At 28.6% G+C, this 144,179-nt stretch overlaps 5 protein-coding genes and 1 long non-coding RNA gene across 11 annotated transcripts in view; 2 read left to right on the forward strand and 4 right to left on the reverse strand.

The window, feature by feature from the left end:
• Positions 1 to 882: 882 nt before the first annotated feature.
• Positions 883 to 5,834, reverse strand: LOC132919991 (uncharacterized). Its single transcript, XM_060981970.1, has 4 exons — positions 5,287 to 5,834; positions 3,699 to 3,943; positions 3,351 to 3,630; positions 883 to 3,242 (listed from the first exon to the last, which is right to left on the reverse strand). The coding sequence occupies exons 1-4, from the start codon at positions 5,351 to 5,353 to the stop codon at positions 2,788 to 2,790; spliced, it is 1,047 nt and encodes a 348-aa protein (XP_060837953.1). The 5' UTR covers positions 5,354 to 5,834; the 3' UTR covers positions 883 to 2,787.
• Positions 5,835 to 8,104: 2,270 nt separating this feature from the next.
• On the reverse strand, positions 8,105 to 23,026 carry LOC132922396 (ATP-binding cassette sub-family C member Sur). 2 transcript variants are annotated; one of them, XM_060985889.1, is made up of 26 exons: positions 22,803 to 23,026; positions 20,139 to 20,523; positions 18,458 to 18,673; positions 17,666 to 17,860; positions 17,385 to 17,540; positions 17,170 to 17,322; positions 16,666 to 16,803; positions 16,440 to 16,602; positions 16,191 to 16,369; positions 16,015 to 16,119; positions 15,760 to 15,952; positions 15,271 to 15,638; positions 15,065 to 15,202; positions 14,560 to 14,766; positions 12,775 to 13,079; positions 12,599 to 12,661; positions 12,451 to 12,536; positions 12,176 to 12,381; positions 11,896 to 12,117; positions 11,643 to 11,800; positions 11,345 to 11,540; positions 10,372 to 10,609; positions 10,163 to 10,287; positions 9,818 to 10,109; positions 8,410 to 8,606; positions 8,105 to 8,316 (listed from the first exon to the last, which is right to left on the reverse strand). In XM_060985889.1, exons 1-26 carry the CDS (start codon positions 22,970 to 22,972, stop codon positions 8,206 to 8,208), a joined length of 4,965 nt encoding a protein of 1,654 aa, XP_060841872.1. In that variant the 5' UTR covers positions 22,973 to 23,026; the 3' UTR covers positions 8,105 to 8,205. The 2 variants fall into 2 exon arrangements, with proteins under 2 accessions (XP_060841872.1, XP_060841873.1); XM_060985890.1 differs by having other exon boundaries at positions 8,113 to 8,311.
• A 5,162-nt stretch (positions 23,027 to 28,188) lies between these two features.
• LOC132923174 (protein outspread-like) lies at positions 28,189 to 114,399 on the forward strand. Of its 2 annotated transcripts, XM_060987023.1 has the most exons (23): positions 28,189 to 28,666; positions 45,427 to 45,507; positions 60,345 to 60,410; positions 74,207 to 74,404; positions 79,441 to 79,546; positions 104,447 to 104,608; positions 104,686 to 104,823; positions 104,889 to 105,058; positions 105,143 to 105,283; positions 105,359 to 105,520; positions 105,590 to 105,708; positions 105,787 to 106,105; positions 106,173 to 106,426; positions 106,489 to 106,803; positions 106,874 to 107,108; positions 107,173 to 108,900; positions 109,325 to 109,472; positions 109,589 to 109,712; positions 109,788 to 109,940; positions 110,159 to 110,267; positions 111,074 to 111,209; positions 112,602 to 112,691; positions 113,207 to 114,399. In XM_060987023.1, exons 1-23 carry the CDS (start codon positions 28,535 to 28,537, stop codon positions 113,314 to 113,316), a joined length of 5,196 nt encoding a protein of 1,731 aa, XP_060843006.1. In that variant the 5' UTR covers positions 28,189 to 28,534; the 3' UTR covers positions 113,317 to 114,399. The 2 variants fall into 2 exon arrangements, with proteins under 2 accessions (XP_060843006.1, XP_060843007.1); XM_060987024.1 differs by lacking the exon at positions 111,074 to 111,209.
• A 9,462-nt stretch (positions 114,400 to 123,861) lies between these two features.
• LOC132922502 (lymphokine-activated killer T-cell-originated protein kinase) lies at positions 123,862 to 127,049 on the reverse strand. 4 transcript variants are annotated; one of them, XM_060986064.1, is made up of 6 exons: positions 126,814 to 127,049; positions 126,487 to 126,586; positions 126,237 to 126,427; positions 125,978 to 126,167; positions 124,536 to 124,832; positions 123,862 to 124,454 (listed from the first exon to the last, which is right to left on the reverse strand). In XM_060986064.1, the coding sequence occupies exons 2-6, from the start codon at positions 126,572 to 126,574 to the stop codon at positions 124,312 to 124,314; spliced, it is 909 nt and encodes a 302-aa protein (XP_060842047.1). In that variant the 5' UTR covers positions 126,575 to 126,586; positions 126,814 to 127,049; the 3' UTR covers positions 123,862 to 124,311. The 4 variants fall into 4 exon arrangements, with proteins under 4 accessions (XP_060842047.1, XP_060842045.1, XP_060842048.1 ...); XM_060986062.1 differs by having other exon boundaries at positions 126,487 to 126,597; XM_060986065.1 differs by lacking the exon at positions 126,814 to 127,049 and adding an exon at positions 126,657 to 126,805.
• A 130-nt stretch (positions 127,050 to 127,179) lies between these two features.
• On the forward strand, positions 127,180 to 127,864 carry LOC132921316 (uncharacterized). The gene is made up of 2 exons (XR_009660859.1): positions 127,180 to 127,341; positions 127,418 to 127,864. It is a non-coding gene; the product is annotated as an uncharacterized LOC132921316 (long non-coding RNA).
• A 4,639-nt stretch (positions 127,865 to 132,503) lies between these two features.
• Positions 132,504 to 144,179, reverse strand: part of LOC132921915 (putative ammonium transporter 1) — a 13,478-nt gene continuing 1,802 nt past the window's right edge. The window contains exons 2-10 of the mRNA XM_060985157.1: positions 137,468 to 137,557; positions 136,693 to 136,923; positions 135,977 to 136,179; positions 135,083 to 135,316; positions 134,820 to 134,931; positions 134,516 to 134,628; positions 133,549 to 133,675; positions 133,261 to 133,338; positions 132,504 to 132,700 (exon numbers count right to left, since the gene is read on the reverse strand). Coding sequence (XP_060841140.1) covers positions 132,633 to 132,700; positions 133,261 to 133,338; positions 133,549 to 133,675; positions 134,516 to 134,628; positions 134,820 to 134,931; positions 135,083 to 135,316; positions 135,977 to 136,179; positions 136,693 to 136,923; positions 137,468 to 137,557 — 1,256 coding nt within the window. The 3' untranslated portion in view covers positions 132,504 to 132,632. The remainder of the gene's footprint in view (positions 132,701 to 133,260; positions 133,339 to 133,548; positions 133,676 to 134,515; positions 134,629 to 134,819; positions 134,932 to 135,082; positions 135,317 to 135,976; positions 136,180 to 136,692; positions 136,924 to 137,467; positions 137,558 to 144,179) is intronic.

The following is a 144,179-nucleotide window of genomic DNA, read 5'->3' on the forward strand; positions in this document are numbered from 1 at the left end:
TATTGCCTATCTGTTACGCCGTGTATAAGAAACATCTGGACATCTTAATTAGTTATCAGTTATCACTCATACAGAAAATTGTAGGTATACAACGGTTATACATTTTTTTGAAATATAATAATTATTGTGACTCCGTAACACATAGAAAATTTTCAACATCATAATATTTTAAAAATATTGAATATCAATTAATAATATTTCAGTGCATTCCACATGGCTCCCGTCAAAAAGGTTTTACAAACAAATAAATTCCCAAAAAGCCTCGGTTTTTTTACAACACAAATTCTATACCACCCAAAGTTAGGACTGTCTAAAAAGAGGTACGGTTAAAAATGTGTTGGAAGTTTTTTTTAAGGTTTTATTCTAAGTAAATTAAAAAATTAGATATAAATCATATATTGTGAATTAAATACTGTTTATTCAAATATTTTTAAGGTAATTGACATACTGAAAGAAATAAAATCAGAAACACAAATTAAAACTTGAAGTTATGTCAATATACCTAAATCGAAAACATAGAAGCTCATTGAAAACACCATTGACAAATTTTCATAGAATGAAATAACATGGTTATATAAAAAAATGATGTCTCCAAGATGTATCCAATGTATTATTTTTTTATATTATTACTGGCATACATTTTTTTTTATTTTCACCAAATATTATATTTTTTTATCATATTATGCAAAAATATTTTTAAATTTTTTGTCTAATAAGTAATAGGTACTTATACCATTTTTAACTTGTATACCGTTTAGGTAATTTTTTTATATTATTTAATATACAAGTATTGTTATTCAATACATTTTGTTAAATTTGCTATTATTGAGTTTTTTAGTGTTTTTACAGCATATAATACATTTTTTGATCAATACAAATTAATCCAGGAAAAAATAAAAAATATTTATTATGTTCAATAACAAATTTTATATATTAGATATAAAATATACTTTTTTATCACAGTATCAATTTACAGTATTGAAGTGTAGTAAATAATACTTCAAATATAAATATATAATATTAATTCTATATACAATGTCTTACAAACATGAATATATTTTAATGTATACTGATATAGTTTATAGATATATAATGCATAAACATAAAAATGTAATTATTTCTTACAAATACCAAAGTATCTAGCATTATTAAGGTACAGCAATATATTTTGTCTTTGGTACTTAAATCAATATAAAAACATAAGGAATACAAGAATATAAAAGTTGATTTTACTTAATGTTAGCCAATAATAAAATAGCTGTACAAATATAAAAAAGTTGTTCTTTAAGAATACTTTGTCAGATTAATTGAGTTATACTTAATGTCTTATTGTGTAAAAATAATATATAATAAATAATGCAATAATAATGATGTTTCACAATATTAGACATTATGCATATTTGACTTATTGTTTAAACATTCAAAGTAATGGTACACATTTATAGTAGAGTGATGTGGTATTGCACTTACTATTAGTGTTAAGTAAAATGTAAATCACATAGTATACTTATAGTTTATACTCTACTTTATATTACAATATAAGGTAAGACCTCACAAAATTCGATTAAAATAATATTTTTAAAAGGCAAAAATAAAATAATTGTATAACAGAAAAATTATTTAGAAAGCTGGTAGTCCACACCCATGGACCATATTCTAAAAGACTGACATCACTGGAAAAATGTAATATGAGATATTTTTGTTCATTGAACATCAAATATTAGTGTTAATAAATGTTGCACTATGATTCAAGAGCAACAATTTAGAATCAAAATAAATTTGACTGTTAGATGCTCAGTTAATTATGTAAGCTATAAAAGATATTTAAAAATATACCGTGCTGTGCATAAAGTTTAAAAACTAAAACTATTTTAAATACTGTTTTAGTTGATAAAATAAATACATTTACACAGTATATCTTAGTATAATATACAAATCCGAATATTATATGAATCGGCTTATAATATTAAAAAGAAAATGTGTCGTGATGATGAAATATAGTTGAAAAAGGTACTTATTAAACAATAGAAAATTGAAGTTATGATTTTAAGTTTTATAGTAAAACATAGATGATAATAAAGTGTTATTTATTCATTTTTTAATTCGGTTAAGTTAGTTAAGTTATTACATGATATCCAAAATAGGTACATAAAAATATAATATGTAATAATAAATTTGAAATTTATGCGATATTCAGTCTTGTGTGTCTACAATATTTAGTTTTCTTTTAGTTAAAATGAGTATACTTATTGTGGGTGATACTTTAATTGATAAATAGTTATTTATTTTCAATACAAAACCGTAAATAAAAAAAATATACTATATATATTATAATAAAATTGTGTAACAAAAAAATACTAATATAATATAGATGATAGTTTTTACTATTATCTGATCAAATCAAGTGTGGGCTACAATGTTTTTCTTTATCAACATTTTGAAAAAATAATAAAACACTGTATCCCAATAAAACGTAAAAAAAAAATCTAAATAAGTCATAATTTTAATATTTTCTAAATGATTTTTTTTTAATTTGTTAAATAGTTGAATTAAGAGAAAAACAATTTTATCTTGAAAATTATAAAATCACTGGTACAATCGAACATGGTTGGTGTACTTAGTTTAAAATGTCTTACTTATTTCTCTCCAAATAAAATTAATAAAAATAATAATAATAATGATAAATTTGTTCAGATAGAAATGTTAAATAAAAGTATAAAATCCACCTTAAAAACTACATGAGATTGATGAAGAAATTATATAACTCCATATAATATTGATCAGTTACTATTTACTCGGAAACAATGACTCGTATGAAGGTGGTAGATCTTTGTCAGCTGTTCTCACTTCAGTACCGCTTGGCGCCATAAAATCAGGTGGAGCTGTGGCTACAATAGCCATTGTATCCAAACGTGGTACAGGCTGCATTTCAGAAGAATGTGGATGGCTATTAGGGTTTCCCATACAACAAAATGCAGTTCCACAGTGTCTGAATATCCATAGGAACGCAATAAATACTAAAATCATGGTAACCAGGCAAGCAACTGTTGCAGCTACAACTTTGGTCGCTAAAGTTGATGTGCTCATATAGTTACTATTTAGTACTGAGATTACTGGGCGGCAACCACTCTCATCTTTACAGCTTTTGTATGGACAGTTAACTTTTCCATCATTAAAGAAGTCTTTAAAAATACATGTTTTTCTGCCACAACTTTTCCAATGACCATTGTCATATTTGCATTCTACAGTAAAATAAATCAATTCAGTATCATGTTTCAAAAAATAAAAATATAGGCATTTTTAAAATAATATAATAAATTTAGCAAGGTATTTAACTATAAATATTATACCTTGAAATGATGTAAATATAATCTCAAACTTTAATTCATCATTGGATTCTATAGTTCTATTGCCAAGAAATATTTTAACTTCAATCATACCCCTATGATCAGTGAATGAATTTTTTATTTCTTTATCATCATTACCATCACTGCCTTGGTAAGATTCATTATCAACATTAGTTTCAAATGCATTTATTTTTCCACAAATTTTCTCACTCCAGGATTCTGACGTCGGCTTAAATTTAAAATTTATGTCTAGAACACTTATGGTTTTATCAGCATGGCGAAACTATAAAAGTCAAATCATAAAAATGGATTGAACATAAATACATATAAATAATGAAAGAAAATACATACTTGTACATAGTCAATACATTGTCCTTGAGCATTACGTCTAAAAGACAAATGCTGTATGACAGCAAAAACACCCAACCCGAGTGAGGAAGTGACTGTAAATTTACAGTTAAATTCGTGCTTGCCGCTCCACTTCTGAAAATATTGGTTATCTTTGATCACCATAGCTGATTGATCTTCACGACCAGACAGGTTTAAATTATTTGAAAAGAAACTCATCGAGCAGACACTATCGTTTTCCAAGATTTCTACAAACAAAGGATAAAACAGTTTAATTATTTTGTATTGTCAAACAAACACATAAACTATGGTTTTCAGAAAAGTCTGAATGAAAGCATTTTTTTTTTAAAGATTCTCAGTAACTCATCTCCAGAGGTCTGGACTCCCCAAAATGTTTAAAAGTAGAAACATTTTAGTAGTTTAACGACTATACATTTTCAGTATCTGTATTTAAAAAATGGTTGGACCCCAAAAAATGTTTTTCAGTTACCGCCTGCACTTGGGGGATGATTGATAAAAATATGAAACATAAAATGCACAATATAGTGACATATTCACACAAAATTAAAGTAAAATGAGATGGAAGAACTACTAAAAGGTCAATAAACTTATAACACATTTGATTTTTGTATAGGTTCATCAATAGATGAATATAAAATTAGTATAATATGTAAAGTGTATGAATATTTAAAACTATTTTGAATGAAAATAATTTTGTTCATTTTACTTAGTTAATAGTTTCAATACCAATGTGATATAATAAAAATATTTTGATTAGACCAGTAATTTTTTTATGTCGAGAGAAATGGCAAAATTAAAATTAAAAATGTGTTCAACATGTAGGTAAGTTATTAATAAATGCATTTACATATACTTTTTCACTAGTTATTTATGTTAACAAAATACACAGATTTGTAATTTAATTGTTATTTGTCTGCAATATTTTTCATACATGGAATTATTTTTTATTTATTAAAATAAAAAATATTTTTGTTTAATATCTAAATAAAATATAAATATCAATAAGAATAGACTTAACAAATAATGATTTGTTATGACTTAAGAGTTACCTATTGATATTGATTATAATTTTTATTATTATTATTTTTTTTTTATTTACCTATTGGTTATTGCTATTCAAACATAATTTATCGATAGATCTATAATTGTAAATATAAAAATAATACCCCACTCTACACCTATTAACTACCAGTAATAAAACTATAATTCCTTGGTTGAGTCATCATTCATAAGAAACATAGAAAATATTAAGTATACAATGAATAATAAAAGTATAAACATTTAAAAACTTGTTTTAGTAATAATACTAATAGGTATATCCCAATTATTATAACCACAGTATGTGCCAACAACTTTACAAGTATTGTTGGAGTTTTGATTGACGAGCAGTGATAAATCAACTTGGCCATCAGACAATAAAAATTAATGCTCATGAAGACCAGAGTTGATCATGCTTAGAGTAGCGACATATTAATACTGTGAGTATAGTAATCTCTATAGAATTCCCCCAGGTCTAAACCCTTATAAATGTTAGGTATAAGTGATGTGTTCTTAGACGGTTTTAACTTACTTTCGATGTACGCCATGGTTCGGCCTAAGCACAACACGATCAGCAACCCGTGTGTCAACGACGGCATAATATTGTTTAAGCTTCGGTATTCCTGAGAGGAGGAAGAGGCTTAGAACCAAAAGTGCGACAGGTAGAAATTACGAACTGCACAAGATCAATCGTGTAGTGGGACCATAGTTGTCCTCCGACTACCGAATAATTTTATAGTTTTTCGGCACTACAACTGCTGTCGTACTTTAATGTATTATTATTACGAACATTTACGAAACACCACAGACACCACCGCCAGGCAAACAGACGTAAACTCGAAATTAAAACAACTTAAATAGTACTAACTGGTAACACGACCGTTAAGAGCCTGTGACGCTCAGTGCTGGCTGCAATACTGCATAACGATTAATGTTGTTATTCAGTAGTTAATGACAATTGCCAATTGCACATTTGCACATAATATTATTATTATTATTGTTATTATGAGGGATACAAACGCACGCGCACTGCACATACACACACACAATCACACCCACACACACATACACATACACGGAAACACGATCACACGGTACACATACGCAATACTCGCGATTATCTAATCACGAGAATCGAGCGTCGTCGATTGGTGGGGGGGAGGCGGATACTATCAGACTATCTAACCTAACCGGACACCGTCTTCCATAAAAATTAGTCATATACTCATATTCTCCTGAGACCGTGCCCGATGATCGGGCGGTGATGATCGTCGTGGCGGTGGCCGCACTGTCGAAACGGAGTGAACGGACAAAGCGTCGTGCCTCACGGTGGTACCCGCGCAGTAACTACTAACTTGTTGAACTCTAAAATTCTGAACATTATAATTTATAAATAATGATTGTCTACATGACCGTGCCAAAGTGCCGCAACATACATAGTACATACCTACATTATACACGAATGAGTGGTACGGTCTATGCCAATTGCCGTATTGTTGTTATACTATTATTAATTAATTATTATTATTACTTATATTAGTTATTAGTATTTACATAGTAGATACGTCCGTGTATGTTAGTGTATAATATAATAGTCATAATGTGGTTGTAGGGACCTACCTACCTACTTCGCAATCGTCCAATGATTTGGACGGCTTGAATAGACCAGTCTGGCTAACGTAGTTCGAAACGATTTTGATATTAATAAAAAGTTAATCGTGAACAAGAGCTAATAATAATAAAAACATTTTTTGTCGCAGTATCGGGTGTACCTAACAAGTATTCAGTATGCACGTCCAGCGCACGTCCTATCACTATAACTACCGTCCACCGCTGCGGCACACGTTCCATATGGTCGTTATTACAATCTAAAATAATATAGATAATAATTAATTAGCACTTAGCACTTATATATTTTACATATCTATTGATAATATTTCAAACTTCCGGGTGAATACAACATTGGTCATTATTTTTTAAATCGAATTATTATTAATTTTAAAAACATGTAAGGGTAACATTGGGTCTAAGTACTTTTTAATAATTATAACTTATAAGGATATCATTAATAATTGTTCATCATCTGTGAACCACTGGAGTGCACACTTAGGGTAATGATTAAATGATGTCTTACACTATATTTTCTTTCCTTTATATTACTTAAATTTTAATGGGATTTTGTATTTTAAACATGGTATATAGCTAACTTTTTTTTTAAAAACATTTTGGAATTAATAATAGTAACGACTCCTTTGAAAATTGCTTTGTACTTGTACTTCATTACGCCAATTTGATCGTAAAATTGCTTATATATATACAGTATAAATCAATATCATGCTGAAAGTGCGAACGCTGCACAAGTTGCGCGAGAAAACCTTTGAGGGTGTCACGTACTCACGTACTTCCGTAGTTACGTAGATACTCTACGTAATACGTATGGGCCGATTTTATACATTTTCTTTTATTTATCACTATATAGTATATATTCTCTCTCAGTATCTCTACCGTGAATAAAATCTGAAATTTGTATGGAATCCGATGTTTTATTTTTATTTGTAACTTGTATACTGTTTACTGTTTAGTGTTGTACAAATGTACAATGCTTGTTCTAGAAACTTGCTATATACCTACGTTACTAGGTTAACTGCATTTGTCATCTATGCTCGACTCACGCATCATTACCATGTGTGACGTCGTGTCCATGTAGAATATTATTCTCTAACAATAATCTTTGCTTAATATACAAAAAATGGTTACAAGTTGTATATTATGTTTAAATATATACCACATTTCGTTTATATTTTACACTACTTTTACATATTTTAATACTTAACATTTTACAAAGAGAAAAAAATCTGTCAGTAGATACACTGAGCACTGCATATATCACAACACATACACTATACTTATAAATACACATGTTATAAAGAGATATTGAAATATCCTACCAGATGTTCTACTAAACAAAGATTAAGTATATGGCACTTATACATATGTGTTTTTTCCTTATTAATGCATTTGAATTATAGTGAACTATACAAATTTCAATTCATCTTGATGTAGATTTTAAAACAGGAAAATTAAGATAAATAATTTTTTAAGCAAAAAGAACACCGATTTAAATTACATAACATTACGATTTACGACCAGAGAGATAGAGATTCTATTTAAAAATACATACCTATATGGAGATAAGATAAGTAGATACGTTGTTCATGTTCCTATATTTTTAAATTTATTAGATAAGGTTTAATTTTTAGCCCAGTTTTATCATTTGTTTTTTTGTACCTATATATATATATAATAATAATGTAGGTAACTTATTACATTGGGTACATTGAATTAAAACATATTATTTTGTTGAATTAATATTTTATTTTAAGGTGGGTATATGTGAAATTAATATCATCATATTTTAAAGTAATATCTTCAAAAAACAATATTTATTAATTTAAAGACATTCTGGAAATGATTTGATACACGATGGTGTGGTATCTTCGATAATCTTGCCTCCCTCTAAAATAAGTACTCGATCATAGTCTACAATTGTAGATAATCTATGCTAAATTATAAGAATACATAATGATATGTTAATATATTGTTACTATAGCTTAATAAATGTCAAATGAATACTTAAAATAAAAATTGTAATTACAGCAATTGTAATGACTGTTCGGCCATTGAATGATTTTTTTATCGCTTCTAACAATTTGTTTTCGGTTTCATCGTCCACAGAACTAGTTGGTTCGTCCATTATTAGACAAACATTGTCTTGCAAAATAGCTCTTGCCAAACATAATAATTGTTTTTGTCCATTACTCAAATTATCACCTGAATTATTCACTATACCTTCTATTAAAAAAAAAAAATAAATAATAAGTAAATATTTAATATAGGTACATAAGTATAAGTAAGTTTAATTCACATATTTTTTACGAGTATCATCCAACTAAGAATTATTATATTAAAATGGGGCATTTTTTATTTCTTATGTTTAATACCTCAACTAAGAAAAATCTACAATTTATAAATATTATAGTACGTATTTTTATTTGTATAAACATTGATAAGTATTATGCAGGTATTGATTGGGCTATGTGACCAATGGAAATATCTGTAGGACTATAGCATAATATCACGTCAAAACCGCAAAATCCAAAAAAGCGAATGTCAAAATAGCGACGGCAAAATAGCATAAAAAACATAATAGCGAATGTTCTAAACAGCTAATAAGTATATTATTTTTAAATTATTATTATAATACGTGATTAGTGATACAATAGTTAAAATAATTTATACTTGTAGTGATAAATTATAGGGTATGCCTTTTAAATAATTTACAATATTTCTTACATTTTTAGTACATTGTTTTAAAAATTCTTAATGTAGTATCTTGATATATTTTTTTTTATTGGGTTTTGTCCACTTATGTATTGCTCCACTTTCATTTCCGTGTTAATCTTTTATTGTTTGAACCCTTCTATAAATTTTCAAAGTTTTAGGTGACACGAACATACGATCCAAGTAAATGATTAAAACCACTATAATAATAATTTGTATATTATAATATAATATATAATATATATGTGTATATATATATATATATATATATATTGGACAATCCAGCTATAAAACGGACTGTACTTATCTGTATCTTTATAACTTATATAAGTAATACTATTAATATGGATAAATAGATAAATAATAAGAATAATAATTTTAAAATAATATACTTTAGCTGTTTGAACATTCGCTATTATGTCTTTTTGCTATTTTGTCGTCGCTTTTTTGGATTCGTGGTTATAACGGTTAACCTATAGCATTTTGTAGATACAAATTATGATTAACTTAATTACTTGTTTACTTGTAACTTAATTAATTCTAAATGTGTATTTCAATGTTTTTATATATTTTTCTTAAAACCTGTTACAATAATGATGTGAATGTTTTAATGGATTATTTAAATTATATTTTTTATTTTTGTATATTTACACCAATATACCACACGTCCAGAATTAAATTATCATATCTATTTAAGATATTGATTGGTTTTTATGGCTTACCAAGCCCTCCTAATTGTAACTTGACTGTATCTTCCATTTGAGCCATTCTTAAACTGCTCCAAATCTCGTTATCTGAGTATTCATTTTTTAAATCTAAATTTTGCCTTATTGTTCCACCAAACATTTTGACATCCTGAGGTATTACAGATATCCGGGATCTCAAGCTTTGCAAAGGAACATTATTGATATCAACGCCATCAATCATTATTGTTCCATCTCTAATTGGAACCATATTCAAAATGCTCATCACTAAAGATGATTTACCACTGCCGGTCCGACCACAAATTCCAACCTTGAATTTTAAAACTGTTAAAATACTAAAAATTGTTTTTGATAAAGTTTTACTTTTTGGCCAGGTGGAATATTTAAGCTCACGTTACTAATAACTGGTTCTAGGCTCTCATTATACTTTACCGATACCTTATCTAAAACTATGTATCCTTTAGACGGCCAAGCTCTTGTAATTATAGCTGTAAAAATTAATTATAAAATAAAGGTACCTATATAATATAGCTGATAAACAGGTATGTAACAAATATAACTTATAAGTTTACTTTCGCTTCTATAATTTTCGATTGGGATAGTTGCAAATTCCTCGGTTCTCTCTACAGCGCTCATATACGTTTCTAGGTCCGCGAAAAATTTGACTACCCAATTTAAGTATACAGGAACCAGTAGCGTATAATTAATGGCTAATCCAACCATTGCTGATGAAATAGCAGAAGAAAAAAATGTAGTTGTTATTAAAGCCACCATAGTCGCTACAAAAACTATTGCTCCACCTAAGTAATCCTGAGTATAACAATGTTACAAAATCAGTTTATTATATATTATCTATTTAGATATGCTTTAACAATGAGTATTATAAAAGCAAATGATTTTATTTCATTTTACAATAACTTTACACTATAATATGTAGGTATAATAAATCTATACGGGTATATATAATAAACAGAATTTGGACTTTATATTATGTGTTAAAAATAGTAAAATATGCAATAATGACATGAATAATATCAGAAATGTTAAAATCGAAATCAAAATATGTACACATAGTAAAAGTATAAGTTAAATTTATAGTGAATTTGAAAAAACTAAATTATAAACTCTTTTTATTGTATGAATATTTTATACATTTTAAAATAAGAGACATCCAAAAAAATCATAATATTTTTATTTTGACATAAAAAAACATAGGTATGATGTTAATGTAATTCAATGATTTACCAATTGCATATCAAAAGTGAATATGACTGTTAAATGTAATTTTTAAGTGATTGTTTAATTTTAATAACAGTAAATTTACTAATTTATATAATTTGCATTTATCATGCGCTATATGTACACTGTATTTAGTGTCTATATATTATATTAATTTATTGACGTAGATACATATTTTACAATAATATGATAAAGAAAATATTTTCTTTGTGATTTATTTAAGCCCGGATATCATGGTGTAGATTATAGGTATGTAAATAAGTATATAGTTACATAAAGTTGTAAGCTCTGAATATAGGTACTCACCAATGCTATACCCAACCAACGATTTGATGAACTAATTATCAAAAATACTTTCGTGTGATTATCAATTCTATTTATCATCTCAGACATGAACCAAGTTTGTTTTCCAAAAGCTCTTATTGTATCTAGCCCAGAAATTGTTTCGTTGCAGTGAGTTATCATTGGTGACCTTAAGTTACCTTCCAATTTTTGCAAATCTCTAAAATAATAAATATTTTTTAATGCTTTTAATATTTAATTTAAATTATGCATTATATTATAAATATACAATATGTATATAAGAACATATTTAAGTAGATACCTAGAAGAACATCGATAAAATTTTTGAACTGTATAATAAACAAGACATATGGGTACAACGATTATTAAAAACCAAGGCGTTATGATAGCATTCACGATGATTCCACACAAACACAAAAATACAAAATGTACCAGGCGTTGCATAGATGTACCAATTTTCTAAACAAAAATGTATTACAGATTACATCTTTTGAATCACCTGACGCTTATATATTATAATGTATAATAATGTATGAATTGTATGCAGTACAGACTTTGTCAATAATAACCAAGTCATTGGAAAAACAGTTATCTATTCTTCCAATCGGCGTCGAATCAAAAAACGACAGCGGACATAGAATTATATTATTCAGCATACGGCGATGAACTAATTTTCTGGCTTTTAATGCTCCATACTGACCGAACGTATTTGATAGGGCGGATAAAACTATAGAAATCATGCAAAATAGACTGTAGACAACCAAGTCCCAAAATGCCTGAAATATATATTCATTGTAAATTATTTAGTTAGTCATTTTAATAAAATATACCTACTTGTGTTTCTGAACGAAAATCTATATTAGACCAATAACTTAGCCAAAAATCAATGATAACTCTTGATGTTTGCCAAGAAATTGTGAGTATTATATAACATATATAAGTAGTCCATCCGCTCCATGATATATATTTGAAATACGTTCTCAATGAAACTGATTTATAAATAAATTCATCTTCAAATCGACTTCGTTCACTTTTTAAATCTTATAATAAAATAAATGAATTATATATAGGTAAATAAAATTCACAAGTATATGTTTTATACGCCATACCTGATGTATTATTGTCGCTAATATCAGATACATTAGAAGGAACTTTTTTTAGCATAATTGCTTCCTCAGTTAAATCATTATCTTGTCTGGAATACATTTTTTTAAAGTATTTTAAATTTATAAAAATAATACAGAATTTTGAACATACTTTAATTTTCGTTTGATACTATGTTGTGTAATTTTATTTGATCGATTAGGAGAATAAGGTATCCTTTAATATAATTCGATATACATATAGGAACAAAATAAAATAATATTATTCACCATTTTTCTATACATAGTCACATGGATTTATACATACAGTTCAACAGATGTCTGTCTTACCTTACTGATGACAAGATTTGACGTCGCAAACTTTTTTGAACTTGTTTTTCTTGTGAATAGTTTCGATATTTAATACTTGAATGAAAACTTATGGCTGGTTGATTCACTAAAATTTCGTCGACAAATGGTTTACGTCTGGGCAATTGTATATCTGCAATAGTAGCTGACCTTTCTCTTTTTTTATTTGAAGTTTGCCAATGATTTCTTTCAATAATAGAATCTCCATCACCACATTCATCAGTTGGAAGTAAAAGATCATGGGTAAGGTATCTAGAACCATATAATGCTCCAAAATTCTTTTTTAACTGCAAAAAAACCAAAACTATTTAACTATTTAATTTTTAAGTTAAGACTATAACTTATATTATTTTTAAGTTTTAACTATAGTTAAAACCTATAGGTATAGTTTAAATTTATAAAATATACTTTATCTATGTGGCAGCACAATACTAGTAGCTCAGTGGTTCTTATTTGGGTTTTTAGATTTTGAATGAATGCTATGGATTAATTGGTTTTAAAATTATGATTTATGGATGGTGTTGATGATTTTGTTTTAATTTATCCGATTATCATCGACACTCGACATTATATCTACCCCAAATGTATCCATAGGTGCAATTTACATTATTGACTTAAAGGGACTATAAAGTATAAATATTAAAATCAACAAACTCGCGGAGGTTACGCCCTTCATAAAGCTTGTAAAGAATAATCAATTATCTAGTATATTATTTTTTGTAATAAACGTCATAATATATTAACTATTTTTATCTGAGCCCTTTTCTGGTTTTCTTAGGTAAATTTTATAAACAGCACTTCTGCTACTAAAATTAAAAATATTTTTGGTATAATAAATAACAAAATTTATATATTTATTTATAAATGTATCCACTACAACCATCAACCATTATTGATTGAATCATTAAATTTAAAACATTCATTATAGTGTGGTTTATTAATAATTCCATGTTTTTTTTTTCATTTTACGTATGTAGTATGTACAAGATAAAAAATTCTTGATTTCCTTTATTAAATTGTGTGGTTAGTACTTAGTTTCTTGGTTAATACGGTAACGCAATAATAATAATAATTTATTAATTTAAATAAAACCAGCTAAAGGCCAATTGTTTATAATAGATGATAAACTTAAATTAAATCAACAGGTTAATAAACAGAATAAAATAAATTTAAAGGAAACTATGCATAGTAGGTAAATGGAAAATAAAAATAAAATAACCGTAAATAATAAATATAGTGGTAACAGTCAATAGACAACTATAGAAAACAATATAGTGTATCAAAACTTTAGGCGACGCCTATAGTTATCATATTTAATGGATCATAGAAGTAATCAGGAAATAAGTCGGGAAAGGCTTGGGTAAAGGTTATTGCACTCTAAATAGGGGTGAGCTTTTTAGAAAATTAGAATTATGAAATGGGACATGTACCGGGTGTACAACCTAGGTATCATAATGTGAAATCGATCGGTTAAAGTAATTGGATTATGCGGAATAGCTTAGTAGGTATTACTGATATTAGGTACTATAAAGTTAAAAAATGTATTTAATCAGTGTTATTGTTTATACACTGGCAACTATATAACTATATAATCAATATAAATTGATTTACAAAATAGTAAACACTATTTATTAATCAATATTTGATACCATGACAACTATAACGCGAAATCGGCCAGAAAAAAAGGATCTAAAAACATTTATAATATTTTGCTAAAATATATGTATATTTCAATATTGTTATAATACGTTTAAATTTTAAATTTACCTTTTTTTGGCTTTCAATTGTTGGCCAATTTCGATGAAGTTGATGACCTATTTTACTAACTAATTTGAATAACTTCCAGCGTTCAGAGGCTGTTCGTCGACCATGATCTTGGTTTTCCATTTTGACTATCATATTTTGAACTCCTCTAGTTTCAAGATCAGCTAAACTACCAAAAAACTCGATTTTACCCGCTTCCACGAGTACTATCTACAATAAAATAGCTGTTATTAAATCTTAAGTCAATTATTTTTATATTATATAAATTAATTATTTATAATTTAAGTATTAAAACTACATTTTGTTTCAACAACTTTGAGAATTATGTTAAAACGATTACAAGTATCAACTCAATAAATGTTTGTACTCTACGTGTATTTTTATAAATTAAAATAATATTTTAACTCATTGTCCAATATTTTTATCATGCTTGACAATTAATTCTATGCATAATATTTTTAAAAAAATTGTAATTTTTATTAATTAAATTATTTAAATTAGTAGGTACCGTATCAGCGAACGAAAGATCGCTTGCGAAACTCGTAGTCATGATAACTGTTTTAATTTGATTTAAAGTTGATTTTTTTATTCCGTTAAAGAGCACATGCTGACTAACATCGCTATCTAATGCAGACAAAGGATTATCCTATTTAAAGTAATAAAAAAAATGCAATATTAATGTTAAAAACAATTATTATAATATGTTTTTATTACCATCAAAATAATATTGGCCTTTGAATATAAAGCCCTAGCAATCGCAACGCGTTGTTGTTGACCACCACTCAAAGCTATTCCTCGATCACCAATTATTGTCCTCTCTTTATCCGGCAATATTTCAATATCTGGACCCAAAGCACAAGCATCTATTACTCTTTTGAATCTCGACTTGTTATATTTGTCTCCAAAGACAATATTTTCTAAAACCGATGCATTTAACAGCCACGTTCGTTGTGATACATATGCTACTGTAGTTCCTCGTTTAAAATCTATTTCTCCAAATAAACAATTCATTTCTCCGAGTAAAGCAAGTAACATCGATGTCTTTCCACTTCCGACTTTTCCAGTGATTATCGTTAGTTTACCTGAACATAATAGCACAATATTATTATACACATTGGATAAATGACAATACATTTCAAGGCTATATATAGTATGGTGCAGACAGTGCAGTATATGTCTTCTATTTAATATGGACAAATGTACCTTCTTCAATTTTTAAATTATCAACTGCCAGCACTGGAATTTTTGAATTGGGCCAAGCAAATGTTGCATCCTTGATAGAAACACACACTTCTGTTTCCATATTTTGTTTAGTGATTTCATTTTCTTCGGAAATATTATTTTCTATTAAACTGTTTGATATACTCATATCAGATTTAGTCCATGACACATTCGTCTGAGATAAAAAATTACTTTAAATTAAAACACATTTTAATTAGAATTTATAATTACACATACCGATTGTTTGTGCTTATTGTTTTTATTTGGGCGTGTTTTTAAATGATTTATATTTGGTGTTATTTCCGGAAGTGACATAAATTCTTCGATTCTTTTTGTGCTTACCTATAATAGAATAAAAGTTTGATAATTTCAAAACAAATTAATAGTTATTATGTAAGTGTATTTAAACTTGCAATGGCTGCAATAATAATCGGTACTGTTATAGGGAAAATAAACAAAGGAACTGTTAACTGATTTGACAACGCAAGACTTGAAAATATCGCACCAGAGTCTAATTGCGTTCCGTTTTGTAAGCAATATAGACCTAAACAAAACAACGATACTAAAACCGATGACGCGTGCGTTAAAAATGCTGAAAACATCATAAAAAAATGTTTAAACAATTACACTTCAATAAATTAAAAATTAATAGTTTTATGTACTCATTGATCCCCAATAAATTGAGTCCTTATCTAAGAGATCCAACTCGTTATTACGAGCATCCGTAATGCGATCAACAAACTCATTTTCCCATCCACATAATTTTACAAGTCGAATACCTTGTAATACTTCATTTGTTAATTGCAGACGTTTATCTGACAAGTTCTATGATTAAATTATAAAATATTTGAATGACAATTAATAACATTCATTGGAACATTTATTTACCGATATCTCTTTTGAGTTACTAGACATCTTTTTACCGATGAAAAATTGTAAAGGTATCATAATCACTATACAACAAGCAGATCCAATAATAGCACTCCATCCGAGTTTCAGATACAGTAGATAAATTAAAATTATTATCTAAAAAAAAAAATGTAATCCATAAAAAATAAATGTTTATTATTCAAAAGATACATTTATTCAAATTGTTCAGTATTGCGGTAATCAGTTAATTGTGGAATCACAAACACAATTATTTGCATTATTCTATTATAACGATAATTTTGTAGACACCGTTATTAAAAAAAATGACTATAAATTAAGGTTTTCAAATGTGATTAGCTATAGTTAACTATATCGTTTTAAAATAATTTATACTTGGCTTTTCTAAAATTAGTTATATATAATAATGAATACCTATTATGAGTAATATATTATGACATTAAGTACTTAGTATTCTGCTATTAGATTGCAATAATCATAAATTATTAAGTAAACGGTACATACCTTTAAAGGAATTGCCCATATATAGTGTCCAATCCAAAAACTTGACATAATATTTGTGGTATCTTCGGACAATAAATTTATAATGTGTCCATTTTCTGAAGTAGAATCTACTTGAGTTTGTTGTAACTTTAACATTTTACAATAAAGCATAGCCTAAAAAACATATTTGTTAGTTTTTATTTCCGAAATTAAAAAATGTTATTTTTAAACTAAACTTGAAGTCCAGATTTAAGACGTATGCCTTCAGCGTTTAAAATATGAGTACTAGCTTGTGAAAAACTTCCCTGAGCAATACAACTTATTAACATAATAAAAGCCATTACGTAACCATTGTTCAAAAATTCCCGAAACGTTACACAACACGAATTGTCCTAAAAATATAATATTGTGAAAAAAAGTATCATTTGTTAATTGAAATCATATCAATGAATTAATAGGTAAGTAAATACAATTTAAAATTAATTAATTTTCATATTTATTGATTCATAAAAATTACCATTTCATAATTTGTCATATTAGTAACACTTTGTTCTTTTGCAACAAAATTAACTATTACCGATACTCCTAAAGGTCCAATATAACCTACAAAGTCGCCCATCATTTTTAGAATTCCACCTACTAGAAACTCTTTCCAGTAAACTTTACAATAGCATTTCCACATAGACACTTTTGTAGACGTGCCATATTTTTCCTAGAAATTTAAATAAACACGAGTATTAAGTATTTAACAAATGATATTTCATACATACAACGTGTACCAAATACTACATAGATGAGTGATATCAAATTTATAACTTTGTGGTGTATTTATGCTATTAATAAGGGGGCCCCCACAACAAACAATAGGGATTTTACTATAATCTTTATAATTTATTGAATTTATACACATGACAAAAAATAGTATAAATATAATGAAAAATGTTGCTTTCAGTAATTAAACTTATAAATATATTTAAATTACGAAATTTATTAATTTATAAATATATAATATAAATATCGACAAATCTCATATAGGAACTGTACATATTATAATAATATACTTTCTAGGTTCACGTAGAATCTATCATTCCCTGTAGTATATAATATAATTGTGATAACCGTTAATATATTTTTTAGCATTTAACAGAGGCTTAAATAATATTCTATATAATTATAAACCTCTCAACTTCATCATAAAAAAAAATATTGTAAATACGCCAGATTAACTAAATATAATATTATATAAATTGATAAATTATAAAGGTATCTATATTAATTTTAATCATTTTAAAGTTAAATACAAACAAACCTTTTGCTGTAGATAAATATTGTAAAGTCTTTCATATTGTGTTGTAGACTTTTCACGATTTGGTAATTGTCCTAAGTCTTCCAATTGAATTAAATGTTTGTAACAGTTACGTAGAAATCCGGTTAACCAATAAAATGTTATTCTTGAGTACCAGCTGCATAGATCATGTTTGTATGTAAAAAACTGTAGATCTAAATCTGTTTTGTTTATCCTCGACTGTAGTTTTTATATTTTATAAGAAACATGAAATAAAATATGAAAATATGTTATTTTTTTCGTTTGTAGATTGAGCCGTTATATATTATGTCTATAAGACTTGTCACGTATATACGTAGGTGTAATATTAATTAAAAACGCAAACGTGCATTTTTCCAATACCTATATAATTTAACACCTACGGATCACTTGGTCCATGTGTACAACTAATTAATTAACGTCAGTCACGTGGCGATGTTCATTTTTTGTAATACCTACTTTCATCAACGACCCGGCGACAAGTGTCTGCTGATTTTACCGATTTGTGTTTCATCGTATATATTTTAGTAAGTAATTATTTGTAAAAGATGAAAAAACAAACTCTCCAGGCTATATAAGCGTATGTTATATTACATGGATAAATTGTAAATCTATACGTCACGCATTTCATTTAACATTTCCAGCAAACGCCAAACGGATAAATTTTTTTTCGATATTATCACCGTCATATACTGGTCATAGTACCTACATGATATCGGTGTATATAATTGTTTATAAATGCAATATGCACCTAGAGTTCTAGAGAATGATTTAAATATTTAATCGTTTGGATTTGCGTTGAGATATATGTATATATTATGCAATCTTTAGTTGAAATATCTCACAAATCTCTGAATTAAGCTGCTTTATAGTTTTCACTAGAACATTTTTAGTTCAAGGAAGAAGAATGCTCAATCAGAATTGAAAATTTAGTCGAGTATTTTGTTCAAATAAATCGTGGATAGAAATATTTATTTTTATCTCATAGGTAATCCATTACAATATTAAATATATAAGTTGATATAATAATATATTAATATGTATATCAAGAATATTTATTGATAGGTACCTATTTGATTAAAAATATTAAATTTTATTTTTTAGGGTATCGTATTAAAACTTTTCAATATATATATATTATGTTATATTCACCATATGTCCATATCATATAAGTTTCCAAAGTTTTCAAAATCGTCTAATATACTGTTTAACGGATTTTTAAGATCTTTTATGCAGTCCACAATTGTAAACAATAATATCGTCATTACGTTAACATACTTTTATACGTGATAACGTGACGTGCAGCCACTGACATGGCGAAAGAGATAATAGAAAGACTTCCGCCTGTGAGTATTTTAAGGAGACGGTGGGTTGCCAATGTGGATAGTAATTTAATATTAAGTATATTATTTTCGTATTAAATACGAAAAATAGTTTAAAAGTTGAGAGTAAATGATTTTATTTGGGTTTTGGATGGATGGAATATAGTCTTTATTAAAAATGTCAAGTTCTCCATTTATTTATATGCATGCACGATGAACAAGTGTGTGTGTAATAATGATATTATTCAATACGATCATTGGTTTTTTTTGTATACCTTTTTGTATGCCCGTTTAAATTTTTAAATTCTCAAATAAATAAATATTTATATAAACGGGCCGCTCACCCGTCCGAACATGGCGTACAGGTGGAGTGCCGCGGTGGCGTAACAGCAAGCCGCCGACAGGGCCAGCGCCGGTGGTCGAACGTGCGTGTGCACAGCGAAACCAGCATCGGCGAGTGACACGAACAGCAAGGCTCGGCTCAGGCCGCACATCAGCCACGCCAGCACGCCGCATCCCATTGGGCCCGGTTGGCCGGCCACCTCGAGCATGTAGCATACCAGCCCAGAGCTGAGTTGAGCCAGCAGGCCGACGGTGGCTAGCACCAGAGAACCGCACGTGCTCAGAGTGTAGTCGATGGTCAGCGCGAACTCGATCAGGCACGCGATCGTGTTGACGGTGCACCTGGCCGAGTGGCCCCTGAACAGCAATCGTCTAGGTGACGGATTACTGCAACGGTTATAACAATTTATTATAATAATTACGTGTTTTGTCAAACGCTGCACCTTCAAGTCAACGAAAAAAAGTTATTTTAGTGTTGTTAATTTATTATTATTACGTAATGATGTAAAAATCGTTATTTCCGCTAGTGGTTTTTTAAAATCATTATAATTATTATTATTAAAGGTCCAGTTAATACAACTCGCGGTATTGTAAATCACTACAAATAAAACATTTTTAATATTGCTATTATTATGTCCGTTTCTAAAATTAAAAGTAAATTTAAAAATACCTGCCACGTATCTACCTATACAATAAAAGGATCGCGGAAAAGTCACTGCGTGAGAAACTGATAACTATTCACTGCCAACAATTCATCGTGGTTACAACTTACAATAGCGGTTATTCGTCGTGGCGAATTAATTAAATTAAAAAATACAAATTAGTTTTTGCATATTTATTTATTACATACTGTCCGAAAAATATAATATTACAATAAATTAATCGTTGGTGGCACCAGATATTTTTTATTTGGGGGGGGGGGGAGAATTTATTTATGGCTACTCGATCACCCATTAATTTGTGTTTAAACCATATTTTCAAGAAGTATTGCTAAAAATGTTTTGAGTATAATATGTTATATTTCTAAATAAATATACCTACTATATTATTATGACAAATGTATTACAGTAAAACTTCAAATTTCTTCCATTTTCTTTAACTTGTATTTAACAATTAATAACTTTTTATTTTTTAATGTATAAGATTTTAGAAAGTGTGCAGTAAGTATGAACTTTATTGAGTATTTTTATTTTTAAATTTGCAAAAAAAAACATATTTAATTTGAATATAACAGTCAAACTTAAAATAATATAACTTAAGTCTAAAAACTTTTTAAATTAATTAGGTAATACTATTTTATATTAATAATGATTTACAATTTCTTCATTTATTTAAATATTTTTAACATTAAATTATAGGGCAATGAACCCCTTCATTCAATTCATTTTTTTTTGGGAGGGGGCAATTTTCCCACCCTTGCTCCTGTGTAGTATCACCCCTGAAATTGCTGTATAAATAATAATTAAATATTTAACTGAAAATTATGGGCTATGCCTTTCAAATAATTTTCTATAATTCTATTGATAGTCATCGGCCATCATACACATTTTTTAATCTTACAGCAAAATATTTGTATTTTATTTTTATACGCCGTGAAATTCTCTTCAACTTTGCCCATCATATCAAAAATGCCATGTTGTAATTTAATAATATATAAATTACCGACTGAAAAATTAGTTTTAAGATTTCAGTATACTGTGTGAAAACATAATCTATGAAACAATTGCGATGAATTGTACGCGCAGTGAGTTATACACGCGGTGAATTGTAAATGCGGTGAAATATCCGGATACCCAACATAAACATAATAGTTAATAAATATATGATTACATATATATCATATAATATTATATGTATACTATTGTACATATAATCAATGTATATACATATTAAATATAACACAATAATTGTATTACATTATACAATATTATGTATTACTGTTGTTGTTAAGTACCCACTAAGAAACTGATTAGTTATTTAAAATATTTAATGAAATAAAACCAAAACTAAGAAGTTAGAAACTAAGAAGTAAAAATCGTAAAAACATTTAGGCAATTCAAAATATTGGTTTTTTAAAATATCATTATAATATGGATTTTTTGATTATTATAGTTATAGGACATGTGTTTCAAATTCGAGTACAATACAAACTATTTGTAATACTTATTAGTATTTCTTTTATAGTTCAAGAAATTAATACTTTATTTGATTACATAAAAAAATGTATTTCAGTTAAAATGTTAATATATAAGTAAAATGTATTAGGTATCTATATAATATTATATCCTATAGGCTATAAATTATCTGCATAGCAACTCGTTAAATCAGTAAAATGTTTAATTTGAATTGTATTTTGTTTATAAAAATGAATATCTGTTGTAATTTAATTATTTTTTATTTTATCGTAAAGTTTTAGTTATCTATATATACATAATTTATTTAAAAAATATAATATCATGTATATATTGTATAATATACATAAATAAATACTAAAAATGTACCTAAAATGGAAGTTAAATACTTCAATGTTTTGTAAATATATTTTATTAGTATATCGCATAATAGTATATTATCAGTTAAAACTATTAAAATGTACCTATTATTATTATTGTATATTTGTGTACTTTTCACTATTATATTTATGTAGAATTGATCGAATGACTTACCTTGTCGAAATGCATTTTATGTATATAAATATTAACATATTTGCATAAAGTGCGAATCCAAAGGTAATCACATTGAAAAGCTCCATATCACATGGATCGTAGACCAACCATGGTTTTGGATCTGTATTATTCCACTCTGCCCTGTAAGTAGTACACCAAAATCTGCCCATGATAAAACGTTAAGGATACGACTGTTTCGGTCAAGTCAATACGGTTGATTGATGCGATTAAGCTTTGGGTCCCTCTGTTTTACTGCACACGAATTTATAAAGTATAAAAAATATAATAGCTATTTAAATTCGGGGGAACATCGTGTATACGTTCGCCTACTCGTCGACCTACACCGAGAGATCGCCTAATTGAAACGGATGTGTGTTGGGTTCACAAAATACTATCGTGTACCTGTTGACGCGTCCAGAATTTATTGATTATGTTTTTGTAGAGAAAAACCTTGTTTTACATAAGTTTCGTTGGTAAAATAATGACTGAATATTACAATTTATAGTTAACAATTTAATACAATTTATTTCTCTGTCTATTTCTATTTCCTATATACATTATACACATTACACACAAACAATTAAAAAAATTAGATGGTAAACAATTTGAAAACACTTCTATAATATACAGTTGAATTTTAAAATATACTGTTTATTTTAATCAAATCAACTACTTATGTAAGCCAAGCGTTAAATTTGTAACTATTTTCGCTGGTTTATGTTTGATGAAAAATAAAGTATGTTTATGGATACAATATATTTTATATATTCAAGTATTGAATATATTATAATTAATTATTATAAATGGTTTACAATTATATACGTTTTTGATCAAGTTTTAAAATTTAACAGCCAACAGGTGTGTAACAGCTGTTGATTCAATAACAAGCTATTCTTTGAATGTCTTAATTATTCAATTAATGGAGTTATCAATTAAATATATAAATGATTTGATAATTTGATAATAAAAAAAAATTAATCAATAATATTGTATTATTTTTTTTATAACTTCAGAGTTATAAGAGTAAGTCAATGTTTTAATTTTTTATTTAAATAAACGTACAAAATACTGTTTATATCAAATCCTTTAATTTTATAACATAGTCAAATCAATAAACATTAATGCTATCTAACGTCCATGAGTATATTGTAATATTTGAACGGCGAAATTAATTTATACTACAAATCAGTTATTGTTATAGTAATTGTATTATAATATTTAAAAATATTACAGCAAATAGTAACATTATTACTGAATGACGTATTACTGTACACATTTAGAAGTATGATATTAATGAAAATATAGATTAAAATTCAATTTTACTAAATGATAGGTACATTATTTTGTGTTATAAATTGTATTAAATAATAATTTTAATTTTAGTATATTATTAATTTTTATATTTAGGTTAGTAATATGGCTTATATTATGTAATACAATTTTTACAAAAAACTATAAATTTAATTTGTTTTATTAAATTTATTTTAATATTTATGTTCTTCGATGTTATTTTTCTTACTCAATCATTTGAATAAAACTGGTCAGACCTGTTATCCTCAATATATTTTCCTTCTTTTTTTTATCATATATGTTTTATTTTATACTTTCGTATTATAAAACAGATAGGTACATTGTGATGGATGAAAATAATTATTGGTTTTAGTTACATTGAGATACTTGGTCTGACGAGCAGCTATAATGTAAATGATAGGGAACATTCAGAATTTAGATAAATTATATATTTTATGGGGATGGTTAGATAGTTCGAAGGTTGTTATTATTTAAGACTTTATTTCATAAGGGTATACGAAAAAAGTTTTTTAATCTCTTTAATGATTCTATAAAATATCAATGTATTATAAAAAATATATTTATGTAAAATACAAATAATGAACACACAAAAAAAAAGTATTTATTGGCAAGCATTGCAAAAAACTAAAAATACTAAGTTATATTATTATTATTAATTTATGATTATTTTAATTTGTTAATACAATGTTGTAATACAAATTAATTTAAAATTGTATTATATTCATAAATGCAGAAATTATAAATATGTAATGTGTGAAGTATATTGGCAAGATAGATAAAAACATGAGAATTTTACTGTTTAATACTTTGTATTATGATTTGTATTATAAACTTCGTTTAAGTTGATAGCATCCTGTTAAAAAAACAATTAAATTAATAGCTCAAATGCCCAAAACATAAATAACAATTGCATACTTATACAGTTATATTTATTTGGAATAGGTACTAGGTAGAGGTATTCGTACTTTATAATATTTACGGTCAACATATTACTTTGTATGTTCCTCATATTATAAACTGTGATCATCTGTTCTAGTGACTTTCGTTTTTATGATTACCAATAACTATAATAGTCATATTTTTTTTTTAGTACATTATATCTTATTGCTCTAAATTAATGAAATATTCTAATATTTTTTTTACATTTATTTATACATCGTTTATAGGTTATAGGCTTATAGCCTTTATATGTGCTATATGTTATAGGTACCTACTACCTTTATAGTCTTTTAGATATTTATATAGCTATATAGTTAATTATTAGTTTATTCACCGACCTAGGTACAGTTTTCTTACTAGTAATAGGTAAATTTTAAAGTATTGAATTTGATTACCTAGTAATAAATTATAAGTTATAAGTACTTAATATTTGAACCACCTATTTGAGAAACGGCGTAAGTAGATAAATGATAATTCGAATAAGAAAACAATAAAAACTGTTTTTACAGAACCAGTTATACATGGTAGGTAAACTAAGAGATCTAATAGAAAGAACTCAGCGAGATACACAATTTCAAAAAATAAAAAATAAATAACTACGTTTTGGCTTGAGGGAGGTGCACTCATGTTAAGTACTAAAGTTCTTGGATTTATAAACTAATTTTATTGAATACCTATTATTTGGTCCCTGTGGGACTTAATATTAAATGTTTTTTTTAAATTTTCACACATGAGAATACATGATGAATCTATTTATAAATAACACATTCTACGTATTATCTCAATTTTCAATATTTTGTGACTTACATCGTTTCTCAAATTGGTTGTTCATTTTTACCTAAAGTATTGTTAGTAACTTCATCTATTATTTTTAATTAATTTACTTATATTATTTATACAAACTTACAAATTTAAATATTATATAAAAAGTAGGTACCTACTTTTTATATTAATATTTAATAATGTTATGATAATTATTTTATTCTTTAATTAAAAATTTAAAAAATAAGTATAATAGTAAATATATATTTTTAATGTTAATTAATTATAATATATACTATTTAAAAAATATAGTAACATTTGTAATGGAAGTTTGTCAAATAGTCTTGTTACACCTTATATATTGATGGAAAAAAAATTATTTATTGTCAATAAAAAAATTATTCAAAATAAAATTAGTTGAATCGGTTTAATACAAATATCTATTATTCAATATATTTTTAAAATTTTTATATTTAATTAAGTATCTATTATTAAAGTAATATAAACTTAATTAAATAAAAATATAAAAATGCAGTAAAATACAAATAAATTTTAGGTGGCATGTCAAATGCTTTGTTTGAACATATAGGTATACATTTTTTATTATGTAAATCTATAGAAACGAGAGTCATAAAATATCTCTTTCTTAACTTTTTTATGAATTACTGGAAATCAAAATATTTTTATTGGATATTATTGTAATAATAGATTAAAAAACTATTTCCGTAGATATATAGGCATATAGCCATATTTTGTTGGATTTAAATACTTTTTTGTATCTAATTGATGTGTAAATTTAATTCATAATATGATCATAACTCATATAGAGGGCTTCCTTATATTTATATAATTATAGGCAGCTAGCTGTCTATTCTCCAAAATTATAAATAAGGCTACCTATGCATGTCTGAATAAATCGAATTAATAACAATAATAACCTATAAACAAAATATAAAATAATTGTGAAATTAAAATCAGGAGCGAATACTGTTACGGATCTAGACTCCAGAGTATGAAACTTTTTATGATCGAGTAACGGCCTATGAAAACTTTTATTACAAATTTAATTTGAGTTGTGATTAGAGGATTTGCTATCATATTACACAACTCCACACACGTGGTTACACAATTTTTATATTTACATTATTTTTGAGAGCAGATAGTACCAAACTCAAATTTTTAAATGTCCTGGAGTTATTTCTTTATAATTTATTATTTTTAATTAACTAGTAAACATTAATATTTATACCTCAGATCAATCCATATACAAGGTACGTACCATTGCTGCAGACAGATGAAGCTAGAATCATATTCCATGAAAATCATTCAATAGTTATGGTCAATTTGTAGTCCCGCCAAAATCGTATTTCATTGTGGACTGTCGTACTCTAAATGGAGAATAATATTAAACCATAGTAAATCGATACTTATGATATTCACTTTAAAGGGCTTAAGATGTGATTTCCATCGGTTTATTTCAGTGGATACCATGCCTATACTATCATCTGATACAGTTTAATATTTTAGACCTACACATACTGGATAAGAGATAAACTTGTAATCAACACATAAGGCCAAAAAGATTAATTCTAGACTCTCGTTCGAGTACCTATGTTTAAAATCATTTTAACAAAAAATAAATATTATACAAGTTTAAAGACCAAATTATTAATATATTCTATAAAACACCATTATTACGGTTTATAACAGTAAGGCGAAACTAAAAAAAAACGAATTTTATTAAAACTTTCCGAAATATTTCACTTTGTCAAATTACAAACGCTACATCATACATTTCAAATCAACAATGACTTACATATTAAAACAATCGAAGAAGAATTTGCTGTATTTTAAAAGCAATTCTTCTCACGTTTAGGTAACCATGAAAATCCACTAATCAAAAAATTAAATACCTTGATTCTTCCAAGAAATTCTTGCCATCGACTGAAAAATACGTAAACGGTGTAGAGATTTCTTGATTTGAGCTAAAATAATTTTTTCTTTTTTTGCTCTTTCTCATCAACTCAAAGTTAAGTGTTAATATTGAGTGACGTTTTAATCAAGTATAATAGCTTGTAATTTTTTTTTTTTTACTATCTTTCACATATTAATATGCTTATCATGCTATTCTGTACAGATTGTATATTTCTCTTACCAATAATAATATAATAATAATAAAACAATATAAATTAATGAACAATTCCAATAACCATAGATCCTCAGTATTTCTGTAAATAGCGTTTCTGGAATTGTAATGGCACCGACAGATGGCACTGCGTATGCATTAAATTACAAGCACCGGTTACCAACTTGGTCCCCCTTCTTCCGCGTCGACGGTACTAGGACACGCACGTTCCTCTCGATATCAGCAACAGCGGCGACAGCAGCTATCGACCAACCTTCGTCGTGCGCGGTTGTGCGTCGTTTATATGCGTTTTTTTTTCCAAAATAACATTCGTAGTCGGTACTGGTGCGCTCACTCGATCGGTGTAGTGTAATTGTACGCAAGTGATTTAACCAAAACGGATTAGTGTGTGTGCCGTCGTTTAGACGTAATATTATACAGTGTGCGTGAGTTCGTTATTTTCAGGAAAGACATTTCCTATCTTGAGATTCGTAATTCGTTTCGAATGGCTTCGCAAAGTCAAGCGGTGTCCGAGTTCGCGGGATTTTCGTCGGTTTTGGTCGTTATTGTTGGGTCACAGTGTGTGTAATAAACGATGACTGTAGGGCCCATGACACGGAACGGTGAATGTAAGAAGTTCTCGCCCAACATATTCAACAAGTCGAAATGTACCAATTGCTTCAGGCAGAAGGAGGAACACAGTGCCGAAGCTTTGGAGAGCAATCGAGTGAGTGATGTCATAATCTATTTAACGATATACCTACCTATTCCATATTTTACCGTGGCAATTCGCTTATCACCTATTTTTTGTATTGAATCGTTAGTCGCGTAAATGCCGGTATTTACATTTTATTTTACATACTTAAGTTTATTGATGCAAATATTATGATTTATAATGACGGTGTTAGCTGTGGTCCTGCGCAAATAATATATCATTCTTATTTTGAAACTATTTCTTTAAATAGTATAAACGTTAGTGCGTTTATATGAGTTATAGTAAATACTAGATATTACGTGGTGTCGTGGCTGTTTGTACTTATAGTTAAGTATTATAGTGATTACGCGCAAAAGTTTGATCGGACGTCGTTGCGAGGTTTCTTTAGAAAATATTTGTTGAACAACACGTACCTATATAATATTTCCTATTCGTTGTAATACTATTATTTTTTTTAGTATAGACGATTATTTTTTTATGTTTGCAAGTACGTTTATATTTTTATGTATATGCAACGTTTTGTAGTATAACAAAAATTAGTTCGATCATTTAAGTTGTTAAGATGGTTTGAATAACATTTCAAAAATATATATATGAGTGTACAAATGTCCATGTAAATATACAGTGTTAGTCAAGAGTCAAATATACACATGTTTCGTTTTGTCGTTATATATTTGTTTAATATTAATTTTAAATATATATTATACACTACCTAGTATAAATTCGTATTATTTAATTTAATTGTAGTAGTAATAATACCTATATGTGAATAATTCAAGTTCAACTATCGCGTAATAGGACGTGTTCATAAGTTGTTTTAGCTGTATATTTTTATAATCCGCCAAGACGTGTTGATTGTGTATGCAATTATTAAATATATAACTGTAATTTCATAAACATATCTAAGCATATTTGTTGAGTTTGTAAAATATATTTTATTTTATACATGACAATTTTGAAATTTAGATTACTGATATAGTTCTAATGGGACAAATTGTTAACAATTTCTCGTTGGAGTTTCGTATAACGGGTAGATCCACAAGTTATTAGGCCACTGGCTAGACGTGTTCGCATATTTCTTGGTGAAAAACACGGCAATTTTTTTTACGCCTGACTAATATCTTCTCAATTCATACGATTATAAATACTGACTTCGAGATAAGAGAGTATACTGTATTCATGTTTCTGCAGAATATGAAGAAACCGGTTTTTTCAACGTTGGTTTCCTCCATGTGTACTTCAAAACTGTTTTTAGATCGACAAAACCTTGTATACATACCACTGGCGCTATTATGTTGGGCCAATCAAAATTGTTCAGATATCATTAGCTTAAACCGACCATCATCAACACTACCTATAATGATAGTGTGTTTTCGACAGGTAGTAGTATATAATCTTATGTTGTAAACTTGTAACTTGTTGTATTAGTTGACTGTTTTCTCGATTATAAATGGATTTTATATGAGAACCAATTGGTGAATCCCGTTAAGTTTATAAAATGATACAACTGACGTAACTTGAAACGTCACATTTGTTAAAAAAAATCTCTGTGAAGGGTTTCTTTATCGATTTCACCAATTTGAAATTCAATAACGACTTCGCGATTATGATTTCATTAATTAATATTGAAATGAAAGAGAAAGTCTATTGTTTTCCACATTCGTAACATATAACTACGATGTCATTTTTTCGGTTTCGCTTGAACATTAAACAATAATTAATCGCGTCGGATTACAACTAGAAAGTCTGGTAGTGAAGTTCGGACTTCGGTTTAGTTCAAAATTGGCATGAAAAATAAATAATTTCTGGTGCTATATTATGTTAGTACTAACACTACCAAGTACCAACAGTACACATAGCGTGTATACTGTACGCGTTTAAAATGTAATTCAATATTTTTACGCAATTATACTTTTTTTCTTTTGTCTATGAAATTTATTTGAGCTTGGTTATTTTTTAAGACATTTTTCTAAGCCATATCATATAATTTCGGGTATAATTTATAATTTATATATAGTAAGTACACTTCCACAAACTCTCAACATTTGAAAGCATTTAAAGTATTTTATTGAAATATAGATGATAACTATTTAATATATATTTAAGTTTATTCGTGCTTGGCTTTTTCAGTCCGAAACTAATATTTTAATTAAGATTGTAATATGTTATCAATAATTAGAAAATTGAGAAAGCATTCACGTTGAACGGGTCAGGCTAACTTTTTTTCTTCTTCGTTGTTGGTGGTTGTATTGAGTAACTATTTTTTATTCCTTACTCTACGTGAAAATTGAAATGCACGGATTTATGTAATTTAAATCAAACTAAATGACAAGGTAGAAGAAAAAACGAAATTGTTAAAACAATAATAACTGTTATTACTAAACTGATGAAGGCGATTTCGGTTTTATGCAACCCAGATTCTCCGGAAACAATGAGATTTTACTTTCCACTCTTATATTGATGTAAATTTGCGTGCAAAATATTTTAGTTATGAATAGCATATTATTATTTAAAAAGTAAAACACTGTTTTATTTCGATGATATCTTTTAGAATATTAGTAGTAATATAAATCACGTTGAAAAAAATATTTAGGTACCGTTATAAGAATATAACTTAATTTAATATTGATTTATCCTTGTTGATTATGTTATTAATCATTTATAATTGTATACCTAGTATTGTTTTTATAATATCCATGTTGAGATATAATTTGATAGATTAAATAAATAAATGATTAATTGAATCTAGAAGTATTTTTACACTCACGCACAATGGCCTTGGTACCTTACATGTTTATTACATGATAATATTGATGGTTAAATCTTTCATGAAAATATTATCGAAGCTTGAGTATCTTACCATACAAAGATACAGGAATAATTAACTACTATTTTGTTTCTAATCATTTATTGGTAAAATAAATATAACAGAACGCTATTGTTAAAAAATAAAAAAAATACAGTACCTATATCTTGAGATTATATAACAATCTGAATTCACATTAAAAATTACTTCATTGTACGCACATACAATTATGAGAATGTATTGTTCAATACCAATATACTAATTTAGTTTTGTGTTTACTACGCATTTCATTTTAAATTACTTAAATTTTCAAATTATTTGTATTTTATAATTAAAGATTTATTTTTGGTAGTATAATTTTTATATTATTTTGATTATTAATATAATAGTTGTCTATAGACCATAATTGTAATTGTATTTCTTACTGGTGGTAGAAAAAAAAACTCTGATGATTAAACATTCAAGTAACTCAACTATAAACATTGGTGATTCGTTAGTTAAACTGTCAAACCATGAAATTAGAATTATATAGTGACATAATAATTTAAACTTGAGAAAATAAAAGTGTAGATTTATGAAGTAAAAAAAAAAACAAAAAATGTTTTATTTTTTAGGTCTAATCTCATGTGAGGAGGAAAATATTTTTAAATTTATCTTTAGATATATATATTCTTGGATATTTATTGTGTACGTATCCTTATATCGGAATTATATTAATATTATATTACAATATAAATTCTCATAAATATACCAAATACTAATATATAAGTTTGTTAAAGAAGTTTACATTTTAATATTAAATTTAATTAGAATTAAATCTAATTAACCCATAACAAATTTAAATTATGAACTGTTTTATTATAATGATATTTTTTGTTTATGTATTTCTCCATGTTTTTCGATTATTAAATAACATCATCGTTATTATTTTGTAATAATGAATAACAATCTGATGATATTCTTTATATATTTATAAGTAATTTATATTAATATATTAATTTTTGACATATTCTACATAGAATTCCGTATTAAATATTTTGAAATTTAAATGTTAGAAAGGGGTAATATTATGCTGAAGCACTTATATTTTGTTAGTATTACATAATGTACAATAAATCATTATTTAATTCTTGTGAATAGATTTACTCAAATGGCCACACTTCTATTATTATTGTTTTGAATTTGATCTCCCATGGTCATACATAGTCATTACCATTATTAGTCTATTTTTGTTTTCTTCAATAAAGGTGATAATATTATGGGCATATAAAACTGTTGACAAGTGCGAAAAATATTCGCTGATAGTCCTCTAAAAAAAAGTAGGTTAGGTCACTCTTATTTAGAAAATATTGAAAAAAATGCCCAACATCAACGAGGAAAGAACAAGGTACAAATTTAGTAAAGAGAAATCAAACCAGACATTGAATAGGAAACCCATAACGGGTCAGAACTAGTAGATCTGTCGATCCGTCTGTCTGTTGCGTTGTCGTCATTCAGTAGAACAGACCACTGCGACACTGCATCAGTTGTTTGTTGTCATCGTATTCGCAGTGCGCGTACCGGTATCTGAAATCGGTTTCGTGATGTATACAGATCATCTCCGGAAAATGCGCACAATGTATAGTAACGCAAACTCCACCAATAGTGTCTTATTTTATTTTTCCTCGAAGAGATGATTACCTTTATAACATCTATATACTATATTCTGTGAAGAATACATAATACAAATATAATAGCAGCAAATAAATAATAACTACATATATATCAATTATTATAACACTATTTATTTATCATATTATATTAAGCTTTAAAAAAAATAAAATTTAAAATATCTAAGTTGTTGAATTGATCATATTACTACCTAACTATACGTATTTCCCGATTTTCAGATAAAAAAAAGCTACACGTTAGGCATATTTTTATAATACATTAATACGATGTACAAATTATTAAAAATTATTAATAATTGTTGTATTTAAAATTTAATAATATTGTTGGACGGTTCAATTTCTGAATGCATGTATATAGGTACATATTATGTATATTGTATACAGTATAATACTATTTAATGATAAATAAATTTTATGATCTATTATTTCGTTTAAAAATCTTTTAAATAATATTAATGACACCCTAACCTTACGACAGTATTCCATATGATGATATAAGGATAAATTAAATATTTTTGCCGATATTAATTATTTAATTTTGAATTAAATAAAATAAATCTACTGGGCGGAGGTATATTGCTAGTTACTACAATATGTTTTTCAATTCGTTTTAATATTTTATATTAATTTACATTAAAAATTGTGTAATATTATATACATAAACAGCAAAATTGTCTATCGTAATACATTTTGACACCACTCTTATATAGATGTATATTGTGTACCTATATTATAATGTATTTTTAACGTATATACTTCATTTTATAACTAACATTCAGTACTTCGTAACAATGTATAAAATGTACAAATTATTTATACGGCTATACGCAAGACTATGTATAATGTATAAGACTTTATCTGTTATTTTATTAGAGTTCTGTTTGTGGGTATTTTTTTTGCATAGTTAATTTTTCACGGGCGACGTGTGAAGAAGTGGGAGGATAAAATATGGTATTATGTGCATGCTGAGGGAGAGGCCTATATTATTCAGATGTGTTTAAAGTTGCGAAACATGCTGGCTGTTTATTAATTAAACTCGTGACACAGTTAAGATAATATTTTAATATCTTAAAAAATGCTTGATAGATTTTCATTATTTTTTTTTTGTTTTTAAAATGTAGAATTTCGTTTATGAAATCAACTTAAGCTATATACTCCGGTCACTAGGTCTTAGAGGGTCATACACGTGACCTGGTTCGCCATGCATGTGTCGTTAATTTATAATGCTAAATAATAAATAATTTGATGGTGTTTCCCCCTTTTCAGTACATTATAGAGTATAGTTCATTTAAATCGTGTTCTTACAATTTCAAACTAACAACATTAGGTTGCAACATTACACTATTTTGACCATACTTAGATTCAATTATATGATTTCAGCAATAGATTATCAATATTGGAATAGATATTTTGAAGAAAGTTAATAATCTCAAATGCTCTAAAACTATAAATATTATTACGGTTATATAATATTGGAATATTGATTTGTACATTTAAGCTTAAAAAGTGAAGCAGTTATATTTACTTAAGATTTTCAAGTTACACCGATGTCACATCTTGAATCCACACATTTTGTTTTCACCTTAATCAAACTAATTAATATCTATAGCTCTAGTGAAACTGTATTATTGAAGTACTTACCTAACTATACCTATATACTTAATAAACGTAATAGGGTGATAGTTTAGATGATCTGAGGCTTAGATTCTAAGCAGTGAACCAACGTTTTGCGGAGTATCTTTGTGCAATTTTATTTTGTTTATAAATATTTTATAAAAGTGTTTAAAGTGTTTAAACACTTATATAGGGTATAAGTGTTATAACTCATAATTAACTAATTAAACTAGTTAGAAATTTGATTTTTAAACATTAAAATTCTACGAAAGATATTCTGCTTCAGAAAATAAAATACTAAATGTAAGTGGTTATTAAAAAAATTAGAAATAGATAAATATAATTCTTTTTTAAGTGTTATTTGTAATGAATTACAATTATCTAAAAAAATAACTTTTTGTTAAAATAATTAGTATTAATTATTGTTAAAAACATCACTCAATATGATGTCTATGTATTGTTACTTGAAGTATTTTTCCTAATTTTCTATTATTTAATACAGTTATGAAAATAACTGCTTATAATACTATTAATTTTGATTTATGAATAACTTGTATAAGTGCTTGTTTCTTTTCCATAGTTATGTTAAATTTAAAAAAAATTGTTCTGTTACCTATATTTTAAACAATAATTGAAATAAAAAATATTTATTTTATCCGTTTTTATATTAGAAATATAATTAGGTTGGTTACTCTGACGTTACTATACTCATATAATATAGTATGATAAACTTAATTTGAAGAAATATATTTTCCGCAACAACACCATTCTATAAAAATATTCATTTAAAATATTAAAAAATAAAAAAAATAGATATTACGATTCACCTTAGAGATCATAATGATATAGCTGTATGTTTTATTAAGAATACGTAGTTTCTTTTATTCGTTTAGCTATATATGCATGTAATATTTCTCCTCTTATGAAATTATATATATATATATATTTATAATGTATGTGTTGAGTGGTCTAGTTATAGGAATAAATCGCTTTAACGAAAAATCAAAAACTGCAACGTGAATTAATATTATCTTTATATTGTTTATATTGGTTGTTAGTTTTTATGAAACATTTGTCCCATATGTATTGTACTATAGCGTACATTTTTAATCATACTTGCGTGATATTTAAAATACTCGTACGTAACGAAAATAATCATGTTTTGATTAATATGAAACTGCTTAACTTAAAATACGGAAGTATACTAAAAAAGCATGCGCAGTACTTGCACTATACGAAGAGAATTTATACACCTAAATATTGTGTATAATGTACATATATATATATATATACATACAGTTTATAATTTATTTAATACCTATACCATTGATTAAATATACTTATATACCTACTTGTATATTTAATCAATACCTATAATTCGATATTCTACGAGTGGTCGAGTAGTTTTCAGAGATTTGATCATAATTTTTTTCTTTACATCTCGGAAAAACATGGTCTAAAATTTAGAATCTAAATAATTAACTAACTATGTGAATTATTATGTAGATCTACGCAAATAATAAATATTATAAATAATTATTAATTATTATGCATTGTCTGCTGTATTTTTTTCGTCTACATTTTAGATCATAGATTTGTTATGGAATTTGTATGTAATAATTAAATTCCTTAACAGGTGAGTTCTAGAATGTGCGTCGTTCGGTGATCTAATAATAAATTACATATTATACTAGTGTCTGACTGTATTGTGGAAACGCTGATAGAGAATTTTGATAATGTCAAAACACAAAAATCAATAACTTATTATGCTGTTTAATGGACAAGATTACGTAACGTCGAAGGGACATAGCTCGTTGGCACCCCTTTCCTTCAGAGTTCAGGGGTTGATGTGAGTCACATTTTTATGCAAAACCAGCCCGGCCATCTTTTTTATTCGTCATATATTATTACCACGAGTCAAACTAAAATATTGACAATTTTAGCTGGGGTCTCCCTCTCACACGATTGTCAAATTAATTGGACGTTGCAATTTATATGAGATATTTTGTATTCAATTTTTTTCCACGTTTCAATGTTTAACCTCTCCAGTTTTTTAAATACGTACAAATATATTTTAATATACTCTATACTATACTGTGGACTGTGGTACACTGGTACAGTGGTACTGCACATTGGTGTTTAACACCTACCGATGTATGATGGTTATTTAAGCTGCGCACATTATCCGGGATATTGTTATTATATAATGTATAGTTTTAGGAACCAAACACGTTATCAAAGACTGTATTTGTTGAGTATATGGTGAAATATCGCGACTTAATACCTAAGACTAAGGTAATAATGTAATAATGTAATATTCGTTTACACTATATTATATTATACAGTATTACAGACTCCTTCCTCGAGTCGATGATAATCCTCGACTATATAACCTCTGTAATAGGACCACCTCGGCGCACGATCGCTGTTGTCAGACGGACATCATGTGGAAAAACACACGCAATATCCGTAGCTGCACTGCTGCAGGTATTCAGAACTCGCGCTCGCGATAAGAGGCGGCGGCTATTGTGCGATGGACGGACGCGTGGAGGAGTATAATATAGAGTCTGAATGGGAAAAACAAGAAAATCGCGCGGGATCGCGTATACCGTTGTACCGCTCGTCATATATATATATAATATACCTGTGTATATATTATATACACAAACACCGACCCACATGTGACCACAAACGAGTCACACCCGTTTAACTGTACTTTACATGTGCCCGTCGTAATTATTGGGTCTGTTGTGTTGTCGTTATTCTATTATTTTTTTCTTTACCATTCTTTTCCTTTTTTTTTCGATCGATTTGCATTGTTCTTTTGCATGTGGATTGTAAGTCTGGTTTAAGTTGGGCGGCGAATTATGCGGTATAATATCTATATATTATATTATATTCGTATTTACGATTGCAGCTCTTGATCGCGTTCGTGGAAGACTGTAGAATGTCACGCTAGTATATACGTCATATTATCACAGAATAGATTAAATAGATTTAATAGATTTAATCTATTCTGTGGTCATATTATAGTATTATACTCTTATGTGATAAGTAATAACGAACGCATATTATTACAAGAAACACGATTACATATAATATTACCTATAATAATCCAACGTTAAAAATTTACGGACAATTTTTACTTTTACATATTACCTATATTTTTACAAAATGTCATTTGTTAGTACAATTTTAACTTGTCTTAATTTTTTTTGTGTATTTTTTTTTTAATTAATTGGTATAAAATACAACAGTTAAAATAATATAAACATACTGTGTACAGTTATTGTGATTAATATATTGGTACCTATGCAAAAAGAAACCTTAACGAACATTTTCTAATAATTGTATTATAAAAAAATAAAATACTGCTTACGTCACATCAGAGTCTGCGTATGTTTAAAAACAACGATATAAAAAAATATTACGTCTATATAATACTTACTTTTGTTGTAATTCAATCAATAACATTGGAATTTTTTGTTTAGTATATACTCGTAATATTATATAAAATATAATTTTATTATTATTTAATATTTTGCAAGATAATAGATTAATACATATGTCTATGGACTATATTATATTGTACCTACTGTAGGCGTGACTATATACATAATATCTGTGTAGGTATAGGTATTATAAGATGTGTAATTAATGTTCAAAATTACTTTTTGATTAAGTTGAGTCGTCTAAAAATTGTTAGACTTTACGTTAAATTTATAACACAAGATACTATAATAATTATCACTCAACGTCCCAATGCCGTCTATATTAAAATCTGTCGTAATTTATTTAATAGTATTCATAGATTAGTACATTTTTCATTTTACGGCTGTAAAAAAAATTGCATGTAAATTGCAATTATAATTTTAAACGATGTACCTACGTTTGTATCTTATTTTTCTGACAAATGATTATTTAATAATCTGTATAAAATATTATGTAATAATTCTTATCTTTTGCTTATTGCATTAAATAAGTACATATAATAAATTTCTATTCCGAAAAATTATAAGATTATTATAAGGTATAAGTAAAATTGCAGAGACGAGATGATTCGTATCTATATCCTATACGCATAATAAGTTTTAATGTTTAGTGTTTATGTTCTTAAAAAAAATACCACTTTTAAAATGCAGTCCTTATAGGTATGGTTAATACTTCATATATTATACTGTAATAATATATTATATTATATTGTAGTAGAACGCGAACGATGCATTATTCTTGTTATTTTCTTGGCGTCTTCACCCTGCACGCGTATATAATATGTACACACACATACACACTTATACATATATAATTATTGTTTTTGACGCCAGTAGAGCGGTTCCCGGAGGAGCCAAAGGTAAGAAAAAAAAAATAAAATTCCAATTAAACCCGTCGCCGCCGAACTTACTTGGTGTGCATGCACAGTCCACTACACCACACTGCCGCCGCCGACGACGACGACGAGTTGGAAATATTATCATATGCAAACCATGTAATTATCATCATCGAAATGCTTAGAATGCCATTACATATACACACACACGCGCGCGCGCGCGCGTAAATTATCAAGCGTTAAATAAACGCACCTATATACATGTATATCGTTTAAATAGATTGTTGGCGGAGAATTGCTATATAAAATAAAAGGAAAAAAGTAATGCCGCCGTTGACTATTCACCTATCTAGGTATAATAATAATAATAATAATATATATATATATATAACTGCGGGTGTTGCAGTCAACGTAGGTCAGTTATTATAATCACTTCGGTGGTATGTATAATAAATTCTAAAGATATTATTTTAATTCGTATACAAAATTAATATCTATCTATCTACCTATAGTATTATTATATGAATGTAAACGGTATAGAACAGCCGGTAACAATCAGTTTATTATAATTTATAATACAGTATTTATGCGATCGGCAGAGCAGTGTTCATGGGGATATCACAATATTTATTATATACCGCAGACGTTAACTATTTTTTCTTTTAATGTTCCGTCCCACACCGGACACTCTTCCTTTTCGTGTTTATTTATTTTTTAAATCACCACTATAGCTCAGTGCGCTTTTAGTTGTGTAAAATATAACGGGTTCCCCGTCGGCCGATCGACGCAACGAGTATAATATAAGTATACATGTACGCCGCCGTACGGCATCATCAGAGATTACACTGCGTTTTTCTCAACGTAGTGTCGTATATTTATTGATATTTTATTTGAATAATAATAATAGTGCACAAGTAGTATTCGGACTTATGGCTTATCTTGTCCGTGTGCAACGCACACATATGCAAGCGTCTTAATGATAGGCGTGAGTGGTGAGGAGATAATATTGAGAACACGTTTGAGAAGTGTTAGTATGTGCAAGTTTCTTGACGTAAAATAGAATATAATAATAATCGTTTTACAATCGGAGGTAGTTGGGTTGATGACGACTCTATATTATAATACGAGAAAATCACGCGAGGTGAAACTCGTAAAATGTAGATTTTAGTACAAGTTTCTCAACCCTAGTCAGACTTAATATATTGTGTATACTATACCTATAGCTACAAACGACCATGACTACACGTATAGTAGAAATCTTATCGGTTTTATCGGATTTAATGACCATTGAGAGGTAAAGAGTGCTATCACATAAAATAATATTTTTTTTAAGGCGCTGTGTCCTATATAATCAAGATTTAAAATATATATGAACTTAAATGTTTGTAAATATTTTACATCATAATATCGAATTATTTTTATATTTTAATCTATGTTTTGTTTTATTCGTATAATATGTTTGAATATGATGTATTTTTATAATTTTTTTCTTTTTATCGTGTACAATTTCATAAAAATATTGCATTAATATCTGTTTATTTACTGTTATATGTATTTAGAATCTTACATTAGATATCTGAATCAAAGATTTTCAAGATTCATTAAGATCTTTAGAATTTAAAATTAAATTAAATTTCTTTCTTTTTATTATTAATCATATTATATAATTCAATAACTCTCTATTTCCAACACAAGCTCTGCTTAAAGGAGATAGATAATCGAAAATTTTATCTTTAAAAATTAATTTATTGTATATTTTTTCTTTTCGATCAATAAAAAAAAAAATATGTATATAAATATAATAATTAACAGTTATTAATTAGAATTTATTATATGCATTATATTATAAACTTAATATATTATATAATAATTTAAAATTAAATAAATCAAGCTACAGTAAAGATATGAATTATTTTAATAAATTATCTTATAGGATGAGTTCGAATCTGCATTGTCATAAGAACTACACTTGCGTACTTATCAAGCCATTTTAAAGTTTTTAATGGATCGAAACTGTTAAAAATCAGTGATATTGCATATAACTATAAAACCAACTTCTTTTATTGATTTAAGTGGTACAACATTGTGTGATCATTTTAAATATGAATTCTTATTTCTTATTATGATATTCTTAATTTTATTTTTTTATTTACGAAATTTAATGTGCATTTGTTAAAAATTCTTTAATCAAATTCCATAAACGCGTTATTTTATGTATTAGATAAGTAGATACTTCATAAATATAGTTATTTTAATTTTATTATAATATACGAGTATAATATGATAGTACTGTTTGACTAGCCGACTATAGGTACAGCATTATGACTATAATATAATAATAAATAGTGAAAATATTGTAAGTTATGAGAATACGCACGTATATTTTTTTTTATATATATTGTGCTTTTTGAATTCAAAATTAAAATTGTCAAGCCTACTATTCATTAAATATTGAATATGATATACATATAACAATTTGCTTAATATAATTTCTATAATATGTAGGTACTCTTACATTATGATGTTATTCATTGGTTAACTAAAACTCTTAATTATTAGTTATTACTACTTTTAAAAATATTGTTACAATTACCTATTGATTTAAAAAAATGTTAAATTTATGTCTGAACAATATATATTTTATATAAATATCTACCATGCTATTGTTTATCATTACATTCGACAATGATCAGTAGCGTATTTAGGAATAGAAGGAGGTTCCCATAATTTTTCTAAAACAAATTATGTGGAACTTCGTTGTTGACGACTAATTCGTTTGTAATCTAAATTCATCGCATATGTATCGCATTATGGTGTGTTCTTAATCAGTCGTACTTGTCTTTTTTGTTATGATGGAAATCCACAAAGCCACCGACAGTCCTCTATAATAATAATATTATTAATACAATATACTATTGCCTGTACTTACACACGTATTTCTCAGTCCACGTACATTCGCCGCTGCTACGAAAGAACTTGGAGCGACGAGAGCAAAACACTTATCACACATCGTTTGACCGACGCGCGTTACTGTAGGTCAAGGTCGCCGAACATTATTAACACGATGTGTGAGAACTATCGTTGTCACACTAGGCGGGTGTAATGTGACTTTAATATTTTTCCTACTTTACGGTTCATGTTTATATAATCATACGACTCTCCTCAATCAGCTTCGTTTATATATGGTAAAATTCGGAAATAGACACAATACGCACATCGTATATATGTACATATAGAAATAGAAATAAAATAATAATTAATATTATATAATACGTTAAGTTTACGCACATAATATATAATATACCCCTCCCCCCTCAAAGGCTGTTAGCGAGGTATGTATTTTAAATATGCAGGTACAGCTGATAGGCTTGGGGAACTACGGGTAGGGAAATGTTTGTAATAATTACGTTTAAAATCTCATAGACTTCCGTTATTATAATATATAAAACGAGTGCAGTCATAGCTCTATGCACCGAACACGCTGCAATATTACTGCCATGATTAGGCTGGTCTAATAGTTCGTAGAATGTACATTTTAAAACAATTTTTACGTAGATCATACATTTACTCTCAGCACCTATTTTACTTTATTTTGCATTATTATTATGATACATACAAATTTCTTGGTGATTGTACATTGTGTTTGACTGAATTCGATTAACGCAAGTTATGACCACATACTTAAACAGTTAACTGCTTTTTTACGTCGAAAATAATAATTAATCTTGGATCGATTATATTCAAACGAGAAATTTAAGTATGAATTATTTAAAAAATTGTTATTTAAACTGTTATTAAAAAATAAAATTATTAGTACCTTATATATTTATTATCTTTAGAAGTACTATGGTATTACTTTTGTATAGTAAGTTAACTTTAATCATATTAATAAAAATGAGATATACTTTTAAGTTATAACTCTTTTTAAAACCAAAAAGTTTTATCAGTTATAAAAGTTTTACTCATGAAAGCCTAAGTGTGAATAATTTTAATTATGAATGGTATGTTATTTTAAGATATGATTTACTATTAATACTTTAAGCCTGATAAAAGTTAGTATATAATTTCAAGGACTGTGTAGGTCGACGAACTTGCAGTGCTCACTGTTTAAAACATATTATTCTACATAATCTATATTATATATAGTGTCATTGGAATCATATTGTCAATATTGGCATACTATGTAGGTATATGTATTATAGTAAGGTATAGTATACATATAAATACTACATTATATAGTCGAAACTTTTCCCATTGTTCACCGAGGTCTACTTGTTATAGACCTTTGAAGCCGAACCTTTTTATTTCATTATCAATCAATATGTTGATCGATGTAGTATCCGACTCACAACACTAGCTATAACAGCGGTTTAATATCATGAAATTATGCATTTAATAATACAATATTATATGATAGGTACATAATAATGTTAAATAATATATATATAATATATATTTATACAATTTGAGTCAAATGTGTTGCAATGCGAGTAGTTATGAACGTGATGGTGTATATAATAATGTATAATATATAGTGTTATTATTTTTTTTTCTATACGGTTCGTACAATAAATAATGTTCAGACAGCAACGTGCTTGTATAAAACGAACGAGAAATAAATGTCAACACACACGCGTATGAATATTATTATATTATAATTTATAATATATGAGTAATTGCGATTTTCTCTATACTTTTTTTTTTTAGTAGAACGTAATACAATCCTAAATTATTTTGGTAGAAAATATACATTACACAGACGAGTTATTATAATATAACGTTAATATCATGAACTTGTATTTGGAACATATAGGTGTTGGACGTTGAGTTTTAGAAACTAAATAGAGCACCCCAGGACATTTTCGGCTGTTATTTTTGAGAATAATTGCTACAACTACCGTAGTGCCGTGGTTTAAATTAAATACAATAAATTGATCATTTTTCAATATTGGTATTAAGTTTAAATAATTCTTAGTAAAAATATTTAAAGTAATATAATTTAGATCTCTAATAATTTAAAAATGGTTGTATATTTTTATGTTAGATAAATTTAAAAACAGTAAATAGACACCTATCTTAACAGAATACTAAAGATGAACTTAATCATATGTAATTTTTGTATTAGAAAAAGTAGATATCTATAGTAGATACTAGGTAGTTATCTTTAAAAATATATCGAGTATCTAAATCTAAAAGCCTTTAAAAATTTTTAAAATTCGAAGTTTGGCCGGTATGGGTGTATGACGATAATATGAATTGCATATTATTCGAGCGTGTTGTTTTTTTCACACTATTTGTGCATAAATAATATAAATGTTATATGTAAAATATATATGTAAAATGAGAATTTGAAAACTCGCTGTGACGGTTTCACGGTTCATGCCAACAATACTTTTACGCACAACGGTGCAACTGAATAGGTGTAATTTAATTTTTTTTCGCGACCACATTGAAACATGCTTATTACGTCGCGCGTCTGGGCGAATAATAAAACAACTGTTTTTTTAATTACTTTGCTGTTTACAACACTCGTTAGCTTAGGTCGAACAACAAAACAGTAGTAGCTGTGTATAGCAGGATAGAAAATTACATCTAATTTATAGATATAATTATAATATATGTTGTTTTCGTTGGTTAATTGTATTATTCTCTTAATATATAAGGTGTAACGATACTATTTGACAAATTTTCAATACAAATGTTACCTACTATATTTTTAAATAGTTCTATTACACTCTGTATATTAAGCAATAAGTAAATATATTTAATATTTATCATATTGTATTTATTACATTTTAAAACTTTAATATATGTTAAATACAATTAAAATTAGAGCAAAATGCGTGTCGAAAGTCTTCCTTGTTAAGCCTTTTCTTTCACTAATCCTGTGATAAATCTAAGAAGTCGTTAAAATTTCTCAATAATCCATCAGATATGACAGGTAATGAATTATAGAAGACCTACAAGTGCTTATATTCATATACGAGTATATACCGACTATGCTATACTATAACCGCGTCGTTGACTTGTAGGCAAATTATAACCTTTTGACCTGATTATACAAGATGAAGCTAGATAAGGAAGTTATGTTGGTTTTATACTTCACTGGATTGTATTTGCTAAAATGTTTTCAAAAACTTATGAATAACGAATAATGGTTATAAATGATAATAATAACCGATGTAAAAACAGGCGTATTATTTTGTTATTAGATAATATATTACGGTTTGATTTTTTTAAAACAATTCTTAAGCAATATTTTCTACAATAATTTCTTGAAATAATAAAATATGTATTCAAATTTAATGCGTTTTTATTTTAATAATAATATATGTTATTATAATTTTTGTTTCAGGCTACGAGAAAGGCTGTGAAATGCGGATATTTATTCGTTGCACCTGGGCGAGACTTCACCAACCCCATCAATCGAACAAAAGTAAATATTTTAAAATATATTTATTTTTCATCTATTGTATATTTGTTTATGTTACATTGAAAATAGAATTTTAAAATAACTGATAGATATTACAAATAAATGTGTTTTAGACATTTGTGTACGTACTATGAAAAAAGTTTTAAGTTTTTCAAAACATCGATGAATCATTTTGTTTTTAACTTGTTAAGTCCAATTTTAAACCATAATAATATTAATATGATTGTAGTTTTTAATAAATTAATATTATCAGATTTCATGGTTGGTCATTAGATATTTAGTTTTATTTAATGCGGATGAAAAATAATATCTCGCTGTCATTACCAAAAAATAATAAATATCTAAATTTTAGTGAATTATTTATAGAATTATAAAATAACGAATTTGTTTATTTTAAACAGTATTGTTTTGCTCCATTAATCCCTCGCGAATCAGGTTTTTTTTACCTGGTAGACATTTTTTCGAATCGCAAAAACCAGTCGATCGGAAATAGTGAAAGTTATCAATGATGTTTTCACCTAAGGGATAGATGATATTATTTTGGTTTCTCTTTTTTTTATCAGAAAGTTTTTGACCATAATTACGTTTTGAATGGGATAAGAAGAGAACTATTACAACAGTTGGTCGTGGTCAGTGTGTGTATATAAATATAATAATGGCCTACCATAATAATGCAGTAATGATCACAACTTGTTTTTTTTTTTACTTCGAGATAATTTTGTTTATTATCATTTTCCTCTGTACACTGCAGTATGCATACATTGTTCACGAATGTCGTGTGTGAGCTAGTAAAAATTAATGACTGTAGTACATAACATTATAAACATAGTAAGAATCTAAATACCAGAAAACTTTTATATGAGGTCTACTTTGATGTGTTTTTTTCATGTTATTGTGATTAGCGAAAATTGCCTATTGTTTTCGTAACGTGTCTGCATACCTGTCTATACTTATATGTATATTCATGTGATTCTGTCATAGTTCTTTTAGGTTATGTTACTATTTAAAAAACAAAACGTTCATTATATCTATCTTAAATCGTATACTTTAAGTGTAAGGTATAAAACTAAACATTTTTTTTTTAAAGTCAACAAACTCATTGGATTTATATAAAACTACAAAAATCTATGAACAAAAAAAAAAAAAAATTATTTTGAATGCAATTTATTTGAGCGATGATAAAATGTTGATTATAATTCGGTTCACACATTGTTCTGTTAAAAGTGTTAAGTTATTCACACTCATTACTATATGTATATTCGCATATTGAAACGGCGGTATACTGATTAAATATTAAAAAAAAATTGAATTATAACACATGAATAAATAGTTTAAAAATAATATTTTACAATCAATAATAGTATTATATTTTTAATAAGAAATTTACTAGTTTCGATCTGAAGTTATCTTTATGTAATATAAAAGTAATTTATAAATTATTATGTAATACATAATAACAAATTAATAAACACCAGCAAATAACAATTTATAAACTTAATATATCATAAAAATTCTTGAATAGAATTATGATATAAACTGTTTTATTTGGTTTATTAAATTAATAATATTAATAAATATGATATGTATTAATATTGTTAATATTCATTTTTTATAATAGGTTTATCAAGAAAATATGTGGTTTTTAAAATCTATTTGTTTGATTAAAATACTATTAAGCTATACGGTTTTATTTTTCTGTGAATATGTAGTTTTTTAAGTACAGTATTGAAATTATTTTAAAAATTGTTAAATATCACATAACTATTTTAAAAGTACCTATGAATATATTTTTTCTTTTCAAATAAAATAGAAAACGATATAAGTTTTTTTTTTTTTATTAAAAATATGAGTAATAACTAGTTTAAATGCTTCTAGAAATATAGTTCTTCTAGTTTAAATTTTTTTACAATCATATAGTATTATTTTGTTAAAATTCTATTTTAATAAATCAACATGGCAAGTTATATTAGCAGATTGTGGTTATGCGTAAAAATGACACAAATACTGTAACATAATCTGTTCGTGTATTCCTTAAATGTCACCTGGCATAATCAAACCTATGTAATTTTTTTTAAAATTATTTATAATTGCTTAAATGTTTGATATAATATTGATGTATGTAGTGTAATAATTGAAAAATCAAAGTTTGAAAAAGAATTGACTTTCAGAATTTGAAAATATAATTTTTTCATTTTTTCATTTTTTATACCATAAAATACCTATTTTCTTTTTTAACATAAATAGTAGGTATATTAATTATAACTATTTACATTTAGGCATGTTACATGTATTTATGATATACTACTGTGTTCCCTTATTGACTTGTTATCGAGTATGCAGTCAAATCTACATGAATTATATTTTTATCACTTCACTTTTATATTTAATAAATTATTATTATATTTCTTTCCCATAAGGTGTTTTTTTTATTTATTCATTTAGTTTTTGTTCAAATCCAAATAATAATGTTTTATTATCGACTACATCGTTCAATCTGCTGGGTATAGGCACATTGTCGTGCATATCGATGTATCGTATTTTAATTTAAGACAACCTGCGTTAAAGATTATATTATATACATTTATATGACGAGTAGTGAGTACATAATATACTAAATGGACTGCAGTGCACGAGAGACATGAAGAGTAAAAAATATATACACTATTATAACGAAACCAGTTCGATAGTTGTCGGTCGTCTACGGGGAGCTGTTGTTTCAATAGGAGATAATTTAATGCGTTTTACCGAACAATCGTCGCCACTTATTTTTCATTCTCACGGCGTGCTTTACAGAATGATATCATATGCAGGCGTTTTTTCGTTTTTCTGCCTGTTTTAAAGAAAATATATTTCAGTATTTGGAAAACGCACACAGCCCATACTGTATATCCCTTGTATAGAAGAAATCTTTCCGTTTTTTAGTCTTTCAGCCCTGTACTCATTGTGCTTATTGCTCAGTATGTATTCCTTGAGACTTCATTGCCGTACTGGTATAAATAACAATCTGTGTATTTACGCAATTCCTCTGGTGATATGAAATTACGGTGCTCGTTTAAATATTTATAAATATTATGAATACTCACGCAGAAGATGCGTGCCCGTTACTGCTTAAGACAACGCGCACACCCTGTATAGTAAATATAATAATATAATATTATTATACGTTACTCGGTATGGAATATACATATATATATATAACGTAGGTAATACGTATACACTTCTTGTTCGTTGTTGTATTCCTATACCCGGAGTAAGAACAGAAACAGGATGGGTATACGTGTTCGTCACGTAGTATTGTTATTAACGGAAGACGACCGTAGTTGAAAAAATTAACGGTCAAAAAATAAGGAAAATAATACATGTGATGAAAAAAAAACACCAAACACGGATAGTGGCTGGAGTCAAAGACAACGATAGCGACGACGAAGACGACGTGACTTCAGTCGTCAGTCAACCCGAACAAGCACGTAACAGATGATCTTTTTTTTCATATTTATAATCACACAATATATATTATACAGATATAGCATTATAGATTTCGTTGTTGATGAATTTGTATTTTAAAAATGATACAAATTTATTGAGTATTCATATTTCTATCTCATTTTTGCGTACCATCTGCAGCAACAGATATAATATATATCTTTATTAATTTATTATACCTAAAAATATCTCATATAATATGGTATTATTATGGTATATTGGTATACATAATTAATTATTAGTATGATTTTAATATTTAAAATTTAATATAGTACACAGTATATTAGTGTATAGTAGGTTAGCAGTATTTGTATACATTATTGTTACACAATTTTTAAAATAATTAAATAAGTATAATAACTAATAACTTTAATCACTATTTTAAATCTAGATATTAATTTACTTATTTATAGGAAGTGGTACGAAAAAAAATTCAAATTATGACTGTTTATTCAGTGGCGTAGCTTTCTCATCGGCTGTATCAACTTAATATAAAAGTGAACCAAAATATAAATTATTAAAAATAATTGTTAGTTATGTTTTTTTAGTATTTTGGGTTTGCCCCTCCCTCATTTTAAAATCCTGGCTACGCCACTGTGTTAATTATAATAATATATACATTTTCAAAAACTTGTTAAAATATAATATGCAAATATTTTCGATCATTTGAATTCGTTCGCATTCAAAATCATATATTTTTCGTTGAATTAGATGTCTTTTCTGACCGGTCTTCTAACTATAGAGGCTGCGTCTCGTGACAAATACCACATCTTCGTCGTTGGAATACGCATCCCGTTTGTTTTTCCTCTTTTAATATGACGTAAAATACAGCAACAACGCCCTTTATTTAGTGTGTGTGTGTGTGTGTGTGTGTGTGTGTGTGTGTATACGTAGGATTTTTCTTCTTCATCATGGGATATATATAATAATAGTAATAATAACAGTAATATGCAATACAATAATAATGATCGGTATACGCGGGAACGACGTATTGTCTTTTCGAGTAGGCGTCGCTGGAAGGACAGTGTGCGGTGCGTGCCTATCCCGACAAAACGCGTACACATATTATCATACGCCGCCGGTCGAATAGTCGTCGTTGTCAAATAATTGTATAAACCTAATATAATATATTATATAGGTACATCGATGTTACCAAATGAGGATGGCTCGCGTGCGCATAGTGCATATACGCTATGGACGGGTGGGAAACATCATCGTCGTCATTACGTGCATTTCGCATTGTTGCGCCGCGTGGGCTAGACTAGGCCACGTATCGAGCCCCCCTTTTTTGGCATTCGGCGTGTGATGAAGGCCAGATCCACACCGGATAAATATTTATAGATCAATATAAATAATACAATGATGTTGAAATCAAACGACTTTGACTATTATATTATAGATTTAAATATATGTATGCAGTATGCACACTATACAGAAACGTTAAGTTTCTACAACAAATCGAATTATACTATTGTTACCGCCGTTGGTATATACCATACTATAAAACGAGAATCCTACAGTTTCGACGATTTTTATAAGAAAAATTAGCTGAAATAGCTGGAATTTATTGGCTCATATAAAGATCAACTGAATTGTAAAAGATATTATAGACCTAATATACTCGCAGTTTGAAAAGTAAATATTATTTTAGTAATATAAAACTTTATTTTTAACGTATTTATCTACATACTCAATCTATTAAAATTATAATTAGTAACTATATTCAGAAGGTACTCAGTCGTCAACAGGTTTACTGCATTCGGTAAAAAGTACATAGTTATATAATATTATGTTCTGTGAAACATAAAAATACATGCCATATAACGCAGCTTACACCAATAATTTAATAATATTATATATTCGCAGAAAAATAAAGTACCTATATATATAATACTATATAGGTAGATGTTTGTAAAGGAAGTACGTCGTAATAGAGTAGATTTTTTTAACGCGAATACTATAATATACTGTATTATATTATATTATCTATATATTATGTATATATTTATATTCTATAATATAACAATAAAGCGACGGTGACCAATGTTATATTATTATTCGTTAAGTTTCTCCGTTATACCCCAAAAACAGATTGACATCGTGTTTAATCGGAGTTAGTAGTGGTTTATACAGGCGTATATATTATAATAGTACCTATGCTGATAATATATAATGCATGTAGGATCAAGGTTCCATCGTTGCAATAACTGCATTATTACCATGTATTGGCGCGTATCTACCTATACATATATATTTTTTTTTAATCATACTATAACACTGCACGTGCGTATGTGCACTTGCGTATGTGTATTTTTTGTATGACACGAATATAATGACTTATCGATTTGACCGTGTGCAGCGGCAGAGTAGAGCTGGTGGAAAGGAAACATGTAGGTATAGTATAGGTATACTTTCACTGTACGGACTCGGGATAAGAGACCTTCGGCGGCCGCTTGATTTAATCGCAATTTCTGCATAAAACGCGGAAAATGCGTGTAATTGTCAAAATGGTATGAAAAAAATGCGTTGAAATATGCATAGTGCATACACACAAGTGTAAACACACGGAATTGCGGTATTTTAGTTTTACGCGGCAAGCATGCTGAGTATACGTCTTGAGCACGATCAGAGCCGCTCAGCGGAATTGATAAATCCGAATCATATGTAGTTTTATCTTAGTGGCCAGCAGTAGTATGAATGTCAAATGAAGCTGTTATATTGAGATGAATTCGTTAATATACGTTTATGGTTTATAGTTTATACGGTATGGTTATAATATTAAGCTCGCGCCAATTCAGAATTCTATACTATATATATATTAATGTTTATACCGCAATATCGTAATAACTCAGATCTATAATAATACCGCAGGTATTTATAAGTGAAACGAGGATTTTTCACATACATAAAACCTATCCCGTGACGTATACATTTATTTACACGTATGAAGGATAAATACTGCAATAACATCGTGAGTAGAACATAATATTATCGTTCGAAATATTAACGAGTAGACTGCAGCCGTGGCAGTACATTCACGTATATCTAAGTATGCATTAAATATTAATGCGTATTACAGTATGGTTGCAAGTCTTGTCGAGCGGATTCATCATTTTAATGACTAGATTTTATGTTTTATAATACTTCAGGCAATCAGGCTTTAGCATTGTTTTTGAAATAGTATTAAAAAAATAAGGTTTATTGTATATAATATGTGCCATGTGGTAACTGGTATTGATGATTTCTTTCAAATGTATTTTAAAGTTTAGTAATTCCAATTTGCTATCGTAACACGTAAAATGAATATTCTTATAATTGGACTTAACTAGCCTGGTGTCGATGTTGTTTAGGTGTTTTTTTCTGTACTTCACGCGTATATCATACGTTTACTTTACACTATATTACCGATGTTAAGGACAGCCGCTTGAAATGGATTTATCCGTCAAGTAACCTGTCATCAGATCGTACCCATAAAATCATACATTCATTAAATTTACTTGGGATTTTTTTCGCACTTGGTATTTCAAACTTAAACGTTTTTCCGAGTCATCACGCCTTACAGCCAAAGTATTTTATATTGTATTTCATCGACCTTGATACTAGTTTGGTGTTGTGTTATTATACTAACAATTTGTTAACGATTTTGTAACGCACGATTCGTTCACGTTTTATTGTTGTTATAATTTTTTTTTCAAACCGGTAATTAAAGTGTAATTTGCCCTGAGCTAACAGGCAGTGGTGTCCATAACATGGTAGTAGAAAAGGTAACATGTATTTAATATGTCCTTGAAAATTCAGATAAACTTTGATGATACACGCGTATCTTTTTTTCTGTGATAGCAGAAATGTTTTGATTTTTTAAATATTTATTTTTACATTAAAATTGTCGAGTAGGTAAACTACACGACGTTCATATCAGGTTCTAATCAGCATGTAACCCATAATTACTATATTTGAAGAAAAAACTGTATTACTTAATTGTTCCATTCAAAATAATAATGTTATGAATAAGAAGGATAAAAAAGAAATATCTAGTTATTTTTCATATTATGATATATGACAATCAATACTAAGAATAATAATTAATATTGTATACGCTATATACGCATCATAATTTATTGTCAATTATAATATATCGTTTGATACCCTGATACATTTTTAGTTATAAATTAAAGTGGTGTAAATTTTTATTAGTTAATAAAAATGAATAATTATTATATATATATAGTAATATATAAGAATATTATATTATTGTTATAATATATTATGAGAAAAAAATACATTTATAAAAATTATTATTATCTACTTTATTTTTATCGATGCTTTTAATTTTATTCATTAATATATTATATATGCTATTATATGTTAAACCAAATCAACAAAAAAGTTCTCTAAATGTTTTCTGGTTCTCACGTTTCATGTACATATAATTTAAATAATTAAAAAAATATTTATTTTTCTGAATTAAACTTGAAATTTTTTTTTTTATTATAGGAATGGCTTTTTATTTTTAGCGTGTTTTTATGTTTTAAATATAATAATAATGGTAATACCAATTAAGCCATCATATTTAAATATAATTTTACTTATACATAAATTTTAAGGTTACACAAGGTGATCCATTTAACTGTCTACAACCATTGTTCTGAAAATATTTTTTTTACATAATTTTATTGTCATAAACAGAATTTTTGTAAAAAAATATATTATTTAGTACTATCAAATTTTAAGTTGTTTAATTTTTTTGAATGATAACATATTTTTAACTCAATATTGGTACCTAATCAGAGTATTTTGGTACATATAAAAAGTTAAATTTCTAACGATTAGTTGATTAATTATAACTTATAAATATTTAAAACTTAGTCAAGAAGACTAACATTTTAATTAATTATAAAGTTATAACTAAATCATTAATTTTTATACACCGAAATAATCAAGAAAATATTTCGGTTTGGAATTCAAAATTTTAAATGTTATCATATAAAAAATTAAAAATATTTTCGATGTAAAATATGAATTTTTTTTTAAAACCGGCTGTTTTTTTAATTACATCAAATTATGTAAAATTGTATTTTTAAAATATTAAGTATAGACTCTTAAATAAACTACCCTATGCTGCAATCGAGTGAATGTATATTTCATGTATAAGTTTAAAATGAAGAAATACTTTAGTGATTTGTGATAATAATAAATTGATAAACAAATCAAATAGCCTATAGGTACATGTTTATAGCATATATTGTTATAAAACTAAATAAAATAATTATGTAATTTGCTTATTTAATTTTCCAATAAAGCTGTTCGTAAATATAGATAATTATTTCAATTCCATACTGTTACAATAAATGTATTATTTTGAAGACAGCTGTTAATTTCAATAAAATAATGGTAACTACATTTGTAATTAATACTAAGTACCTATCCCTGCTATATAGTACACTACAGTGACCTTCAAATGTATGATCAAATCGATTCTTTTTAAATTTTAACTTATTTATTCGGTAATACTTTATTCGTCCAGTTAATTATTATATTATAAATGTAAGTTATTGATTATTATTAAGACAACCTAAATTTCTCCTTATTATTCTATCAACGGTATTTTAGAATTATTTATACTTATATATAATATTGTTTTATTATGTTTTAATTTCATGTGTTTAAATTTGCATTTATAATAATATTAGTATGTAGGCGTGACTAGTTTAAGATGAGAGTGGGAAATAATAGTTATAACTTACAATAATAAGTAGGTCGGAAGGCAGATTGCGTTAAATTTGTTTTTCATATACACTGAGGAGTACTTGAAAACGGAAGTCATATAGCTGGAAAAAGCGAGATTAATCAGTGTGAAGGATTATAATTGGGTCATATACACATATGTGCATGGAAATGAATACAATATCATGTGAGTCGTATTAAACTATGTACAGATTTACAGCAACATTTATTATGTAATAATGTAATAGAAATAATTTTAAATTAGGGATAACTTTGTTTTTATAGACCCGTTTTATTTTGGTTCATTAATTTATTTTTAGTGATTTAAAGTATATTATCTTCTACAGGAGTTCTTACAGCTATAAATTTCAGTGTTGGGTATAATTTTGAAACACAATTTGTATCGAGTAATATTATACTAATATATAATTTAATGAACAATATTATTATCAATATGTATAGTATCTTATCTTTCTATAGTATATTTTCAGTAGTTAATTCCAATGTTTCAATTTCCATATATTTTTTTCTATTGTAAGACTCTTTATACTTAGACATAATATATTATGCTCACTACGAATCTCCGGGGTATAAATGCAGTTTATTATATGAATAGTAAAACCAATCAATGTAAGTGTAATTAAAATTTCAAAAATGTACCAAGTCATATTTATTTTGTTGGATTAAAAGAACCGCTACTATTCTACATATCATTATAATATTGGTATGTAGCACTGTTCGAATTTGATTTCCAATAGCATAGGTACCATTATATATATACTGTAAATACAACTGCGCCCACCCGGGGACCTCTGTACTATTTCACTGGCGTTATCAATCCAATATCATTATTGAAGACCGCATGTGTGCATAATAATATGCGTTCACAAAAGAAGGAATATATGATGGGCGATTTGTTTTTATTATTATTTCTCTATTCTTTACATATATGTTGGATTGACTTGACCCGCACACTCAAGTGCATATGTATGTGTGAATAAACAATCATCTCACTGCCAAATGGGTTCATTGTACTCGAGTTAGCTAGTTCACATATCATAGCATGTCATCATTTTCGTCAGTCGGTTATTTGAGGTACGCTTCTTTTTTCGATTGATCGATACATTTTTTGCTCCCGTTCTAAACTTATATGCACATTGATATAACTGCAATTTGTAAGTAATTCAGGTAACCTAATATAGTTTTAGATTTTGATTAGAGTACTAGAGTGGTGTTGATATGATATGCATTATGCATATATAATTAAAATGCGCATCTAATATTTATAATATTATAATTCATATGTGGAAAATTACTCATATTTAATATGGTAAAATATACTACTCGTCGTGTAGCTTAAAATTTTTTTTTATTGCAAAACAAATTTCACTATGTGCAATTAATGTATATAATATCTATTATTATGTAGTGTTATTATTTTTGTTTCGATCAAATTATATATTTGTGTGCATTATGCAGCTGCGTATGAAGCAGTCCTTTTAAAAATTCGATCTACATCCAAACATTAGCACATAGTATGTGTACATAAGATGAGATCAAATAGTAGTAGATTTTAATGATTTAATATTGTCACCAATAAACAAATTGAATACTTTTAGTGGTTTTAGGAATTTTTCTTCGTATACAAATATATTATTTCATGTTCTCCAATCTCCAAGGTTTTCTGCAATGTAATAAAGTAAATTTAATAATAGCTATGCCCAAAAATTTGATTGATATCTTAATATATATTTTGTCAAAATCAGATGTATAGTATAGTAAATAAATTGTACCTAATAATATAATAGTATTTCATATCTAACATACATAATTTATTTTATGTACTATTTCGATATGATCAAAAACCAAACGAACCATATTTACTATTATAATTTAAATGAATAGGTACATATAAAAATGCACTTGATTCTGTAGTTGCGTTTTCTTAACGTATAAAAGCTATAAACTATAGAGCTGTTTATAGTTATGAACATTTTAAAGTTTTAATTTAAAACATTATTAATTATTATTGTTTAATTAAACAAGTTCATGTTAATATAATATTCAATTCTTTCTTAATAACATTTTCAGAACAAATGTATCATTCCATATTCCATAATATATATAACTATATTAATATTCAAAATATTGTATGTCATATTAATATTTCAAGCTAAACTAAAATTGTATAGGGTTATCGTTAATTCGATTGTTACACCATTCGAGATCATTTGAATTTATAAGTATTTAGTTTTAGGATTTTTGAGGGTTCTTATGATTTGCGTAACCCGTTAAGGGTTTCTGATTAAAATCTTGTTCATAACGTGTAAAATGTATAATGTAATTTATACATATATACGTTAAATAGTAAAGTAAAAATCGATTGCAAAACTTTTTTTTGTCACACTACACAGAGGCCGCAAAAAACACGAAACTGGTAAATTGCCAAGAAAGATCAGTTAACTTAACTTTTATTACAAAATCGATATACTATTAAGAAATATTATGTATCAAATTAAGAATTGAGATGTTAACAATATTGTAATTACGTTAACTTTGGCGTTTCTACATGATATTCCGGTTTTGCTTTACTTGCATATAAAATGGCGTTTGCCATTAGTTTTTGCGTGTATTTAATACTTACTTGTGTATAAAATATATTATACATTTCTAACAAAAACATTAATCTATGATATGATATTAATTTTAATTGTTTTAGATAAGGTAAAAAAAAACCTTAAATTACCGAAAGTTTTCTCAGCTGGTCTTTAAATCAGCTACTTGACGAACATATATATTGTTATAATAATAATACATTTGTTCATTCCTACGTTTTATAAATAAAATTTTATTTAACATACGTGGCTTTTATAGGTATGGAAGCTACTATCCTATAATATGACGAGTAGGTTTTTTTTGTTGATAGATTAGATTTTCATTATTCATTATGATTAAACGCAAAATGATACTTCCCCATTTTTTTTCTGAGACATATATAATATTACTAAGCTGCATTAGTCTCGAACATCATATGGTTCAAATGAAATATACAATAATACATTAATATGTAACTAGGGTTACATATTAGGGCTGCTTAGTGCATCCATAATAAAATATATGTATATAATACAATAAATGTATCTGTATATATGACTACGAGTTTGTGTATGTATGTGTGTGTATGCCATGTTTTTTTAAAGTAAAAATAATGTCTTTGGTTGTAGTTGGTTACTTATTTAATATGCTGTCCGACATAGCTGCACCACTGCATCGGTGAAATGTAATTGAAAATCGAATCTGAAGTATAAATACAAAATGTTAACTCGTTAATATTGGTCGTTTATTTTTATGAGTACTATTCTACTATATCTATGCTATACAGCCAAAGCATTTTTATAGTGCTTATTAAACTTAGTAATTTTAAAATATACAGTTTAAAGTTAAACGGTAACGATAAAAAGCCACATATTAATGTGTACACTATTACTTTGTACTCTTATTACATTTTTATTATAGTATGGCACTATGGCGTATTAACCAATAGCTATATAATATAGCTGCAGTAAGTAATAACAACAATAATAATAATAATAGGTATATACAATGAGTAAGTACTTTAAATAAACTCTCCACTTGAATCAGTTTTACGTTTATTATGTTTTTTACAATAATAAGTAATATACTCTTATTTTAAAAATATTATTGAGTTATACCAACTTAAAAAAAGTATTTGATTATTTTTAATTATTATGATGAAATTAACAATAAACTATTGATATAACATACAATAATACTGTTTATTATTAATTTTAAGTTTATAATAAATGTGTGGAAAATCAAACACCTATTGCTAATAATAATGTGAATATTCTTTTAACTAAATTTTATATAATATACTAGGTAGTAGGTATACCTACTTAGTACTTACCTATGATATGTTATCATAAGTATTAAAATTCGGGTTAATAATAAAATACATTTATTATATATAATTATAAATAGGTGTAAAGCTATGACACCCCTTTTTAAATTACCCATTTGCAAATTTTAGTGTGTTATACGTTTTTTGTCAAACAGCTACACGATTATGACAAATTAGTTATGTTTTTTATTTTCACTGTAACGCGGTGGCTCGTTGTTTCGTTTCCGTAACTTCAGTCACGTCTTACGGTCCTCAGAATACTTGATAATATTTTCAACGTTGATAGTGTGCTGCTGCTGCACATATGAGCATATAAATAATAATAGTATATACATCATTCACCTTTCTTAAACACTATCATTTTATTTGACCACAATAAGATAACTAGTCCTTTTACTGGGCCACAATAACATACATAACGCGGTAAAGGTAATTAGCACACTGGCGTTCCGCTCCTTAAGTACACGCAATTATCCTCATTTTATAATACAGAGAAATCGGCGACGCAGTTTTACCCACGTGTTGCCAAATCATAATTATAGAACAGTGCGAAATATAGGATGTATAAAATCTCATTATTAAGCAAGTGTTTTCCCATAGAGTTTTACCCGAGCAGTACGATAAATAAATACGAATAATATGTACTTGATATGTTATGTTATATGTATGAAAAACTACACTGTCTACATTGAGTATTTACGGCATCGTTTGTGCACTCGGAAAATGTAAATAATTACCTCCGGTGTTTTTGGTTAACCATAAAACAAAAACGTACAAACATTGAGATTTGAAAGTGTGGTGTAGTAATATTAGTAATTATTAATATTATTATTATTATTTTCCATAAATCTAACATACCTTTTTAATAATCGTTCTATGAATGAATATTTTTTATAGACACCATTTTTTTCAATATTGTATTTTAATTTATATAATAAACCTATTACAAGTATACCATTGAATCCTCTCAACTGCTGAATCATATTTTTGATAATGTACATATTATATTATGTAAGAATATATATATATGTAAGAAAACGTTGATCTAGATATAATACCAACCCATAAAGGTATAAATAAGTAGATACCCGTCACCGCCGAACTGACGATATTATAATATTATTGTTACCAATTTTGATGTGTCTGCAGAAAAAAGAAAATATAATAATATTCAATGCGCTTGATTAAGATTCAGCGATATTTGATCTGTCGTTCCTTTGCAGACTCCTGAGTATATACAGTATATACTATATACTATACAGTCTTCACTCGCCTTCGCTTTGCATGAGGCTCGTCCATCACTGCAGTGTATTGTTATAAGAATATCGAATGATTTGGTTTTTCTTTTCAGCGTTTACCTAGTCTAACGGTATTGGGATAGTCACCTACGTGGCTGCGTTCCCTTAGGACTGAATTTGACACCATTATCTCCAATCTGTTAATTTTGCGTGTGAATAACTGCACATGATATTTCAAACATTGTATAGTATTGTACCCATAGATTGATCAACATCTAATAGATTAACTTAAATATTATAATCATCATTTAACAATGAATATTTTATTAAAACTATAGTTCGACTTGAATGATTAACCATAAAACCTTGAATTTTGACTATTAATACATATTTTTTTCACTTAAACATAAGCAAATTAATTGGAGCCAGACTCAAGCATATAGTAATCACTTAATTATATCTTTTTTTTTTAGAGATGGCAGAGAAGGTGGTTCGTGCTATTCGACGATGGAGAACTGATTTATTCGCTGGACGAACATGTGAGTGTTTCTATACTTAAACGTATCTCATATAGGCCACAAAACGTATGAGCTCATTGCGAGTTTTTATTTATAATGGTTTCCATATGGTCTGCGACAGCTGGAGAAATTGTTGGCATTGTCCGGGGCTTTATACACACACATACACACACACACACACACACACACATATATGTATATTATATATGTAATATGTAGCGTATTTATAGACATTCTGTCGTTCGCGTTATAAACCCTGCAGCAATAAGTACCCACGATTCACGAATTTATATAGTCCAACATTACGAAGTTTTCTTTACTTATTAGTAGTAAAAAATTTGTTCATTTAATTACCTAATCAAGCAGAAATCTCGAAACAAAATTGTATGTGCTCATATTTCCAGTTCACGTATTCAAACTTATAAAAGCAATAAACATGTATTCGATTTTTTTTTTGGGTATGAATAATGTCTAATATGGTAATAGCATAGATTACGGTGTTGCTTTTTACAGTTAAGAATATTAAAAATAATATTAAAAAAAATACCTACTTAAGACTTAAAAATTAATATTTATAGTAAATCAATCTCAAAAAGCGTTCAGAAAATAGTTTTCATTTTAAAAAACGTTAATAATATCATTAACACGAATACACGAAGAAAATAAATATAAGTATATAATAAAATAAATGTATTTCACATGGTTTACATATAAGATTGTAGTATAATGGTATTTAACAAAATTCTCGTGTATACAATACTAATTGATATTAGATTCAAATACATTATATTATAATGATTAGTCATTCTTTAATTATTATAGTCTGTAATAATAACTTATTTAAAATTATTTTCATTTTATATTTCTAATAACTTGTTTGTACGAGACTCGTTATATAGTGCTTAATGCTTATACTGTTTACTTATTCAAAAGTAATTTAATTTTAATTTCATAAATCAAAAAATAATTAAATTCTAGCTATATTGCATACTTTGTATTATCTTAATACTAATTAAAAACATTTTTGTCGAAACAAAGTTGTATTGGAAAAAAAATGTTACAGTATTGACGAAAAATATATTTACCTACATAAATCGTACTTACAGTTGTAGGTAGTTGAAATATTGTGGTTTAAAACGCGTATATTACATTAAAAATTAATCAATCGTGGTCACTGGTTAATGCAGTTGGCCTTGTTGTAGTCAGAATAACGTCGGTACGTCAATATGACATCCGATCTTTTATAGGTATAATACATAATATGTATAATATACAACCACCCATACAGGAAATAAAAAATAAAAATGGTGTAATTAAAATTTCATACAATATAACCAGTGCCTACTCTATAAGACAAGTGCATTATTCTTTAACTGCGGCCGCCACGATCAGGCGTGTCGATTAGAACTCCGGATATAATATTCCTAATTATTTATAATAATATAATATTTACGAAATATTTTCTGTGTAGATATGTAAGATGCCTATATTCCAACTATTCCAAGTAGAGTATAGAAATATATGTATTATAAAATGTATAAGTATATAATATAATTGTATTGTATCCCGGACATCCGTGCAGCAATCTATTATATATTATGTATAGGTATGATTGTGGTTTCGGTGACGGCGACAGAGAGGCTAATCGATTTGAAACGCGTATAATGTATTATTATTATTATGTCTTAAATCTTTGTTATATGATACAGATCCCTGTATTGTACGTGTAGCACAGAAAAACCATATATTACTATTTTATAGGTCTCTCAATCTCCGTATACACTGAAATACGTGATTTTAATATATCGAGTTATAAAAAATACCCCTATCGACAATAAAATGTAACTCGTAACTGTCGTGATGTATTCATACTGCTATAACAAATAAGGGTGCGGTTGTTGAGGAATGTGTGTCCGTCGATAGTTTGCCAATAATATAATCGTGTCGAATCTACAGGGCCGATCAATGGTGCAGCGCGATCGTCTTCTCACTCTCTCACGATTAATCTCAATCTCTGCATCTACATCTCGCACCATCTACCCCATCGGCTATTTGGTCGTCGCCGCCATCGTTTACCCGAAAATCATCATCGTCGTGGTGGGATACATATTATTATTATCCGTATACACGTCGGATAATATAATAATATTATTATACAAACATTCACCTGGCCCGATGGAGGTCGTATCCCAAGGTCATCTACCTTGTGTGCCGCGCGTCGTCGTATATGTATGTGCACTAACTCCTCGTCGTCGGCCCGGGCCCCGACCGCATTCCCTCACACATATGCGTGTCCGCGTGTACGTGTGTATGTGTTGTGTGTGTGATGAGATGTGCCGCCGCCCGCCACACTCACACACACATATTTACGTCTCTCGTTTGCGCCCGCCACCGCGTTGTGTTTTGTCCGAACGTGTAATAGCAGACAAATCTAGATAATAATATATAGTTCGAAGTTCGTCGGCAAAAGAAACTATTATCGAATTATTGTGATTTTTTTTTTAGAATACATCCCACTATATTTAATGAATATTGGTTTTGTTACAAACGTACAACATAATATACCTATCAAGTTCCGAGTTCATCAGATCCAATTTTATGTTATAAACTTTATTCTTTAATATTAGAGGGAATTTATCTATTATAAAATTAAAGTAAAGACTCTATTTGTACATCTAATTCGTGATTGTTTACGATATTTTAATTTTTAAACAAGTTATGAAAATGTAAAATATTAAAATTTTAAATTGCTTATATAATACAACGTAGAAAACCGACGTATAAACACAGTAAATATACCTTAAGTTTGATAACAAGTTAACTCAAATATTAAAACATGTTGTATTGGCATAAAATTATTTCTACTGAATTCAAATTTGTTATGTGTACCTATACATTTGTATGACATTAACATGTGCGGATATGACAATATTTTTTCTATTTATGTTTCTTATATTTACTATTGAATATAAGCCTAATCAAAATGTTTGTATTATTATAATACATTTTTTTTTATTTTATTTGTATTGTCATCCAGTAAAGTGTTACAATTTATACAATATGTATAATTTGTTTGGCTTTGTGGAGATAATAACAAAAATTGTATAATGTTATATAGTGTTTAGTATATATACTTTTTCAATCAATTATCAGTATTCAGTATTCCGTTGGCTAGTACGGAATATACCCATATTTTAACACATTTAGATATTTGGCATATTATAATACATTGAATAACTTTATTTGTTTGAATAATCAAAAGCAAAAAATACTTATATTAATTCGAAAACTATGATTATTTCCTATGTTTTTAAATCTTAAATTGCAGTCTTTAATATTTTATAACTCTAATGCAATTTCATAATCGTCTCGAGTTTTACTTATTAATTATTATTACTATAAGCCTTGTCGTTACGTATGTATACCGCACCCTATTATATTATATCAATTTGGAGTATTTTATTATAATATGCGTTATGTATAGACGACCCGACGACCCTTAGTCTGTATCTGATATAGCAAGACGCCATCACCGCCTTAATGTGTGAGCAAAAAATAAAATAAAAACAAAATAACATAAATAAAAAAAATAAAAATATTACACACTTTTGGCTTTATTATAACCACGTTCACTGCTTTATTACGATTTATATTATGTACGAGGGTACCGCGTACTATACCGCACTATATTATTTGTTTTTATATTAAGTAGACGCGCATCTATCTTTATCTTCTCAACGCGCAATAAATCATAAAAAACATGTGTGAACCACCCGCCCCAAGTGAATAATATTATAGTATATATGACGAGGTTTTGGGGGTGTGTATTTCACTGTATTTGTTCATCGTTGAACGTTGTTTTTTGTTCAGGTTATATTATTAGTCGTATGATCACGAATATTTACATAAGTAATTATTTAACTAAGAACCTACTTTTTGTGTTTTACATTTAAAATATAACACAGTAGTAGTAGTAGATAGTATATGACTTATTACAAATCTCTGAAAACGTCACTTTTTATTGTTACTATCTAGGTAGTAGGTACTAGATATTATTCGAGTAAATAGTGCTTCTTGACATATATATTATTATTATATTATATAATTATCAACAGACAACCACACTACAATATCGTGTAATTAATGTTTCTCTATTTTTGGTAATTATATGTACTTCACAGTGTTTCTCGTTTATATTATTAGAAATCTACTATTTTGAAATATTGCATAATCTTATTGTTGAATTTTTCTGTATTATTTAAAAAAATAACATTAACTATATATATGTCAATATGCAAAGATTTTTTTATTAACGACGCAAATTGGCAGTTAGTCAGAATTATGTTGATACCTTGATAGTATACTTAGATATACTTTCAAAATTGCCGTGAAGTACATTTATAAAATGCCGTAAAATATGAGTTTAAATATAATTCATGGTTTTAAAAATATTATTCACCAATCTACAACAAAAATATTTTTGGTATTTTCAAAAAATATGGTTGGAACCGCTAAACGAAGACTAACAAAAACTTAATTTTATTAATATACTCTTAGAACAATATCGAGGGTATATGTATAGAAAATATGTCCAAGTACCTATTAATTATAATTAATGCAATAACCCATAGTTATAATTAATTTACATTTATAACTATGTCGGCTATATATTATTAACTATCAAAAATAAGCTTGTACTTATTTAATTCAAATATCAATAAAGCGCTTACAATTAAAATATATGAACTTTGAATTAATCAAATATATTCTTACATAACTTTTAAAATTTAACTGGGTGTAGTTGAGCATACCAACAATTGAAAAGATAGTAAGATCTAGCAAGATCAAAAAAAAAACATTTGTTATTAATTATTAAGCAGACATTAAAATGTTTAAAATATGAAATTCAACCTCAATTATTATATTAACGCTATTCGAGGAAATTGTGCTTTAAACATTTAATTTACGGTCTGATAAATACATTTTTTTTAGGGCTAAACACAAAATTGTTGAAATTGACTTGACTAACTGTTGGTTTAGAATTTACCGTTTGTTGGAAATTGCCGTGTCTTAATAAACGTTTAACATTAAATAAGAACTCATCTTGAATAAATATATATATTATGTTCTTTGAATTTTAATAGGCTTTACATGTTAGCTTAACATAAAAAAAATATAAAAATATAAATAATTAATATAATTTAGGAGAATGCAATAAAGTATTGGTATCTAACGAAGTTACACTTATAGCCTCTCGTTCTCATTTTAAACACGAAAAGCTTTTAAAAAAATAAGTAAAAGAAAATATCTACTGGAAATTGTATTATTATTTTACTAACTAATTATATAAAACATAACTGTAAACTTGTAAAGTTTTGATATTTATTAATTTAAAAATTAAACATACTTCTTCACTTGTACAATTTAGTATAAGGTATTTTAGAAATAAAATAATTAGTGCTAACTACTGACCCCAAAGATTTTAATAAAACTCTAATATTTATATTTAATTTCAACAAGCACATTATTGTGATGACAGCCTCTAAACTATTCACTATATTCTTTAGGTATTTTACTAAGAAGTCGTTAAGCAACATGCAATGTGTATTAAAAAACAATAAAGTAAAAACAATATTTAGAATTTCAACATACCTGCAGCTGCGGTATATATAATTGAAATCGAAACTAATAACTTTTCCCGAAGTAAGAGCGTTTTCGACACGGTCTATATATGTGAAATAGTAGTGTCTTTTGCGTTATCCTCTTTATCTGATTAAAACCTCAACATTTCGGTTCGTCGACTAATTTCCTTCGTTTCGCTTAAATATATCTAACCGCATTTTATAGTTGTTTATACACTTATAATACCAATATTATAACGATATTCGATTATATGAAATGTGAATACAAAAACAGGTGATACGAGTACGTCGTAGTAGTAGTATATACTACTACTAACACTAGTAGCATAGTTCAAATTGTCAACTTGACGTTTCACTTTCTCGAAATTTAAAGTACAACTTATATACGTATTTAAAGAGAGAGTAAAATGTGCATTTTGCTTAATTATTATTTGTGGTTATAACTTTAGTTATTACTAAAACAGGATAATTGCAATTTATTTTAACAACGTTAAGTGATCTTATAAAATTGGTATTAGTTTTTCCACTATATTACGTAATATATATTTCTTACATTTTAAAATTATGTTGGCTAACATTGTAAAGAATATTTTTATTATGTAATAGAATAAATGGTAACAGTTATTCAAAATATATTTTTGAATTTTTGAAAAATTATTCAAATTATTATTACTCTGAATAATACTCTGAGAATATTATTTTTTAATTTTTTTTTACCTAATATACAATGTTTTAAATTTAAATAAAATATTGACTACAATCATATATTAATTATTAACACTATTTATTATCTTTTATTGATGCTATATTATTTACATTATGGAAATAATAAAAAAAAACTTTAATATCAAGTTTTTCGTGTTCATGCTAAATTTCATGTTTTTAATGACCACTACAGCCAGGTTTATAAATTATAAATACAAATACATTTCTTTTTAAAAAAAGTATTAAAATATAAAATAAAAATATTAAAAAAACAAATTCAGAATTTGTATTCGAATATTATTTTTTTCAAACACAAAAAAGTATTAAAATACTTCCATACAAATACTTTACACATTTGGTATCACGAACTCAAACTTATATCTGATCTGAATACGAACATTTTCCCAAAGTGCATGTATATTGTGATTTGTGATTATATTGTATACTGCAGCTTTTATCACAAATTAAATTTTTTATTTTTTATAATCCACAATTATATTATGTAAAAGTTCTTACTGTATTTATATATGAACATATAACATATATATTGTCCTCAATTTTTTTATTTATCTATTCTGTTAATTTATTTGTTATTAGATTCTGAACGGAGTGATGAATGTATTGATCTTACAATGATGTGTGTGTTTTTTATTTTTGTGTTTGTCATCTCGTTTTGGAGTAGTAATAGTGCTTTGATTTTTTACTTCAACACCTCTTTAAAAAGGAAATTGAATCTAGTTGGTATTTTAGGGTGTCAACAAATGTTCAGTCGTTTTTAATAGCGTCGGGAAAAACCCTGAAAAGTAACGGAAAAACGGGAATTTCTACGCATAATCACTTTTCAACAAAATTGATTTTTTGATTTAATTATTTATAGACCATTGCAATTTTCGATTTTTTAAAATTTTTTTTTTTTGAAATGCCAATAAAAAAAATTTGACTCCAAAAAATCTTTAAAATTTAATTCATGATTTGTTATAAGTTGTTCTTATTATAGAAAAAAAAATTAAAAATCGTTAGTCACAATTTTTGTTTATAAGCATTAAAAGTTCAAATGTTTACAAAATTACGAAAATTTGCAATGAACTTTAAAAGTTGAAAATTCATAAAATTTTTGCAATTTTTATCTGAGGTTAAAAAAACCCAACACCAAGGTTCTCCATAACGTTTTCTTCAAATAACTGTGAAAAATACTCCAGCGTCAATATAGAAAAATTGTATGAGCATATATGAAATTTATTTTTTTACGAAATCGAATAAAATAACGATATAATATTACAATTTAAATATAGGTAAGAATATAATATATCCTACTAATTATCCTAGATTAATAACAAATCATCTCCGTTCAGAATCGTTTTTCGTATACAATGATAGATACCTGTCATTGCATTCAAATTTAACACATCCATTGTAGTGACCTACTCTCCATCTCTACTATATAGCAGATCAATACCCACTTGCCCACCTTTTTTTAATTTAAATTTAAAAAATACAATTAATTTAATTTGAATTTTTAATTTGGCAAACGACCCATGAATTTTTTTTAATACAAAAATTAATATTAGATATAACCAGTGTCTATGTTTAGTAGGCTTAAATTTATATTTTGTTATTAACATAAAGGTATTAAGATGGTTATAATATTTGCTCACAAGAAAGAGTCAATATAAAATATCATAAAACATATTAAATAGAATTAATTTAAAGACAACATATTGTTCTATCATATTATTTATATTAATTGAATTAAGAATTTGACGTTTTTTAATTTCTTAGAATTTATTGTATTGTAATGTTCAAGTATTTATTATTTTATAGTTCGACAATTATTATCTTAAATCAATATTATTATGATTGAATATAATAATAATGTATGGCTTGTCATTGTTTTTTCTTTAAATTGATTTTATTTTATGTATGATATCTTTGTGAGTAATTTATTATCATTAAATCTTTATGACCTATGATTAAAAAGTGTATAATATATTAATATATTATTATATTGGAGCTTATTTATTAATGTAGATATATACTAACAATAATATAATAATTGTCCATACAAATTAATTATCAGATATTTTATAAGTACGAGTAGTTGTAGATATTTTCTTGTCAGTATTTCGTAAAATGAAAAAATAAAACATTCACAAGAATGTATGTACCTATATGCTATTATTCATTTTGCGAAATAATTTTACATTCATTGGCAGTAGTTAATACTATTTATGTACTTAATACTTATCTTGTTTCTTAGTTAAAATATAGGTATTGAATAAATACTGTAATTTTTAGTTATTGATAATTTACAGTAAAACGATGAAATTTAATTTGAATAAATCAAATCTAAATTTTAATTGGACGATCAGGTTAATGATATTTGATTAATAAAATGTCCTAAAAAACCTCTGTGTGCCTAAATTAAAATTAAAAAATACACCAAGAGTATGATGCGTAATGATTAATATCACGCATAATTAGTTACGCGTTATTTAATTTTCATTTTGTTATTCGTATTCAATAAAATTCCCTCACAAAACGTGCTCATATATTATTATGTTTGCTTCTCTATAAAAACACGCCTCCTTGCCCGTGCGGCCAGCTATATAATAATAATAATACAAGTATAATATAACCATCGTCTAATCTTCAACGCGTTGTTGTTATTATCACTATTTTATTATTATCGTGATTATGTATTGATGATGATCAAGGCTAATATTAAATCTGCATGTACACACGACGATGATGACGAGCGACTGAACACGGAAACCCAACAGGGTCCGTTCACCTCTTATAGGCTACCGTGGAAAATGGTGCTAGTATTTTTTTTACTCGTTTTCACCTCACCTCTTCTATAGTATAATATATCGAAACACTTTTATGAAAATATCATATTTTATATATCATTACATTATACTTGTATACGTTAAAAATATTTTGCCGTCCACCGATTCGGTGCACGTAATTATATTCTCCTTGAAAACACGTATGTGCAGTTTTCCGATATCTTACGAAATACACAATACTATCAATACCATAATAATAATATATTAATATTATACTAGTTCGGACCTCTGCTAGTATGATAAAAACTGCGTACTTAAATAATCATATTTGTGTTAACTTATAATAATATATTCGACAAAAGATTACAAAAGGAACGAAAAATCGGATATTTGAACGGATATATTTCATTGTATATCTGTGCCCCCGCACACACACTGGTCAATTATAATACACCAGTAGTGAGGCACGGCGCGGCCTAATTATTATTACCATTAATGTAACTGTAGGTAATGTACATATATAAATAAAGTATATTATAAATTGTTAAATAATAAAAAAAATTACAAATAATAACTGAACTAGTGTGTACCATTGACTATAATTTTGTATCCAATTTCAATCATTTTTAGATAAAATGTATTCCCCCACGGAAGTCTGTTAAGATTAAATTCCCAGCGATTTCCACTACTCATCAAAAATATAACTATTGGATTTCTGTAAGATATCGTTTAGTTTTACGACGTATACATAACTGACTAGCAGCACTGTAGTACACTGTTGCTGCTAACTCGCGTTGATGTATTATGCTTTTATCGATGTCTTATAATTCCCAATCTTAGTGAATTTTCGAATTCCCATAGCGTTTTTCATAATAATATTGTCCATATTGAAATGTTAATGTAATTAGCCTGTAATAATAAATATAATAAAATCGTATAAAAACCACACAAAGTTTAAAATAATTTAATTTGTAACATTTTTTAACCCCCTCCCCCACTTATCCTTAAAAATCTGAATACCTTTACTGTATTAGTATATTGTATTCTATATTTATTTATTCTATGAACATAGTGGAACCTCGATAAGTCAAACCTCCATACTTCGAAAACCTTGATAAATCGAAATACATGCCATTCCCTTGTGAAAATATTCAATTACTCGAAAGAAAAACTATGAATAATTTGAACATTCTGAGTTCCGAACATAGATGGATAATGACTGATAATTTATAATCATTTGTTTAATCAGATTGTGCGTTCTGATGATTTAACCTAATCGCGTTTATTTTATGTTAATTATTGTATTTTTCATTTGGTTTATTTTCAGTACCTTCGATATTGTCAGATGCGATCGATTGGTTAAACGTGTATGGTGGTATCAAATATAAAAATTATTAATAATTTAATATTTAATCACATTTTTTATCATAATTTTTTAGTGATAATTTTAAAACAATAACAATAATAAAACACATTGTAATTATATGTTTATACTATAACTATATAATAATTAAAAACTATAATATACGTATATACATTTTAAAAACTCTTCAAGTCAAAGTTTTTTCCTAAAATCTTGATAACTCAAAAACCTTAATAAGTCGGAAACCTCTATAAGTCGAAAAAATTGTATTTCCCTTGAATTTAAACGTATCGAGGTTCCACTGTATTTTGGTTATTGTTATCAATCAATATTTTTAAAACCACTTTTTTATGTATAAACAAGGTCGTCGTATAGTATACTGTTTTGAAATTTAGTATAATACACGTATATGCACATTTATTATTATGTATAATGTAGTAAGTATAGTAAATACGCAACTATAAATAGCTATATTTAAAGTATTTTGTTAAAATTTTATTTTTTTAAATTGCGTTTATATGTAGGTGCATAATACACATAATATTTTATTTTTATTTTTATTTTATCTTCAAGAGAATAATGATCTCACTGAACATGTTCATATATATATAGATATGTATTTATATTATATACATTATTTATACCGTTTAATATAATATGTTTAGATGACATTTCCGATATCATTCGTGTATAGTCGTATCTATATATTCTTTGGGCGTATAATAAAGAATCATGATTATAATTGTCTTTTTATATAGTAAGTTATTTTATTGTAAATGTGAAAAAAATAATAATCATCGCCGTGTGTGCCTTACGAGGGAAAAATTGCATGTCCAATCTGCAATGACGGCGTTGGTGGTTGTCCTATTGTTGCGGCGTAGACGCCTTCGTTGCGATTTCGCCGCTAGATCTAATATTCTATAATAATAATATGTAGGTAATATTAAAATATATAAATATAATATAGTATATTATCATGAAGATCGACTGCCGACGCCAATTGTTTTATTATTGTGTATACATGTGGATATTGCACGATCTGCAATATTCAACTTTTTTTTTAAAAGTATATATATTATTATTTATAGACGTTTTACCAACCGATTTCTGAGCGCACAAGAAATTGAAATATCCTCGTATATATAGCACAGGTTTGTTTGATGATTATTTTTTAAACGTGTTTACTGAGCTTTTACCTTTCGAATTTATCAAATCATCTATGAGATATAAATATATAATATACCTTTAATCTATTGTAAATATATACTGCAACTGACGTGCTACTGCTACCGTGGGGGAGTGTATCAACTACCCATGTACGTTTAGTATCGCTTGGTATACTATATTATATATTATGCACATATTTATATAATTAGTAGTTAATTAATTTTTGTTTTTTAAATAAACTCACAACGATAGTATTGATTTTTTTAAACATATTTAGCTGTTACGCTATTCAGCCGTTGCAGTCGTCATCAAGTTTCTATAGGTATTGTATTATTCGGTAATTTTTCTAGGCGTAGGAGGGGGTGATCGTACACGTGCCCACGACTATCTCTTTTATAAATATACATATCATATATTTGAATATAAATTTAAGTTAAACATGTTGCTAAAAGGTACATACATATTGTATTTCCTACTTAGTGACACTGTAAACATGCATAATTATCTCTATTATTTATAGGTTTAAGTAAACGTATTAATTCGATCCAATATAGCAGCTAGTATTTAGAAAATATTTACAAAACGTGGATTTCAATTTATTATTATTAACATGTTTCATAAAAAAATAATCATTTTATTATGCACCGTTTTGGACGCATTAGTTAACTTATATTTTGCACGCGTGTGTGTATTTTATACACATTAATAATAATTTTGTGTAAATGCGTGCTATATATATATTTACGCGTGTATGTGTTTGTATATAAATTTTTATTAAAAACTTAGGTATTTCTAAACGTAGTTTCTCGTTTCTCGGGAAAAAAATTAACAATAAAACGTATTGACAAATACGAATAAACATGATGGGTACCTATATATTAAATATTAATAAGTACAGTGTACACACACACACACACACACACACATATATATGTGTGTGTGTATATACAAATTTCTTTCTTTTTTAACGGTTTTTATTACACTTGACGTTTATGTTTATGACTAAACGATTTATAGTTTATACCTTTTTTTTTTTACAACGCTCGGTGTTAAGACAGAATAAAAATTTCATCGTACCTTATAACTTTATGATAATTTTAGTTCCAAATATACTTCTTACTCCTTTAGTATAGCTGCAGGTCCATTAAACATGGTTAGAATAAAATACCACTGTGCGTATTATATGTCTTTAAGTGATATTATTTATACCAATAAAAAAAAGATTTTTAATTAAATACCAAGTTTCAATAGATCACCCGTTTTTTGTACTATCGTTTTTCAAATTTCAATACTAAAATAAATATAAAATACCTACCTATTTATTTAGATTCCTCGAAACACTCAATGTATAGCAAAGGTATGCGATACCTATATCATTATATTGTTTGACATTTTTATTTTAATGTATTTGCCGCATGGATGTAAGTAAAAATAATAATATACTATAGCTAGGTATACATTACACATCTCTAAAATTTTAAAAATAAATCTCAAGCAGATAATGACTAATGACTATAAATATTTTGTGTACCTACCTAAAAATATAATATATTAATATTTTGTTGGTCACTTCACCTCATTTACGGAAATTGAATGATGATTCCATTCAATCGTAAACATTAAATTATTTTCTAGACATAATAAGGTAATAAATAGTGTTATTTCAATATTTAATTAAATGTATGGAATTATTACGTGTGTGATTTTATATCTATCAAATTTTAAAATATTGTTTTTAAATTTACCTATACGTTTGCTTCTATCGTCGTAAACCCTTAACAGTTTTGTTTGAAGTCATTATATGTATAGCTATGTTCTTGATAATATTCTGATATATATAGGTATCTACATGCTATTCAAATTTAAGACGCACAAACCTATTGTGACTAGATAAATTGATTCTTCATCATCGTCTATGTCAAAATATAGCTATACAACCTTGTTTCAAAGACTTGCAGCGTTCATCGATAATCCATCATGTTATGTGTATTTTATGTCCTCGAATGTCCCACGTAGGCGTTTGTTAGAATAGAATGGCTTCCGGACAGTGCAGTACCTCAGTTTCTTACCCGTGTAATAACAATATATACAGGCATCAATGATGAATATTCACAGAGTGTCTTATTTATATGTATACATTTTTCCTTTTAGCCGGACACCGTACCGCAAGCTCGATTGGACATGTTCACAGCCGTCGCCGTGGAAGAAGCTGACGAAGCGACTGGAAATCCACACAGTTTAGCCGTTACATCCTCCGATCGGAGTATTCACTTCGTTAGAGGAGCTTGCAGAGAAGAAGCCAAGGGTTGGAAGGACGTACTTACCTCATATATGCGTCATACTACTCAGGTATGAATAACTAATTCTACTGTATATAATATATATAATATAAACAAAAAACAAATCGTATAGTTATTGTTTTTAAATTATTTTGTGTTGATTGCTTATTATTTACACAGATGTAATCGAAATGTAATTCTATCAAATCTTATTTTAATAATATCATCCAATTATAATAAATAACTGTATTATCTTGAATCAAATTATTATTATTATTATTATTATTATTAAATATTTAAATTAACAAATCATCTTAACCTAGGTACTCATACGAATCCCTTAATTAAAAATTTGACATCCGCTTTAGTACCAATTATTCCCCATGGTCGCTTAGAGTGCAAGTTGATCTGATACAAGATTTATTAATAATATAAAAAAAATAGTATATTAGAACGTATTAATGGGTGGCTCTTTTTTTCAAAAAAGTTTATCATCATGTTATATTCATTACTTTTAGCCAGATTGTACATTACACGTAAAAATAAATTCAACAAATCAAGAATATTATTGCTAAGAATATACGAATAATAGAAGCATAATGTTCTGATTTATCTTATTATTCTTATTTCATGATTAAGTTCATCATTTAATTTAAGTTGTATTATGTTACAATTTTAAGTATACTATTAAATACATCAACACCCATATATTATATTATATTATATTATTGTTACAGATATCATATTAGTACTCAATAAATTATATATATATATTTATCTTGTATTTGATTCTCTTGGCCTCTGGTATTAAATACCTATATAAAAGAGGTAATTGCAAATTGAACGTAAGGATGTTTACATTTTATTGGATGTGAATTATAAAAATAAATAATAGATGTTAGGTATATACTGCATTTTTAGGTATGCAAATGATTTAATTTCATTATTAAAAACGTAAGCAAATAATAAAAAATTAAAAAATAATTATTTATTGTAATTGATTCGAGTATGATATACCTAGGTATTTATATTTTTATAATTTATTACATAAATCGATAGATCAGACTTCCGTATTATTGTAAACTTTGTTGAAGAAACTGCTCTTCATTGTTGAAAATACTTTACTAAAATTGACTACCATATGAGTTTTAAATATTTTTGTATTATTCTTATTATTATTTAGAATGATTAAATCGTGCCTTCGAGGTTACGTTGAAAATAAAATTACTTTCATTGGCCCGTGTCTGTCATTATGTCATTTTTACTAACGTAACTATTATATCGTCCGAAAAAGTACTTGTCTGTTATTTTATTGGGAGTGCCGATCGTGATAGGTTTTTTCTGTATTTTTGGAGGGCCTATAATATATATATAATTATTAACTTTGTTTTGTTTCGTATGAAAAAAATACACACGGGTACTGGTACCCAGATAAACCGGTTCCAAGACCTCCAATCCAACCAGAGCCGATATCCCGATCTATATTATTACTGTTATTGCGAGCCTATCCTCCCGATGATCGTGATGTATATTATATAGCTGCTATATTATATAGTATCGGTCTGTTATGTTCACATATGTCAGCCGCGTGTCAGCAAAATCCTACGATTCATCAGCCTCCCTCTCCACCCATTCGTTTCGGTCCGCTTAGATATGTACACTGCAGACTGTGTGATCTAGTTCATCGTTAGAAATACTACACGACATATAATACACAACGCGTCTATTGTGTATACGACATTACATGTTATGGAAACCCGAAACAGCTTGTGTGCTGTCAAACTGAACGAAGATCTCAGTAAAGGAAAGAGGAAAATTTTTAATAGTAAACTTTTCAACTAACCCATCAGATTCGCTCGTATTTTTCTATCCTCACAACTATACAAAAATATGTACATACTTAGATCGATTTAAAAATAAACTTCTGACTCGTCGGGTCACGAAGAGTTGCGCTATTATCATGTATAGTACATGTGTGTATATAATGCTTGTAATATGTATACCAATATAAGTGAAAATTAAGTGGAATTTAATCCTATTTTTTTTTTTCATAAAGCTTTCATTTACAAAAGTACAACAAATTCGCACAACCACACTTCCCAATAATTATTCTAAATGTTTTAAATAATTTTTTGTGCCTAAAGAATTATTTGAGGGAGTTAGGTCCATGTCCCGAGTCCTTACTAATAGCCGTCTATATATTATATAATAAACTTAAATACTACTTACATGTATATCATTGTATATATTATATCGTAATATTATCATTTGATTCCTAAACGAATTTAAACAAGGTTAACGCACTCGGTCGCTGAGACTATAATATATAGAAATATATATAAATCCAGGCTGGTATACCCATCATATTATTATAATACTTCAAACCACTTACGAATATGAGCTAATGAAGATTAGACTGTTTATATAATAATATAAGATTGTGTGTGTATATTTGTATTATATAGTTTATCGATGCTCATTGTCTTGGAACACTGGCACGTGGGTTATAAACCAGATCATTTTCCTTTTTTTGACTCTCTGTAGATTGTTTTATATATTAATTAAGACCACGTATATAGACAGACGTTTTAACGAGCCGTGACCAATGATCAATTCGATCGTATCGGTTCTAACTAAACGTCATTTAAATACCGGCATCGACGAGCTGTGCAGTGTGCACGCATATACAGTCCAACTTTCGAACGCCAAAAAACTTTGTCATGACGCTGAGGCTAACATTTATTGGTGAGACGAGTAACATTTATTTTTCTTTATCAAAGGAATGCTGATAATATGTGTATAATATAAATATATACATTAGTATAATTTTATATTATATTTATATACAATAAACGCTGAATCGGCGAATGACGATATAACGTCTATGCCGCGAGAGGGAATAACTGCCACGGGTGATATTTACTCGCAAACTCGATCACGATTGGCCAATTACGGTTTAGGAATTTGCCTTAGGCTTCCCGTATAATAATAATAAGCGCGTTTTAGAAGGTGCACGGCAGTGGCCATCCTGACAGCGAGAAAAGGAAAAAAATGACTAATGTTCTCCGCCACGCCGTAGTGTGCATGTATATAATATGTATAATATAAATATATAATACCTTCAAGGTCGTCCCAGTATATACAGAGTGATTCATCAAGCATCATCAACCCCGCGTAATCCATTAAACAATCATTTATTCAAATTCAGAATTTTTTTTACTAATCTATAGACTTTATTTTCAAATAGATTTTATACAGAATTTACAGTGTCCCATGTAGCGGTACTAACTTCTTTTTTTCTAATTACAACCCCCCTTTTCACAATAAGTAATGCAGTGTAAATTATTAAGCAGCTGGTTTTTTTGAACTTGTCAATGTATCTAAATCGAAACACAAATAAGGTTAATGCTATGTATCAAGAATAATAGTCAACAATAAAGGAATTGGGAACTATAACGATTTTAAAATTTTCTGAATTACTTGACTAAATATAATTTAATGTATTTTATGCTTTATATATAATAAATAATTAATCATAATTCATATTTTGATCTAAAAATTCGAGTTTTAATTATTCCATTATTTAAAGAAGCCTTGCTGCCAGATGGATCACTCTGTATAATGTTGCAGTGGCTCAATCACAATTCACATGTTAATTGTATAATCGAATGTCTGCTGACGCGCAATTGCGGTATACCTTATACCTGTGTGAGTGTGTGTCGTGTGTGATTTATTATCAACGTCACAGACGGCAGGGTTGGTACAGAATTATTTTCTGTTTTGATTTACATAAATTTTGTACACAGCTAGCAGCAGCAGTGCAGTCTCTCATGAACTACCGCAATCGTTTATGCTCGTTTAATGGCGCACACCCTTTTTTTTTTTATTTGTAACAACGACGTTTACATATTGTTATATATATCCCATTGGTTTCGCGATATGGTCATATGGAAGATATATACTTAAATAATACAAATATATATCTTGACTTAGACTATCGAATAGTTCTGCAGTGTTTGAGTGCTAGTGTAGGCGGGCCATAAGGGTTTTGCCACGCGTTATCCCGCGCCCACGTGATTTACATTATATTATTATTGTATTGTCGTACTCATACACACCCCTCAAAATTGACGTTTTGTGATAGACTTTTTGTTCTTTTTATCCTAACGATGTAGAGTTAAAAGTGTTTCAGATTACGATCTCAATAATATAAGAGTGTACCTATATAATACGCTGTTATATAATATAATATATATACTAGATTTAGTATATGTTCGCAGTGGCTATCCCCATTCAAATCCGTATGACATTAGTCACTCGATAGTCGATACTATTGTACTTTGTGTAATGAGCACACATATAAGGTATAAAATCGACATTTCTATGTTTGTTATAGACTTATGGTTTCCTTTGAACGACGATATAGAGATAATCGAGTTTAAAACAATATTTGTGTTGATAGATTTTATGTAAATTCGATCGAGAGTCAATAGGTACAATAACCGTCAGCGTCTTCTGGTGTGTATTTTACTTCTGGTCTTTTTAATAAAATCATTATAATTTATAGGTCAATAAAATAGATTACACAAAACAATAATATATAACTAATTCATCACTATTACTAATTCATATTGATATTATTATTATTATTATAATTATTTAATTATTTAAATTTAAAAACTTCTTCGTGTATAAATTATATTTTATATGTAATAACTAATAACAATGTTGATAATATTATGTTAGAATTGCTTACTATTCGAAATGTTTGTAGAATACTTTTGTATACAATTAAAGTGTTATCTATACATTTTAATACGAAACAGTTAGGGGTAGGTATATTTTATCTATATCTAATATTTACGATTAAATTATTTAGATAGACACTATAATTTAATAATATTAATATATTAAATACAAGTACATATATATTATAATTTATGTATAATACGTAATCTGATCGAATGATGTTTTTGTGCCTACACATGAGACATGACACATCGTGTACCTTATTAAAGAATTGTTATCATAAATATTTATTTATTACTTAATATATTATATTATATTCGTTACACGCGTTTATACATTTTTATTTCGTTGTTTTAGATAACTCCAACGACCAACGGTGGTGTACCAAAGCACAAGCGGAACTCGACATTCCCAGGTCCGAACACTACATCCGGTGCTCTGAATGGACCAGTAGTAGTCAGAGGTAAATTATTGAATATTAACAATGACTGTATTGTGTACGCAACAAGGTACGTGCGTGTTTATTATGCAAAAGGAAAATAATGAAAAAAATAAAATAATTAAAATAAAAAATAAAATACAATTTTACTTCCGGCGGATGATGCTTGCAAGTGTTCGCGCTCGGACAATCGAGCTACTGCTGCTGCAGTAGTGCTCGCGCGTGTTATCCTTGGATCTGATATATAATACGCGCGTGTGCAGGCAATTGTGTAACGGGTTCGCGTCGAACGCTGGTTAAACTGGTTGCTATATATAATAATATATAGGTACGCGATCGTAGAGACCTATGTATAATATAATGTAAATACGTAATTAAACCAATTCGAACATTCTTTTCGGTTTGCGTCAATATAATATTCCGAACGTCAAAAAGTCGTCGGGTGATACGTATATTATTATGTTGTAGGTACCTAAAATATTACCTATATTATAATATGCACACGTCCGAAACAACTGTCTGTACGCTCAACAAATGTCCTTATATATTATTATAATAATATAAATTAACGCGTTGTTGAGCTTCGAATTTTTACCATAATATTACGGTCGTCTTGGTATTAAAATTAACTGTATAGTTTCATATGTATACACTATACATACATATTACATACGCATATATATATATTATATTATACGCATTTGTACAAATAGGTTTAATATGTATAATATTCCACCTCGATTCTTTTATCGAGTGCGTAGTACCTAATTACTGATTTAATTTTTCTCTGGTATTATGTGACGATATTTCCAATTTATTTGCATATGCCGCGTATTATGTGTGAAAAATATTTTTTAGAATATCGCGCGTTGCGTTTTGTTGTAATACGATTTTTTTGGAATCTCATCACATTATTATACAACGCAGTTTCTTGCACTTACATACATACACCATCTATAATCTATACATCGTCGAAAACCGCAAAAACGGGATACCATGACTGTTTAGACGTGTTTTCAGGTAACCACACACGGCTTCGGTAAATATATACGCACAGATAATATTCTTATTACAATATATTATATAGTGTGTGAAAAATGAAAATCACTGCTCGTGAGTATACATTTTTACAAATTCTTGCGTGCAGCCTTATACGATAAAAACTAAAAGTACATATTTTAGTATGTGTACACACTAGTCAAGATGTTTGAAGTCGATCGTTTAGCAATCTAAACATAAAAGCTATTTACACACAAAAATATCTGATGTATCTCTTAAAAGACAGAATAGTTATATACGTTTATTTGATTATGTTAATAATGTTAATATTCTTTTCGTTTTAATATTGGTTTTGTTAATATGTTCCTGTTGTACTAGGTTTTCGTTTTACAATTGCTGAACTGCATAGTATTATATATATATATTAACGAAATTTCTGCCGAATTCACCATTACCTATGGCGTAATTTAGTTAGGTGAGGGGGTTATTTGTACATTCGACCTAGTCATCTATTATCTATACTATAGGCTGTTACATAGTATGTTAAACTCGGTCTAAAGCCTGAAATTTTGAAAAAGTATTACGTACAACTAATATAATTAAACTCGTAAAGTTGTTATGGTATAGTTACATAGTATTTATCGAGATTATCGTCTGGATCATTATTGTATAAGTTTAGCTGAGGGCATATAGGAAGTTTTAAAAGTATACATACTACAATATTTGAATACTTATTACACATAAATATCATAATCGGTGATCGGCGCCGATCGTATTACTTATATTACTACTAAAAATTAAATATACATAATATATTATATATTCAACAATTTAGAACAATTACTCATAGTCTATATAAGATGTAGCGGATATGGATGACTATATGATATGTTTTTAAGTCGGTAAATAATTTTCCATATAATATGGTCTAATAAAAATTGAAATAACGGGACTTTTCTCATTCACAGGTCGGATATACCGAGGATAGTATATTATGCAGAATGTTAATCAATATAACCTATAGCAGTCTGTTCCGTTTCCATTAATCTCGCGCGTTCTTATATTATTATACGTTTAAGTACCGTTTTGTACGACGATAATAATAGGAGACACTATTGCAGTCCACGTGCCTGTAATAGTTTGTTATGCAGCGTATATATTATGGTAGGTACCCTGACTCTGTTGTCACTGTTTTTCGCTATTTTTGTTAGAGTCCGATCGCTGGCGTATCGCATTATCTTAAATTCTATGGGCCGCAGCGCACATGACGAGCGTGTTGAAAAGCAGATAGCCCCTCGGCCGTGTTCAATATTCAAAACGACGCGTTTTACCTATATAATATGTATAGTATATACAATATATATATATATAATACGCGTCGTAAGACTATCATGTATCGTATACGGCTGGCGGTCATCGTCCTCTTTTGTGATGGTTTCACGATCTGATTAATAATAATAATGATGAAAAAAATAGTACATCTATTACAGACAAGAGACACATTTAATAAAAAAAAATATATTAACCCAAATTCTCTTTTAATATATCATATCGTTATCTGATTATGCGTACGAATATTAATTGGTGTCGAAAAAATAGCATCAGTTGTATAGCTGAAGATTGTGGCGGCTTTCTTTAGTTTAATTAGAAGTTCAATAACTAGCTACGTTTCGATAAATCTCGCCCTCAGTAATGGAATTTCAGGTTTAGTAAAAAAAAAAGAAAAAAAACCAGTTTTGTCATTTTACACGAGAACAGTCGGGTTCGGTCACAATTACCCGCGAAATTTTGCATATGTAGGTATGTAATATGATAAATATAAATGTTTTAACGTCGATGGCGGTATAAAGGTTAAATCTGTAGTAAAGCCAGTTTGCTATTTTTTTCTTTATCCTCGGTGTACTACTTCGCGTTGGAGTGTGTATTAAAAAATAAAACCATGTTTGATTAGTTATCGACCGTAGAGAGTAATTGCTAATACTAAATATATATAATATTCTCGTATAGGTGCCTACCTATATATTATAATAGTAACGTAGTTGCTTCAATAACTCTCAATTTGGTCATTACTTATTATATTATGTATTATTATTATAATTTCTTAATAATATACATATAACATATATAATATATATTATATATAGTGCAACCACAGAGTACAGTTTAATTATGTTATTCAAATGTAGTATAATATTTTAAACGTGATTTAGAAACATGATGATGTATACATTTTATAAAAAAAAATTCGTTGAAAATGAATTATTTTATGGAACCAATTATTCATATTATTATTACAAAATATGCACTTTCAAATAAGACGCCATTTATATTTTTGTTTTGTGTTTAAATTTAATTAAATGCTTATGTGGAGCGTGTGTGTGTTTTTTTTTATTTAGAATATGCTAAAAATAGTAGCTTTAAACGGGTTTACGTGGTGTATAATGAAATATAGTTTTATGTTAATTTTTTCCACCGACAAATGACAAACGATTACTCTTTCGTCTACTTCCCAAAATTCACCTTTTTATTAGATTTTCAAAAAATTCTTAATTTTCATTATTTTAGGACCAATACAAAAGGCTCAAAACACACATGATGCTTAAAAATTATAGTAATATTCTTCATGTTTATATTAAAATTTAAAACGTAAATCGTGATTCGTGACGTGTTTGAATAATATTATTATTACTGGTATAGAGAAACAAATTTATTTAAAATACATTGATACCGATCTATATTTGCATATAATAAACGCGTATTCGTTCCTATGCCTTAGTATATTATTTTATTAAATAGGTCTAATCTATATACTAATCTTTTATTGCGTAACAATGTAATATGCAGGACGCAGATTATTATTATTTCTTGGCTTCTTGGTCGAAACCAATCTATCGGGTTAATGACTGGATGTCAATTAATTTAAATTAAAATTCCGTCTAATAATTCAAAATTAATTCGTATATTTAGTATGTGTATGATATTGTAATCAGAACGGGATTCAAAAAGTGTTCTAATGAGTAATGACTTCCTGTGATATATTATTATTATTCGTTTATAATATTATACGCGTACGCGTAGGTATTACATTACAAATGTGGTGCACGTTTTTTACGTATAGATTTTCGTCAACAAATGAAAAAAACATTACCAAAAATGTGAATAAACAATGTTCCTTGTATTGTGTACGACGTGTAACGATTAATAAAGCGTGTGTATACCGTTGGACTAACTTCCGGTCAAAAAATCTGGAAATTGAAAAGCTGAACCATGCAATATAATATAATACGTAATAGATTCGTATATAAACAATTCGATACGTTTTAATTACGATTTAACTAGCTTGAAATATTAAACGAAGTTTAATAGATTTTTAGTTATTTCACAACATAATATAGTTGCTTAATATTAGGTAGGTATACTGCATTACTATAATACAATGTTGATGTCGTTTAAAAAAAAAAGTTGAATTAAATAATATATTTTATAATTTATGACTATTATATTTTTTTGTCTTCATAATTTTCATTTGACTTTTAAAAAATCGTGTTACTTGAATGACAAAAATGTTAGTACTCCCATTATTATGTATTTTATCCGTTTATAGTTATAGAAATGATAGGTATAGGCAAAATAAATCTGTAACTTGCTATACAATTTTTATTAAAGTATTTTATTTCAAATCTGATTTGTCTTAATTTAGCTTAAACATTAAAATGTATAGTAGTTAGATTAACCAGAACGTTTGAGTAATTCAAATTTATAAATTTTTAAATAGCTAATTCAATTTGTCGCTGTTAAATAAATTATTTACTTATATCCGCATTGTAAAATCTACAAATTTTACGGTAATTATGATTAGTTGCTGTTTTTAAACAATATATATAGTATATTATACTATATTATACGTATAGGTATTTTATTATTTCAAAAGATGACTTTGTGCAATAAAAAATTCCCGAGAGGTTACCTAAAAAATAATTAGAACACATAGTAAATAATATGCTACAGACAAAAATAAATTGTATTTGTATCTTCATTTAAAAATGTCTTTTTCTACCTAATTAATTATTTGATTTAAAGAGTACAAAGAGGTATAGTTTACTTCATTTTATTTATTTATTTATTTTTTTTTGTATAAATTATATTTTATTTAAGTAAGTGAATAAAATATGAAAAAAATCCTTGATGAGTAAAGCAATTACTTAACATGTAGTATATATCGGAGGTATTAGGTAATAGAAGGTTAAGGTACCATATTAGATATAAACTATAGATTTGTTAGATAAAATGATTAGTTGAATTTTAACTTGAATATTGTTGGAAACTAATATTAAACATAAATTTTAAAACATTTTTTAAAAAGCATCACTATGATTTATAAAATGTATGTAAATAAGAATTTGTAAAGTCTACGATATTTAGATCGATACATTAATATAGGTACATTAATTTGGTAGGTTAGCTGGTAATGTACCTACCTATATGCTGGTGTGGTACATGATTTACCATTGCCAGGTTTTGACATTGTTGAACCACTTGAACCACATACCAAAATTGACTAATATTAACTTTTTAATGATCATAAGTAATTATAATTAGGGGAGTGGTGAGTAAAAGTTTAAGAAAATATGACTAACTTCTATCTTTACTCTGTTAATTTATCTCTGCTAGTACACTTTTATTTGAATTTTTTTAAGCATAACATGTAGCTAATTGGAAAAATATCTGTTTATATTCCTGTCTGAAGTCTATAACTATAAAGCATCAATATTGTCTATATTATGTTCGAATGTAGTTGACATCTGCAGTAACGAATATAGACGACTTCCGAGACTACGCGTATTATACAAAATACAGCGGATCTAACTACAAAAACAAAAAAAAAAACCCTGCAAATATAATACGAAACTTGTGTCGTTGTATAACTCTCCGCAAAACTCCAGACAGGTCAGGGAAATCGTACATTTTTGCCCATCTAATCAGTAATTGCAGTGCCGACTCCCATTTCACGAGATGCGTTATTATGTCTTTTTTTTCGATCATATTTTTCGGCGGTTAATTAAGGCGGATTTGGACTTCGCGTTATTAACGAATATTTTTGTATAGGTAATATACTTTCCTCAAATATTGGCTGCGAAAAGAAGCTACTCGTGCTGCACTCCATTGACACATCGGGTGGATGGTGTCGTGCTTTATATGCGTTTAATGAATGTCGCTGTCTCCGTGTGTATAGAAATAGAATAAAAAAAAAATAAAACGTGTGTGTGTCCGCTTGTAACGGAGTGCAGCGTTTGATGAAACCGCTCTCCGGATGCACACACACGCGCGTGCGCGATCGCAGCCAGTACTAAAAAATCTTTTTCTGCCGTATATATATATATATAATAATAATAGTATAATAATAATAGTTCATATATAAGCGCGCACGGCCCCGTATTAATTAGTATTAGTATATATGATATATATACATTACATATGTATACAATGTAATGTACGTTCGCGCATTCCCCGTGGTGGCCTAGTTTCCTTAATGAAAATAGCGACGACGCAGGTACCTATATATATGTAAAAAAACGCCGTGTATGACTCGCGCATGTGTAATGTTTATAATGATATTATGCAGTGTGTGATACACATACACATGCAATAATAATAATATAATTACATTAATATATATGTAGATATATGTTTATGACAGAAGAGGGCCCCCCTCTACAGCGATGACTCGGGAGAACCTAAAGGATTCGTGTGTGATGATCGTGTATTTTACAGGGTGATTCTTTTACATTGCACTTGCACAGAACACTATACTGGATATTCCCTTAACATGATGACCTAATCTTTTATTTTACCATATACGAAAAACCGAGCTACAATAATGGACCGGTGGATCTGCAGATACATCATCCCAGTTCCAATTGCAATTTATAATCAAATAAAAAACTTTTACGCAATCTGCTGAACCAGTCATCCTACACCCTGCTTACTTGAATTAAAAAAAATATGTAGGTATAGTTCATATATGTGACTAATGGACCTTTTCTTCCTTATTTTTTAATACTTCATGGATAAGCAGATTATGACATCTATGTATGGTTTTCTTGATTTTTAATGTAATACGTAACCAATATTGATTAACTTTAAGCAGTTATATAGAAAAAATGTTGTGTCTTCTGCAAATCATATAAGAATTACCCTATATATATATATTACATTAGGTGTATAACAATAAAGATCGCAGTCAACGGACATATAGATCGTTGGAGCCTACGGGACGTCTTAGCTGCTGAACCCCCGGAGAAAGAGTTATTATAAGGACAAAAAAGAATATGCACCGCCGTTGTATGTATGACAATTGCATATTATAATAATCGCATGTACCTATAGTCAAACCACAGCCACCACGAGTCCTATTTGACTTTTTTTACGGTCCTCGACCTTTATAATCCTCCCTGATGTGTACTTGTACGGCTATACCCAATAATGCGACGATCTAGATTTCGAACCGAACGTTAAACGTGACCGAATTCTCCACATGCATACGTATATAAGGCCGCGACTATTACGATATTATGTATGCACGTAGTGTAAATTGACACAGAAATAATAAACAGTTTGATTTGGCCGAGTTCAGACACCGCGTCGAATTAATATAATATACCTATACACAATCGTCGCCGATAGTATATATATTTATTACAGCGATCGAGCTATACGCACGACGCGTATTAATTCGACTTTATTTTTTATTCCGAACAATTTTCACCTTATTAATATACCGTTGACAGCTCCGTAGTTACTTTAATATATTATAGCCGTTAATCATCATTCTGTGGTTTGCATTAAATATCTTTCGCCATTTCGGCGAGAAATGAGATAAGGATACGCGGAATTTGTGAACGATTTCTATATAATACAGTTAGTATACGAATATGATACAACGAAGTTGTTTTGTATTTTATATTATCTATTTATTATTATTATTATTACCTCAATGCACATTATACAAATATTATATATATCGATATCGTTTTAAGGTTGTATTTACGCCGCATCGAGGCGAGTGTCGTTAAAGTAAACCTTTATCACGACATTCGTATTTATTATTTCGTTTTCGTATAAGTCGGATCGTTATTGTTGTGTATTATGTACAATTTCATTATCGTGTTACAATTATTGCCATATCATAATATTATTATGTCTGTAATATTTCGTCATTATATTATTATAAGTGTCCTTCGCGCGTAAGGAATAAACTTCTTATTGTATCCGTTGAAAGTGTAGTAAATATTGAATGTAGCCAAGCAAAAAAAAAGTTAAACCAAGTACCGAGTACCTAGATAATTACCAACTGCAAAAGAATTTAGTGCCAGGGCCGTTTGAATTCCATTTTTGAAAATATTGGTTTAGGACGTATATTATTATCACATGAAGCGTGCACCGAAACTAATAAATAAACACGAAAACGGCTTGTAATTATTTTTTTCTTTTACTGTGTAGCATTGCTCATTAAATATCCCAATTGTACGCGTTAATGACTATCATTATCCGTACGACTGTGTGTAAAACTTAAAAATAAATACCTTATTATAATACATACCTTAGGTTGTACATCTTCGAGAAGAATATTGACGTGACCAGTTGGTAGTTGACATGTGACAAAACGTAAAAAGAACTACGCAGAAGAATATATTACGTATTTACTTACATTATGGGTTTTTTTCAAACGTTATAACTTATAACTATATAAAATTGGTTTTTGGGTACCACACTAATAAACAGGTGTACACTCGCATACGGATAGATGTTTAGAGGAGAGAATAATAGAAAGAAATTCTTGCCGCTGGAGATAATATAACATTCGGGTATTTTTTTTTTCACCGACGATATTATATTATTTTTATTATTATTATTATTATTACTACGTCTGAGGAGAATTCTACAACGTATGTGCGCGTATATTATACGAGTGTATATACTGTTTATACTTTATAGGGGTCGGCCGGCTGCATGCAGTCCATAAATATACAATTAAATCCCTCGCGAACGAAAGGGATTCGTCGAAGTAAAAAAAAAAAAAAACAACTTCTTTTTATCCTGTCGAGTGATTTTTATTTAGCTAGTGAACAACGTTCTAGTATTATATTTTATTATAAATCATCGAGAATAAACCTGCTGTGATGAGTACATAATAATATCTACGTCTTTTCGAATATTATTTTATTGCTGCACGGCGTGCTGGTATCTTTATTCTATATATACTATAATATATATTTATTATATGCGAAACAAATCCACTGCCGTTTGTCTGGTTTAAAATTGAAAAGTGTAAACATTTCACAGGAATATGTGTAGAACCAACACACGCATATTTTGATTCTGGCGCGTCGCCCGTGAACGACCTGCAAATAGCTGCGATGCAGAGTACGTGAATCATATTAAAAATAAATGTTGATTTGGAAACGCATTGGTGCATTGCGATAGTTTTATTTTCTCGTAATAACATTATAGCTGCTGATACAAAAACTATCAGAGCTTAAAGTTAAAATTAGTGTGCAGTAAGAAACATGATATAATTATAGTATAGTGCTATAAATTTGATTAGTACCAACGTTGGTGAACAAATTAACGCTAATTTGTTCACCGAAAAATTTCACCTCTGACTTTTCACAATTTTTTTTTTTTAACTTTTGTATTAAGATTGTATATACTGAAGTGTTTAATATATTTTTTTAACTTAATCTATGAAAGTAATCATTTTTAAATGTTTATCTAAATTAAAGTATTTTACGCTTGAAAAATATATTGCTTGCTGGTTTACGATAGAATAGTGAACTTATATATATTATATTATATGTATATATAATAAATTTAGCGTGTGTCGATCGAACTTAATATAATTATACATGATGTCGGTGACGGAATAATAATATAGGGATTATAGTATATAATGTATATAATGCATGTCAGTATGTAACGCTCGTTCTAAATATTCCATCGTTGGAATTCACTATTTCACTTTGTGGTGTCGCGTTACGAATATAATATATATATATATATATATATATATATATATATATATATATATTAATGTTATAATCGTGATATGCGTTCAGACGCATAACTCATTAAATTAATATATAGGACGTCGACTACTACATTGTTTTAACAACATGAACGTGCAACAATTGAACAATAACAAATATTTTAAACAAAACCAAATTTTAAAACGATCTTTATTCATGTGACGATATGGTTTTTAAATAATTTAAAATCAATTTTTATTCATTATAGTTATATTAATATTTCACAATAAGTAAGTTAAATATTTACAATAAACGAGTGATGTATTGAATTATAGGTAGGTGGTTATTTTAGTATTGCGTGTAGAATCCATCTATTGATGGAACTTTATTGGCGTGTGTGGGCGTAATTTATTAAAATAGGTGGTGGTGGCAGAACTATTTCTGAGGTCATCTTCCAGAGACTGTGAAAACAGTTAATGATGAGAATTGAGAGAATTGTGATGATTGAGATTGAAATGGAATAGTTAGCTACATTTTTTGTACAGTTGCGAAAACTGAGAGATCTTATTGTAGAGTGTGATTTGAGATACAAAAATTTAAAAGATGCTTTAGTAATGTAATGGATACATTTTGAAAAAATTGTTTGGAATTTGTTATCGAAGGTTAGGTGGAGCCCCAAAGTATATAACTATATAAGAAAGGCTTAAGGAGAAGTTTGTAAAGAAGAGTTTTATTTTTCATGTTTAGATGTAAGAAGAGTTCGTGATTGTTGAGATCGGTTATTCAAAGCAAAACGTTTAGTATTTTAGTGTATATACTTGTATGTAGGTTACCCGTATTATTTGTGTTAATCTACGGTTTGTTTAGATTAAATCCTAAGTAATGTACATTTTGTGTAGTAGACAGAGGTAGACTATTAAGTATGATGGTATAAGACAAATTGTTGGTCTTAGCATATATTTGTACTATTTGTAGTGAATGGATTTTGTTTCATTTTTATCTGATTTGAAGAAAATGTACTAATTACTAGTATATACGGCCTTTGGGTAATAAATAATAAGGTATCAAAGTCGACAAAAAATTTTATCCTGGAAAATAAAATAAACAAAATAGCAATCAGATCATTATAGATATATATAATATATGTATAATGTATTACATTTTTATATATATATATATATATATATATATAATAGATATGGCGTGATAGGAATCGTGTTATAAATATATATGTTACATACTACTTACACGAACACACACACACACACACACACACACATCCTTCCGGGTCAAACCTCCGGCGCTCCTGCGATAAATCCGCTCACTAGAAAAATGTATATAACTAACGAGTGGTACTTGCGTACGTATATCATCATTATATAAAATACGCGAGACATGCATACGTATATAGTGTAATAATAATATTGTCGGGCTCTAAAAGAAGTTCGCGCGAAATATAGCGTTTTCGTTTAGAGTGCGCGTTATCGATAGGTCTCTGGTGTGCAGCGCGAAATCTATAAATTATGTTTGATTTTTATAAAATATATAGGTATAGGTATACTGGTATACATACAATATTGCTGGAGAATTTAGTTTCATTTCTCTTTCTTTCTACCAGTTCCTTCTCTCGTCTCTAGTTATTATAATATACGACTTCATTTACCAGTTACTTCAATGAACGTATACATAGCTTGCGAGTTACGACATCATCACTGTCAGGCAATGTTACTTCGTACTATATAATATAATTAATAATTAATAGTTATGTATAATAATATTCAATATAACGAATAGTACACTAAATTTTGTTAAAACCGAATGAAAATTTAATTAAAAGTAGTAAATACTCTAACTTTTGGTTTATTTTTTAAGTTATAGAAATACATCAAATGTACACAATATATACTATTATGATTTATAGAATACCCGCCATCGCTATTTTACTTAGAAAATCAAAACTTTAAAAAGCTTTGAATAAAAACTAATGTTCAATACATATATGATTATTATTATAGAAGGTATGCTTAACCTATAACTTGTTTCAGATTATAAAATTTAAAAATGGGTTGTCATTAAAAAAATTTAAAACCTTAGAAAAACACCAGGATAAAAAAATTGGATTTTTTTATAAATATGTATTGCCTTTTGTTATACTAAAATATTTCGAATTAATTTAACAAAATAATAATTGACTTAGAAAATTAATGTAGCTCTTTAAATATAGATCACTCCGTTTGGGTAAACATTTGTCGTGAGATTGACTTGCGTTTAGACCTTTAATAATATGGCAATTATATATTATAATTAAACATCATAGTACTTGCTCATTTCACGCTGATAGAATACGACCGCAGTGTATAATTATTAATAACATATTGAAAAAAAAAATACGCGGTCATTTAAAACATTAACAGAATTAATGTTTATATATTACGTGGCGAACGAAACGCAAATATTTTTTTTTAGAGTTCTAAATTGGTTATTGCTTTCACTGTTTTTATTGCACAGTTAATCGTTGTTTTCCGTATATACATTTATACATAAATAAAAAAAAAACACTATTTCTTGATTTGACAACTTTTTTAATGTTGACTAGAATCAGCTTCATTACAAAAGTATATTATTTTTTATCTTCTTAATTAAAAATATTAAAAAATATATATATTGCATAATAGTGACACAACACATGACAAATAAACACTAAATATAATAACTATGTTAATATTTTACACATTATACATACATTATTGTAATTATAATAAATCAATCATAGTTTATTTCACCACTAGCTGCTCTTTATTATTAATACTTATAAATTATAATATATTTATATACATCTACATATAGGTAAATATAGTTGTTCAATTTATATTTTTAATTGCCGGGCTATACATAAAGTATAATATGAACTAATAATATGTTATATAGGTTTATCGAAAGTGTACAGATTACGTTTCTATTAAAATTAAATTTTTTCTAAATCTACAAAACAACATCACGCATTTCGGCCTATATTCTTATCAATTTTCTTTCATTGTACTGTTGTTAAACTGTATACATAAAAATTCATAACTCACGTGATGCGAACATTAATGAATTATTATTATGATATTCAGATGTCATATTAATATATTTGACGGTCTTTTGTCTTATGTTCTAAATTGTATCAGTCGGACAAATTGATCGAACAACTGAAGTTGATGGTTATAAAAAAAAAATTCATGAATTATTATTGATTTATTGTTTTATAATTGATACCCATATCATCGGAGTGCTGTGATATTTTTCACCGCGGATTTAAAATTAAAATATTATTAATAATTTTTCCTATACAATTTCGACCAAAGTAACTTTTGAAAAGCACGAGTCTATTTTTTTTTTATTGCTTGACCTAGATATTGTTGTGCCTTTTATGTAATCACTTCTCTCGATGAAAACGATTTTTGTTTTATACTCGTATATAACGGTATCGATCAACGAAACAATATTATTAGGAGGTAGGTACCTGTAACCTATACAGCAGCTGCTGGTATCGTGTGATCGATGTCGATTTAAAATTAGTCTTAGGGACGACACGTGATTTGGATACTGTGTGGTCACGACGACGTGCTGAAGACTATGTATATATAATATTATATAAAATTGTGTTTAGAGCCAAAAATTCGCACGGCTGAAAAAAATAATGAAATAACGTTATCGTCTTGTCGGACAATGAAAAGAGAAACGTACTTTGAAAATGATTACTATGCACAAACGACAGTATTTTTTCCTACCACGAGCAATAAAACCTCCTTGGCTGCCTTAGATTTGGCTGCACATACTTTAATATTTTCCACGCTCCGCAGTGCGCTATTTGTATACGATCTAAGTCAACTAATGATGGTTGAAAAACAACTATTTATATAATATTTTCTATTGCAGTGTAACAAAATGGTGGCTCCTATAATAATTAAAAATATATATTCTGTATTTGTCGATTATTATTATTTTTATCGGTTATTGATCAATACCTGAATTAATATTTGAAGAAGGATAGATTTATTTTACATATGCGAGTAGACATCATCTCTGCAGTGTCTGGTGGAAAATATATTATTAGATTTTAGCATTGAGTATACACAGTACACACATCGCAGTTACAATAATATATCATTATTATCTATTCAATACAATATGAACTCAATGATGTTATAGCGTTAATGCGTATAATTTAATATTATTTAGTTCATCAGTGGCGCCGTACCTTATACATTCCTCTGCCGCAGCCAGTAAACACTAACCACTATAATATAATCGTGCCTATATAATATGCACTGTACCTACCTATACCAGATTTATCTTAACAATCGCATATTAATGTAACTACCAAACACCAATGTATGGTTTATTTTGAGACTATCGTTATATGCGAATTGTTAACACTGTTGTTAAAGATAGAAAATCTTAATTTATTGTGGTTATTGCCATTTCCATTATTATTTATCCACATATACGAAGGTGTTTCATTTTCACTTTGTGGAATGAAAATGGACTTTGGCCGATTTTGACAATCGGGCATATGTTTACGATTTTTTTTTATATAATACGTACTATTAAATGTACACGCGTATTGCATATAGTGCATACTTATCTATGTGTCGTTACACCGATTATTTAATCAGTGGCGTGCAAGACGTATTTCGGTCTATTTCTTGGAAAGGAAGAAAAATCGTTTGAAAAAAAACGTTTACAACATAATATATATATAGGTATAAATTATTATATTACGAGTTTTTCGGTCGGTTATTTGTGTCCATTTACCGAAAAACGCCTGTTATGTCTGTTTCACTGTCGGTCATACTTTTGTGAATTCAAAAAATATATATATATATACGCATACATATAGACTATATAATAAATATTATATTGCATGTACCTACGGCTCGATGTTGGTAGCTAGAACGTGATATTATTATATTAGGTATGTTTACCACGTTACTACAAGTACCTCTATTACCAATTTATATATATGCAGGCGCGAAGACTTCTGGACAACAGGGCCGACGTCCGAAAATGCTGTCCTGCGGTGGTATTGTCATTTTATGACGAGCATATTATCATCGCCGCGTGCGTGTAACTGTACAGCGAAAATTACCGGCTCTCTAGTGCACCTATACATACGTATTATTATTATTATATATTTTAATATTTTATGCAATGTATACGTATTTAATTCATGTTGCGATGATCGATTAGTCACATGACCGCGATAATCGACTCTCTTACAATCTGAAATAGCTGCTGGATGATCTGTCAAGGAAGATGTAATTTTATCAATGCATAGGAGTGAATCTAGTCTATATTTTACACCGGGAAAAGTATAAAATTAGCGCCTTATCATAATTTAGCCCCTTTCTATTATACCACTGTTATTATTTATTTGGAAATTTGGTGCCCCCAACCAAAACTTCCGTGGCAAATGTCCCAGTTTGACCTCCCCGAGATTTATCCCTGTGGATACATTTATAGATATTTTCGATAGAAGACTGTTTTTCAATATTCTTCAATACGTCATAATATCCCTCATTGAAACATTTTTTCAGTTAATGTCTTTCAGTGGCCTTCATAAATCATGTTATTATATATTATATTATAATAAAACGTTAAAAGATGTTTGAAAAAATATTAAACATACAAATTGTGTGCTGTTCGTGTGTCGACGAGTAATAATTACCGTGCAGTATGTAAACTATGAATTTGTTTATCACCACCACATATACTAAATTACAATAATAAACTGAAGTTAAATAAAGCTAAAAATGTGCATGTACTCGCAGAAACTATAATAACTATACACGTATAAATAGGTGCAATACATAATAATATATTGACGGTTCGTATTACTAGCCATCCTGCATTCCACCGCTGAATTATTATTGCGTGAAGTTCTTTAAAACAATCCTTTACATCAACTTTTAAACGAAAAACTATATCCTTTACATCAACTTTTAAACGAAAAACTATAGTATTAATAATTCGTCAAGTTGTATGGGTTCATTCTACGCGTACAACGATACCATTAGCTTATTTATATTGTAGCTAGTAGCTACCTAATCTAAAAAGCGACCGGAAACGTTAGAATATGTGAATGTTTTTTTTCATTATATTACCGTCCGATTCATTCAACCGTCTTGTATAATGATATATATATATGAACGACATATGCAGTGTGAGCGGCATACGAAGATGGTTTCTCGATTTGTTCAACGTTTTCCCCGCCGACAGTGTATGATATAGTCAATAAGATTTATCAAGTCCTCACGCGATTTATCGAATGATGACCTGCACCGGAGCGAAACGCCCTTCAACTGGACAAAACAGCTAAACTCGGCAGGCGTACACCAGAAATCGTACAACTGTATAATGTTATAATAAACGGTATAATAATAAATCCCATCGCATTGTATAATATGATATAAATAATTTTAAAACCAATGATACTACATTATAATATTGCTGCACACGGAACGGCCATGGCAAAGGTGAAACTTGGAAATCCTCGACCCCGTATACTGAGCAGTAGAAATACATATGCATATGCTATATTTATACATATGATAAAATATTAAAAAATTGTTATTGTCGTCTTAATATATCATTATCTAATCGTGTTTCTGATATGACTGATGTGAGTCTTGAATCAGCGACTGAGATCACTCGCATCATAGATCGCGGAACGCACGTTGAATCATGTATTCAGACAGTAAAATCGTGTATCATTGTATTGACACACATGCATGTACAACCACAGTACCACACATCGGTGAAAAAATTAAATCGCGAAACGAAGATGAGTGCTTTGTCTCAAACAACCAGCTGAGAACCGAATAAACAGTATAGATCTCATTCGCGGGCATTGTATAAATAATATAATGTAATCATTTGTATGTACAATCGAAATCAAAAGCTAAGTTTCGATTGAGTATGTTCCGGTTTTCCGAAAATATTACCACATTGCTTATAATTACTGCCTAAAAGTTAATTTATATTAATTATATTATATAATATATAAATCCCTATTATATTATACTTAAGTACCTATCTATATTCTATACTATATACACACTAAAATTTATTAAGTGTTATTATAACCGCTGCAGTTTAAAACACTGCAGTGGGTTTACTTGCAGCATCGTAGCGTTACGTTTTTTTACGACATAATATACCTAAGTATAGTAGTCTTTGTGGAATGGCGTTTTCCACGTTTTGTCGAAACTTATATTTTAACGATAATTCAAAAATGATTACTATACAAATAATTGAAATAGACACATTAAGTGCTTTATTTTTATACCTATCATTATATATCTTGAGTAACAGGCATAATTATTCGATTCAGCTTTAAATAGCTGTTGTTTTGAAATCACTTTATTATATTTCGTAAATATAATTACACGGGGGACGCAACATTTTTGATCTAATGACGTAATACTATTATCCACGTGTTTACTGTACGTCAATTTTTCATCTATATAGGTACTGTAAAATATTATATCATACATGCATGTGTATAAAATACGAGAACAGATCATGTACATATACATAATATAATATTGGTTTGGTTGTCGAAAGCGCTAAAACTCGGTACAACATGGGTACTACAATAATATTTGACATTTCAAAACGATTGGAATTGAACTGGTGATGGTGTCTATGTATGAGAAAAATCATTGATTCGATGGAAAAAAAAATTAAATAAACCGCTATAAACGGTCCACCCGGTCCGGGATATACTACTACAGTTTAGTTTTGAAGGACGTACGATGACGATCATTATTTGAACACGATTACTTCTACCTATATACCTGCTATTCAATGTATGATCGTCTATATTGTAAGTTTATAGAAAAATTCTCACGTGGACTATAGATCGACAAACGTTCTCAAATTCAGTTTACGTATTACCACCACTTATTTAGATCCCTTTTACGCCGTGACACCTCTCGGACCATGGTTGAAAAATAACTCAAATGGGGCTGTATAATAAATAATACGTTTGTGGACAAGAAATCGCAACAATCTGCCGAGCTATGGGTAAATAGTTTAATATGCGAGTACAGGGTGGTGGACCACGGTAGGTCTTCCCGTTTTTCTTATTATGTATTACTCATGTAGTCAACCTCGTGGGAAAACATTTGGCAAATATACAGTGATTGTATAGCAATCATCACTAAATAGGTATTACAGCTATTTTCTGAGTAAATTCATGAGTTTTTATTTTTGTTTATTATATAACATCCCCATAAAGGTTAAAAGAATAGTAATTTAATTACCATTTAAATGTTGACTAAATAATAAAGTGCAATATAATATTTAAAATGTATTATTAATTGAATAAGTATAACAGAATAAATGGTGTCGAGAAAATTAATTAAATAACAAGCATTAAAGTTTTCTTTGTAGACCTAAATTAAAATTCGAAATTTTATATTTTTATTGCATAAACGTTCTCTATAATATTCGATTTAGTAATTGATAGTTTTTAGAAAAGGAATATTTATATAATGGGGCGAATTTCAATTATTTACAGTATATCTAACTATAGGTACACTTTTTCTAAAAAATTTCTGGGTAATCAATTATATAACTTAACAATTTATAAATGAAAAAAACATCTGCGGTCTCAGCCTTTTTTACTAAAAGTGATGAACTACATCGCACCTTTATCATTTTCAATGGATAATCTGTCATAACTATAATTTGAAAAATGTTGAAAAAATTTTTAATACTGTTTTTTACTTTTTTAAATTACATATTATTTTAATTGTTCCGAAGTAGAGTAATTTCTTGAGATTTTCGAAACCGAATTGATAATTATAGTTATAACTGGTATTCAACGTTTGGATAGCTGGACTTCCTAATGGCATGTGTATTGTCCTTTAAAAACATAAAAAAGCTTAAGGAATTATATCAATAAAAAAATATACTAAAAATATGAAAAATAAATTTACTAGAAAATAACTGCGTATATATAATATGATAACTGGCCAGTGCATAATAATACATATATATAATATATATAGGTATACGTTTTACGTATATATTTATATACACTAAATATACGGATGAAATCTAGAACTAGCATATATTATAATAGTATGATATCGTGGCCGCGATTTAATATTGAATACTTATCTACATGGCTACACATGTAGTACGGGGTGTGCTTTTTCCCGCGATTGTCGCTTCGTTTCGCTGGTACCGGCGCGGCACACTATTGACCAAAACGGGATCGTATGAGAGAGAAAGTATAGGTAATAGGTATATATTATATATTATATGTACCTATCTATATAACATACGCCTAGACATAACCCGATGGAGATAAGGACCACTGTAGAGTCTGACCCGTTGACATACACACTCTCGCGCGCGCGATGATAATATTTTCTATATCGTACACGTCGATTTACGCGCCGCCCCTTCATAGACCGGCCATGTGCTTACATCCGCTGTCGGCGTATCTGCACACATGCACTTGTGTATATTATATATTATATACTGCGGTACCTATATATATCGCCAGAGTCTTATTATTATTATTATTATTATTATACATGTGCTTAGAAAGTTGTTTTACAAATATTGTTTTCTTCTGTTCCGCCGCCACTTTATAATAATATCCCCTTCCGATCTTCGTCGTCTCCTCCGTCTATACTGTTTCTTCTTCTTCCTGCCGCAACAGGCCAATAGTTAGACGTGCGGCATGATTGAACGCCAGAGAAAGTGAATTATATTTGCAAACACTAGCACATATATACACGTACACACGTACACACACACACACACACACACACACACACACACACACACATACATACATGTGTTATTAAAAGTATATTCCAATATTATATATATTATTATATACCCGCACGCTTATATATATATATATATATATATATATACGGCGAACAACGATGCGCTTCTAATCGCGGCTGGGTGGCGGCCTATTCTATCGTGTATAGGTTATGCTAACGGTAAAATTGAAACGATCCGTTGCGTATAATATACACACCTATACACGATAAATAGCGTCGTATCGTTTCCCGTATTGATTTTTTTATTTTTTTTTTTATTATCAACGGCTATCCTAATATGTATACGTACCTATATATTATATTTTAGGAAACGGGAGAACGATGCCTCCGAATTCTGATTTGATATATATGTATAGATAGATATCATAAATATGATATTATAAAGCTGTCGAGATTTTTGTTGGCACGAGAAACATGACGAGTGCCTCGTGTATACTGTGGAATACATACCGGCAGACCGTCATATTATTATTATTATTTTGGCTCGACTATATTATACGCGGCGTGCGTTTAAGTCTCTTTTGACAATAATATAATACCATATATTTTATTCTGCACACGTCTATACTATAATACTTTTCGTCACCGCGGTGTAGATATATGCATGTATTGTTATCGGAAACGTCCGGTTTCTGTATATTATTATACTGTTCACACGTCCACAATATATACACGTATCGTGTATATATATGCCACGTGTTGCAGTGCATGTATATATATATATATAATGACACTGTCAAAGAATTATTAACAGTTTGGTTTTTCTTGTTTGTTAAAATACGTTGGGCATTATAGGTCTAGATATTTATTTATTATATTATTATATGATGAATGTCTCGTTAAGGTATAGCTGCTTATATATTATGTGAGTAAGTACTATATATATATTATACTCTATACAGTTCTACACTACTCTAGCAGTCATAAAAATTAATTTCGTTGTAATTTTGAACGTTGCTTGAAAACAAAAATTAGGCGTGTTCCATTATTATTATATTATTATATTATGCTATATATAGACATTGTGAGTCCGCTGAACGTTTGATTCAGACTCCACACGATGAGAAGGTACGATACGATAATAGTTGGCAGATATTTAAGATACTATGTGGTAAACCGAAACTAACATAATTTAATTTATATATTCTTTATATCGAGGTATAAACCCACTGTACGTATATAATGGTATAATATTGTAATATATATTTTAAAGATAAGCTGGGTGTCCGGTAAAAATTAATAATATTATTCCTATACGTTATAATATTTGTTTTGTGGATATCGATACGTGTGATGAATATCTGGATGTAATAATTATAATATAAATATATAACAGATATTATTATAATGTCGTACCTACCTACATATATTTATATGATGAGAAACGATGACCGCAGTCCGACCGTTGTGTAGATCAATATGTATCGCTTTGAAATCTGATATATACGCGTATCGTTTTTATCGTCAGATTTTATCTGCAGATGAAACCACAACTTAAAAACCACCGATTGCAATTAATCCTCCGTATATTGTAACTACATATTATATACTTAATGTATATTCTACATGATATTGTATCAATTGAGTATTTTGATATGTATTAATGATTATAATATATATTCATACGTACACATTATATATATACATGCGCAGCGTGTATGTGTGTATTATATCTGATTTGTTTTTTTATTTCTGTCGATTATAATGGAATTCGTTTCCGTGTGGCGGTGGTCGACACAGTTTATGTGCGCTCAATGCGTATAATCAGTTATAATTGACTACAAAATAGGACCTATTTCCGTTCGATCGCAAACTATAATATATATTTTTGGACACATGACAGCGGTAAAGAACAATATTTTATTCGACGCGCGTAATACGGTACATTTAACGTGAAATAAATTAACAGGCTACCGTTCATATACATGCACGTATACAGGGGCCCCCATTCGTAAAATACGCATCTGTATGTATGGATATATATTATGTATACAGAATGAGAGAGAAAATAGTTGTTCTTCGCCCGACCGATGCCACCGCACGCGCCGTCTCTGCATGATAACTTCGGTGGTCGCCTCGACTCAGCGTACCTATAATATTATAATATACCTATACGATAATAATATTCACGTACGACGCGATTGCCAAACGGAAAATCGGAATGCGATCTGATTAAAAAAATAAAACAAAAAATAGGTAAGAAAAAAAACACGTTTCGCCCAGTGGCTACTCTAAACCGCCGACCATATATATATATTATACAATATACTATATACATATACGACGACTATGACGACCACGAGTGTGATTACGAAAGATGAAAACCAACGGTTTATTATTATTATTATTTTCGTGTCCCGTAATAAACCGTACACGCGTTAAGTATGTATAAAAATAAAAAATTACGAAAAAATCACATAATATCGCAGATAAAGAAGCAAGGCCCCAGGCTGGAGGCAGCTCTATTTGTCTTTTATTACAGGTTACTGCATATTGTATACATGTATACATGCACATAGATACTTTATATATATATGCGTTGTGTTCTCTTCTCAGATTGGACGAACAGATAATGAGGATTGTATTACTATACAGTATGTGTTTTCGTATATTATATGCAACAGCGTGGACCGACGCCGTCTTGTCCGATTTTCCGAATTGTAAATGATAAACATAAGATATATAGCTAATAAAATATGTAATATTGTCCTTTATTCTACCAAAATATTAAAAACATGATAAAATTATTGCAAGAACTTATATTTTTATTATAATTTATAACTTAATCTTTATGACTAAATATCAATTAATTTATTAAAACTATGTATATTGAACACCTATAATTGTTAAGTATATTCTAAACAGGCTTACAGGACCTAAAACACACTCGAAGACTCTGCAGTAGTTAAGGAAATGCTGGTTTGTTATATAATTTAGCAAAATAAAAACTAAATACTTCACGTTTTAAACTGTTTTTATCGCCGTCATGTTATCAGTGTTCCGGATTCCACGACGTTACAAAAGCTTTCGTGCGGCCCGGGGCCTAACATAAAACATATTTATAATGTGATGTCGGTGATTCGAAAAGCCACGATAGTCCACTCTAACGGGATTGTGGTGTCCACGTTGTTGCAAAGGTCGAGGTTTCGTGTTGCGCACGATACGATGATAAAATTAACATTAATCATCATGTTCCTTTAATATTATGTATGTACATGATATCGCGTTACGAGTTACGACGTATAATAACGACGACAACGATATCGATCGGGCGTTCATACGTAAACAGATAATAATTATTATTATTATAATCAGTCCAATGAATGAAAATTACTGTGTAGATAATATTAGGCGTATATGTTTAGTCGCTAAAATAATAATAATAATAAAATCATCTCGCGCGCACATATAGGCATGACAATAAATCACGACAGGTATGTATAGAAAGTTGGTGGCGAACATCGAAGAACATACATAGTAGCCTCGCAAATTCACACGCGCATTGTACATCCAAAGCAATTATAATTTATAATATCAAAATATACGCGTTCAGCCGGTCACCTATTAAAAATTATCATGTTTTCTATTATGCGTGCCCTGTACCACAAATGCTCCATAAGTGTCCTGGCAGTTCGAGCATATAATAAATATATTATTGTACGTACACACTACGAAATGTACGCACGAGCGCCAAAAAAATCTCCTCGTTGCAATAATATTATTGTTTCGCGACTCACCGCGACCATATCCCGTCGACCGCGTACATAATATATTATTATAATAATATTATCTACCGGGGCAAGTAAATCGTGCTCGCTTACGTCCGAAGCGCGTACGAGACGGTTGGTTTTTTGTTTTTTATTTTTATTTTTATTACCCTAGGATAATCGTTGTTGCCGTGTTCCCCGGCGCGTGGTTTATTGTCAAACTTTCCATTGTGTCTTGAAACCAGTTTTTCTCGTCTATGTTGTTCACTATTATCACATATCGTCGTTTTATTTCGGAACGTCGTCGTTTGTCGTAAAAACCATAAGAGTTTCACAACGCGCGTATGTGTGTGGATACACCTACCCATAATAATGCTCGGCACGCGCAACGATTGCGCGTTCGGTGTAAAAACTTAGCGCCTTAGGTGCACGCGTACCAAATCGTTAACCGTTCGACGCGGGTATGGGTTACCCATTTTCAAAAACGCAATAGGTGTACCGAATTCCTATCGTAAAGTGCGCGTGTGTGCGTGTATAGATTATAATATTGTAAAGGAGGTATTATGTGTTTTGAACCTTTAGGTCATATATGTTAGGTATATACCAGAAAACTCGCGCGGGCATTACATTATACATAAATATACAAGTATAGGTACTGTCGATGCTGTATGTTTATATATATATTTATAATATATTTAAATATGAATACGAATTTATTCATAACAGACGGCCCAGTGGTCGCTCTGTATATAGTTCTTAGCATACAAATAGCATTCGGACCAGCTCCAGTACGTATTATTATAATATGGTAATTTTTAATACGCATTATATTATTATACTTATACATAGGTAATAAGTATAGGTGGTATCTATAATGCGTACGCGCGTTATTATATTCTGCTGTCGATTGTATTAGTCAACAGTTATTGTCGATTACTTAAAAGTTAATGTAAAGAAAAAAAGGAACACGTTCTTTGGCGGACGGCGTACAAAAAAGTACAAAATGAATAAATAAATTGTAGGTTGATCTGTTAAACGTTCGTTTATTATAAAAAAATTGTTACTCATATAAACACAATAATGTTGGTGCATTTCTGTTTTAAATAGGAATAATAAAATTAAATATGTTTAGAAATGTACCTACGCAAACAGCTATAGTTTTTATACTATTATTTATTTCTATGTGCTGTGCCATCTTTATATATTATATTGTTAAATATTGTTGTTTACATAATCGGTCGTTGATCTATAATACGTATTTCTTTTATAGATTCGTTTATATTATTATTTAATACTCCATCATTAAACATATTAATTTTTCATTTTTTTAATTAGCCACTACCATTTCCACGAGTACAAATTTAACTAGTCATCAGCAGCAAACCACAGGATGGGTGACTTCAGCGCCAAGTGTACCTGATCGAGATCAAAGACCGCGTTCATCAACAGCTCCTGTTATCGTGGCCACGGTCCCTACAAACAAAACTGATCGAAAAAGTAAAAAATAAATTTACAAGAACCAATGTACAATTATGTTCTTTGTACATATACTAACACCACGTTTTTGTTTACAGTTTATTCAAATTCACCCCCTACTCGGGAAAAAGTTCGTACTGATGATAATGTACGACTTAGGTCCTCTGAGCAACATCGGTCAAATTCCAGTTTGTCTCAAACATCTTCTTCCGGGTGGGATCAAACCGATTCGACAGGTAAGTGAAATTGAAAATTGGGTTATTAAAAAAGAAAAATTTTTAAAATTTAATTGTGATTTTAGATTGCGTTACCAGAAGATTGCTGATCGAGGAGTACGAAAGTGAATGTAAGCTAAAAGAAATCGCTGATTCGATCACTCGGTTACATCCTCGTAATTTAAGTAATGGGATATTATCTAAGCCTAGAAACATGGAGCCCACGAGGGATTCAGATATTACCAATCAAAAACAGGTATATTTTGCAACGCACCTGTTCGATCATCTATTATTTTATAATATATTGATAAAATAAATAAAAACTGAATGTTATTTATAGGTACGTGGAGATCCGGACGGTTGTGGTTTGGATTTATCTTTACGGTACTCACCTAGTTCAGAACTGAGAGTTGATTTACCGACTGAGGATTTATTGAATATAAAGAAAGGCTGGCTTATGAAACAAGGAAGCACATCAGATGTAAGTTGTGAATATTATTTATAATGAATAAAAACCAAAACTTGAATAAGTGATAATTTTAATATATTTGCTTAGGAATGGAACAAACATTGGTTTGTATTGAGGGGTTCTGCTTTATTATTTTATCGTGACCCGACGGCTGAAGATCAGGGTATTTTAGACGGTGTAGTCGATTTAAGTTGCGTAACTACCGTTAATGAAGTACAAGTCAATAGGAATTACGGGTTTCAAACAATTGTAAGTAGGAAATTAGCGCCAATAAATCAAATAAATCAGTTAGTTGACTAATAAACATTCTGTCTGCAGTCTTGGGATGATAAAAAAGTTGTATTATCAGCAATAACGTCTGGAATCCGAACTAACTGGGTATCGGCCATACGAAGATCTGCTGGTCTTACTGACGAAAATATTATGACCAAACCTTCGTAAATATATTTAGTTTCTTATTCGTTTTATAATATATATAGGTAGTTATAAATTACATGTATTTATCCATCTTTTAGTTTGGATGGTACATTGTCTTCTTCAAGGTCAATTGTTTTTTCTTCGGATGACGAATACAGAACAGCTTCTGAATGTGGAAGACGCGAAAGTAGTGATTGGGGTGATACTTTACCACCCTCACCTCCTCTTAACCGGACTCCTATATCAAAAGTTAAAGAAAGAGCTAGAGGTGGGCCTAGAAGTAGAATATTTACTGGAGGATCTCTAGCATCTAAGCGTTCAAAATCTTCTCCTCCTGTATCTCCAAGAAGCATATCTGAAAGTTCAAAGTCTGATGAACTTTTGTTATCATCGTGCGCAGAATCTGATGATACTAAGGTAAATTGGAATACATTTAAAATTATCGTACATCATACTTAAAAAAGCTATTTTGTTCATATTTTAGAGTGATCGAAGTTCATTAGTTGGCCGAGTAGGAAAACAAACAGACGAACTGGATGATGTGAAAAAACAATTAACTAGTGTGTTGTGTCAGTTAAGTAATGCTGAGCAAGAGTTAATAAGACTGCGACAACGTAAGCATGATGTGTTAGCGTTACAAAAGCAAGTAGAAACGATGGGGACGTCATTAAAAATGGCCGAGGACATGATAAAACAGAAATCGGACCAATTGATGGAATTTGATTCAATGAAAAAAATGTAAATCTTGAAATATGTAATATTTTGATAGCTACAACACTAATCACATTGTACATTAATAGTTACAGAGATGAAAAGAAAAACTGGGAAACTGCCATGTGTTCAGTGCAAGATGAGTCGGAAAAACACCTAGAAGAATTGGAAAGAACTAGAGAACAGGTTTCTAGACTTAGAGACACACTTTCAGATGTATCCGATAGATTAGCTAGAGGAATCGAAGAAAATGAATCCCTTTACAGGAGAGTTCGTGAACTAGAAGGCCGATCAGTGCCAATAAATGTATCTATTCGGGATAGTAGAGCTAGAAGTTTAGATTCACTTAGTGATTTAACTAATATAGATTTAGACTTGGATACCGAAAACATGGATAAAGAGAGGTTAGTATTTTTATAATAAAAAAATTTAATTTTTTACCCATATTATACAGATAACTGTATTTTTTATTAGGATTATTGAAGAATATGAAGATCTACGCTGTAGATTCGAAAAAGCTGTTCAAGAAATAAGAGCAATGAAACGCGAACTCAGAGAATCAAACATTCAAACTGATTGTTTAGAATTAGAATTGATTAATGCCAGACAAGATTTACAAATTAGGCAACAAACGTACGAGGCTCAAGCTTCTATGATGGCAGCTAGAATTCAAGATCTAACAACCAAACTTACTGCAGCTGATAAACAGGTAAAAGAAAAATATAAATAAATATTTGTGATAAATTTCAACTATTTCCATCTTGATTTTTTAGATTCGTTTGTTAAAATCAAAACTTACCAAATCAGAGGGGCGAGAAAAACGTCGTTCGTTGTCGCTCAAAGGACGTGAATCGTTTACTATATGCAAAGAGTTAGAAGAGAAACTAGTGGATTTGGAAAAGAAAATCGGTAAACTTGACACAACTAATGGTAATGCAATAGAAAAATCCGATTCCAAGGATACGGGATGTCGAGCTAGTACAGTTGCATCTAGGCTGCGCCGAAAGTCATTGGATAGCGCTACAAGTAGTGAACCTATGAAAGTGCTAATTAGAATGACTTCTTTAGAAAATAGAGTCGCTGACATGCAAAAAGCTAATTCAGATACTATGAATATCATTGTAGAAGATGGTATCGATACCAAAGAAGCTGAAATCTGCAAAATCGAGTGTGCTTGGCGTACTAAAATGAGCGAGATTGCATCCAAAAGAAGAAAACTTCAAAGTGAAGGCTGTTTGGACGATGAAGCCAAAACAACATTATTAGCTGAAAAAGTTGCGACTGAATCAGTTTTTTTAAACAAATTAAGGCACTTAATTAAAAATGACATTGCAGTAGAAACAACGAACCGAATTAAATCCCGACTTGACTCTAGTATCGATTTATTTGCTGAAGTAGATAAAATAGTTGGGATAAAAAATAACACCGAAAAACGAGTAAAAGAATTTATGGACAACCGGCTGAGTGTAATACAAAAATACAAATGGGATGCTGATGAAGTGAAAACTATCGCTTATGACTGTTTGGAGAACATTGTTACGGATACTGAAATGCACATGGCATTAGATTATTATTTTAAAACCCAAGATCTATCCGATAAGGGTAGCGTTATGCTAATCCAATGTGTAATGAATAGAGGGAAATTAGAAACGTGGTTGAATGAGGTTCGGAATTCAATTGAAATAAAAATTGACGAAGTCTTGCAGACTTTACCGATCAAAGGAAAACGTACTGAAGAAAAAAGTTGTTTAGAAGAATATTTTGAAGTAGCAGTGCTTCATTGTATGCTTGAGTCCGGTTTGAACCTGGTGGAGAAGACTCCAACATGTAAGACGGATATGGACGAAAGTGAGGCTTTATCTGAGTGCCAATACCTAGCGGCCAAAATGTGTCAGTGTTTGCCTCCAGTAGACGATAAGCGTATGTTGCATGATAGTTTGGGAGGAGTTGAAACTGAAGTGATGGCTTTACGGTCATGCATGGAAGAGATAATTGATAAACGACAATTGAATGGGCCTGTTTCCGACCCACAGCCTTTACGTAATGAAAACAAAACTACATCTTGGATAGAAGACGTGTGTAATAAATGTCACGACTTGCGCATGCAAATAGCTTCACTACAAATGTATCTAGCACAGTGCCAGGAATGTCAGAGATGTGTTTATCTACAAGAAAAAATCAAGGGATACGAGCAAGATCGCGATGTCGAACTAGAAGCTGTTAATAAGCGACACCAGATGGATGTGGCTGAACTAAAGAGTCGTTTGGAGGAGGAGAAACGAAAATTGTCGGCCATAAACGATCAAGAACAAAATGTGCTCAAAGACCGAGTGAAAAAATTAGAAAAACGCTTGAGCGCATTGGACTCCGAATACAGTCAACAAATGGATAATTTAAGATTATCCTATCAAATTTCGTTGGCTTCAAATGATTCATCTAACAATGTTATGACAGAAGAATCAACCAAGATGAGGTATCAAACGGAAATCGAACATTTAAGGGTAAGAAATTAATAGAAACAAAATAAACTATAACTCGGAAAATCAAATATTCTTATTTCTACATACATTTTTAAATTTTAATTTAAAACTTTTTTATTTATTTGAGAAAAGTAACAATTTTTTTTAAACAATTAGTAAATGTGATGGTAATATAATAAACAATATGCCTAAAAAAAAATAATACACAGTCACATAATGAGAAAAGTAATCGAGTAATTAAATCCTCTATAGAATTGGTTTATTTCTTAACTAACTTAGTAAGTCACGGCACTAACTTTTTTTGAAACAACGTTTCGAATTGTCGAAAGATAATAGGTAAAAAACTAAAGGGTGAGGATTGTGATAAAGTTTTAAATGAAACCTTTAGTAACAAACTTAAAAATGTTAAAAATCCGTTTTTTTTAATCACATAACCGGTTTTTAGGCATTATGTGAAAAAGGTCTGCTGGCAATGGAGAACTCGCATAGACGTATTATTGTTGAACTAGAGGAAAAACACCGGCAAGAAACCGAATCGCTAAAACTGGAAAAAGAACAGGCGCTTGCCGAAGAAACACATGCGACTTTGGCCGGTGAGTACCGATTATCATATATTATTATACGTATTTAAAAAGATTAATAAAAATAATTCTTAGACTTTAGTTAAACTGTTAACACTGTGTACTAAAATTATATTATTTGGTTATAGCATTGGACGCGATGAGAAAAGCGCACGAGGCTGAAGTGCAAAAAGAAGTGACGAAGTTCAAGACTGAATTTTTAAAAAAGATCCAATCCAATCACGACATCGGTGCTTTGCACAAAGAACACGAGTACGTTGTCGAAAAATGCAAACATTGGTTGTAAGGAGAATTTTTGTACTAATGACCGCTCGTTTTGAATTTCAGAGCTGAAATGGAAGAGATTAAAAAAGAAATTCTTTCGTTGTCCGAAAAATACTCAATCAAGTGTGTAGAATCGGCTAATTTGGAAGAAGAACTAAAAACGGCCAACTCTCAACTGGCGCAAGCTCAGCAGCAGATCATACAATTGGATTCCAGGTATGTTGTATCTCTTTAAATCTTTTCGGACATACCGGCTAAATTTTTATTTTATTCGAAAACAAATCGCTATGTACTTTCTTCAGTTATTTGTACCAACCAAATCTTTCAACAAATGCCTGCACTAACTTTCTTGCCCAAATTTATTATAATGTTATACACCATCATATTTTGATATAACGTCTTATATTTTTTCGCGTTGAACGCATGTATTTTAGGAACAAGCAACTTCGAGCACACTTGGTGTCCGAGGCCAACGATAACATATCGTCAGACTTCGAAATCACGACGGATCCCGAACTAGGTCGATTGAAGCAAGACATACTCGTAAGTGGACATCAAGCATGATCACATTGTTTATTTAATAATGCGATACTGCATGACACCTATTATTCGCTATTTTTACACCGTAGACAAAGCTCTTGTATAATAGTAGAAGTTGTAGTGGTAGTAGTAACTATAGTACATTGTACGGTAATGGTAGTTGTAGTATAAATGCATAATAGAGGTGACTTTTTTCTTACTTGTCGAAACTTATGAAACACTGAAAACTGAATACAAACCCCGCTTGAAGTACGCGTACTACCAATTTGTTGTAATTGTCATTTATTACAGGTAGGTATCTACGTGCAATGTTTTTTAATCCGTATAATTGCACCATATTTTTAAGAACCTAAAAGCCAAGACATGGTTAATATAATGACTAGGTACTTAAGATTTTTTGACTGCTGTGCAGTTACGAGCTGTACAGCAATTGGTGTTCATTCGTTTTTACCCAGATTTCATTTCGAAATGATAACATATGACATCTTACGAATGTTATCACTAATCATAATATATATATTCTAAATCATAGACTGCATATTATATTATTGTCGTGCGTAGTCGAACATAGGTAATATAATGCAATATGTAATCATTGTAATCGTACACTATACTCTTGTTTTATATCTTATATACCTTTAGGTGATATTTATATTGATTTTACTCGTAGTGTAATAAATAATAATAATATAACAGTTGTATAATATTGTAGTACATACCTATAGTACCTACCTAATAATATAATCCCTGTTTGTATAATAAATATTTTTTTTTATATATACCTTTTATTGCTTGACCGCACACAACAGCATGGCGAATCGCTTGACAGCATTTTGAACAGTTTTGAACAGTACGACGCGACCGTGACGCGGGTCGAACGGCCCGTCGTAGTGGCGCTGGTAAATAAGTTGAGGACCGTCGCGGCCTGCAGGAGCCGCACTCGAGGTATTCACTATACAGCACACGCACAACCAAAGTAACCGAGGACGCGTACTTTTATACACAGGCGCGCGACCGGTGGCGACGGGCGGCTGTTTTGGGGGAGTTCGTCGGGTTCCCGAAGATCGTTCCTTTTAGATATATAATATATATTATACGATTCGCAAACCAATACTGCTGCGAGAACCAGCACCACTTTTAACACTCTCTGCTCTGGTTTCGGTGTATTCTTTTCTTGTATATGTATATATTGTATATTTGGCAATCGTATTGTTGGTTTTGGTCCGGTTCCGGTCTGCTGTGGCTCTGTCACATGACATTAGCAGCATTAGCTAATCACGATTCGGATACGTAGATATATCTATTATTCGACATAAGAGTATAATATGTTATCAGTTAGGACGTATTACTAAACGCATTATTAATATTCGTTATTAGTGCCTGTGTATGCGTGTTTGTGTGTCTGTATGCATACGTCGTAGGAGATTAATTATTATTACTATCACATATAACTGTAATAAAATATGTCAGATTTCGATGATTTCGGATCAATCCAGCACGCCCGTCCGCCCGACTGGAACGAAAAGTCGGTCGACAACTAACAACTATAAATTAAAACATTTTTATCGTACTTAAGCAATAATATTAGAGTCTGGATTTTTTTGTTTTTAACATATATTTTTTGAGAGTACTCTTTTTTGACGAGGTTAAGATTTATAGATCAATTATTGAGAACTTAAAATAGACGTGTATAAATTTGTTTTTAAGGCTTAGAGTATATGATACTAAATCATAGTCCTATTTTTTTTAAGTATCTTATAACTCTGGCTTTTGATTAATATATTATTTTTTTATTATTTTAGTTTTATACTTTTACCAAAAAAATTTAATTTGTGTTGAGCCAGATGTTAATATCCTTTTTTAATGCTTTATCTAGGTATATTAAAAATGTATTTTAATTTTTCTTTTTGAAGTACCTACAAATTAACGCAAATTATTGAGATAACCTAGGCTTTCTTAATATTATATTATTCAAGATTATTTTATTAGTAAAAACGATTTTTATACAAGAAGTAAGAAATGTGGATGTGTCCATCCTATAATCTAAATTCAAACATTATGTGCATACTTATTGCAAACACCGTGAATGTAATGGAATATTTTGACAAAAATAGCTGAACCATATATTTACTGTTTATTATAGCAAGTACCTATCTAAACGTATTATCGATTGCATGTTTTAAGCTTATTAAGGACATTAAAGTCCGGACTCTAATAATACTTACTAAGTAGCGAAACCGTAGTACTGTTTTACCCGTTTATGTAACACGATATATTGTGTATAAATAATAATTGATGTATTAACATTTTTGAATTTTTTTTGTTCTGATTTTGTAGAGCCCACTATCGACAGGTCACTCGTTACACCAAAAACGAGTAACGTGACTCCTTGTCACGCGGAACCCTCGGCTCTAAACCCATCAGCAGGTAATATTATACACTTATACATTTATTTTTCCCGGTTTTCTTAATAAATTAAAATGTTGAGTATATACTATATACAATGATACGGAATACTTCTTTTATTACGCGTTTTACTTTGTTTAAACTAATTATTTAAAACTAAACATTGAATAGTTATATTTAATTCAAAATTTCCGAATAAATGTCAATAATCATGCCATATCAGTATATTCCAATCTAATCCAGTCACAGTACTATTTGACTAAGAATAATTACAATAAAATCGGTCAGGTCTCGGTGATCTTCGGCTTACTAATTGCAAGAATTCTCTGTTTTATATTAAATCAGTTAAGTCTCAGTCTTTTTCGTTAGATTAAAAATAAATCGGTCTGACCTACGTCTTATTCCGTGATTTTTAAATTTATTAAAGTAATAAGTATATAATATTCACTATATTGTGATCTATATGTGATCACACAAATGCAAACAATCTCGTAACCATACGTGTATAATGACCGTGAAATGTGTTATGTTCGCAGAGCCGAAGAGGTCTCCGAAGAAACTGTGCAGGGCCAACAGCATCTTGCTAAGGTCGCCGGCTATGTGCGGCGTGGTGGCCGACCGGAAGAAAATGTTCGAACGGCGTTAAAATATGTGGCGCCCGGCCGCCGGAAGTCGTCGTCGACGTACTTCCCGTGCGCGATCAACGACGTATCACCCGTATATTATATAGTTATTGTTACGATACACAATATATTATACGATTGATACCGAAATATAATAATATGTTATATTATATACCTCCACGCGCACGCGCAATACCAGTATCTATAATGTATGTATATTATGTGACATGCACGCTAGTATGTGCGTGTGTGTGTGATTCATATTGAATCGATTTGTTCTTTATCGTTATATTATGTTATAGTACATATATAAACCTATTATATATTATTGAATATTATTATGTTTTTTTTCGCGTTTTAAAAAAAAATATGTTTTTTTCTTCCCTCCTTTATACGTTTGGAAAAACGCATGTGTTCAGCCGCTTTATTAGTTTTGTATACCAATAATAATAATAATAATACAATTGTACATAATTGTGCGTGATGTGCATAATAATATATATATATTATTGAAGTATTTCGTAGTCGTATTATTAATTATTATAATACACATTATTAAAATAGTTTTAGTCGTGCGTATTGTACTTTTACTCAAATGTATTGTGTATTATATTGTGTGGCAGCGACGAGCGACGAGACCGAAGGCGTTAAACATTTTGAATATATAATTATTATAATTATTATGTACAGTATTTGTTTTTCTTCTTCTCGTAAGTTGATTATGTACCATAATACGAAATTATAATATGCTCGTCGTCGCGTGTTTTATTTTTATTATTGCATTATTTTTTTTTTCGATATTATTTTTTTTTTTTGTTGAATAGTGTTACAAAACTAACCAAATACGTTGTGTGCATAACACAAGTACCCCCTCCCCACCTGTAAACCCGTTCAAGTAGTGAAATTGTTTAGCTAAACAGTAAACAAGTCATACATGTACAAATTTTTTCTCGTTTGACACTTATGAGTTAATTTTTTTTCCGTTCTATTGTACCGTTAAATCTCCCCTTTTATTATTATTATTATTTTTTTAGTTTAAGTTTTTTTTTTTTGTTGTTATGTGAAGCTCAATCTAACAAATAAATCATTTTTTGCGGTTTGTTTAATTATTATAATTTATTGTTTATTGCAGTTTTATTTGAAATACAAAATACCATTGACTTTCAGTATTTTAAAACTAAAATATTTCACTGAGCACAGCCATGTTATATGAAAATAAGATAACAGAAAACCATGACTGCGAAGAAATAGCATACTCAGAATGCAGCGTTATCTTTGATATTATTGAAAATAGTTAATTTTTTTACCATCATTTTTTTTTTTTTATTTTTTTTTTTTTTCTTTGATACTTCATAGCAAAAAACACCACCAATTACATAATTATATATTTGCGGACTTGCGGTCGTAAAGAACTGTTTAAGATGACGTTATACATGTGTTGTCTCTGTCTTACTAACGTATATTATAGCAAATTTGGGTTCAGCAGAATACATTTTGTGATGTTAGCTTTAACATTAGAGTAAATTACCTATTACCAAATTTAAAACTAAGAATATTCTCTAAGAATTGTCATATGAATTTTCCCAGATAATAGTTATTGCTATAATAGTTAATTACAAATAATTATTAATTTTGCGTATAACCTCGTTTTACAGTAATTTTATCAAAAACAAAAATAACACAGAAAACTTTTAATTTTGTATTTAATATATTTTAACCAAACCCTGCAGAGGAAAAATATCTATAAATTAGCATGCTAGTACTACTGTTACTTTTTTATTTTTGTGTTTACTCTTCGGGGATGTTATCATCTTTCTAAACAACTAAAATAATAATGAATAATAAAAATATAATATTTAAAAAAAAAAAATCACCGCACATTGACATAATGTGGAACGCCGATGAGATTTTGTTCAAATATTACAGTCACTGGTCACATTGATATATATTATATTTTCTCCTTGGCTGCAAATTGCCACGAGCACGTTTAATATTATTCGTGCGTTTTGACCTTAACGTACGGGTACGGCGAATGGATGTATATAGTTTGCGACGACGGCGAATCCACGTGTAAATTACTGCGGACAAGACTCTGCCGTCGGGATTCGAAGACATAAAAGAGGTATATGCAGTTAGTCTGCGGACAGCCACCGCACAGGCCCTGATCCACATCGTCCTGTCTGTAATGCTGTCTGTATCCGGTCGCCGCCGATCTCGCACAACTTGCACCGGCGGCACCGTACCCGGAAACCGCAGCTGAGTCGACACTGCTGACATTTTTATTCCAAGCAACTCACCCCGTACCGTCATTGCCATCAAAACGTCGTCGCAAACGTAATTATCACCATTGGGCCCAAGTCGTGGGCCACGTACGTACTTAGCCGCTGTATGATCCGTCAAAAAACACAGGCCAATCAAAAAGACGCGGAAATCCAAACGGCTTCAAGTGTACATCGCGACCGTTCTACTAATGTACTTATGTGTGACCAATAAAATAATAATCATAACGTTTATTATGACTGCATATTATGTACAAGTGCGTCGTTAGATTTCAAACGTCAAAAACGATTGTCAACCGTGAGTTATATTTTCTAATAATCGTTAGTTTATTATAAGGATTTCATTTTCGTCGAATATTTGGAGATTTCTCTATCGGTGGTGACAGCTGATCTGTTCCGTACGCGAATTGTTGAATTGCATCATAGTCTATCCCATTATCATATATTTTGCGTAGAATATAAATGAACGATGCCAGATATATCTGTACAATCATAGACATGCACACGATGGGGCTCGTCCGGACATTTCTAAGGACACAGTAAAATCGGATGATACTGTCATACATAGAATTATAATAAAAAAAATTATGTTTTGTGTGGTTTGTTTCGTAAACTTATAAATGTTTAACATAATCCTATTGATTTTTGTTCGTTGAGTATTGTACAATTTTTTAGTTTATACAATTTTCTTTTTCGGAATATTTTTGACTGATTTTTGTTTATGTAAGACTTCTTAGTTCTTATTTCTATTTACCTATTTACTGTTATGTAACGTTGATATAGATTCATAAAACAATTTCAGATCTGTGTTCTGGAGAATAGGAACCGTAGTGCATCGATGAAGCTAAATGCTAATACGTTATAATGATTTATATTAAGGATACAAATTAATACAAAAGAAACAAGGAAAGTTAAAAAGAGTCGTGGACAATTTTTAGAAATTATAAATAAGAACAGTAATCGAAGAAACATAAATATTATTTATAAAAATAAAAGCTAAAAATGTTTGAAAAATGTTTTTTGACGAAATTAAAAAAATAAAAACAATAATAAGAAATTAACAGTTTAAATAAATTGTTTATTAGTTCATTATATTTATATCAAAAGAAAATTAATGACAAACATTATTTAGCCAGCATAATATTATTTTATTACTATTTATTATAAATATTATAATCTATGTTTTTCAAGTCTAACAATTCTCTACTCTCAATTAAAACCAAATAAAATTAGTTTTTTTTTTAAATCGTCAACAGGTGTCCATGGGTAATGAATCTAATTGGTAATTATCTGTACATAATACACCTGTATTTTAGTCTAAAATGATCAAATAATTATAAATATAATTATAATACATTGTGTGTATCGCATTTCTCGGCTTGTGCGGCGAATTGTACAGACAATTTGACTACATTTATGCGCAGGGCAACACATTAATAATAATATATTTAAAAAACTTCTAATCGCAATTTTATTCTATCTTCAAAACGACATATTTTTCATTATGATTATACATTTTGAAATGTGTATGAATTTGTTTATTTATACACACTTCGTGTGAACTTACAACTGAATGTTTAATCTAGGAATACGGATGTCAGCAGCTCTGGATCCACCAAAACGTTCAACGACGCAGGCCATAGACTTAAACGACCTGCTGCCGTAAAGAGTATCAGAATCACGCGGTGCGAGGCAGTAGCAATCACAATCAAATTGTGAGTGCGTAATTGGCCGGTGACGGCATCCAGTTGATTTGTACATTGGCATTACTACACGAATACAAAGTACAAATGGTTACGAAAAATATAAATGTAACCCACGAGGTTGTCATAAATCATATTATTTTATAATATAATATTAGAATTTTAAATTATTTAATTAATATACATAGGCAATATTATGTAAAATGTAACGTGTATATGTTAAAATTGTTGTATATACAGTGGATTCCGTCTAATTTGGGCACCGGTTAATATGGACAAAATGGGCAAACGGGGCTGGTCCCAACGTACCCATATTAAGCGGAAGCTACTGTACATAATATATAATATAATGTATATTAGTTCATGATACAGATTAATATAAATCAGTTAGTGTTGATTGAGTGATGAGTGTACTAGTTATTGGTACACTGTACACTCAAAAGTCAAAACCATGTATCGTTTTGGTGCGTGAAATTCATAGCCGTCCGACGATGCACCATTCGTTTTGGTGTTCGCATTACTTTTCCATCATCACCGATATACCGATCGTTTATGCGTCGGTCGAGTATTTTTCATCGGCGACACATCAGTTTCGTTGTCAATTAATACAAGGGCCGTGCTATAAAGGCACTTTTTCCGGACGATGCCTCACGCCTACTAAATCACGCGTCCTCACAGTGCAAACGCGGACAGGTCATACCTTGTAATTATTGTGCCGTATATTATATATACGTCCGTTGTGCATATTGTTATTTTATTAGTATATGAATGTGCTTCGTTACAACCATCACGTAATATTATATATATGACGTATAGTATTGTTGTCAATCATTGGCCGATATATTAATATTATGTTTGTGACTCGTCTTGGTCATCGGTACAGGCCCCGTCATCGACGGTTTTGTTTTCAGTGGTTGCGGCCCACGGTCTTTAATAATTCGTTTTCGTGCTATTACCGAGCGCGGACGGGTGCGGTCGTTGTAATCTGTGGTGTTCACGATACACGAGAGAGATGAGTTAGCCCGTCTTGTGCCGGCAGTTAAAAAAATGAATATACAACTCATATAGATTCATTCATCGTTATACTTTTACGTTGTGTATCATTTTTAGCAGTATAGCACTGTATAATCAGGTGCTGCTTAATTTTTATTGAATTTTATCAATTCGTTTATAAAAAAATGATTCAAAAATAAAAATATCGAATATTTCGTGTTATTTTGCGCGTAAAGTTTTTCGGCCGCTCGAGTAAAAAAGCGTGTAATGTTCAAAATTAAATCCTTCACCGTGAAAACTTGCATACGCCTTTTAGGAGTTACAAATTCGATTTCGATTTTTGTTTTTTCGTTGATATAAAAATGAAGTCCGGAGGTCCCATACGCTACAATATTTTTAGAGGCGTCGCGAGTACGCTTCCCTCGTAAATTACGTAAATTTAGTTTTTAATCGAATATATTTAAGTGTAATGCAGCTAATCTACATGAGCTAACAGTATTTGAGTTTTCTTTTTCTATTAAAGATAAAATATAAAAACAGATAAACCACTAAATTTCCGCAGCTGAGTCGACACTGCTGACATTTTTATTCCAAGCAACTCACCCCGTACCGTCTTTGCCATCAATACGTCGTCGCAAACGCAATCATCACCATTGGGCCCAAGTCGTGAGCCACGTACGTACTTAGCCGCTGTATAATCCGTCAAAAAACACAGGCCAATCAAAAAGACGCGGAAATCCAAACGGCTTCAAGTGTACATCGCGACCGTTCTACTAATGTACTTGTGTGTGACCAATAAAATAATAATCATAACGTTTATTACGACTGCATATTATACACAACTGCGTCGTTAGATTCCAAACGTCAATATTACGATTGTCAACCGCGCGTCATATTTTATAGTAATCGTTAGTTTATTATAATGATTTCATTTTGGTTGTATATTTGCAGATTTCTCTATCGGCGGTGACAGCTGATCTGTTCCGTACGCGAATTGTTGAAGTGCATCACGAGGTCTGCTCATGCGCTCATGCGCACAGTCAACACAAACATTATATAATATTCGGTCCATCATATATTTTGCGTAGAATATAAATAAACGATGCCAAATATATCTGTACAACCATAGACATGCACTCGACGGGGCTCGTCCGGACATCTTTTGACACAGTACAATCCGATGATATTGTCATACATATATTTATAATTAAATAATTATGTTTTATGTGGTTTGTTTCGTAATCCTATTGATTTTTGTTTGTTGAGTACTCTACAATTTTTTCATTTATAAAATTTTCTTTTTCGGCATATTTTTAACTGATTTTTGTTTATGAGTGACTTCATAGTTCTTATTTTTATGTAAGTACGTATTTACTTCAAATTATTTTAGAATTTCAATAACTACTATTGAAATATTATACTAAAATGTATAATATGAAAATGAAATGTTTTACGATATTTTAATTTTTTTGACATTATTATCAGTTTGATAACTTATAATGATAGCTATATAAAATATAGTATATTTTTTACATCGTACCTGTCTTCCACCGTGTATGAACTTATATACGTACCTTTTTTCACCATGTAGAAAATATAACATACTTATACATACCTTTTTTTACCGTGTAGAAACTTACACATCACTTATATATTTATTAAGGTATGTAACTTTTTACCTGGTACGCTCGTGTAAGAACTACGATTCCTCATTTATGTAAAAAAATGTTAAAAAAAAATCTTATATACACCATTATAAGAAGTAATACGTAATATATACGTCATATAAACAAAAAAATATCGAATGATACATTTAATAAGAAGGTATTAATTGATTTAAATATATACTTTTAATTTTGTAGTGTAGGTGCTGTCGCCAAGTGGGTTTCAGGTACCTATGGAATAAGGTAAACAATTTTTCGGGTTACCCTTTTTTACTCACTGAATTAATAATATGATGGAATTAGAATATAGAAATTATGAATTAATTTTACGTTTTGATATAATAATAGCAGCCATTTTCAATCATTATAATAACCAAACATGTTCGTTTATAATAGTCAGCATAAAGTTAACATATTTAAATGCATAAATCGCAAGTTTTTATTTGTGAAAAAATAAAAGCTATTACGTTACATAAAAGATAAAAATCCTTCCTCCTCCGGCTACTATTATTTAAATTCAACACTTTTCTAATTTTATTCTAAAACTATACTTACCTAATATATAAATATTTTTAAAAAATAATAGGTATACAATATTACAATATATATAAATACAATAAAAATAATTAAATGAGTCTATGTGCCTTTACTTATATATATATAAATAAATTTACAAAATACATTACAGTATCTTACTTGAATTAGGTACATTTAAATTGTCGCGACCCATCGTGCATCAAGTTTTACTCGGTAAATCAAAGAGCTAATCCGGCCTTGCTATGAGTCTATGACATATAAAAGTAATTACTTACCATCACGGGGACTCGTAATAATTATTCTATAGTGTAAGTTTAACTGTTGTGTAACATTGATGTCGATTCATAAAAATATTTCGGGTCTGTGTTCTGAAGAATAGGAACCGTTGTGGATCGATGAAACTAATACGTTATACCTAATGATTTATATTAAGGATAAAAAATACAAATTAATACAAAAGAAACAAGAAAAATTAAAAAGTCGTAGAAAAATTTTAGAAATTATAAATAAGAACAGTAATCGAACTATCGAAGAAACATAAATATTATTTATAAAAATAAAAACAAATAAATGTTTTTGGATGAAATAAAAAAAATAAAAACAATAATAAGAAATAAACAGTTTAAATAAATTGTTTATTAGTTCGTTATATTTATATCAAAAGAAAATTAATAACAAACATTATTTAGCCAGCATAATATTATTTTATTATTATTTATTATAAATATTATAATCTAAAATATGAATGAACATAGTTTAGGTTTTAAATTATGTCTATATATAGCCAACATACGATAAAAAGAAATAATATTAACTACTAAAGCACTATAAGTATTAAATAGGTATATAGCCAGAGGCGTAGCAACAGTACTGCGAAATGTGCCTACTGCCTAATGACTATACAAAGTTAGTATTTTATTTTATTATCAAAACGATTAAATAATAAATGTAAATTAATTAAAATACAGTGAAACTTCCACATGACCAACTTCCATTCTACGAAATTTTCTGTTTAACGAAATACTTTTAAGAACTAAATGGCCTTCATTAAATTGGTAATTCTATATAACGAATTCCTCCATATTATGCAATTTTTTTTTTTTTTTTGCTTATTCGACTTCGTTGTATGGAAGTTTCACTTTACTTATTTATTATATAGTATAGACCACATTTACGAATACAATAAAAAAATACAAAAAATAATCTCATAAGTTTATACGTATACTTCTGCTTACGGTGGCCTACGGTGGCTATAGCAGTACCGGAGTGGACAACGATGCTGCCGTAATGACGCACCCAATAGCAGTTATGGCACTAGTGAATGATTTACGAGAGCGCGACAATTAATCGTTACGGCCGGAACAAAGCGACCGCGACTGCTTGATGGACACGAAACGTCATAATATATAAAACGGTATACCTAGTTAGAGCGGGTTGGCGTGCGACGACGGAACAAGCTGCGAAGTAGCCGGACGACAGTGATAAAAATATTAAAAACGTACTGAACATACCCCCGAAGCGTTTAACGCCGAGTAGGTTGCCATGAAGTGTGGTGGTGGCAAACTCGGACGCAGGCTGACGGACGGCCGAACGCAATCGGGGACGCATAACAATAATACGGCGACGACCGATATACAGAAGCCGATCCAAATCGCAAATGGTATTTTGCGATCGTATACAAAAATACAATGTCGGTGTCGGAAACGTCTCGCCGAGATATTGTAAAAATAAATCAAATATCGTGCGATGTATGGGATTACGGAAACTCACAACCAATGGTCAGCGCATTATCATGTCTTTGAGTGCTGCAGTGACGACGTCTATAATCGCGGTGGCACGACGGTATACCGAACGAGATCCATGTAATATACAATATATATTATGTATATCCTGTCGTGGCGGTGATCACTGACATCGTGTCGCGCACTAAACGGGGCACATCAATTTGCATCGGAATCGCCGCATATGCGCTCGGACATGTATATATGCATTATACATATCAATCTGCCGCTTGCCTCACCGGCCGGTAATTTGATTGGAATTGCCGTTTACCACCGCAACGCTGACCGGTGAACAATTTCCGCTGCCGTCGTAACGTGCCACTATCACCGTAATATTTGGTACCACCACTCGGGCGGCGTCGTTAACCGCGCTTTTACAGCTATAACCACCGCAACCGCCAAAGTCTTTGGGTGGTCGAATAAAGCGCGTACCTAGTGGACTTACACCGACATAAGTGATAAGTATAGCTTACTTATTCAACTTATTCATTATTGCAGCATTTATTCCGTGTGTCGCAGTCGTCCTGTTCGGCGATGACACACGAGGTCGACTTACGAACGACCGGTATATATGTGATGGCAATATAAATTACATACCTAAACAGACGAATGGCGAATTGTTGGGCGGCTATACATTTAACGCACCAAAACGATATATAATTTTAAATGTACCAATACACTCGTCACTCAATCAACACTAACTAATTTTTAGTTTCATTTATTTTTTCAATACTTATAAATCTTTTAAACGATTATAATCTTCTAACAAAAAAAAACATAATTAGTACCTTTAAGACCTAACATTCTTTTTCAAAAGACTTTTAACTAAAAATATCCATTCATTATTATTTATTAGGTTCTCGACTATAAATGTAGTGATATTGCCTGTACAATACGCCGGAAAAGCCGAGTTATGCGATTCACACAATGTTTTATTATTAATATTATTTATTTATTTATATAAAAACAGGCATTATTACAAGGGCGGCACTACACGGGGTCCATGGTGGACAAGTGTTCCCTCAACATTTGATTTTGCCCCTCCCATATAATTTAATGTTAAAAATATGTAAAAAAAATAAGGAAATTGTAAATCATTATTAATACATAAAATAGCATTAATAACTTTAAAGAACTTTTAGACTTAAGTTATATTATTTTAAGTTTGACTGTTATATTCAAATTTGGTATACTTTTTTTGCACATTTAGAAATAAATATGCTTAATAGAGTAAATGCTGGTATTTATAACCAATGATAATATTCTTAACTTTAAATTTGATAATAGGTAAATTTACTCTAATATTAAAGCTAACATTACAAAATTTGTTCTGCTGAACACAAATTTGCTATAATGTACTTTAGTAAGATAGATACAACACAACCAGGTATACCTATTTATAATATTTCTTGATAAATAGCATAGCTTTTAGATCAAAACATTACTATTAATCAATTCAAAAACTTTAAGTAGATTTATTTCTAAAGCTATTAAGCATTTATTTATCTTTTGGCCAAAGTACCATCTAGATTTAATTTGCTAGTAACACTACTACTCTAGTAGCAGACCAAAGCATTTATTTAAAATATATTTATAATTTAAACTAATAACTGAGATAGTTAAGACAAATTATTTAATTATAAAATAAAACATCATTTTCAACATTATTGTAAAGACTATAGAGTAAATAAGTTAAAGTACAAGAATAAAATGTGAGTTTAACTCTGTAAGAATTAAGATGTTAAGTATACATTTAGTTGAAAAATACAATGTGTCTTTATAAGGAAAATAAAAATATCATTTTTGAGTTAAAATAATAGTTTAAAAAGTTTAAATAAAATTTAGAAATTAAATATATTTTAGCATCAATAGTAGTTAGAGATTCTGCAATAAAATTATAACTATCATAAGTTAAGAGATATTTTTTATGGTAACATATTTATAAACAATTGAAATGCTTTTTTATGTACACTTATAAAATATAAAACACAATAGGTAAAAAAAAATAACTTGAATAAATGTACTAAAATTATAGTTGGATCAAACATAGGTTTTTAAGAGTTAGTAAATACCCATAAACTGCAATATCTGTTTTGCTGTAGGTCGCTTTTTATAATCTTGCATTGTACACATATAGAACAGCTCAATAATCTGTTTATATGTTGGATCCCTTGCTAAACTGTCAGGTAATGGTGGTCGCTCGCCTGAATACATATATATTTTAATTACATTTATTAATATACTAAAAAGTATATCTAAATTAATTGGTTTAAAAAAAAAATCACCTAAATGAGCATCTAAGTCGTCACTGATACCAGTGTAATATGATTCATCAATTGCAGTGCTTGAGTTTGGAAATGATAATGTCATCATCTCCCAAAGTACCAAACCATAACTGAAAATATCAGCTTTACTTGTGATGATGGCTCCCAAATATTCTTCTCCTTTTAACACTTCTGGAGCGGACCAACAAGGAGTCCCAATGTAAAATGCTTTACACCCTTTGATTTTATGCAATGTTCCATCAGCTTTTAGAGGTAAACTGACACCAAAATCACAAAGTTTTACAATCTCAAAATTATCTGTGAAAATTATAATAGCCAATTAATTTTAGAAATACAAAGTTAATAGCTAAATGCATAGGCATTTAATATTAACCTAATGAGTAATGAGTAATGACAAATCTAAACACAGTTCAAGAATTTAGAATTTTAATAAATTTTTTAATTTAATATTCTAATTAAAAAAAAAAAATAATTTCAGGATCTCTTAGGTGGTTAAATTGATAAATTAATAAGTTAGAAATTAGAAAAAGTGTTAAGAACGGATTTTCTTTTTCAGTTATTGTTTAATGTTGTATAATTTCCTTATAATGCCTTAAGGTATAGGTAATAAATATTCTTTTATAATATTAAAAAAAACTACCTATATACATATATTAATTTTGTTTCTATCTTATTAAACTTACATCACATAAAATATATCAGATGACAGATATCAATGTTTTTATTTTTAAAAACTACTAAAAGACAAAATAAGTTATTCAAAATATTATGTGGTTCATTACATTAACACATAAAAAAGATCCTTCCGTCAGGAGACCGCATTTAAAAATAATCAAAACAAATATATTTATTTCTATAAAATTTTTAATTTTTATTGTTAGAATATTGATTTATAATTTAAATTTTATATATTATTCAACTAGTATAATGTTAAAAATTAAGTAGCTCAAAATCTTCAAAACCAGCTGTGCTAATACATAATAATATAATATTATAAGTTGTTTTAATCAATATTTCAAACACGTTAGAAGTCTTAGAGAATGGTAATAGTGAGAGATATCAGTTTGTGGCCTATGGTTCAGTTCATCTGTCTTCTTAAGTTGTATTATTACTACAAAAACCATTGATTAAGTCTGTAGCCATTCTGCTGTTATTGTTACTATTTATGAACTACGTAAGTCCAAAGAGATAATTTAATTTAAATTAATGACTTATAAGGGATATGATTTACATTAAATTAAATTAAAATGTATTACAATCATTTTCCTAGTAAAATTTATTTTAAAATTTTTATCAGAATATAATATATTAAGTTCCACTATTGGAATAGAAAATGTTTGTTATAAAATACAAGCCATTATAGTCACAATCCTAGAACATTTAAATTATTGTTTTGGTATATGGCCTGTTATAATATACATATCTAGTTACAACAAACTTACTTTTCACTAAAATATTTCCAGATTTTATGTCTCCATGCAATACCAAAGAAGAATGTAAATATTCTAATGCTTTTGCAACATCCACAGCAACTTTTGTGATATATTCTACAGGGTATGGTCCAAGGTTTTCTTCCTTGCGTATTTCAATTAAATCAATTAAACTCTGTTCACATTGTTCCATTAACAGTACCTAAAATTCAAAAAAGCCTTATAAAAATCTTTTTAACAATAGCAGTCATTGTAACTTATAGTTACATACTTCTCGACCATCAGGTCTTTTGACAAATGCCCTGTAGCCAATTATATTGGGATGGTTGAGTGATGATAATACTTTTGCTTCTAGCTGCAAACGGTTGCTATATTGTTTGCGATCTCTACCAGCATTACGACTGATAATTTTTGCTGCCCATGGCGACTGATCTTTTCTTTGTAAATTGAATACACCAACACCTAAGTCATTAAAATGGTTAACATTATAGGAAATTTACATAGGTTGAGAAAAAACACACCTGTTCCATATCCAATACGTTCCAAGGCTGGTGTTTCTGGTAATTTTGCTGTGGAGCGCAGTATTTTCGGAGTACAATTATCACTCATCTCGTTTTATTCCTGTGTAAAGACTTAAAATAATAACAATTTATTATCATCGAAATATTTAAAACAAAATGTATTCAATTACTACTTATGTAGGTAATCGTTTGAAAAACTTCACAAGGATGAATGTTGAGTAATAAATTATAATATGATTAATTAAGCTTTTATCAAAAATATCAGTCGTCAAACAAAAATTGAAAAACAGTTGCCGGTTGTTAAATGTTATTTGATTTATTCATTACTTTGTTTACGTCCTTTTGGCGGTTAGGTAACTTGTCTCTTGGATTAAAACACGTATTATGATGGATACCTATTAGAAAAGTAATTACCAAGTATAAACAATACACAATTATACGAGATAAATAGAAGATGAATAATTAAAGTAGTTAAATAACTTAAAACAATAAATTCTGAATTTCAGAGGATCTAAGAACAGTAAAAACACTAAGAACTGAAAAATCAAAAAATTCGTTATTCATAATTTTACGTGGTCATGGTGAAAACGACGACTCCTATCTCTGTTCTATACCTGTTGTTAGGTATTCCATGATTTCATAAATAAGATAACACAATCAACGGTAATATTCCAGGTTCAAATCATTAAATTGCAAAATAATATCCAATTTTTTTATATTTAATATATTTTTAAATTGTTCAATCATTGCGAAATAGACACATGCGTTATATACTTCAATAAATTATATGTTCATTCGAACCTCGAGAATCATAGTCTTTTCTCTAATTTTTATGAATAAAACATTTTTTTGTTTGTAGGTATAATTATTATAATATTAATATTATTTATTGATGTATTATTAATTAATAATTATTTTAAAATTGTTATAGTCGAATTTTAATTTACTATTACTACCAAATATTTGTGCGGTTGCTTATGTTATAAATCATAGTAATTTAAGTAAAATTTTTTAATATTCAAATGTGATGAAACTAATGTTTTATCGGCACCTTCCCCGGAACTAATTACATTTTTCAAAGGAAGTAGATATCTATCTGTATATTTTAATTTATTGTATTAACTTTTATTTATTTCTGTTTTAGACCTGAAAATGAGAAGGGTGATGTTCTGAACTGACTAATAAAAATGATTATGCGAAATCTACGAATATATTAAGACCATTTCAATCAATTAAAAATAGATTCTTAACTGATGAAAGATTATAATATGTCAATACCGTAATTCAGAAAATGCTACCTAGCTAGTGATTTTTTATGGACTGCATGATATTATTTTAAAAGCAACTGTAACTATTAAAATATTACTTATGAAATGTATTAACTATTCATTTTTAATTAAATATATTTTATTTTATTAGGTTTTCCATACATAATCTTAGAAAAATTAATACATTTTTTTATTTAATAGTTTCATATAGTTCTGTTAGTATATACTGCTTGTCTACTCATGAAAAAACAAATTATTATTTTGTGGGCCATAGACAAATTTCTTTTAAATATTTAAATTATTAATATGATAACTAAAACATTTATTCATTAAAGTAAAGTACTATGTTTTGTTGTGACATGTGTTTTGCTAATTAAAGATTTAAGTATTAGAATACATTATTGGGAAAAAGGAGGCCCCTTTAAATACAGAAATTAAATTATTAAATAGTGGTACTAAAAAGAGTCTAATGCTAGAAGTTAATATAATTTTTAATAATAATATTATTGTTTTATTATATTCTTGTAATGTATATTTTCACCTAAAAATTTAATATGGCAACACTACGTATTTAATGAATGCATGAGTGCCATTACCATTATTTGCCTAACATGTAGTATTGAAGTTATATCTATCTATGTTAAATTGTAAAAAACATACAATGTAAAGATGTTTGTATCTTTAAAGTAAGTAATTTAAATCTTCCCTAATTTTTTTTTTTTAGATAGATATTAGAGATAATATATCATTCTGTCAGAAAAAAAGACATTTATTATGAAATAATTATATGATAATTATATATGTTTTGATTAAATCAAATTCTAGGTATATTAAATTTACTAAAACTATTAATTAACTGTATTTATTAAAAAATTTTTTAGGTTCATCATAAAGCTCGTTTTCAATTAGTTTTTGATGCAATAAAACTTAATTTCCTGCGTTTTCTAAAACTATTGAGAAAATAAAATTGGTTAGGAACAAAATCAAAGATAAAAACTAGCCAAAATTAACAAAACAATTTAATAGTTCAAAACATCAAAACTATTTACCTATCTTAATTAGGAGGTACTGTTGCTGAACGGTTCCTTTCCTCAGGTTATTCATGTCAACTTGTATTATGATTTATGTTCATTATTCATACTATTTACTTATTATACTAGATATTGTATAGATTTTATTAATCTTTTTCAATAATAATAATAAACTATTTGAGTTAAATTATTGTAAAAATATTCAACTTCGGACACCGTGTTGCACAAAAAATGTATTTATTTAATAGCTTGTAATGTAATCAACCAATCACTGGCTACTAAACCATGTAAAACACCTCACTATTGGTTCACTAAATATTAAGTGATTTTTCAATATGCAATCAGACATTAATTTCTTAAAACTTATAATTTTTTTAATCCTATTTTGAATTAATATAATACTTATTGATACAAAGTAATTTGATGTGTAGGTATTAAATTAAATAAAGTATAATGTTATCTGAGCAGTATTATCTCTAAATAGTTATAGCATTTTCATGATTCTTTCCATAATAAACTGTACAACTATTAGGTGTACACTATCTATTGTGTTAATTTCTGTGAACTTTCTTGACATATTTGTCATTTTAATGTTTACTTAATATTTCTAAGCTATATTGGATAAAGGTATCTAATTATTCACCATCAAATAAAACTAATAAAATCACTTATATAATTAAAAATAAAAAAATTTAGATACTTTAAGTATGAAAAAAAAATATGACTATTCTAAGTGTTTTACCAATTACTGTAGAAATACAGATTCACATATTGATACATATTAAATTTGATCATAAATTTCAATATTTTACTACAGTCTATCATTTATTGTTTAAATATAATTAACTTAGTATGTTATGAGTTATAAATTATAAATTTATTGTTCTATAGTTCTGAAAAATTAATGTAAAAAATTAAATATTATACACTAGTATGTGTTTATTAAAAATTGTAAATAGATGGCAGCACATATACTGTTTTCGTGGTTTATAAATCAAAAAAAAATAATCTACATTTTGTAAGTAACGCGTCCACATGATTGCGAAAAAAGTCAATTTATTTATTTATATGTATGAACGGGCTATGAGCCCAATATGTTATTGAATATTAATTTTTATTTGTGATTATTATTGACATAATTGTAGTGTTGACTAGGTATTTATTTATTTTTTTATGGTTTTTATTAACTGAAGATGAAAAACAAAATATAACCAATAGCCCCTTACAATACAATATTCTAAATTAACATCTGCAGTTCAAAGTTCTCATAAAATTCATAATGACTTGTGATATTATTTAATTGTTTAAGTACAAACTTGATGACTCAGATTGATTGTTTAATTTATAAGATGTAGATATGTACTACATGTCTACATACACATTTAAATATTTAAAGATATATAGTAGGTATAGGTAGGTACATCAAAGCACCTAGGTACTTACATAAACGTACCTATTTATAAGTAGATAATACATATTATATAATTTAAAGACTATAAATGAATAAGGAATGGGCAATATTTATTATTAAATTGTAATTGAGATTACTTCCTCAGTTTAAAATCTGCAAATCCCATCATTCATCGCTATTTTAGATTGTTTGAATTATTACACACTGTCACTGTCAATAAATAAATTTGTCCCTACAGCTATAATATTTTTCATTCAAATATATTATTTACAATATGTCTTACTTTACATAAGCAGTTAATAACACCGATGAGAAAATTAAACACAATTACTTGAATCTCACGAAGATAAGACTATTAAGCAAGCAACAGAACTTCAAAATTTAAGGTTTAAATTTTTTTTTTTCATGATCATTTATTTCTCGAGGTTTTGCCTATTTACTTTTTAAATCAACGACTATATTTTATGGAAATGTAGGTATAATAATAATAAGAAGAAATAGAGATAAAATAGTTTATGCTGGTAGTTTATTTATTATTTGTAGTAGTTTTTTTACTGTTATTAATTTTAGGTTGTTGTCAAAAGCTACATAGGTATTTTATGTTTCACGGAGAACTTGTGATAATAAAAGTTAGCTATACTTGCTGATTGACTGTTGATTGGAAGGAATAAATAGGGTGAATGTTTGTAGATTGAACTATACTTCAATATTTAGATATTAGTACAAAGTATAATATTGTAGAATTCAAATATAATTTACAATTAAATTAAGTAATATAATTTTACATATTTTTATATAGTTACATATCAATATATACATAATAAATTATATCTAATATAACATATAACTTATAAGTAGTAGTATAGGTACATGAAGTATGAATACATTTTTAATCGTCCAAAATAAAGTACCTACCTATATAGTTATAACTTATATGGCTATATACGAATAAGCCAGTAATACAGTTTATTATTGGTAAAAAACAATTCTTAAAAACCCGAATATACAGGTAGCCATATAACTATATAAGTAACAGTAGGCATAAAATGCAGTTTAGATCCTCTCAGTCTCTCGCCATTATGAATATGAACAATATTATATAAGTACCAGCTAGTATAAATAATGATACGAGTTTTGCCTAGTTTATGTTATTGTACAGTTACCTAACAATTTAGATTAAATGGATAGGTATTAAATCAAAAACATATTATTCTTGAAAGTACCTAATTTATAATATACCTGTATAATAGTGGTTTGGAAAACGTAATTTTTGACGATGACTCGTGGTAAGCATACTGTAAAGCTGTGTAATTTTATTTGATTCCCTTTCATAAAGGGTATGGAGGGATATTGTAAGTAACCATATTATATTTCACTATTTTAGTGAATTTATACCTATATAAGTAAAAGCAAAAGCCAAACAAACAATTAGCTGAGCTTTACTGCTGTAAGAGTTCTAACATACTCATTCTTTCATGCCCCATCCACCAAATAAAATTGTTATTATCTTATAATCATTGACTAAGAAATAAGTCGTAAGTGTATCTTAGTCCATACTTATTGTAAATTTATAACTAGGTACCTAGCTAGATAGTAGATAATATATAAATAGGTATATATTATTATTGTTAAGACTCAGCGCTGTATATATAAGCATTACACAATCTAACGCAGCTTAATATGATAAGGATAACTAATTGCACACAAGTTTACTAGCTGCAGATATATCTACTAACTACCAGACGTTTGATATGGTTGTGTAAGACTCTGTAGTTAATCCTCAATACACATAGAAACAGTGGACATAGTAGTACCAATAATTAACTTAATTGAATTAAGTAATACGTAATTAATTACAGCTCTATATAGGTATTAAGTAGATCGGCTAAACATGCAATTATAATTAGGGGAGAGGGGATACAACCCCAGTGGCGTAGCCATGGGGGAGGGGCAGTAGACTATTCCTTCTATCGGCTGTATAAACCTAATATAAAAATGAACTGTTATTGTTAATTATATTTTTTTAGTATTTTGGGTTTGCCCTCCCCCCTATTTTAAAATCCTGGCTACGCCACTGATACAACCCCTTAAAAATTAAATCTATTCTGTGTCCAACGTTCCTCCTATAAATCCTAATGGGTTTCAGAGCATGTCATCGCCATTGTGGGCAGTTGGTGACCTGAGCAACACACGTACTACCTATGTAATATACATATACTTAACATATTATATTATAATATTATATCACCCCCGTTACCAATACCATGGTAATAATACGCATTGACTGGTAGAACATTTAACACAATATATGTACATAATCATTATAATTATACATCAATCATATTATTATATTATACGTATTAATTTTCTACGACTCTATGAGATCTTATATAGGTATTCACGGTATTGTTGTGATACAAATGGTAAAATATCTTCTCACTGTTGGAGGGTGTGTTGCATTGCCACATTATCGTAGGCGTGTCTGATGACTGTGGTTTTGTTGTCTGAAAATTAAATAAGTAAAATTATAAAGATATGATAGTGGAAATTAATTTTGCCATTATAACTGAGTGATTCCTGAGAATCACGTTGAAAAATATTGAGAAAATTTCTCTTTATTTGATTATCTTCTTCTTATTATTATTTTATACCATTTTTTTAATTAATAGCTTAATGTAATCAGCTAGGTGAAAATCATTGTCTCAATCAAAAATTAAGTTTAAAAAATACAACATTTTTAGAAAAATATTCTGCTTCAGGAAATAAAATTAAAAACAACTGTCAAAATAAAAAAAAAAAAGTAACTGAAAAATAAAAAAATGAATTTGAACGTTTTTTTAAAATTTATGCTATATTATCTACCTTAAAAAGTAATTCACACGCATAATTTTATATTATATTATTTATGTACTATATTATTCATCAATCGTTCTTAGTATTATTTTTTTTTTCTTTAATCGCGATTACCGCCTACCGGTAAACAAAACTATTTTTTTTTTTTTATTATTATTATTATTATTACAGTTGCAGACTGCAGTTACGTATAAGTACATTGATCACTTACTGTTCATTTTATGTCCATTTTCAATAGAAATGTTAGTCACTGGGTATGCTTGTTCCTTATGAAGACTCATGTCCAAACCTAGAAAAACATCGGATAATTAAATACACGCATACACGAAAAGATAAAATAGATATATAATAGTATATGCCCCGTTCGTAAAAATGTACATATCAATAGAATAGATATATTTTATTCACGTCCCTAATTCCCTATCTACCTACTTATTTACTCTACTAATATTATAATACATCTAAAATTTAAATATGATATTATAAAATATTAATTTACCTATAATCTCTTTGTCTGCAGACACTCGGAGTAGGTCAAACACTTTAAGGAATCCGAATAATATTGCACTGTTTACTACTGACCATAAAATAATTGATACGGCGCCGATTAGATTCGATTTCAATAACTGTAAAGTTTAAAGAAAATTATATTTTACAAAATCCATCACACTTGTATAGTTGTAATTTTGTTTTTCCTATACATATAAATCTGACAGATACACATTATAATATATTATATATTAATTACATATTTATTTAAACAACCTTATTTTAAATAAATAAAACAATAGAAAATATAAACAATGTTTCTATTACATATATTTATAATTTATTTATTTTTCTATAAACGCGTTGTCTTCCTCACAAAATGTTCATAAATATTTGTATATCCCACGGCAAAAATATACACTTATTTTTTTGAAATGAGAATTACCCTTTTTTATGTAAACTATTTACAATTATTTATTATTTTTATATAAACCATGATTTGTTTAAAATATGTTAATGTGTTTTTAAATTGAATTTCGAACAAGTAGTTTTTGAGTTCTTTTATTTTATGCATTTATTATGGATCTAATTTTACATATATTTTATATTTTTGTTAAACCATTTTTAAGAACTATTATCCTTAGAATTTATATACATTTTAATAATTCGTAGAAACTTCTTGTTTAAATTTTTATTTATATACCTGAATCAACATTTTCAAAAAAAGTAACTATAAAAATGTACACTAATAAACTTTGATTCTTATTTAAAAAGCGAAGTTGGTACAGCCACAGTACTTAAAATTGCATACAATTCGAAGTAGTTAAAAATAATTTAGTCCTAATAAACATACTTAAAAATTTCAAAATTGATTGTATATTTAGGAAAAAATGGGGGTAAGGCTGTTTGACGAATCACCAGCATGGTGTACATCATTTACAGTACATCTAACTTTTTACATACAAATATAATCTTACTGGCATAGAATTTGGGTTGTTCCAAAATCCTCCTTTCACAAAAAGCGGTGTAGCTATTACTCCCCATAATCCACCTCCAAAATGGACGGCAGTTGTTTCTAGCGGATCATCCACTAAACAAAATATAATAAAATAATATATTATTTATGTAAAAGTTACAAAAAACAACTAAAGCTTGACTATTTGAATACAATTTCGCTTAACAAAAATTAGTGTCGAATTAAGTGTGTTAACATGTTATACGGTATTGTATACCGTGTAATGTTACAATATTGCAGCAGTAATAAATATTTTATTTTCATACCTTTTAAACGGGGAACAACCCATTGCAACACTAAATAAATAATACAACCAATCATGCCAACCATCATTGCAGATAAATGTGTGTATTCGTTGACACCTCCGCACACCGAGACCTGAGTAAAAATAATGTATAAATTGTAATAAATGATGTAAACATATACTAAGATCATCTATAAATTATAGATATCCCTCAGAAATAAGCTATTGGAGTATTTGAAATAAGGATGAAACTGTGTAAAGTGTAAGTAAGTATATTATGTGTACCATTCCGTTCAAAACGGCATTGATGGTCATCGCAAACGGCCACCTAGACTCGCCAACCAGACCAGCTTTGGCCAAAATCAGTATCACTATTGCCGCACCACTGCCACCAAAAATGGTGTTGGCTACGCTATTTGCCACTATGATTCCATCACCAGGTCGGGTAATATGGCCCAGGGACGCACCGTTGAACGACAGGAATCCTGATATGAGCAATAAAGTCCCGGTGGCCACTAGCTATATATATATAACATTTATAAATTATCGAATATTATAATATAGTATAATATATAATTATGCATATATTAATCAATAATTATTATATACAGGTAATTCGATGAAATAGTATCGTACATTTTTTTTAATTAATCTAAAAATTTGTATAAGTAGTATAGGTAATAACAATAAGGCATATTATTATGTATTTATGTGTATTTTATTTATATCATATATTCTTATATGTCATATAAGCTCTTAGGTGGTATAATAATAGCATAGCATAATGTAGCTGTATTACGTGGACATGGTCGGATTGTATGCATTGTCATTTGTCAATAACACTGTTCAAAATAATTTTAAAATTTATCTATACAGGGTAATTTTTTTGATGTGTAACAATGTATTTCTTGGTCAACTTATCTATTTTTTTTTTCAAAAATATAAAATGATTTATCAGGATATTCTTGCAGGCTACGGATATTATTATCCAAGTATAAGCATAAAATGATGCATATAATACCTTGTAACCGTAGCTATTATGATGTATAAACCTAAATGTATCTAATTCATAATTATATACATCTCTGTTAGAATTAACGAATGATCCGGGTTATAGTTTCCTGGCAATAATATTAATATAATATAATATACAACAGACGTAATCTTGTGATGGCTCACCGGCATCGAGTGTCCGTTGTATTCGTTCGGAGCGATGGTACTAAAACGTCCGTTCCGGGGGCCGATGAACAAGGCTGCGATGAACGAACAGGTGCCCGCTAGCAAGTGCACAGTCCCTGCCCCGGAAAAATCGGAATACCCCAATTTCAGTAACCAACCGTCGGGTGACCAAGTCCAGTGCGAGGCAATTGGATACGTCACACCTGAAACACGAAAACATAACTGATAAATGTAATATTTATCATGTATATTATCGTGATATATTTAAACAACAATGTGTTTGTATCTCTAATTTCTTGTCTGATAACTACCTATAATATATGAAGAGTAATAATATTTTATGGCGGTACACACGATAAGTTGAATTAAAGGGGTATCGTCGAGGGTTGTATAGAATAAATAATAATTACACAATATATGTATAACAGGTGCGATAATAATAACATTGATTTATACAGGTGTATTATATAAATCACAATACAACATGTACGACTTGTACGTGGTACAATTGGTACATAATATAATATAATGGCCACCTAGATAAAAATATAGTAAGCAAACAATAATTATAAAAACGTATTAAAGTACAGACTACAGATAGTAATCAAATAAAAAATTTTATTTTTCATATTTTGTAGTGTCTCGTATGTGCCCGAAGCTCCGAATGACTTATTAATTCGGACTTTGGTGCACGCGCTATTCGTGTATATATTTACCCGATATGACAACGCTGTAGAATATGTAGGCGATGAAATTGCACCTCTCGGCCACAGCTCCCGATATGATGGTTGCTGCTGTCGCAGCGAACACGTATTGGAAGAACCACACGGCGTTATGTTCCGACTGCATGCCGACACCCGCAAAGTATTCCTTGCCGTAATATCCACAACCACCGCCACCATACGCCAACCCATATCCGACCAGCCAGTACGATATGGCACAGATGACTACGATATATATTATAAAACATTAAAATATTGTAATATTATTACGATTTATGACACGGTGAAATGTTAAAACGTCACGTGGAAGCCTTTTTCTATGTCAACATTTACGAGATAGTTCAAATTTTCTGTTATATATATTTTAAATTTGATATTCTAATTATTTAGTTCAGGAACAAGTCAAGGCGTGTCATTCCTGCAGTTTTTCGGTTGTCGATGTCAACAGTTTTGGAGGTTATTTTTGAAACATTATCAGGCCTATATTTTAGTTTGTACCTACGTTTCTAACTAAGCGCTTAAATTGAAACTCGTGGTCCGATTTAACCACTATTACCGTCAAAATAAATACTACACACAATACTTCACAAAAATTGTTTCATGGATAATAATCATAATATGGCCATAGGTATAGGTGCATCAATGCATATTATAATACACTATGTCATATTATGTGATCGTTAATCAAAGTTGATAACAAACTAAAATTCGTGATGTATATCGTAGGTATTCACTAAAGTATAAAATAAATTCTATAATATATACTCACATAAATCCAATACATTTTTCATCAAAATGTTAGTCACGTTTTTGGGCTGCACACATCCAGCTTCTAAACATGCAAATCCGACTTGCATAACTGCCAAACATTAAACATTCAATCGATATAATAATTATAACAATACTAGGTATTTATGGTGTATACAATATATTATACATATAATATTATAATCTTTTAATTTTTCTATTGAATATAATACTATGGTTAACGAGTTTATTAGAATGATTTCCATTATTTTATTTTCAGACAATGATTTAAAAACCTTTGTGATTAATTATGTATTTACGTTTGAATTATTCGTAATAATTGTTTTAATTAAAATGTCTTAAACTTAAAATGATCGTTTGGATATGATAGAAATAAACGTAGTTTTCAATTGAAATAATTATAATATAATGATGAACGAGAAAAAATATCTGAGTAAAATTTACATAAATTAGTAAAAATAATGATTGGAAAATAATTGCCCATTTAACTGACAAACATTTTACAATTTTTGTTGAACCATATTTTTGTATTATTACTTTATTGCATAATTAAAATTAAATCACAAATCAATAATAAACGTACAGGACTATAGGAGCTGAAAACTATAATTTTATTTTCATGGTAGGTATGCCGAAAGCGTATCACCAGGATATGAAAATTTTAAGAAAAAGGAAAATATTTGTGATTCACTTCGCTGAAATTATTTTGTTTACAATAATATTATAAGTACATAAGTAATTATGTAAAATACGTTGTATATAATATATTTCTCTACAATTTTATCCCTAAAGCACATATTATTTATTAACATTGGCATAATTAATTATTTTTCCAGCATTTTTTATTGGTCATGATATTGATTAAATATACGAAACTTGTAATATAAACATTGTATATAATATTATACGCAGTACAAATATATTATATTGAAATTATTTCATGGATTCAAAATAATTATTAGGTACAATAATCATATTTACAATTTACATGCAAACTTTCACTGACTGCAATAATAGTAATCTTCGTATCAATTTGTTTGTATACATATAATAGTTATACGAAAATCTGTATTTGGAAGTATAAATCATTTAATAAAAACATGTTAAATCAGTAAATCAGTTTACATTTCCTATACTATGATATAAACATATATTACTAGATTACTATAATATAGTAATATAGTTTATACGTCCTTATCTATTGCATTTGCCGAATTCGATAACGGCTTACTTCAAATAAAATATGTTTTATATTAAACCGACCACCAGGGTATCGGACTACACATGTACACAATATTATCATTTATTATGTTTTAGCATTGATTAAATATTTAATTAATGGTTTTAGTATGTAAATAGGTATAGGTATAATAGGTGCTGCAAACGTTGCGTATTACAGTGATCACGTTTCAGATACGTTTGACCCTAATTATTTTGTTATCATATTTTACCAATAATAATACACGCGTTATTTATCTACGTATCTATTATATATACATATTATTTATTAATATGTATTTATACAATGTTGTATAAATAATATATACAAAATCAGCATCCAAACAATATTTAATCATTTTTACTCTTAATCGCTCATCATACACATATCACAAATTAGTATGCAACGCAAGGTGAGATATTTATTAATGTGTTATGAATATTATGATATTTATACATATCATCCATCTATATATAATATTATATAAATAAATTAGTACACAGGATTCGAAGTAAAAAGAAACTTGTGTTTTCATATCAATAATCACAACGTGAGTAACAATGAACTATATATAATTGAAGTTTAAAACTTATCGTGTCGTCGAATTCTATGTACATGATTGTTGATTATGCATATCTTAATATTTTTGATTTAAACTGTTTAAGTAACTCAATTATCTAATATGCTATATGCCCTATCTATATCTTTTAATTTTAAATTATTTAACTTAACATTAATTTATATTTTTTATAAAACTGATTACTTAAGTAGTCAAGTGCAACACTATTTTGTTGTATTTATATAATATTATACATCAGTATATATTACGTTATTCAACTGATGTTATAAACTCATACGTCATAATTAAGCCTAAAGACTTCATAATCTTGGATAAATTAATTTGTAAATATATGTAATTTATGGCCACAGAAATCATGATTTTTTACAATTAAAATATAATCGATGAAATTAAATGATTAGGTATAAGTTATTATTGAAAAGTTTAATTTAATGTTCAACTAATATTAGGGACACTGATTATAGTTTAAAACATTAAATTGTTTACTATTAATATAAAGTATAAATATTAAATATTATACAATAATTATATATAAATATATAATTCGTTCTGAAAAATAGCGAAATATTTCCAAATAATAAATATAGGAATTCCAAGTATAATTATTAATTATCTATTGTTGATGTTATAAATATTTTATAAAATGAGTTTATACTATTAAAATTACTCAATAATATTATATAATATTGATGATTTAGTCACTTTGATGTCAAAATTTTTTTAAATATGAATAATATATTAATATAATTATACCTATAGCCTAGTCGAGCTAACTATTATGTTTTCCTTGATTACTAGTGTATTTTTGTATTATTAATTATTATAAAGAAATTATATCAATTGTTTAATAGAGTTAATATGAAAAATTCGACTTACACGTGTAATCACATTATGTGTCTCAAAAAAATGGGTCAATATATTTGGTCGGGGTCGCCTAGCTGCAAAATGTTCCAATCATCGACCGCCCACGGGACCCATGGCCAGAGATAATATAGCTTTAAGGCGTGTAAGCGAATAATAATTGATCAAAAAAAAAAAAAAATTAATATCAGTAAATATAATAAACATTTATTATACATTTGTATGAATGTATAATATTACCTATATCAAAAATAAGATAATAAAATCTTAATAATCAGTATAAATTATATGATCAATAAACTAAATTTAAAAGTTATTGATAAGAAAGCGTCTATTACACATCATAATTTTGCGAATCCTAGGAACTGGAGGTTTTTTTAATGATTACAATTTGATGTGATTCAGTGCACAGTAATATCAATTTTACATTGAATGTACAACTGATTTTTTACTTTTAATAAGACGAGGAATCTAATACTCTAATCTGGAATATCTTAATTTTTATAATAATATGAATAATTCTATTAGAATTAATTAATTACTGTTTTTAAGATACGACTGACTATGAAATAGGAATTTAATTATTATTTAAAACCGTATTATATAAATATATGTATAATATCATATATACCTTGTATCTACCTACATATGCGATATACCTACAGCAGATTCAATTTCAAAACATCGTTTTATTGTACTATGATAATCGACAGACAATTATTGTGGGGATTTTTACATGTTTTCCTTGCAGAATAAATTATAATTTTTTAAATATCCACAACACGGAGAAAACCCCTGCTGAATAAGGAAATTACGAACCAACAACAAAACAATTGAACATGGTAAGTGTTAACAAATTCACATCACCGCTAGCTTGTACATAATATATATATTATATACTATATAATATTATGTTATACGTTGATTGCATTGTAAAATATATTTTGCTTCTTAAATTAAACTCTATAGCCTCATGTTACAGACTCAATTGACCATAATGTTTTATAATATCATTAAATCTTAAAATGATCTTATTACAAACATTTACGAAAAAGTAACCCGCATTGATTAAATTAATCTGAAAAAGATTTATTATTTTGTTAACAACAATAACCCAACAAGAGTAAAAAGCGCTTTATTTTGATTAAATTTGATCTCAGATTATTTTTACACACGAAAATATTCAAAATTCTAACACGTCAAGTACAGTGAAAATAGCGTATACAACAAAGAACGCAAAAATAATATCTTCTATTATTAACATATATTATTATTTTTATTAAGGTCTTTTCATTTTCATTGATTTTATAGTTTTATTACTTTGTGATATTATGTTATTTTGCGATATGGGAGATAATATACTCAAATGAGTCAATCGTATAAAATTACGCTGGCGACCGACGACGTAAATACCCAGTCGTATTTATTCAAATACATAGTAGTTATTAAACTACCTATAAATGAGTCACGTAAAGTGATTGTATTTTGTAGATTTATCTTCGAAAAAATAAGCAATATATATTGCATAAATTATCTTGTTAAAATTTTAAATCGAAATTTACTCGACCACACGCTCTTTCGTGTTATCGTTAGATATGGAATACCGCGGAAATAATTTCTGTGTACTTCTACCTATGTCTTTGTTACACATATTTTTACTTCATCGTTGCTGTCATAAAACAATTGACTTTAATTAACAATCGTTAGTTTTTAGTGCGTTTTACTGGTTATACTTATAATAATATGCTTCTTACTATATTATAGTAAATATAGTGATATAACCTATTTAAATGGCTAAGCAGGCAGGTATAGGCGGTATAGATACACTGTCACTACCATAAGTGGCTGTGCATTGTGCATTTATCGTAGATGTATAGAATAGGTATTATATTTAATAATAAGACAATTTATCGTACGGCGAAACCGTTTGATTTTTAACATTGAATATTATTTATAGAATTTTTAATTTTTATAGCAAACGAGATTATTAATGCTTTTGGGCCGTGGCCGATGCCTTATTTAGTCACTATTGTTTTCGTTAAAATGTAATGCTATACCTAGTAATTAATATTATTATCTATTTCTGCAATACAATTATTAGTCTTTGTGATAAATGAAATAAATAAATATCATATTTTTAGAAGGTAAAGAGGTGCATTTTTTGTAATTTTAAAATGTAGAAACTTCGTATCGGAGAAAATCTGACAAATGACAATGACGAATGATCAAATTCACTCATGCCATATTTTGTTTGGATAATCATGTGCGATGCTTTTAATGGGTATTGGCTAATGGCCATACAATAAGCTTGATTAACTTATTTGGAGAGACGGAAGCCTCGGTTCTATACTTTTTCATCAGATTTATTGAATACAAATATACCATATAAACCTATTAAAAAAATTAAAGGTAACTAAGGGGGGGTGGCTGGGGAAAATTGTATATTTGGGATGACTTAGCCCCTAAGCCCAGCTTATATAGTTCCACAAACGAAGTAATTAGTTCTGCATCATATATAATACTATAATGTGTTTATTATATCCTAAAAAACTTAAAGTAAGCAATATAAACCGTTTGAAAATACGAATCATAAGTTCAGTATACAAGTATGTCGGGCATCAAATAAAAATGCGTTTACTGTGTTCACGTGATCACGTGATCACGTCGCTTGTATAGATTTAAAACGGAATTTACTGCTCCAATAAATTGTATTAAATAATTAAATAATAATTTGATGTACTTGATTTACTTGTAAACTTAATTAACTCGGATATTTTTATTGTTAACGATGCTTAACGTGATTAAAATATGCTATACTGTTCGTATAGTATACTATTACCTATAATATTTAATTAACTTTACTGTATTTAATACGATGTTTTGGCGGGGTTTACGCGCTTAGTGGACGACCTACAGATTTGCATGAATGTATTAATAATGTGTGATGTGTAAAATGTGTTGGCGTGATGAAATTGCAAGAAATTTAGACTGAACCACACAATACGTAAACAAAATATGTATGATACATAAAGTATAAGACAAGTATTGTTTATAATCGTTAAGTCGGCATGCGCCACTGCAGTAATCGATAAATGTATTATGTATATACTAAGTTCAGTATTTTTTTTTATATATCGTGTGGATCAGTGCATGTGCAATCGCTTATCAATGAAAATAACAGAATAAATTACAAAACGATTAAATTTTTGCATACTTTCACCAGTCTAGGTTAGCTTTTCAATTACTTGTTAATTGTTGTACATACTATAATAATAATATATTTTATAGATCGACTTCCACCTTGAATTTTGCATAGGATTTTTATTTCATTACAATGGCTATATACTTTTATATTATGAAGTAAAACATAAGCCAATATATATCATACAAAATACAAGATATACATTTAACATATCATATTATAATTATTAATAAGTAATAATAGGTATGGTTTTGTGTATGTGCACTCTGCAGTATAATACGTCAACTCACATGCAATTTCGATTCGTTTTTCGGAGTACCTATTTAAATGTTGTTCATAATATACGAGTAGGTACTAGGTACCTATACTGAGTTACATTTTACCATACATATAGACGTCGTTTTACAAGAATAACGATAAAATGTTCAAAAAGAAGAATTTACCCTTGAAGATGTCTGTTATGAAATGTGCTACAAAAAATGTTCCAAGTACAAAATCGTTTTAAAATTATACAGGTTCGTTTAAATTTTGTATTACCTATTTTATACATGACATTGTATGAATAGCTACTTATAATTTATTATGACCACTATTTTCGTGTAACGTAACATTTTAATGACTCTTCATAATGTGTAGGTATACGCATATTATACATATTATGTACATTATATTATACAGTGGAACCTCGATCACTCGAATCGGTTGAGGGGCGAAAATAAAATTCGAGTTATCAAAAATTCGACTTATATACTACGTTTATGTGCTTCAGTTTATGCGCATTAAATTAATTCACATTAGAGAACGGGTTTATATGCACCTAAAACATCAAGATTAGATGTCGAATAAAATTA

Source organism: Rhopalosiphum padi, chromosome 2, assembly GCF_020882245.1.
Source record: "Rhopalosiphum padi isolate XX-2018 chromosome 2, ASM2088224v1, whole genome shotgun sequence".
In the NCBI taxonomy this organism is placed as follows: domain Eukaryota; kingdom Metazoa; phylum Arthropoda; class Insecta; order Hemiptera; family Aphididae; genus Rhopalosiphum; species Rhopalosiphum padi.

Coding starts and splice junctions, on each gene's coding strand:
- LOC132922502 (XM_060986064.1), bottom strand. CDS start 126,574: ATGAGTGATAATTGTACTCCGAAAATACTGCGCTCCACAGCAAAATTA. Junction 124,833..125,977: donor TGGAAATATTTTAGTGAAAA/GTAAGTTTGTTG, acceptor TAATTTTCACAG/ATAATTTTGAGATTGTAAAA. Junction 124,455..124,535: donor CGACTTAGATGCTCATTTAG/GTGATTTTTTTT, acceptor ATATGTATTCAG/GCGAGCGACCACCATTACCT.
- LOC132923174 (XM_060987023.1), top strand. CDS start 28,535: ATGACTGTAGGGCCCATGACACGGAACGGTGAATGTAAGAAGTTCTCG. Junction 105,284..105,358: donor AACAAGGAAGCACATCAGAT/GTAAGTTGTGAA, acceptor ATATTTGCTTAG/GAATGGAACAAACATTGGTT. Junction 109,473..109,588: donor AACACATGCGACTTTGGCCG/GTGAGTACCGAT, acceptor ATTTGGTTATAG/CATTGGACGCGATGAGAAAA.
- LOC132922396 (XM_060985889.1), bottom strand. CDS start 22,972: ATGGGCAGATTTTGGTGTACTACTTACAGGGCAGAGTGGAATAATACA. Junction 13,080..14,559: donor CAATTGAAAGCCAAAAAAAG/GTAAATTTAAAA, acceptor GTTTTTTTGCAG/TTAAAAAAGAATTTTGGAGC. Junction 11,541..11,642: donor TTTTATCGATGTTCTTCTAG/GTATCTACTTAA, acceptor TTATTATTTTAG/AGATTTGCAAAAATTGGAAG.
- LOC132919991 (XM_060981970.1), bottom strand. CDS start 5,353: ATGCCGTCGTTGACACACGGGTTGCTGATCGTGTTGTGCTTAGGCCGA. Junction 3,944..5,286: donor AACCATGGCGTACATCGAAA/GTAAGTTAAAAC, acceptor CTTTGTTTGTAG/AAATCTTGGAAAACGATAGT. Junction 3,631..3,698: donor AATGTATTGACTATGTACAA/GTATGTATTTTC, acceptor TGACTTTTATAG/TTTCGCCATGCTGATAAAAC.